The 144179-nt window shown below is 38.1% G+C and overlaps 4 protein-coding genes across 7 annotated transcripts; 1 reads left to right on the plus strand and 3 right to left on the minus strand.

Annotated features, from left to right (window-relative positions):
- The first annotated feature begins 50103 nt into the window (after positions 1–50103).
- Positions 50104–92801, plus strand: LOC135469657 (protein kinase C delta type-like). Of its 3 annotated transcripts, XM_064748200.1 has the most exons (19): positions 50104–50268; positions 63212–63345; positions 75260–75492; positions 75976–76172; positions 78974–79034; positions 79911–79946; positions 81310–81478; positions 81777–81808; positions 82181–82266; positions 82556–82685; positions 83170–83330; positions 83770–83937; positions 84601–84774; positions 85580–85671; positions 86576–86638; positions 86910–87048; positions 88120–88308; positions 88866–89006; positions 89536–92801. In XM_064748200.1, the coding sequence occupies exons 3-19, from the start codon at positions 75363–75365 to the stop codon at positions 89674–89676; spliced, it is 2109 nt and encodes a 702-aa protein (XP_064604270.1). In that variant the 5' UTR covers positions 50104–50268; positions 63212–63345; positions 75260–75362; the 3' UTR covers positions 89677–92801. The 3 variants fall into 3 exon arrangements, with proteins under 3 accessions (XP_064604270.1, XP_064604272.1, XP_064604271.1); XM_064748202.1 differs by lacking the exon at positions 79911–79946; XM_064748201.1 differs by lacking the exon at positions 63212–63345.
- A 6867-nt stretch (positions 92802–99668) lies between these two features.
- On the minus strand, positions 99669–102723 carry LOC135471522 (uncharacterized). The gene has a single exon (XM_064750787.1). The coding sequence runs from the start codon at positions 102401–102403 to the stop codon at positions 101072–101074; it is 1332 nt and encodes a 443-aa protein (XP_064606857.1). The 5' UTR covers positions 102404–102723; the 3' UTR covers positions 99669–101071.
- Positions 102724–104832: 2109 nt separating this feature from the next.
- On the minus strand, positions 104833–118581 carry LOC135471213 (tubulin alpha-8 chain-like). Of its 2 annotated transcripts, none has more exons than XM_064750336.1 (8): positions 118414–118581; positions 109350–109575; positions 108994–109142; positions 108584–108736; positions 108088–108391; positions 107312–107572; positions 106627–106764; positions 104833–106356 (listed from the first exon to the last, which is right to left on the minus strand). In XM_064750336.1, the coding sequence occupies exons 1-8, from the start codon at positions 118414–118416 to the stop codon at positions 106232–106234; spliced, it is 1359 nt and encodes a 452-aa protein (XP_064606406.1). In that variant the 5' UTR covers positions 118417–118581; the 3' UTR covers positions 104833–106231. The 2 variants fall into 2 exon arrangements, with proteins under 2 accessions (XP_064606406.1, XP_064606405.1); XM_064750335.1 differs by having other exon boundaries at positions 106627–106767; positions 118414–118580.
- A 9332-nt stretch (positions 118582–127913) lies between these two features.
- On the minus strand, positions 127914–136299 carry LOC135471346 (adenosine deaminase AGSA-like). The gene is made up of 9 exons (XM_064750549.1): positions 135916–136299; positions 133818–133970; positions 132917–132986; positions 131843–132053; positions 130861–130988; positions 130376–130578; positions 129805–129962; positions 129222–129424; positions 127914–128927 (listed from the first exon to the last, which is right to left on the minus strand). The coding sequence occupies exons 1-9, from the start codon at positions 136238–136240 to the stop codon at positions 128678–128680; spliced, it is 1701 nt and encodes a 566-aa protein (XP_064606619.1). The 5' UTR covers positions 136241–136299; the 3' UTR covers positions 127914–128677.
- Positions 136300–144179: the final 7880 nt, after the last annotated feature.

The following is a 144179-nucleotide window of genomic DNA, read 5'->3' on the forward strand; positions in this document are numbered from 1 at the left end:
GTTTTGTTAGCATTATTTGCGCAGCACGTTGTTTGATCTGAAGGATGTGCTATGCAGCCACACGACACAATTGACCATATCAGACTCCGTTTTCAGCAACTATAAACCCAGACACGATGAGCAAGGGTGAATGGTATAATAACGAAACCCAAGGAGGCCTTCTCGGGGGAGAATTTGGCTGCTAGAACTGTTGGCGGGCGTCTTCTAAAGACTCTAGAGGCTCTGCTTTTCGGATGTCAATGAGACAATAAAACTACCGAAAACAGAGAGAATTGGATGAGTAGGCACCCTAGGGAACACCTCCTGGCATTGTCTATCCAGTCTGGAAATATTGCGATCAGGGAAAAAACAAATAAGATGGAATTTTGATAGTACGCGTAGCCGTCACGCAAGGGGGCTGGGCAAGAGTCTGCGATCAGTCCTTGTGCCATTCGAGTCCGTTAAGCGGCAATCTGTCCTAATTTACTCGCCGAGTAACACCATATGGTCGGCAAGGCATCTAAGCCAGAGCAAGCTCTTGTACGTGCATACACGGCGATTAATATCTCCATTACCCAGTGCATCATTCAATAAAAGATCCCCCTGCATATAGTTAGCTTTTTATAAGCTACCGAAACGACGTCCTGACTGGCTTACCTATCAAACTCCACTAGCAGAGTAAACATCGGTGTGGACTCAAATAATACCTGGTATATACATACATCCCACTTCCAGACTGGGCAACGGAATGGATATTTACTCAGGTTGAATTGGGGAAGATCAACGGAAATCTCTAATCCGTTCCACGGAGCGATTATAACCTTTTGTGTTTCACCGTTATTAAACTGACGTGTTTGAATTTGCCCTTTTGAAGAAATGAACAATGAATGCCGGGAAAAGTCACAATAGCAAAATAACGCCGACAGACATCGAGCATGCGCATTGAATCGTTAAAGGGGAATGTAACCAGATATAAACCAGTAGAAATTTATGGCAAGTGCATGTGTATTTTGCATCGAGATAAGTAATGTGAATAAACACCTATATGGAATGAGACAATCACTGCATATGTGTATTAGAGTGATAGCATATTAATATAATTCAGAATACCTGTAAAGCTAAATGATACAAACGAATTATTAAATACAGATTAAACAACAATATTTGTCTTACAATAGCAAAGAGGATTATTCATACAAAAATTATCAAAAACTTTTTTTTTAATTTTTTTTAAATTTTCATGGGAAAGACTTTCAGTCGATGCCATTTCACTTTTTCTTAGCTATATAGTTTTAAATGTACACTAGGCTTGGTATCTCTTTTGCATGGAGCATGTGCAGCTTTCCACGTAAAAAAATAAAAGGTTCAGCCGCGGTAGCCTAAGGTATATACAAAAGACCACTATACTTGAATTCAACCGTACTTGACAGGCCTGGGAGTAGAAAGCAAATCGTTCTCAAACACGGCTAAACGAGGGGGCGGTGTAAGGTAAAGAAAAGAGCTGGCCTAACAATGTTGTAAAGAATTCATGTAGTTTAGGTACTGTGCTTTACGGGGTGATATGCTTGGCGGATTATCGAAGCCAAACAAAAAGCCCCTATAACTACCGAAGCAGTCTCCCTTTTGTTCGGCTTTCTACACGCCGTCGTTTTAAAGAGCCTCGACGAATAAGGCCCGAAACTTAAAACTGTGTTCGCAAGAAAAGGCCTAAATAAACAATTATGTTATCCTTTCGGACAAAACTTCCGAGGCCAAAACGAACGAGATGAAAACGTAATACCGTCATCCTTTTCGTAAAGGAAAGACCCATGTTGAAGTTTTTATTATCGAATGAGTGGCATTGTTAGAACTTATTTAGCGTAAGGGCAGAGTACTTGTGTTTTGTACAGGAAGGACCCCGACACGGTTAGAAGAAATATGAGTTGATATTCTATAGGATCTGGGCAATATTGTTTTGATATTTTTATCAGCAAATTGCCGGTGATCTAAACCTTGCACCTGGCCGAATGTAATTAAAAGTCGTTCCCCAGCGGACATTATATGGAGAACGGCTTAGACACGCTGCATTGGCTCTCTAGTCGATTATGCCCCAACTATCATGCCTTGAATTTCATTCAATTAAGCGCATGGTCATTTCACGGTTTCTTCTAGCGAGAGCAACTCAACGATAATTAGATGATCAGAGAGGACTGGACACCATTTCTATGCCGCGTCGCTCGCCATGTGTTGCTGCTTGCCAGGCAAAGGAAACAAGTCTCCTAGAAATCTCAACGGTTCATCTATAAATGTTTGGAGCCATCGGCTGCTGACAAAGTGTCCTCTTACTACATACCTTTTCATACTTAAACGCATCTTTACAAAGTAACACTCCTCATTTATTTCCAGGATGTCTGGCCCCGGATAATTCGCGTCTTGAAGGAGTGGATTTCAGCCCGGCAGACAAACGACCAACCACGCCGGCTAATTCAACACGCCGTCTCCTGATTTATCCGTTGAACTGAAAACCCAATCCTAGACAAGGTCTCGCTTTAACGCAGTGTTAGGTGACATGTGAAAATCGGTGAAAAGACAGCTCCTCAATTAGTGTAACAACACTGTATACCATAATGAGCAAATAACCACAAAACTGGAATAATGGCATAGTCAGAAAATACGTCATTTTGTTACCCTGTGTGGATATAAGGACAAATTGGGCCACAAACGCCATAATTATCTAAGAGAAAATTTGCAACTACACATTCTTCTTTTTTTTCCACAACGAGGTCACATGAAAAGTACACTTCAAGACAAATGTAAAATAGAGCTTAAAAACTTACACATGCTGTATTCATTGGAAAACAACACTGGAGCAGTGAAGTTCCATTTGTAATAATGGAAAGAGTGTAACGTGAAATTTTTGAAATACATTTATGAACTATTGTATTATCACATTTATAACATTTTATACATGGTCAACTTTCTGTGCATATATATGGGAGTTGCCGAATTTAATGAAAATGTTTGTATAACAATATTTCAATTCGTGTATCTTCGTTAAGCTTGTGCTTTGTCTTGATATGATATATAGTACCGTTGGTAGAGTATATAGATCAGTTAGCAAACTGTTATCAGACGTAGTAAATGGTGGATTTTGCTTTCAAAACCTGATTAACAAATTGAATCGAAAAATTGTCAGGACTTAAAGCAAAAACTACACGAAACTATTCCATTTGTATGAAAATTCCATTTGTGACGCCCTGGACAGACAACCTTGTATTTGATGCTATATGTGCTTTCGAACTTTTCACAACTGTCAAACGTTTTATCACAAATCAAAGGTTGCTATGAATCCATTGTAAGTCCTCAGAGGTAGGGTGTACTAAATTATGTAACACTGGTACAAAAATCAGCGGAACAATTTGCCATTATAACTCCTATACATTTTGAATATCTTAAAGGCCTTTCTGTGTGATGTCAAGGATAAAAGCAGACCTCGAGTACTCAGGCGATGAATGTAGGCGGAACCACAGTGTGTCAGCTTCATTAGTGAGGCCTTACACATATATACAGACAGTGCCGGTTACCTGGTCGCCCTTGCTATACCAGGTCATTGTAAGAGGCGTTAACCTTTACTTGTTATCGGCAGCTTGTGTGTGTGTGTGTTTGATCACTAATTCAATTTAAAGAACTTGTGAAAGTAGGTAAAAATGAAACATTGAAGTCCATGGGTGCTGTTTTCTTATAACTTCTTTGAACTCACCGCTTTCGTACAAACAAAAACAGCCAGGGCGGGTAAAGTCAGGAAGTAGGAAGTACACCATATGCGACATACCTCTACATTATAAGCTGTTTTCCAAATCCTATTGGACACGCATTTATATTGTATCTCTCTAAGCTATTTGTAATAGAAGCTAAGTGCATATAGATATAACTTCCTGATACTTTTATTTAACACTCATAAAACAGCATTGAGCTTTGTAATAGACAGCTATGTAGCAATAATAAAATGTATGCTGGGCATTCAACAAGAAATCTTTCGGGCACATCGGTGTTATAGGGCAAAGCATAGGTTCTGTAACCATACCAGAAGCAAGTATGCTTATCTGTTTTATTATTACAAATGTATTATTATTAAATTCAGACGTCAAAACAGACATTCGTTTACCAATTCAACATTGTACCCCAATCCGCCCCCTAACCCGGGTTAAAGCTGAAGTAGACACATTTTCTGACGTCTTATTAGGTGCCTCCCTGGCCGCGCGTGCTTGACTACCCCTAGGCCTATCACCCGCTCTTGACTATATTAAATGTTCTGTGTTCGAATCCAGTATTCGTTGTATTTAACTGCGACTTTCAGACACAAGGACTGTCTGATTTCTACAGTTTAATAAATATTTATACATTTTTAAATTGTGAAATGCTTACATTTAATGAATCATAAAAGCCTATATTATTACATATGATTATATTTATATATTTGATCATTGTAGGCCTCTATAAATACAAGATCCTACACCAGGTATGTGGGAAAATTATTTAATGTATTTAAATGTTCGGTTCATTGTAAGAACCAGAAGCTTGTATACTCGTCTGTGAGCAAATGGTCGAGTTGTGAGAACATTTCTGCAGCATTGCCTGAATAAGTTTTCCAGGGTTGTGTTGTCTTTCTGTGATTCGCCATCGGACTGTTTCTGTTGTCTCACATTTCAATGTGTACTTTTCTGCATGTCACTGCCATTGTATGGTGGACGCTTGTGATAAACCCCTTCAGGTAGCGTGATAAGCTCAGTGGCTTGTTGGTCAATAGGCAAAAGATATCTTTATTAGTTATGCTTGGTGACAGACCATTTAAACTCCAGCGTTCTAAATATTTATAAATTCTTCTGTTCCTTACCAAAAACTACGATCTTGTCGAAGCGCATTTTTGTTGCCGCTAAAAAGACTACTTCAATAATTAATGGACTCGCGGGAGGCTACTACCGTTCGCGTTTTCCGACTTGTTGTCCTTGCGCTCCAGAAGACAATAACGAAATCGTTCATGACGTGATTGATGTCAAATACACACACATTTCAGCCGCATACATAATTCAGTGTGTCTTCATGTCGTGTCTACAGCAGTTAATAAGAAACAAATAAACACCTTCAATTCACTGCTGAAAAAAGAACAGCTCGGAGGAACGTATAAGCAGAATAGCGCCATGTATAAAATTTTTCACAACCTCTCCCAAACCCCCTCACCCCACCCTCCATCTCCACCCTCAACTCACAAACATGTTTAGTCTTCCAATATAAGATGCCGGAATTCCACACACAAAACATGTGTTTTATTACCGTGTGGGGAATAATTTGTTGAGAATATATTAAGGACAAAAATTAAGCATGCATGTAGCTATAGCGGGGATGAGTTATCTCCGCGGTTAGACTGGTTTCAAGCTTCTAGTAGCGTGATCGTCTGATAAAATAAGCGGTACTGCTTGCCCCAGGTCGCTCCATGTCTCAACGCTAAAAGTTAGGAACGACTGGAGCAAATTCTAATAAATTGTCAATTGTCTATTGTTAGTGACCGTGTTCACTGCAGCATGAAATAAAAAGAGCAAACATGTCATTTTGCGTAACAGGCTGATGGCTTTTTTAATTTTTATTATTATTTTTTTTCTTCGTGTCGGAAACAATTATAGGAATATGGGCTAATACGTGTATGGCACGTCATGATGAGTGGAATAACTGGTGAATGGACGCAACATCAGAGGGAGTACGGGGTCGTAATGAGAAGTTCGCAATTCCCATGGGATTACCAGTGATAGTATCCGGGACAATTTAAACAGTTGACAGAATAGCCACTGTGTGTCTACTTCATGGCACAGTCATTACTATCTATTGATCTCCCTTATCATTTCAGACACTCGCACGCATTTCAACTGTTGTTCTGAGGGGCTTTGTCAGGGGTATATCTAATAGTGGTATATGACGATGCGTCAGAGGTGCCAGCAACAGTTAAACTCGACTATATCTCAGAACAGTCTAGCCAAGCACATATCGTTTTCCAGGCTGGCATAAGTACACAATTCTAATTGCATAGATCAAATAAACAGATTCAGCAAAAACAAAAATGTTGACTTGATATCATACAGAAAATTTCAACTGAACCCACATATTTTAAATGTCTGATTCAGCTTGTCCCATCTTCATAAGTTATTTATACATGTCATACACTACACAAGTTTTTGTGCTTATTCAGCTAACCTTAAAACACTTACTATGTGACTTGAAGTAAACAGTCATAGTGTGAAGAAATCCATTAGTATTGTCAAATGTAAATATACCTTTAAATGAGGAAATCCTGCAGCTGGAAGTTAATATTTAACTTGCTAAGAATTTATCGAATATTACAACGTGCCACTTAACTGAAGTAAGAACTTAATGAGCACGATTACATTGTGTTAGTTGACTGAAGTCAGAACTTAATGAGCGCGATTACATTGTGTTAGTTCACTGAAATCAGAACTTAATGAACACGATTACATTGTGTTAGTTGACTGAAGTAAGAACTTCATGAGCACGATTACACTATGCGACTTGACTGAAGTAAGAACTTAATGAGCACGATTACATTGTGTTACTTGACTGAAGTCTGAACTTAATGAGCACGATTACATTGTGTTACTTGACTGAAATCAGAACTTAATGAGCTCGATTACATTGTGTTAGTTCACTGAAATCAGAACTTAATGAGCACGATTACATTGTGTTAGTTGACTGAAGTAAGAACTTAATGAGCACAATTACATTGTGTTAGTTCACTGAAATCAGAACTTAATGAGCACGATTACATTGTGTTACTTGACTGAAATCAGAACTTAATGAGCTCGATTACATTGTGTTAGTTCACTGAAATCAGAACTTAATGAGCTCGATTACATTGTGTTAGTTGACTGAAGTCTGAACTTAATGAACACGATTACATTGTGTTAGTTCACTGAAGTAAGAACTTAATGAGCGCGATTACATTGTGTTACTTGACTGAAATCAGAACTTAATGAACTCGATAACATTGTGTTACTTGACTGAAATCAGAACTTAATGAGCTCGATTATATTGTGTTACTTGACTGAAGTCAGAACTTAATGAGCACGATTGCATTGTGTTAGTTCACTGAAATCAGAACTTAATGAGCTCGATTACATTGTGTTAGTTGACTGAAGTAAGAACTTAATGAACACGATTACATTGTGTTACTTGACTGAAATCAGAACTTAATGAGATCTATTACATTGTGTTACTTGACTGAAGTAAGAACTTAATGAGCACGATTACATTGTGTTAGTTCACTGAAATCAGAACTTAATGAGCGCGATTACAATGTGTTAACTGACTGAAGTCTGAACTTAATGAACACGATTACATTGTGTTAGTTCACTGAAATCAGAACTTAATGAGCGCGATTACACTGTTTTTACTTGACTGAAGTAATAACTTCATGAGCACGATTACACTATGCGACTTGACTGAAGTAAGAACTTAATGAGCACGATTACATTGCAATGCAAATCATCGAAGTATGCTTATTCATTTGTGCCTTGTAATAAACAATACATGCACATAATATTTTTGCTGAACATTCTATGAAGGATTAATGAACGTTGGCTATATTTACCTATACTGGCCATCCTATTATATCTTCTTTTTGGTTTGGCAATGTAAGAGCCTTTGAGTATGCAACGAAGCGCTTTGAAAGAAATTTTTTGATCTGTCAGAGTTGACGTAAAAAAAGTCGGTCTTAATGGCATCGCTGTTTCAGAAATATTCGTGCTGGAAAACCCACAAAATCCCCATGAAGCTGAAAAGCACTGCAAATGGCAGTTAAAACGCCTTGTGCCCCCACACAAATATTACTGCCTGCTCTAATCACGGCCTGAACAATAAAAAGGCCATGTCCATGTGTGCGTACATCTATCTTGCTCTGTTGCGCCGGATGATAATTTGCGAAGTTTTATGGATTTTCCGTCCCTTCGTAGTAACAGCTGTAAAGCGAGACTGGAATCGCTTCATGCACTGTTATAGGAATCATTTCATTTAACAGCGAAGACTCCCCTGATAGTTCTGTGAAAACCCATTTCCACCAAGCGCTCCCAATGATTGCAAAGTGGCGCATCGCAGAGCCGTTTCATCAAATATCACAGGGCGATTCCAAACTGCCTTTATTTCGTGCTGTTCGTGGAGATTATTGCCCGATATTGTATACGTTGAAAATGTAACCGGATAGCTCGGCAAAGTGAACTGTGCAATAATAGTTTGTATTATCCCCTAGTTAAAGATAAAACATAACATTAACCATGTGTTTATCGCCACTAAAATGAGAGCCATTCAACAGTTAACCCTCGCAGGGAGTAGCACTTATAACAGTATTGGCTATTTGACAAGAATACCGCTAGAAACACGAAACTAGTTAGGGGAATCGAATGTTGCATACACCCTGGATCGGTCAATAAATGGGAATATGCAACCAATCTTGGCTACACTGGTATTTTAAGGCGACTTGCATGTAAAATATAATTATCTGATTTTAACTTATAAAAAATTGTCTGATTTTAAGGCATATCGAGGAATAATTCCAGGGAAAACACATACGTGATTTATAGACTATACAGCTTCTACAGGGCATGCTTCAGTTATGGATACAAAGTATCACAATGCTATGTATATAACACACACACATATATAAATATATATATATATATATATATATATATATATATATATATATATATATATATATATATATATATATATATATATATATATACATAGCATTGTGATTTAACTGATAACACTCACATGTATGGAAAACTTGGCTTTCTGTACACTCTCAGTTTCCGTTTTGCCCGATTTGTTCATTTTTCCGCTCCAGCAGACTGACAAGACTGTTTTTAATGAGATGACTACTCGTGGTCGTTTGCACAAACTGCATCTCAGTATTGGGAAATTTAAAAATTGGCAGGAGTGGAAAGAAAACGAAAAGAAATAATTTGAAAGAGAAATTGTCACTAATTGGAGGCAGTGTTGTCCGCTGGACGGATACGTTACGGTGGGAGTTTTATTGATCTTTTATTGGACCTCTGCTAGGCTTTTTAAATGTCGGTGACGAAACAGAGTGACCGCCCGTAGTGCTCCGCTAGGGGGCTATCGGGCACACGGGTAAATTCCCAGATCAGGTTTTGTGTCTGCCCGTCAGTGCCACAAAGAGGACATTTATTGGATCGTTGCTGGATGATTACTCTTAATTCAACTGAAAATGCTCTGTAAAAGACTTTCTATTTTTTCGTGATCACATTTTGCGGTCTTCACCAGTGCACCTCGTGCCGCAGTCTTTGAACCAAGATTTAGAATCATTAGTCTTTGTATGCAATTATTTGGGCATAACGGAAAGTATCAAATGAAAGAACTTGACAAATTAACCTAAAATTTTTGATAGGCCTTCTAGCCTATGACAAGGCGCTGAATAACGTAACTCACAGAAAGTGTTTGTATTTTAAAATTACTTTTTCCAACATGACAATCTTATTTCGCTAACTACAGTAGGCCTACGGGTAACATGTACTTATATCTGCTGTATGGGGCTGTGTGTAAACATGTTCTTAAATAATATCTATAGATTGGGATAATTGCAATTTTACATGAGGCGATGATATACCTGTTTGGTTCCCTCCAAATGATATCTGACAATACATTTGTCTTACAGATGAATCATAAATATCACAGACCATCTTCGACGCCCTCGGTTAAATCCCTTCCGCGCACTCGCTTCATTACTTCGCCAAACTGGCAATGCTGGTCAGTGCAAACTACTACAGAGCGGTAATATATAGTTTTGTGAAATCGGGGAAGAGCAATATCTCATTTTAAACGTGGTAAATTCCGTGTTGGTAGGATTTGAGTTTGTACTTAACTTTTAGATAGGTTTTTGAGGTGGTCGTTCTGAAAACTGACAGGTTGCAAGTGATGATGGTTTACGATTGTAGCACGAAGGCATCTGTAAACTGTCGAATGGTTCGCTGAAAGGCCCGCCATGCAAGGCCATCATAACTGAACAGATCTCACCGCTCGTATGCCATTGATATGCCACACTCATATACATAGGCATGTATACAGAAGGACACGCGTTACCCATCGTTTTATGGACCATTATTTCAGAGATGAAATGGCTAGATAATCGTCCATGAAATGCCAGAGTCAATCTGTGACTAATGGAAACAATATCAAACCAGAACGAAATTGCTAAGGCGAGAATTCGATGGTGCGATATATGCGTACTGTGTAATGTTATTTTGTGGTATGGGTGTGTTACCAGAATGTGGTCCCGCTAGCATTTAGTAATAGACCAATTTGCTCTGACTGAAGTCACAGCCATCCAACTTTGCTACATTAAATCACAAATCACTTCCCGGCCAGTTGACAGCTGTGGATCCTCTCGCAGACAATAGGCAATTGGCAGCCCACAATTAATTCACTGAAACAATTAGTTAAACACGGGCCACCAACAGGCTGTCATCAGGGAAGGATAATCGATATCTCGCCGACAGAGGGCATTGTTGTGATACGAGAGCGCAAGCGTATACTACTCAACGACACCAGCCAGGACGTCTACGTTTTGATCGTAAAAATTAAATGGCACTCTAAAACTACAGAATGTGCAGAATGCCTTTATAACGAACAGGATAAACATATGTCCAGTATCAATCATACAAAACGATTATGTGCTTATGCTGAAATCATACTTACTTCGACCAATGGTTAAAAGAGCAAAGAAAAAAACACCTTTATGTCACCGACCTAAATTTTGACCACGACACAAAAATTTTAATGAATCTTTTCAAATATCATATGAAATTTCATTTGTCCTTGTGCAGGTTGTAGATGTCAGATTCCTTAAACGTGTTTAACCTGTTTATCAGTTTCAAGACAAAGATTTTCTCTCTATGCGTCTGACTTTGTGCGTTTGTAAAAACAAAACATCTACTTCGTACTTGCTCCCGTTATATGATGATTACAACTTTGAAAAATCCTCGATACAGACTCGCGTTTGCCCTCAAGCAGTCACTTGGGATTCACAGATCGTATCTTTATAGGCGCTTCACAAATTCCCAGCTCTCCCGTTCCCGCGTTTTTCTGCCTTTTTATCAGTTATCATTTCACTTTTGACCAAATCCATTTATTTCACTGTGGAGCATCGTCCGAAGGGAAATCACGCTAGAAACCTGTAAGCCGCATGAAGGACAACTGAGGTCGTGAATCCACCACGGGGCTGTGCGTATCCAGTCTACCATGTCGAGAACAAACCAGGCCTAACAACAAAAGGCTATCTTTTAGAGGTAAATATTTTATGAGGACCCTTTATACAAATTCACCAATGCGTTGCATGAACAAGCAGTTAGGGTTGGAGGATATTTTATCGGCATAATGATAACTGGCATTGGTCACACATCTCTGTGACACATCCACTGATCTGATATCAATCGGCTTTACGATTTGGCCTTTGTCTATTAATTGATGAAACTTAAAACAGGCTGATTACTTTGATTTTGGTGCTCTCTTCATAGGTATAGGCATGACTTTGATAACATCAGAAAGACTGCATAACGAATTTTGTTCTGAGCTGTATGTTAAAATCTTTTGGAATTAGATGTCATCTGTCTTCCTCTGCAACTGTATAGCTCAGCCTACCTCGGAGGTTTGTGTATAGACTAGGTTACACATGCAAATTTCAAAAATTTACCTCAGAAAAATAGAGTGGCGAAGCACTGAATGCATAACATTGCCACACCATATAATTTAAGATGCACAGCATGGAGAGTAAAACCAGACCAGCGACGACAGTGTGATAGCTGGCAAGTGGTCATTAGTAACCGATGAAATATGGCTTCTTATTAGTTTACCTCAGTCATGGTTTCATTCTAACTGTTCACGTAAATGCAAAAATAATAGAAATTTTACATGCAGGCATTATAGATGGCTATATACACTATTAATTTTGTGCAGTTTTTGTACCTAGTGAAAATATACTAGAACTTTGTTTCTTCTGAAGGAGATGTTGTACCCCAGGTGACAAAATACTATCGCTAAATATGGTGTTCATGCTAGAATTATTTTTTTTATATATGCTAAATATGCTCATGGTAGAGAAAAACTGAACCTGCATGCATAGGGTGATACGGTTCCACACGACTGGTTTGAGAATAAATGTATATAATGTCTTAACATTAACTTAAATGCGCTACTTAAGGAATCATCTCTTTCTTTATGCGAACTTCGTCATTGTTTGGACACCTTTGCAGTTTCAAAATTGTTTTACTTTCAGTGTCCCTAAAATATACATATATGCAGTTGCTTCATTCCGGCTTCAAATACTGTACATCTAAGCCACTTTTATGCCCCAAGAAGGAACCTGAGAAGCCGTTTTTGTTTTTTTGTTTTTTTTGTTTTTTTGTTTTTTTGTTTTGTATGTTACGCCATATTGTGCATATACTCCAAATATAAAGAAACATAAACCAAGCTTTTCGTGTATCCTTTAAACACGCCCCCTTTGGGGTATTCTGTTGGGCTTCTATCTAATTTTTATGCAGTTAATTTGTATTACGTCTGGAATTTCTCTATATTATAACTGCCTGCAACCAGATGGTTGAGGATGGAGCCTGCCTGGAATCTAGGGCTGGCTCCGGTTCAAATATGACATGAAGGCAACGTGCATATCCATGTCAAAACATGGTTGGCATGTAAATCAGCATTTATATCAGGATAGTAAGAACAAAAAAATCTACGCAATGCGTATGAGACTGTTAAGTGTTACAGAAAGGCAGCCTCTTTCCTTTGACGTGGTTTCTCCGATCCGTTAACTTTTTTTTACAAAGATAATAAAATTGACCCAAACGCCAGTTAATGGGGGGCAGATATTTCCTGTAAGTTTGGATCTCGTGTCTCTGGCTGATTACGCCGTGTATAACGAGCTATGTGCCAGAGCCTGGGTACATTCCCTTAATAACGCCGTATTTATAGAGGGCAGACCACGTTATTAACAGCAATTGATTACCGAAGGAAGAGTTTCAAAGATCGCATCACGAGCAGAGTCGCCGTCATTGATAGCTACAGACGGCCTGTCAATAGAGGAACTACAGATGATAGCGCATCTTGTCATTACGCTGGGATGTGGCTCTTTAGCGAGGCATCAGCTCCAAGAGGAAACAACCTTTTCCGGGTCCATTTTCTTCTCTTTCCGCCAGACTTTCCCCCTTGGTGCTCCATTCCGGGCAGCAATAAAACCTCCGCCATCATCAGCACTGCGATTTGTGGTGTTAAGCACGTTTTAACATGGGCCAATACAAGAGAAATTGCTGGCGATTTCATCGCCTCGTCTATTGGAGCTTTTGTATACGGTGATACCTTTGGGGAATTCTAAAATTAAATGGTGTACGGGGCATACAGGATAGGGTGCAGTTTGAGGTGCCAATATGGGAGAGTTACCCTCTTTTGGCGTCCAAGACGTAATTGACCATCAATTCGGTTCGATGAATATTACCATGTAGTCAGCCATTTGAGAAAAAACAGCTAATCCATATGAAGACCCTATATATGTTCTTTGGAGAAGGCTTGAAATTCTTCCTCAATACTGCGGTATTCATGTTAAGATAATATTTTACAACTGTTAGTTTGTTGGTATGCGATAAGGGAAACGTGCATATACAAGTACGTCTCATTAATGAGGAGTGGGATTTACAAGCATAGCATGAGACCGCTCGAAGAAAGAAAGTAAAGAAATGTATAGATCTCTTTCCACATCACGCCCGCTAGTTTAGCAGAATGGAGATTCTTGCTGCTTACATATTGAACCCTCAACATAAGAAAAGAACATTAAAGCAACATTAACATCATTCATTTTCCGGTTTCTTCTTTGTTATATCGGTTATATTCCTCTAATCTTAATGTATACTGACTGATGCTTATATACTTAGAGATGTTCAGCTCATTTCTGATTTTCATTGGTCACGACGGTTATGTCAACAGAGTAATGACGCCCGCGTATTTACATAGCACTGCACCTGTAGAGATACCTGGAAACACATCAGTTGTATAGTAATTATTAAACCTCTTGGTGAACTTTACCAATTGTATTTCACAACCTACTGAGATCTGCTCCACGTCACCCTTCTACTCCTTGTGGCGAGACGAGCCGTCGACACATGCATGACTTGTAACTCACTGTATGTATATGTACTTGCAAAGCGGATCGAATGGGTATGTTACTGTGTTGACCACATATATCTTCCATACAGACGTACTTTTTTCATTCTGTGTGCAGCAAAAAGACCAACCAAATATGTGTGGTGGTGATTATTTCTTCTAAGGTTGTACAAAAGCACAAAGCAATTGGGAAGAATATATGCCTGCTGCGCCTACATGGACACCGCCGGTTGGTAACTATTTTTTCACAAGACATGGTCGACAAGATTCAATCGTATAAGCCATCTACGCTTTCTTAACTGGACACGTTCTCCACGTTCATTCTTTGAGACTATAGTTGAGTTTAACAAAGACATGAGCGACAACAGCCCTCAATTTGTAACCCAGCTGTGATAATTATAATCCTTCAATTTCCTTCAAATATATAGTAGACGATGACAGTTGAATACCTGAACAGATGAAGAAAATGTCTCTTTGACAGCAGACATGTTTTCTAAAAGTGAAATTTCGATTGAGCGCTTTCATATAATATAAGCTCAATATTGTACCAGTGATATTATAAGACTGGCAATATTATTCAAAATATCATTTCTGGGCAAGAAACAACGAAAGGTATAACGTATAGTTAGGAGAATATTTCGGTAAGCATACACTTTGTCAAATTTCTGCAACTACACGATATTTCTTTGAGTGAGCATCAGTGTTCGAATTTGCATGTATGACTTTAACAGCATTGATTGGTTCTATGTCTATAACACACGCGCTAGAAAGTTGTCATAAAGAACAAAAAAGTGTATACGTGTTCAAGAATACCTTTAATTTAACCTCCCGTAATAATTATAATAAATTGCCATTCTATTCAAAATTGTGTTGCTATTGCAAATTGTTTTATCACTACAAATTGTGTCCTGCACAGCGATTGATGTAATTGCAGCGAAATAGTTCATGCTGATATGTGCGAAATAAAAAAAAGACGCAGGCTTTTACTCGTCACGAATGTAACTTAAGTGGTTAAGTGATATAAAGGGTGGAACATAATCTGTAAAACGATCTTAAAACAATTGGATACCGACCAGTAAACGGAGATCCCTAAAAGTTAACCCTAGCCCTGTCATCGGGGTGCCTTCCGGCAGCTTTAGGTTCCGGTAGGACACACTTTGGTTTGTTTGCTCTGTGTTGTGATTGCTAAATGCTGTTTGCCATTCTGCAACTTTACGTCCCCCTATTTACTCGCCAAAGGCTAGGCATTATCTTCACTGTTTGTCAACTGTTACATCAATTGTCTTCTGGACGAGAGACAAGGATGGCCATTCTAATCCATTGTCTGTGCTCAACACAAATGAGAGACGGCAAAGAAACGCATTTTGAAATGGCCTTTCTGGCAACTGTTAAATGATGTTCGCCGTCAACCAGACATTCAGCCCAGCATAAAAGAGATCTGGGCCATAAGCTATGCATCGCTGATCCACGCTCAAACTGTGTGTCCTTTCAAATATTTATTTTCTGCCTTTCTAATATGGATCCTTTGGCATAAACGTTTATGGCAACTAACTTCGGTTTATAAATTATAAACTGGATTTCGGGAAATGGTTCTCGGTTGTCCGTTTTTCTTCAGTGCCTCTCACTTAATCGCTGGTGATTGTCACGCGACGTGATGAAAAGACAAGGAGCCAAGGGGTCCCTGAAAGGGGAAGCAGACTGTCGATAAAAGATGCACATACATGCATACACTACACGTATAGTGGGGGTATATGTGTTGAGAATGGGGGTATATGTGTTGAGGGTGGGAGAGAGGGAGCTTTTTAGTATGTTATCCAGGCGTGTATATATATCAAAGGACTCGAATTTTTAAACATGCAGTGTTATTCATTTATATTTTCAGCCAATACATTGGAAGACACGCAAGGTTCTGCAAACATTGTTAAACATGTACACAAACGTTTCTTGCCGGGATAAAGTGCAGTGGAACACATATACGATTGCGTGACCGGTTGAATATGTAGAATTCTTTAATAGATTTCCCTTCGGCTATATTTCTTGTCTGATGTTCATACGGGTTTAGAAGATTAAGTAACTGTCAGCCTGGAGGTTATCGGATATTTGCTTTTTATTAAACACGCATTAATATTTCACACACGGTCTTCTGCTATCAACAGATTCCAACTGCAAGACAAAAAGATTGTGTGACTTCCTGGTCGATACGAGAAATTTTCGCGCTGGAGTCTAGTTACTTGAGGAAATGCCAACCAAATGAGTACATAGTACCTAATCCTCAATCAACGGAGCTAATGACATTACCAAGATTTGCAATGGATGCGGATGACGCTAACGATGCATTCTCAACAACCGATCACCGATCTCCATATGTGCAATATATATATATATATATATATATATATATATATATATATATATATATATATATATATATATATATATATATATATATATATATATATATATATATATATATATATATATATATATATATATATACTATGTAATACTTTAAGGCTATATTGTTCACTAACAGAACTGATGTAAAAAGAAATTTTAAATTCTAATTTTAGAGATATGCGTTTGCTGGTCTGTATTCAATTGTTTTAACATCGTTTTACAGATTATGTTCCGCCGTTTATATCACTTAACCACTTAAGTTACATTCGTAACGTGTAAAAGCTTTGTTTTCATTTCGCACATATCAGCTATTTCGCTGTAATTACAACAGTCGTTGTGCAGGACACTATTTGTAGTGATGAAACAATTTGTAACAGGAACGCAATTTGGAATAGAATTTATGTATTTATTTATTTGATTGGTGTTTTACGCCGTACTCAAGAATATTTCACTTATACGACGGCTGCCAGCATTATGGTGGAGGGAAAGAGGGAAGAGCCCAGGGGAAACCCACGACCATCTGCAGGTTGCTGGCAAGCCTTCCCTTGCACAGCCGGAGAGGAAGCCAGCATGGCTGAACTTGAACTCACAGCGACCGCATTGGTGAGAGGCTTCTGGGTCATTACGCTGTGCTAGCGCGCTAACCAGCTGAACAATATGGAAGAGAAAGGCAATTTATTATCATTATTACAAACTGCACTGTTATGACTGAATATTATGTTGCAAATGTTTGGGACAAAGTGGTCTAGTGTGCCTGATTCATTAACTTTTTACTCAGCTATTGCGTATATTTAATATCAACAAAATTGAGATGTTCTTGCTGATATAGGTAACTATATATTACCAGTTACTTAGTTAAGATATTATATCACCAGCATAATTAATTTAAATATAAATTTGTTAATTTAGAGCCAAAATGGAAATTTCGAGTTTCGACGCTACAACATTTGTGCCCTGATGTCGTCACTTTGTGGCACGCGATAGCTAATCGATGCATTTTAACTAGAGCGGGCATATACCGTATTAGAACTTAGTGACTTGCCTAAGAAGATCCGCTAAACATATATTTCAGCAAATAAAAGTTATCGATTATGTATAATGTAAATTATTGTACATTCCCGCCCATTTTAAAACGCACTGATTAGCCCTCCTTTGCCGTAAAGCGACGACGTCACTGCACAAAGCGACGTCACCATGATGTAATGAATTTCGAAACGCTGATATTATCAACTGGCGCAATTCATTGCTACATGTACATGCAGGCGGAGACAATAGGCATAAAACAGATAAATTTTTTTCTTAATATATACTCCTTTTTAACATATTTAATGGCTGATGTTAAAGTTAAGCCAGTTTTTCACCATACAAGTGTACATACAGTTAAACAATGCCACTCCCTTATTTTTATTTGACCATATTCTATCCACTATTGTGTTCTTTAGAAACATCTGTTTAATGAAAGGTTTAACTATTAAGTATCTACACCAGTATGGTAGTTGAAAATTGGTGACAACAATTACCAGTGACGTATGACACCTAAAATTTTACCATTACCGTGTACGACATTTTTGTGTGACTCCTCCTATTACATCACACATAACATTGAACAGAAACCACAGAACCGTGGCTTTTTTAAACCTACTGAATTAATGTCATGAAAGCATTAAATTAATGCAAGGTTGTGTTTGTGGAGGTCAATTGTTTTATTCTGAAAAAAAAATTCATTTAAGTTTTACTGAAAACGAAGTGTTCTTAGCTTTGAATTTAGAAATGGCACAGATGTGCTAGCTATGAAACCCTGCCTACCGTTTAGAACCGTGGACTTAGGAGGAAATGTACTTCTAATTAACTGCTGACAATTAAATCAATATCAGATGAATCCGATTCACAAATTACAGTCACAATATCAACATCATTTTCGAGTGGGCATGGTCGTTAAGTATACAGTTTTCGGAATGGAAATCCCGTCTAACCCGTCCCTGGCAAATCAGCACAATCGAGTGGCGGATCAACCTGGATAAGGTTTTAGACAGCTACTGCCTCCTGAGTTAAAGGATTCGGAAACTTGGTCCCTGGGTAGCCTTTGTCTGATGCTCGGAACAGTGTTCAGCGGCGAAACGACGGCGACAATTCTATGAGCGACTTTGGTCTGGCCCCAAGTGACCTCTTGCCCAAACATACAGCCTCGCAGCATAATCACGCGAGCAAACACGAGAAGTGGACAGCGTTGTATTCAGTCGGGCTGTTAAGCCTAGACTAATGCATGGAAATGGCATCTACGGACCCACGGGGGGCAGAAAAACCGGAGTTTGGCAAACTTTGCGCAAAAGCACATCATTCCAGACAATATGCTGTGCCTATATTCACATTCAGTGCCATTACATGGCGACGCGAGGTAAGGTTTTATTAAAGCACGACAACTGATAACGTCTATTAATCGCCATCAATGCTGATGACAAATTGAGAACCGGGTATTTGACTTCCATTAACGATGTTCTCAAAAACAACAGCCAAATGCTGAGTGAGAAAGGGAAATAATTGGGAGCGATCTCTGTCTGGTTAGTAAACGTGAACAAGCCACCCTGCTCATTTGTCAAAATTTATTATTACTGATTTAATCTATATTTGCTCGGATAATACAGGGCATAACATGTTTTCAACGTCGACCTTGAAACCACATTCCAAATTAATACCAATACTCTGCAGTTCTTTCATTAAAATGGTTATGTTGATGTAACCCATGATGGGGTTTCTTCAGGTAAGCGCTCTGTTGTATAGTTACAAGATAGGCCATAGAAAACGAAGCCAAACCTAACCATTATGTGGATGACCAAAAGAGTCGTCAAAGGCATGCAATTGCTCTAAATCACAATGTTTAGGAACGACAGAAATGGGTCATGGTGAGATTTTTGTAAGCTTACTATAAAAGAAATGTGAAGTATGCATGCATATGCAATGATCGACAGTATCGGCCATATAACACAATTATTATCCCAAGAATGTAAATCACCGGATACCACGAAAAACATAATTAACCTGCTTGTGTTTCAGTATTTTAAGTACTGAAAATAATTCCCGAATAAAGTAATAATTGAACAATCGTTATCTTGTATAAATTTTACTTCATCAAGACTTTCCTTAAACACTTAAGTACATAGTTTAAATGAATTAAATAAGACTAGAAAAATACTTCATATTTCGCATGTCACCGTTCCACCATGCACAAAGTTTTTCTGAGAGCAATCGACTATCGAGAAATTATTGCAGTTGACTTGGTTTTTGCCACGTGTAGGAATATTAACACAGCGAACTAGTGACTATTGTTTGCTACAAGTCTAGGCCATCGTGTGAAACAGGCGGTGGCGTTTCTGAAGCATCTGGTGGCGTGATGCCCAAACGGCTTCCTGTACATTGGTCAGTCACGTGTGGACAGTGACCACGATCACTCCCAGTACCGTCTGGCATATTGAGGGTGACTTTTCAAAGGACAATGGTCAAGCAAAATCATCTACGCTTGTCGCTGCGTGTATGGTCATTATAGAATTTTACATTCGGGATATCCAACCTAGGTGTGACTACACAGAATCGTCGAAGATAAAAAAACCTTTCACAGTTCACCGGTCTGTGTTAGTCATCTCAAAATTGGCAATATCAGTTTAATACTGGAATTTTGAGTTTCGACGTTACGGCATCATGGTAACGCCCTTTTGTTCCGTGACGTCGTTGCTTTACGGCACGCGAGGGTTAATCAGTGCGTATGAACGGGTATGCACATAAAATTATCCACAAAAGATTTAATTTATTAAATAAAGATAATTTGTTGAATTATATACCTAAAAATCCATTAAACTAAATATTTCTGGGAATAACAGTCATAGGTAGATTATGGAAATGGGCAGATATATTTTGTCTATGTCCGTCTATGAAAACTATTCAGCGTATTTAGTACACTCGTGCCATAAAACGACGACGTGACGTCCAATCTTAAAATTTCTACACACTGTTTAAAAAAAAGAAAAAAAAAGGAAAAGAAAAAAGTGTATTGTGACGAAATAGCAAGAAGTGGTTGAAATTGCAATTATTGTCTGTATTTTATACCCAATGGCTTTTAATGCAGTTTGAGATACACTGCTGTAGTCATAAAAGCAAAAATCATTATTCACATACATTGTACATTCGACAAGGGAAATTGCATCACTTTGCGCATGTGAGGTGAATATCAAACAAGGACGTCGTTTTATCTTCAAGTTTAAACTGGCAATGCCTCGTGCTTTAGGCCTTCTGTCCTTGATATAAATTAATTGGTTTAACACTGTTCCGGAAATGTATTTTGTGATGTTACCAGAAGGAAGAACCACATACGATTTACACAAGCATATTATTCTTTGTATAATAAGACTAACTCCACTGGTACGCGGGCATACTGCTGGGAGTCATTTCTGTATGCAAAATATACTTTCTGTTTCATTAAATTAAGCTGCGAGTTTACAGCGCGGTAAATGTATTGTCCACAAGGTCGTCCGTGGCAAACAAATGCATAGCAAGTGGCTTTATGATAAAAATGCCCATTATTAAATTGAACAGGTTGATGTATCAATCACATAATGTGACACTGGCCTGGAGGTCAATAATACGCGTGATTCCTGCACTTGCGCAGAGTTGTTCCACATTCTGCCTGTATACCTCGCAGGTATAGTAGCAAAATACTCGTTTTCATCCCAGAAAGTTTTTGTGTAAACGAAATATATGTAGATTCATTTATTTATATGTGTGTGTTACAATGATACAGACTTCGAATTCGGGTAGCCATATATATAAGGTTTTTTTGGAAAAATTTTATCCGAAAAAAAAAGAATTAAGGCTATTTTTGTAGTTTATAAATTCTATTCTACCCTTGTCAGGATTGTGTTGAGTAAAAATTGACATTGCACTTGCACTCGTGAAGATGTGGTGCTACACGAGGACATAGTCCTCGAGTTAAGCTCAAATCCAGCTCAAAGTGTTATTGTGTTCACGCCACGATCCTGCTACACTATGAAACCGTATTTGACTTGCCCTTCAAATCAAAAGCACCAAAGGGAATCGAGTGTGTATTAGAAAAAAAAATTGGGAGATAACAGCCACGTTTACTATTAAGTGTATATAACACCATAATGGGTCTCTTTTGCAACAACAGGAAAAAATCTGATGTCAGTGTATTAGTGTACCGCGTAGTATGCTTAATTGAAATATATTTAGAGTTTATGTAAACTAAATGGCTTTTAAAACAGAAAGTGGGATGTCAATTGCAAATAATTGACCAAACATTTCGCTTGCTTTCATCTTAAAGCGGTATCGATTTGTGATGCGGAAATGTCCCGCTCACCTGTACCACGTGACCATCCGGCAATCAGACATACCTGAATATTTCCATTGCCCGAAGCTCGTAACTCGCTACCTGACGGTTTAAATGGTGCGATGCTTTGTTTTCTAATCAACACGCTTTTAGTGTCGGATTTACAGTAATGACCTCATAATACGAAGAACGGCAGTAAAATAACCATACGGACTGAGCCACTCTGTCGTTTAAGTCTGGGTCTGTTGTATCTGTAGCGTAGTGGACAGTTCACTTTGTTTAGGCTTAACTTCAATTCGTTAACGGATGGCGGGCCCTGAATACAATGTGCCGAGTTCCATTTGTAGATTTTCGAGTGGTATGGACAAATATCGACACGTCTATTTAACGAGTCGGCTCCTGTAGCGGTTGATTTAACTACGGAGATCCTGGTTTTCCTAACCGTTGCTTCCCATCGTGCGTACTCGTCCATCCAGAAAGCCATTTAACCCGTCGTTTGGCAGTTTTAATAGCAGGAAGCCCTCTAGTATTTCTCAAAAACTCTTCCTCGGTGGCTTAAAATCGACACTTATTCCTACGGGAATAGGATGCAACACTGTTATCTGCGTAATTATTTTGAGTTTATTGAAGACGGCCCCGATTGGTTCAGTATTGAAGCTGTCAAAAAGCTTGCCTGCCAATAGCTGTGGGTCACAAAGGGAGCTATGGCCCATAAAATTCAGGCCCGATAAAATTAACAACTATTTCAGAATCCATCCACGGGAACACCATTCAAAAAAGATTTCTTCTTTTAACCAAATGGTAGTGGGGAGACAACATTATAAAATGAAAGAGTATAAATTAGCTGAACAACAAAAATAATAATAAAAGTTATATTATACCTTTAACCCATTCACAAAGACAGATGTGTGTATTAGAATGTCTACAACCAGACAACACACGCAATAAACGAACAAAAACACAATCCTAAAACAGTACAATCATAAATCAGATCAACAAGTGAAAAATATATTAATGTAAATATATTAATATATCTATGTAGCCTACATGTACATAGCTATTCTCCACAGCCCAGAGACAAGTTCGCGTAAAGTTCGTTTCCAGCCACTTGGTTATTGAACGAGACACAGAAAGCAATCATACTTCTGTCGACTTTCTATCAAACGTATCGGTCCTTTCGTCCCCGCGACAAGTAATTTTCTGTAAGTCAATTGGTTTAAGATTTATAGAGCAACGTCTGCGGTGAAATAAAAAAGCATGGTGGTCAGATGTGTTTGAGTGATGTCTGAGGTGATCAGGTCACCTTTCACCCCTCGGGATTTCATCACAATATGGCGATCCACCAGATACCTTATGTTCGCCAACTCCACCGTACATTTTTATGGCCTCTTTCTTCATTTGGATTAATTTATTTCTCCATCTATTCATTGCTTCAATTGAAAAATAGGATCGCTTCACCGAAGCAGTTGGTATTGGCGATAAGATCAGAAGTACTCCACACGAAGTAACAATTATCCGTGGCGCGCTCGCGCTATAATTCCATCGATGCGAAGAAAAGGAGCACGTGACTGAGGTCTCACGTGTCGTGGCCTCGCTTTCAGACGAGCGCATGATAGATGCATTTTTGCGGCAAATCATAACTCGCTCTCTGTGGACCTATTGTTGATATTTTCCCCATCAAAGACCACGCAGCCCATAACAGAGGACATTAGGGATTAGAGCCTTCAAAAAACAGCCGTCAGTTGAGGTGATGCTTGCTTTTCGCGTGTAATACATGCGCAGCCATATGGTGAAACCACTGATGATATCGCTGACGAGTTAAGCGCCACATGTGTCCCTGTTTTCATTTATTTTAACACCCTGTTTACAAGCTAATTGAAATATCTTCTATTTCTTTAATTGTTTTATTTCTTCATTCTTGGACACCGTATATGGTATGTCTTTGTTGTAAGATCAGGGTTTCCACTGTGCAATGATACAACACTGGTTAACATTTATTTATCATCTCTTGGGAGCTAGTCTTATATTCTTTCATTATGACGCAATCATATGTGCAATATAACAGAAAAAAAACTTTAGTATAAATCTGATCGATTATATGCAGAACGGTATATACAGTTGAACGTTTGATTGAATATATAAAGAACAAACAAAATAATACCTAAAGACTCTTACAGTACACTCCTGAATATATGCAAAATATTTAGATTTTTGTGATTTAAAATCTATATGCAGGTTATATAATTTTTAAGACCTAATGGTTATGTCGCAACGATGCTAGCAAGACAGACAAACTGGAAGCATTTCTTCCACAATCCCATCGACTTTTTACACAAATAGAAAATAAGATAAAACAATTCACAAAGAGTCTTACGGTTCACTTTTGAATATATGAAAAGTACTTCAATTTTTGAGCTTTAAAATATATGTGTAGAGTATATAATTTTTAAAACCGGTTGGTTATGTCGTAACGATGTTAGCAAGACAGACAAACCGGGAGTTTGTTCTAACGCAAAGTATAAAAAGAAGTACAAAAAATACTAAATTGGAAATAGCAGAAGTATTGCCGAAGGCAATGACTATAGTTTGGCTTTTCGCTGACACCTTGAAGTGCCGGGTACACAAACAATTTGTGAGTTGTCAAATTTGACATCCGATACAGGGATGCTACTTGAGACTGACAAGGTAGCGCTGGCCTGTTGTCCGGTCAGACCGACTTAGTTAGGGTGGACATATATACAGGTTAATTACTACGCACCTATCTTGTAGCCGGAAGCAAATTAATAGGGCTGGATCTCCAAAGAAACGAAGTCAATAAGGAGAAGACTGTCATTATTACCGGTGGGGATTGTACGGGACTCCGCAGCCATTTTGTCACCTGTACAAAAGGTACCTGGAACATTTGTGGAGCGGTTGCCACTTCTTAGTATTGCAGGTGACAATGATATCCAGCGGTGAGCTGTCCGCGTTACTGAATCAGGTACGGTCCAGTGAGGGCCCACCTGACGTCCCACAAAAACTCCGGCTTTGTCCAGGGCTCTGTTTTCAGTTGTCGTTGGCTTCTCAATGGAATCAGTCTCAAGTGGGGCTTGTCTCCTGCTAATATTCAACTCCGGCCACTTCATGGCGCCGTGTGCTAACTGAGTACCTGTTGTACACAACAAAAACCAAATCATCTTCACTTTGCTGTTTTTTCTGGCGGTACTTGTCATTTGAACCCTCTCTAGCAGCTGAAGATACCTGTTCTGCCCGGCCGTTTGCTATTATCCCTGGGCAGAAATACAGGGTTGTACGCCATTTCATTACCCTACAGTAGAAAGTGAAATACTAGTAGTTAATGAGGGTATTGTGAAATCCGGGTCATTAAAACTATCAGTCTTAATTTTACAAAGTACGTATTCCTTGTTTTGAGTGTTTTGTTCGGCGCTGTGACATGAACACGTGCATCTCTTAAGATGATCTATGTTAATAGTTAGTTTTGGAAGTTATAGTGGTGATATTAATGTTTCAAGTTTCGTAAACGAATGTCCCATTTTGAAAGCGTAAACTTACGCTCATATTATACTAGTTTTATTTACCTATATATATATAAATATAAAGATGAACTTTACACATATGACTGATGGGGACAAACTGATAAAAAATTTGCATGGGTCATTTAAAAATTTGCAAATTAGAATATGGCGTCTTGGCACATCAACACCTCGTGGGTTTAAAAGACGATGGATAGAGGGGCAGTTTGGTCGTAATGGAAGGGTACATCACTCTAGCACGTTTGATTATAAACAAACGGGCATTACCGTAGTGTGAGTTTGCTTTCCTCACGACGTTCCCAGGCTATCAGGGTCGTGCTTACAGCTTTTGTTCACATAGGGAAATTATGACCTAAGTCTGTGCTTTTCCATAATGATTGCACAAAGCGATCATTCGTAGCGCACCAGAGGTCGAAGACAGGTAGTTAGTGGTTCATTATCGCACCTGTCCGGTTCAAGTACTCTGTATTATTGACACTGAGAACAGGTCACACCCGCCCCCTCTCGCCACCAGAGCTTATAGTCCCGTACCCGTAGGTGTGGATGTCCGTATTATGCTTGCCAGGGCGGCCTTTCTTAGGCAGCTAAACTTTCTCAAACTGTCGTTTTAATACAGTTATTCTCAGGGTTTATTTGTAACCTGTTAATTACATAATGGGCGGGTCACGTTGCTTCTTTCCTCTCCCCATGGCCCTTGGTTTTGTGTCGTGAATAATGACATCATGGTTATCCGGAATCGTTAGAGGACCTCTGACACCGAAGTCGACCAAAACGGGCGCCAGCAACAACAATATGACTAAATGGGTTATTGTACCTGGCTGGAAAAAGGTGAGAACATCTCACGCATTGTTCGTGTTATCCATATAGTTTCCGCCTACATTTTACATGCAGCGAAGTATTATACCTCGAGAGACCCTTCACAGCGATTATATCTTGTCTTAATCGGCTATAACCCTGACTCCGGAACAAATTCGTGGGATTAATCCAGCGATTTACTTTTTTTTTCCGTCAAATGTAGGTCTAACCAAATCCTTTGAAAGTTACGGGTGACCACATTGGCACATTTTGCGAGCAAAAGATCATTCACGATATTTGAGAAGGGTAGTGGTCTGTGTTCGCAAGCCATCAGCGCAGATAATTCGCCCCGGGATTTCGTCTCGTCTACCTATAGGTATTTACACTCCATAGCAAGCTATATGCCCTTATCCACCACTGACACCCTGACACAAATTATAGGGGTAGGCTTTAACACCTTGATACAATTGTGTCTCTTAAGTACTCCTGTCACTCTATCTACTTAGCCACCCGCGGTTCATCGTCAATTTTTTGAATATGTTTTTTCTTTCGCTGAGACAGATTTTCCCTTTTGCTGAAGACGTCGAAAATCGGTTAGCTGGGACAAGTACAGCGTAGTTAGAATAAGAAGTTTAGCTTCACACTGGCACCTTGCAACATTTACAGGACATTCCGTGCCAGACCACGCTGATTCAATCATGTTTATAATGTTCCGTATTAAACTGTATAAGCAATGTTTACCACAATTTTCTTTTGGTTTCATGAAATTCCAGTTTTTAATAATTACCTAGCAGAATAAAATGTCTATTAAACACATCTAAATCGTCTTTGATTGGTGTTAATGTCCTCGAATTTATTTTTCCCGTTTAGACTATATTGCCTTAAAGATCGAAAAATTAATTCGCACAATTGAAAATAAACAAGGCTGTTTAATTTCGCATATTCGCTTTACACTACTTTATGAAGGTTTTAGAAGTACAGCCTGATGCACTATTTTAATAATACTAGATATATTTGGCACAAGTTCAAGACGCATACATGTAGCAAGACGTATATTGCATAGCAAACATGCAGCAAGACGTATAGTGTATACCATACATGCAGCATGACGTATATTATATAACATACATGCAGCAAGAGGTATATTGTATAGCATACATGCAGCAAGACGTATATTGTATAACATACATGCAGCAAGACGTATATTGTATAGCATACAAGTAGCAAGCCGTATCCTATAGCATACATTGTCAAGACGTATTGTAGTAAAAGCGCTTTTGCATAAGCCTGCTTAACCAGGAAGTTAGTGCTGTATAAGCTTCAATATTCGTGTTTGTTACATCAACATGGTGGTTTCTGAACAGCTGCAATCAAAGAGCGTCTGAGATACCTATATTTCTATTCGATCTAGACTACGCGCTTGAAATCTGAATTTGTTATCATACCTTGAATATCGACTGTCTTCCTCGAATCATTGAAAAGTTATGACTTTATTTGCTAATTATATATCATTCCTTATATTTTCCTGTGGAATTTATATACGTTGTTTTGGAAGTGGGTTTTCCGATTGCAGATGTGGAGCTCTTCAGCGTGATCCACGTGTCGTATACGAATGTCGGACTTCAAGGTTAGATGAACTCATTTGCAGAGCATGAATGATCATAGTACGGTCATTTATTTGAAACTGTTCTGTGTTATATACTAACACCAATGTGCGAAATACTCCATTCCATAATACACTGACATCTGAGCATAGCCTGACAAGTTTGCATGTCCTGCACGAGCACCTCACCGCAAAGTAACACAACACAAAAGTCTCCCAGCCTGGCTATAAATGCAGGGCATTTCAGAGCCAAATTTGCTGAAGTCTAGGTGTAGAACAGTTCCTATACCCTGTGGTGTTTATAAGAGTTGTTAGTTCGAGACACACGGATGACGAATTATTATTTTAACAAAGCCGTGGTTCACGAAGAGGCGAGATTTCCCCCGGGGGAACCCGAGACAATGGCCGATCCTTTTCATATGCTAGTGGTGTGTCTGGAGTGGCCGCTCCCGCAGGGAGCACATTAGCTCAGCCTGGATTGCTTTACAGAGCCGATTTAAAACAGAGAAAATCCACAAACGATCAAGATCTCCGGCGATATCGAGCCATAGAGGAAATAAATAAATGGACTCCAATGTACTGATTACAAGCAATTAATGTTATAGCCCCCGACCGTGTTAGACCTGATGGCCATCAAGATACGGCCTCTTAAAATAGATGAGGACAGCACGGAACGAGTCGTTTGCACTCGCCTTTTCCCTTGTGCCGGTTAATTCTGCAACTGACTATCACGACTTAAAAGAAAGTTCCAATGTATTATTGAATAATCGCCACCACAGAGTCTATATCGCGATTGGTTTTCCTTAATGCTTCTCAGGGAATTAATGGTGTCTCCCCGAGACCTATCGCCAGGAAATCAACACGCTCAGGGAACAATTTGAAATATAGATATTGGGCGATCTTGATTTCCAGTGATCTGTATCACGACACTCCCGTTTAGCTTAACTCCCTAGACAGCAAAACATCGACTGTGAACGACACCGACTTTCTGGTTAGGGTCAAACGCCAAATTAATAAAGTGTCTTTGATACAACATGGCTGTCTATATTCTTGACTGGGTGATATATCAAACTCATTTAGTGTTAAAGTTTAATTCAGCTCAATTTGCAGAAGTACTTGCGAAAGCAAAACAAGCGATGCACTCTATTGAATGCTAATCCGAAAAGAATTAAATGCATTTCCATATTTTGCTGAATTTTTGGGTTGGTCAGTGCAAGAACTCAATGTGAACTTTTCTTACTTTTACATAATATTTATTTCATCCTTCATAAGGTGAGTAATATTTGTCATGTTATGCTATGGTGATAGGTGTTTGATTTTGCTTGAAAAACTGCATGGTTAAATCTTTATCAGGCTCTGTATTTTGTAACTTACAGTTTACCAGGTGCAAGTAATTGAAAACCGATGTGAGTTCCACTCACGAGAAAATGTTTGGTCCCCAGTGAGTTACCTCCCGTTAATGTGGAACAGATAATGACACCAACAGGTTTTGCGAAGATAATCAAGACAAATGGATACACCTTGAGGTAAAAGGCTGTCTCATTTGGCGTCTGATTTATTAAAACCACTTTTACATTGGTTGATTGGCTGTTACGGGCAACTCCGCTTTGGAAACAACGGGGTCACTTGACTGTGTTACAGGATACGATCCGGGAGCGTTCGAACTGCGTTTCCTGATCGGACGTGTGTGTAGGTCCGTCGATAAGATCTGGGAATGCTCCGACGGTCTCTATCAATATAGGGCGAGGTGGACATTTATCCGTTAGAATCTGCGCGGACGCGTGACTAAAGCCAGGGTAAAATTAATGTACACTACACGCCAGAGCGGCCAGGATAAACACTGAGCGGCCACCGCTGATCTTATATTCCATTAACATCACCTTTTCCCATCAGGGTAATTTTTCTCTTCGGTCTTAGATAAACGCTAAAACATAAAGTTGATGATCTTGGATTGAGCAGTAATAGATACGTCAAACGATAATTACTGTGAATAAATGTAGCGAACGAAAAACAGCGCCTCATCGAACCGAAACGAAAATACAGACACGAGACACGACACGACAGTGACACAGCAGGAGCTCGGGTCAGTAAATTAAACACAAATACCTGTCCTAGGACAAAGGAGCCGACTAGGTTAATATGTCACCGTCACAGGTATAACGCCTAGCGGATGACAAAGACAAAGCCTGGTTCTTGTTATGAAAGCCCTTGTATGGAAACCCATACTCTTTGGCAAATCAGTGAGCTTTACAGTTGATTAAATCGAAACAAAATTAACTTTTGTTTTAATTTTTTGTATCCTTCACAGGTAATGTGTTAAAGACTTTGTTTTACCAACACCGTCGAATTTATTACTGTAAAGAAGAATATATTTTAAATGTTGTTTTCTAACGTTTAATATATGAAAACTCTTGATGTTCTGTTTATTTATTTATCAATAAATATTTGATAGGTATTTTTTACGCGGCACTTAAAACCACTTTTCCGACTGTGGTCAGGTATATTTATGACAGTGGAAGTGCCCGGGGTATATAATAGCCCTGTGACAAGTATCTCACAAACCTCCTGACATAAAGCCGCAGTCTAAAAAGCGAGTGTCGGGTTCGAACCTGCTACCTGAACGGTCAAGGGCCAACTGACTGATACTAGGACAATATTCTAGAGGAATGAGCTACGCAGAGATGGTCCTATAAATTGTCTTTATGAGTCACAAACAATGCATTTTGACTAAAATATCATAATATATGTACCTAGACTGTTTTAAATGCGAATTAGATGTTTATTAATTTAGATGTGCTTGGCCACCTGAGATTGTTTTGCGTTTGGCAAAAACACTTATCTGTTCTTATAAAGCACGTAAGTAAAACGTCACGGATAAAATCGTTGTGTGTGTACAACCATTGACTCATGATGTGGTTTGATTAAGTTGCACTTTTTCATGTTTATTTACGCATTAAAGAACAGCGTAACAAAATTCATTAAGAACTGCATAACAAAAAATTTTTATTGGAATCCTGATATACAGATTCAAGACTCATTGCAAGTGCTGCTGGTGGGTAATTACATGGAAGACTTTTCGAAGCGGGTAATACTTTTATTTCAAGTGTCACCTCTCTATTATACTGAGCATTATAGTTGCCGAATGAGTGCGTTTAGGCGTCTTGGTGAATGCAAGGCTCCCCAGCAGGATCCCGATGCTTACTAGGGTTAATCGGTGCGAATCCGCGCGTGGAGATTCTGACATAATGCCTCTTGTATCCTTATGAGTGACAGGTGCGAGGGATAATTTGTATGCCAGGTCACAAAAGGAAATTATGAAGAAGAACGCATGGTTTAGCAGAATTCCGCGCCACACTCCTGAAGCCTTGTTGGATAAACCCCTTAAGTGTCCCGTATTATAGAGTATGCGTGTCTTAATGGATTCCGCAGAGGCCACATCGGCGTCAAACTGGTAGGTGAAAATGACTTCCAAAAGAGCAGGGTCACGGGTTATATCCACCATGTTCTTTCGAAATTTTAGCTTTGTTGAAATGGTCTTTCAGCCAGTCTCAACAACTTAAGGATGACAGTTAAGGCGTTAAGTGTTTGCAGACCCCCCGACGGTTTTTAGAAACCTTGTCCTCAGATGCCCCTTAATTACGGTTTTGAAAAACCTAATAAGTTCGTGGTCCGCAGAAGCAATGACAAGTAAACCACACAAGCTGTAAACTGAATACTCGGGAGTTTTCGAGAGCGTTCTTATATAGTTCTTCTTATATAGTCTACACCAGTTTCCAACGTATTCATCAACTGAAGACGCCTGATGGGACGGACATCATAGAAACTGCTTCATAAAAACTCAGTAGCTTTTGATGTCTGTTGCAATATGTTTTACAGATTGGTGCATGCTTTGAGAATATGAAGTCATATTCCAATTATATGAGTAATTGTAACAAAAGTAGACTTAGCTAAAATGGAACTGGAAAGGGGGATTTTGTTAGATTGTTTATATATGGTTCAATCAAGAATTGTACGCAAATGTTTGAGCACATTCATGAAAACACAAATATTTCATGCCTGCATGACTACGGTTATATTGTGAAAATTATTGACGGATATGTTTAAAATGACACACATCGCTAACGTAGCGCCTCCGTCGTAGGGATTTGAATTTCTCCATGGTAAAGGGAGTGTCGCGTGTATTGAGGACATGTGAAGAGTGGTATTCTGTTGACAGGTACGACAGCTATATTTGAACGGCATAAGCGTGGGATAAGGCGGAATTGAGCATTTGTGTCAGTCATCAATCCATGTAGTACACTCGATCACTTTACTTAACACCCTCACAATCAGCGGGATCAGCGGTCAATACGACGTTTGATTGGCGGGGTTTGTCAAGCCTGTCGTCTGCTCGGCTCTCGATCTCTTGGAGTCGGTCGTTTGCTTGACCCTCAAACTGCCGGTCTGCATCTTGAGACGATCAAAGCGCTTCGCAGTCTTTACAGTCCCCTTGTTCACAGATTTTGCCGTGGTCCGAATCTTCAGCATCTCCATCTCCACTTTAAACAAATGGCCAGGCTTTCCGCACAGCTCACAGCTTCTACAAAAATATATGCTAATATTTTTTCCGGATAGGATGGAAATCGTCGCATTGCCACCTTTTTTATCTGCTGTTTATGAATGTCAAATTCAGATAAAGCGAGTGCTGTTGTGAGGCATCAAACATACTATTGATAGCCAAAGCACTTCTACATATGCAATTTCAAAGAAGGAAATCTTTAAGCTGGATACGTATTTAGGGAAAGCATAATTTACCATGTGCCTAATGTTGGATTACAATTTACTTATCAATTGAAAATAATGCTACAATTTCAGACAAAGGTCAATACGATAAACTAACACAGTATATACATATACATGGGCACATAAAATATAGGGCACTTTCAGTGCAACTAATATTTAGCTCACAAATATATGCATAAACCTGAACGAAACAGTGCACACTAACAAACAATAGTTATAGCCTGCGAACAAGCAGTTTTCTTTACCTTAACACAGTTCAGCTGTGTAAAGGTGTTGCACATTTATCTGTACAGACTGGAATCAGTTGGCCGTTTACTTCATTACAAAGCTTAAAAATTTATTTTTGTATTTGATTGGTCAGGAGTTAAGAATACTCATTAATATCTCACTTACCGGGTGCAGAACCCGTACGAAACCCACGACCATCCACAGGTTGCTGTTAAGCTGATCTTGAACTCAAAGTGATCACATTGATGAGAGGCTCCTGGGTAATTGTTCTGCGCTAGCTCGCTAACCACCAGGCCATGGAGGCCCCCCACAAAGGTTAAATATGTATACTGATTACCTGTATATGATAGCGTCGTATAAACATTAACATGTTTTCACTCGCATATGGCAACTATATGCTGGCAAACGGCATGAATGATGCAGTTAAAGTATATTTGGTTTTACAATGGGCAGCTTCCACAAGTCATTTTGGCTGCATTTAAATTTCTCATATTGTATCACTTCTTATATATGTTCAAAATGTAAAATTCTTCAGAATCCAAAGATAATCATTAACATAACGTTTCTTTCTTTTATTTAAGCAAAATAATTAGAAATATTTAGAATAACTTCTAAAATAATATAAGTTCACTAATCTAACAGAGCAATTGAAATCAAAAGCTCAGCAAAAGCTAAATGTATTATTGTTTTGAAATTTACGCAAATGATGCATATTTAATGGCCGGGAATTATTCATTAACGGACAGATACACAGTGACCAATCAAACAAGTCTAATACTTACGAACCAGTCAGTATAAGGGAATACAGGTATGGCCCTCTTCTTATATATCAGGAAGATATACATAACTGTATATGTAGATGTATTCACAGACATGTAGGCCCTACACAGATTTCCTGATTACAGCATAAAACACCAATAAATCAATCAAGACACAGATGCGATTAAAGGCAATGATACAAACAATTTTATGGTGTTCAGATATGCGCTTGTGAAGCATGCGGACAAATTCTCAAGTGTTTCAGAAAAAAAAATGATTATATACTTTAGAAATAGTGCATCCAGAACACTGAGTCGATGTACGGAACATTTAGGCCTACAGAAAACAGTTTAGAGTCCAATATTACCAGAGAAAATCAGTTTTTAGAATACAACATTGAAGACGATTGGAAAAGTTACAAGATTACTCTTCTAAGTCTTCCTCATGGGTCTTTATTACGTTTTTGAAATTGCAACTTCACGCTGAAAGGGCTTAATATGTTTTCACTGGTGAAAAGCCATGGACAATGTTTGTTAATAAAATCCGCCGGCGGTAGGAAAGGATAGCGCCAGACGTGGTAATGATTCGAACACTCCCCTCAGTCGTTCAATAGTGTCTCGTAGAAATCTCTCAAGGAAGTGCGAAGACATCTTTGATCTCGTATGATCTCAACTGTAAGGGCTTCAAAATAATTGGCAAGTTTTGGCAGAATCTGTGGAAAACAGCTCTTCAGTACGTGGAGGAGAGAATGAGGAAGCCGCACGTGAACTTCCGCACCCCCGGCAACAACATTTCCCTTGGATTTCATTGGATAAGAATGTATATAGTCCTTATAGAAATATTGTTTCCTGTTATCGCCCTTTTGGATTGAGATGTTATTAGAACTTGAGATGACGGCTGCTATAGTAAAGGCTATCATATCAAAGACGGTTTCTTTTAAACCATGTCAAACTACAAACGAAGTCCTATTTTCAACTTCACAGAGTAGCCTACAAATTTAATCGAAAGGCAAGGATAAAATGTCTGGTAAAATCTTTATTGCTCCACACCATGCAGTTCATTTTGTACAGTATCAAGGACATTTTTTTAAAACTACGTACCAGACTAAGTATGTGCTATATGTGCACGCACTCCCATTGTGATAAACAGTTAAGCTGGCATATGTATATATCTCCGACATATCGTTGGTTGCTTAAAGCAAAACGTCATTCCTGGATCGACCATGCATTGTTCTGCTTTCAACACGTCTGTCTCTTCCTGTCCCGTGGCAAAAGTCGTTTTTTTATGCATAAGCCAATTTATTTGACCAACTTAGAATATTCTTATACGTCTCTGACGACCTGAGCGAGGCTCCCCATGGGGGTAAAATGTTATGGAAGTCTGCTGATAATTAAACAAACGACCTTTATGATTGGGAGGTATTTATGGTTACATGCCGTGCTCTCTTGGGACAATACGTTTCCTTTTTGGCAAATGGATATTTTATGCCTTGAGACAGAAACAGCGATTGTGTGAAAATTATTTGTTCAGTAGAAAATGCTGAAGTTGCCTGTGGCCAGATATAACCGTATGGTTTCGCGCAAATTAGACTCTGACTAATTAATCAGATCCCCAATCTCCAATTATTTCCTTACGGTTCACTAGTCGAACGACCAGCTCCCTTCAGGTAAAAAACCTTGACGCTATGTCGACGTGAATGCCTCCCAGGCCTGGACCTATTAACCCACATACAATAATCACCGTTTGTAAATTTCTACGAGCATTACAAAATTAGAAAGATATAATTAATTCAGCCAGAAAATCCAATAAAGATTTAATGGATTTGGTTAGCCCTTTGTGAAATTTAAGACGCTCTTTTTTAAAATCCGCACCCAACGCATACGCATCTATACATATTTAACAAAAGATGATCGCTTTGCGACATTTTTTCCACAGCGTACTCTTTGGCTCGTGAGAGATGGTGTGAGCTTTCTCACATGCAGCAGCACAAACATATAGACGGACAACTGTATCAGAATGATCTTGGCGATAATGATTATGAACCGTGTGTCATTCAAAAACTGGTGAGAGTAATTGCAAAACGGAGCAACCTCAGCAAAAATGGCCTCTTGTGTAATGTGGAAAATGTATCAACAAAAGTGAAAAAATAATTAAAGAGGAAAAATGTAACAATAAGCCAAAACAAGAGATAACAATTTACATTGAATAAACGAAAATGACCATCTGCATGTTAAATATATCCAACATGCAACTTTTTTGGCTGCGAGCGGCTGTGCAACACGTCATTAATTTTGACATCATTATTATTTGCTGATGGCTAAAGAAGCTTTCAAAAGTAAATTATTTATTTATTCTATTAATGTTGTTTTTATTAAAATAAATTCTGAAGCTTTAATCACCAACAATCATTAATCTGTTTTTTTGTGTGTGTGTGCATATTTGCGGCATATTAGTCAAGAGTATGTATTGATTTATTTATATGGGATTAATGTTTTAAGAATATACTTTGACACAATAGCATTGATATTCACGACAGACCACTACCGAATTTAAACTCGCTATACCCCCTCTGTAGCTTAGCTGTTATATAAGGTTATGCATTAGTTAGAGAAATGCCTATAGAAAACATAATGTCTTAGATTTAGCGATTAAAGGTGATAGTGTAATGTGCAAACAAACCGGTCTAGTAGTACAAAAATCTACTGAAAAACATGAACATATTTCCAAGCAGGTTTTACTTTTTATGTTTCTCGTGTTTACATTTGTGTTTATATATGGTCTATGCTGAGAAAACTTATGCATTTGGGAAAATATTTAGCAAGTGAATAAAAAAAAATACAACTGCATACAAAAACGGATTAAAAATATTCATTCACGTAATATATATGTAAAAAAAAAATATGAAAAGTATAATCAATTTAACTGGAATCTTTATACCGATCACAACAATGTAGAACGTTGTTTTGTTGTTTTTTTTCATTTAATTTTTCGTTTGACCAGTAATTGGGTGATCCATGTCTTAATCTCAGGTTAAGAATATACTGACAAAATGGTACATCTACCCAAATTCTTGCATTGCATCCGTTCGCAAAATGATCCCTACATGTATAATGATAGCTCTCCAAACCTGGATCTTCTTAAATACAAAATGACACGTATATGGTTGGTATACTAGACTTGGTCGTAAAGCTGCTCTGCATAGGTAACTAAAATATGCATCAAGCTGACCAAAGTAAAGGTCAAACATGAAAAGAAGGCTAAAGAAGTGTTGCTGCGTTTGCGGCATCCATAGTCGACTGATAGGAGCTGATTTTTACCGGTTAAATTATGTTGTCAGAGTTTAATGTGAACTAGGCCTGATCGACCATAAGAAAACAATTACTCGATCTTCCTGCGGGAGTATCAATTTGGCGAGTGTCGCCGAGGAGACGTTTATACCGGTCGGGAATGATTTACTGGGACAGCGACGATTGTGCCGGCTTAAACCCGTGGAAGAGAAACCGCGGGTATAAAAATTAACACCGTTTCCCTAGAGTATGTCGAGTGAGAGTTTTCCCGGCATACCGAGGAGGGAGTAGAATAGCCGGTGGAGAAAAGAAAAGAATTTCGTTAACTCAACTCAATCTGCCCAATTTTCCATCCCAGTTGTATTTTCAGATTGTTCCCGAAAATTAATGATATTTTATTAAACCGCGAATGGCTAATAAAGCTGTAGGACTCCCTCTTCCCACCCCATAGAGACCTTTTATCTCTGCGGATCGAAGGTAAAAATGCCGTGCGATTTTCACGGTCGCAACGCACGGCAGAGGGGCATCAATCTGACACTACAAGCCCATGAATAGCCCGAACAAGTCAGCTTGGCATGATCTGTGAGCACAAAGATGAATAAATTGAATCTTAAAAGATATTGGCTCCTTGGATGTATATTCATTTGCCTGAATACATCAAAGATTATAAGCGGTCGTTTGATACGTTGCGAGTCAGGTGTATGACAGACCTCGTCACCAGGTATATGTAATTCAAATATATCAACTTTTTGTGTAACTTTATGTTCTGTTCAGAAGAAATGGTATACTGTTGTCATTGATCATTGAAGGAATTGCAATCTGACTATCTTAAGGTATTACGCGTAAGTTTTTGTAAAATATTTTGGGCCTGTGTGACCTGGTGGTTAGCCCGCTAGCGCAGCACAAATGACCCAGGACCCTCTCGATCGCAGTGAGTTCAAATCCAGCTCATCCTCGCTTCCTCTCCAGTCGTTCGTGGTAAGGTCTTTCAACAACTTCCGGATGGTCGTGGGTTTCCTGAGGGTTCTGTCCTTTTACCTCCCACCGTTATGCTGTCTGTCATCATGTAAGTCAGATATTCTTGAGTAGGGCGTAAAAGTGCAAACAAATAAATAAAAAAAAACAAACACAAAATATTTTATACTCGTAATCTTATTTCACAACTCTGGCTTCCTCTCCGGCCGTATGTTGGGAGATCTGCCATCAACCTGCGGATGGATGTGGATTTCCCCTGGGCTCTGCCCGTTTTCAGCCCATCATAATGTTGGTCACCGTCGTTTAAGTGCAATATTCTTGAGCATGGCGTAAAACACCAATCAAATAAATGAATAAATATTTCAGTCACGTTCGCACAATGCAAAATGCTCTACTGGTATTTTTACAACAATCTCCGGCCATATGTGTGAAGGTCTGCCACCAACCTGTGAATGGTTGTCGCTTCAACAGGGCTCTGCCGATTTCGTCCCACCATAATGCTGGTCGCTGTTGTATAAATACAATATTCTTGAATACGGCGTAAAACGCCAATCAAATAAATAAATAACTAAATAATTTTGTACAACATGAGGAGACCAGTACTCTGTTTTCTGTGTGATCATCAAACGTAATTCTGTAGATATACATATGAGATTAAGTTCCTGTTTTTATGTTCTGTATATACAAGTACCTGTGAAACAGCTTACATGGTCGCTTTTTGTCGTTTATCGTTTTAAATTTTCAGGAGCTGGTTTAAAAGGTAGATAGATAAAGATATATTTGTTTGTTTTGTTCACGTGCATAACTGGATAGATAACTGGTTGAGTCACATTAGGCATGACTTTTCGAATAGTTTTTAGTTTGAGCGATGCTTTGGATGACAATCCTATAAATTTGATTGGTGTTTAGCTATAGTTATGCGGTGTATAGCTCCGTTAGTGTTTTCTTATTGGTTACTTTAGTAACTATTATTATAGATGTAATATAGTTTTCAGAGGGTTTGGATTCCTTTGAGTGTGATGGGTTCTTGAATAAATGGTTACCGTTAGATTAGTTCACTTTATATTCTTGCAGTGTACTGAGAAAAGCGAACTACTATGTTCATATATGGTTTCGTGTATGGTTGGAATAGTGTTTATTGTTCCGCTAAACGCACATGCATAGATGACATGTCCTATTATCTGGAATGCTAGGGCGCTAGTCAGTATTGTGTATCATGTTTGGTTCATATTTAACTTCCAGTTTAAATCACCTTTAAGAGTATACTGAAAATGGACTGACTTGTCTTTATAGGAAATAAATTGCGTATTCCGATGAAAACGGAAAAAAACTAATACTGCCAATTTAAATGTCTTACACACGCATACAGGAACTACTTTAGGTTTGAATTAGAACTCCTAATCCGTATTTGCTGAGCCGTGTTAAAAGATGTGTATTTATTTACTTACATTTGATTGGTGTTTTACAGCGTACTCAAAAATCTTTCACTTATAAGACGGCGACCAGAGACGGCGACGGGGTGGAACCTATGACCATCCGCAGGTGTCTTTCAAAAGACATGCAAGGTAGCGCTGAAAAACTTCACCACACATTTGGCAATATGAAGTCTTGTCTCAGTGATACATGTATGCTCTTTCCTGATCTCACCTATAGCCTGATTTTCCTGATAACTACGCTAAGTTGAAAAGAAAAGATCGGCCATAAATACAACACACATCTTTGAGTTTCGTCTTGTTTCCAGATACGGTCTCATTGATGTTTTCAAATTTTATTTTGTAGCGAATAAAACGTAAATAATAACTGAGGTTTTACAGTGAACTTTTTGAACCTTACTGAACAAGGTGATCAAAGGAGACTGACATCATCGATTATTTTTAACCGCTATACATCCCCTGCTGTGACTGCTATTATATGTTTGTCATGGCTATGCATGTTATGCTACATCTGTGTCTGTATTTAATGTGGAAATATAACAATTAGTGTAAGTTTAGCATCAAAGAAATTATCTGCCACGCCACTGTGCTTCAGTCGGTTCAATTCTTATACATCGCGGTGTCTTCCTTTAAGAATTTGCCTCTATTGCGCTTAGTATCGTGATTCGTTTGCAAAGTATGTAGGTGCATATTCATTATAAGTATCGTAATGGAAAATTACAGAGTCTCAAGAATGCCAACATAGGCCTGCACAAAAATTATTCATTTCAACTGTGCTTTGTAATTTAACTGAATATACATTGGGGTGATGTGATCGTCAGTGCATATATAAACTATATAACTTCTGCAAAGATTAACCAGCAACCTTGGAACACTTTTAAGTTATAACCTGTTCTGACCATCTGGCATTGTTGTATTGTATGTGCCCAACAATCAGATAGACATATATATTTGTAACAGTATATTACAGTACTTCTACAGTGACTGCTGAATATATGCATCGAAACTGACATTCGTATTTATTTATTTATTTGATTGGTGTTTTACGCCGTTCTGAAGAATATTTCACTTATACGACGGCGGCCAGAATTATGGTGGGAGGAAACCGGGGGAAACCCAACACCATCCGCAGGTTGCTGGGGGATCTTCCCACTTACGGCCGGAGAGGAACTAGCAGGAGCTGGACTTGAACTCAAAGCGACCGCATTGGTGAGAGGATCCTGGGTCATTACGCCGCGCTAGAGCTAACCAGCTTGACATTCGTACACCAACCGCCAACCAATATGGACGTTCCAGGGCAATAATCACAAGGCCAGTTCCAAAAGCGACGTTTAACACAAAACACCAAAGAACTAAGAAAGTAGTGTTCCATGCTAGTATATAACTTGTCGATAATAAAATATGTATCAGTTGCGTTTTGATTGCAACTGTTCATACATCTAATGTGGCGATCTGATCCAACACGACGAATTTACTGCCCCTAACCCCGGGTTAAGCGGAATTATAGACACAATCATGAAGTAGAGTGCCAGCGATTCTGGACACTTTGTCCATATTTACTTACAACAGCATTCAAGGGGAGGTAACTAACGTGGATAACTTGTTATATGCATCGTCCATACAAAGCAATGCTCTTAAATCCCTCTTTTAATTTGCGCTGAAAATTTGTCTCACCAGTGAAAAATGTTTAGATAATGAGATAAAGGCAATTTTGCGTACTCTATCCATGTCAGTCTATACATATATATCAAAGTAGCATCAACTCGCACACAAATTCTTCTCTCTATATATATATGTAGGCCTATGCTAGATCAGGTGTACAATAGATGTTTATAAGAAAGGATAAGATAGCAGTTACAACTTCAGATATACGCATATCCATATGGTGGTGTTTGTCAATTTTTTTTGAAACATTCAAAATTTTCTTTCATCAACGTCTATGATATTTAGACAAACAAAGACACAATCTAATTAAAAATGTGTCACGCGCCAGAGTGCCGTGATTCGAAACACTGTATACTGCATGTTGGCTTTGGTTACTTAAAGCATGTTTTAATATATATGGTGGAACAGAAGTAAATTTTCTTTAAAACTTTTGTCAAATTATCGATTTATTAACAAGCATATGTTATTTCCCAGATGAAAAGTCGAGTGCGTAATGTATAGGCCTACTACGTTATGAATACATCTCACTGCAAGGGAGATAACTGTTTGCGGACATCGACAACAACCCACCACCCAAATCTCTTTCCCCTCGACATTTCCCTTAAAAACTAACTTCAAAGTTACGTATGGTCGTAAACGAAACGGGAAAGAGCTCTGGCTGTTATTTCAGTGACGTTTTGCTTGTTGTAAAATCTGGTTAATTTCCTGGTGGAGTCAGACTAACACTGGCATGCAATCTTAATATCTCTACACCAGCCGTTCGTGGGCAGGTCTGCAACCAACCTGCGGATGGTCGTGGTTTTTTCCTGGGCTGTGCCAGTGAAATATTCTTGAGTGCGGCTTAAAACACCAACCAAATAAATAAAAAAGTATAATACTTCTACTCTTGTTGCTCAACTTATAATGTGGAAAAAAAACAGACGTCATATATGATGTCTCTGGTAAAGCGTTTAAGTGTTATCATGTGAAGAGTCTTGTACATGTATGATTTTTCGAGTATATCGTTCATAAATGTGATTGTTTGAAGTATCATATATATAGTGTCTCCGACATAGCGTAACCTGGTAAATGTGTTATTGTTATGCGTTATATATGCATAAATGGTGTTTAAAAATCGGATTATATGGGGTCTTGTATATGACTTTCATATGATGCATCCGCCATAGCGTTTATAAATGTGATCATTTGAAGTGTAATGTATGATGTCAATATTGTATTATGTATGCCGTCATAGCCTATATGGTGTATCCAGCTTAGCGTTTGTGATCATTTGAAGGTGTCTTGTGCATCCTGTACATTGAATACAGAATTCATATATGATATATGATATTTACAGCATAATGATTAACTATTAGATTATGGGGGATCACATATATGATGTCTCTGGCATAGCACTTATGAATGAGTAATATATTTGCTTGTATCTAGCTTGTAGTTTATAAATGTGATTATATGAGACGTCATGTAGGCGACATGTATTTTCAGCCAAGCGTTTATATAATGTAATCATTTAAAGTGTCATATAAATTAGTAAACTTGTTTATGCGAATGAGGCGTCTTGTATGGTGTTACCAGCTCAGGGCTGAAAAAAAAAACCGTTATTATGTGAAATCTCATACACGATGTCTTTCAGCGAGGCATCATGTACATGTATGATAGTTTACATGAGGATGTTTCCATGTAGTTCATAAATGTCATTATTTGAAGTGTCATTTATATATTTTGTCTCTATCATAGTGTAAACTATGTTTATGTGATGCGCCATATAAGGTTTCCATCATAATGGTTAAATATGTAAGATCTCACTCACGATGTTTCATGCACAGCGTTTATAAATGTAATTATGTGAGGCGTCATTTATATGGCATTTCTAGCGTAGAGCGTTTATAATATAAGTTACAAGGTTACTCAGTGATAGGATACTGAAAAGCGTCTAAGGGTTACCGAAATAGTGTATTTAATTTATCCTGCACAATTCAACGCTGAACAGACTTACAAAGCATAAAAAGTGAATCCAAAGCAGCGTGGAAAGTGTGATTATATGTAAATTGTCACACATAACCCTTGAAATTCGGCCCCAATTTACTGCATTTAGGGCCTTATTCTAACCCTTCATGTAACTGCTTAACAAGTAATAAATTACCCCCTCCCCCCACCCTTCCCGAACAAAAAAATAATTGCACTGATGGTAGTACCAAATAATTAGACATCACTAGTCCTGACCGCTGTGTACGGGCGAATCTTTTCAGCGAGGAGGCCGTTGTTTTCACATCTGGACAATGTTAGATAACCCAGTCAGCAGAAACATTTGACATTGGTGGCAGTATACAGGAATATACACATCGCCCACCTGACCATTATACCTCTGAAAATCCGAGTATTATGTGTGATGCAGGATAAATGTGAATATCTCAGGCGTTTACTTATGGTGTTTCTAGTATTATTTATTTATTTGTTTGTTTGATTGATGTTTTACTCCGTGCTGAAAATATTTCACTTATACGCCGCCGGCCAGTATTATGGTGGGAGGAAACCGGGCAGAGCCTGGGGGACTGGGTTATTGCGCCGCGCTGGCGTATTAATTCCATGATTATAACCTCCATGGTTATGTATGTGGTCGTATCTGGTATAACCAGCTTATCGTGTGTAATAAGTGAGGTTTCATACATATGTTGCTTCCTGCGTTTATGGTTGTTAGTGTCCACGTGATAGAATTTATAGACATGACTATGAAGCGTCATATATGGCGATTCTGGCACTGGATTTATAAAAGTGATAATTTGAGGCGCAATATGTATAGTGACTATGGAATAGCGTTTATAAATGTGATTATGTAAGCCTGAGCCAACAGTATATAAATGATTCGCACCGAGGTCTACTAATTACGTGAGGGTGGGATTGGGGAGAGAGCATGGGAGCTTGAGGTTTTAGAATTAATTTCGGGGAGCATTCAGCCTTAAATTCCACACCGCCATTAACCTGTTGATCGTCGTGGGTTTTCTCCAGGCTCTTCCCGGTTTCCCCCCACCATCAATTCTAGCTGCCGTCGCATAAGTGAAATGTCCTTGATGACGGCGTAAAACGCCAATCATATAACATAAAAAATAAAAAATGTCACACAAACATTGAAGTGTTATTACAACTTCACAATTAGTACTCTTATATACATGTCCATTGGCCCATTCGAATTTTCTATTGAAGGGAGATAACTGTGTACACACAAATTTGTCCAACAATTCAGCATCACGAGCCTCAAAGGCCTGGTGACTAAGACGTACAGACGTCCATATACGCACTGTACACACTACGGTTTATGCCTAGTCATCGACATTGAGAAATGAGCGTTGTAAAAATATCAGACAGTCTTATACTTGTCATACATCGTGCTTAAAGAGATACTGGCAATGGAATTATTGTCTAAGCTTGTGCAATAAATCAGATTGTTACCTTGGACAGACATTTTATATATTGAGGTAGATTACTAGGAAGTCTACTCCCAAGCAAATTATCATTATTCATTTTGCCACAAGCTACTGATTTCTTTTTGAATTTACTCTGCATGGTCACATTCATGTCAATACGTATTTTGTTTTTGTGGACAAACATATTTCAATTACAAATATTATGCATGCACGTTTCTTGCTGTAATGTTCTACATGTGTATGTAGCATCTTTAAACAACTAAATTTAACGTTATGGCCATAATTAATGTCGTCATATGCTTAAACTTGTACATGCAACTGTAAGATTATTTCGAAACCTTAATATGGTCGATGTTTATTTATTATTGTGGACAATAAGGTAAAGAGTTGGGTTTGAATTAAAAGTTCCCAATCTGTGGTAATTCAGCTAGAGACAGTCCTTTACTGCACGCAGATTTAGCCATAGTATTGCATCGCAAGGTCTTGATTTTTTTTTTACATAAAATTGTCTGCTCTAACTCCTTTTTACGTGTGTTACAGTAATGGATGGTTTTTGCTAATACTTCAGAGTGGTCATAAAGCTGCACAGGACAAAGAAGACCGATCTAAATCAGGGATATTGGTTTTTTGAGCGACTTTGTGCTCAGGAAATTTGTTAGATCTGTCCCCTAAGGAATACGTAGGAAATAATGTATAAATAGTAGTATAAAAAAGAGAAAAGGTGATGTGACGTCAGAATTCCTAGAAATGGTCAGCATGGCTCATAAAGCCCACCACAGAATTCAAACGTACGAATAGGCCTACCTTTTAACACTCTTTACAAAAATCTAAAAAAAATAAATGAAACTATTTTTACGTTTAACTGTCTGTATGATAAACCTTACATCATGTTTTAGCTTACTTTTACTTTGCCATGGGTGACGTTATAATCATTTAAAACTCAGTGGAATGCTGGATATTTGGCGGAGTTCAATGTGCTTTGACTAAAGGCGACGCCAGTTACCTAAACTGCTATCGATTTTAATCTAAACCCTGTATCTGACACTGCCATATTTGACAATGTTCACAAGTTTTAGTATGATATATCCTTTATAAATTAATTTTATTTTATCTTTTGTAATGTATGATATAACGGTAGCTTTGTTTTAGAGTTGAATATTATATTTTCAGGAACTATGTTCACAGCAAAAATGTGAACTTATAACCTGGGAAATTAGCTCAGAAGTCACATGTACCGTGTCCATATATGATCAATTATACGCGGTGGACCTCCATCAGTGAATCCATGTTTTACGTTTCACAGCTTTTTGTCTCCAATATAGAGCGGGCTCAATCTCGAATTGAGCCCTACGTTCGACTTTAAACATGACTGCCTCACTTGGCACTACCTCGCTTGGCACTCAGAATAAGACGAGTAGGCTAAAGTACTGCTCCACTCAGTGTCAGTATAATTTGACTGCCAGGGTGGGGTGTCATCTCTGGTGTCCACGAATGGCGTACCAGTGCATGGGGGCACCACTATATTTATTTATTTATTTATTTATTTGATTGGTGTTTTACGCCGTACTCAAGAATATTTCACATTCGACGGCGGCCAGCATTATGGTGGGTGGAAACCGGGCACAGCCCGGGGGAAACCCACGACCATCCGCAGGTTGCTGACAGACCTTCCCACATAGGGGCACCACTATACGTATCTCGGCTTTGAGTATGGCCTGCTATAATCGCAGCCACCGTCGTGATGTAATCGAACTGGTGCTGAAAATCAAGTTAAACCCCAACTGAAACAAAGCAAAACAAAACAAAACAAAAAAAGTGCATGACGCTTAATTGAATTATTTATTATAGCAGCTTTTTGAGTTACAAGTGAATTATGAACTTCCTCTGGAGAAAATAGGTCAATCGAACTGACCGCAGTGCAATATAGTTTAGGGAACCTACAAGTGGTTGCATATATACAATTTCACTGACTATGGCCTAGTTGCATTATATACCAGTGAAATAAAAACTACCACGTGGAAAATAACCGATTCCACACGCTGCAGCCCCACTCCTTCTTTCAACGAAATGGTCAGGTACTACGTAGCACACCTGGGTTTCAAAGCAATTCCTTCATCTGATAGCCATACATCGCCTTCGCAGGACGGATCAATCATAGACAGATGCATATCCTCTCAGGGCATGAGCTCTTGATACCTTCGCTTTACATCTTCGCTTGTCCATACCCATTAATGAGGCAAGAAGTTATGTCAGACAACACAAAACTCTGTCTCAACCTTTGTTTCTCACACAACTTTATACAAATGTATATTCTTAATGTAATGTTTTCATAGCATGATTCACCTGAAAAATTTTTATTAATGACTGCTGATGAAATAATTCCGCACAAGGACACCATACAGTGATGGTGAGGCTAAGCCTGAACAAGTTTGTTTGTCCAGTGATGGCAAATAAATACTCCTCACGGCGCATGCCCTGCTCTCTACGCTTGCTTTACATTATTGTCACCACTAGACACACATGACCGTTGGAGCCAGTGGGACCCACGTGAATGGGCTTGATCAGGCTTAGTCTAAACACTGGTGTCCTCGCGCGGAACGCGGATCCGTGTTCATCAATACACCTGGTTTGGTGTTAGAATCATGTTGCAAATATTTTAGATGAATAGAATGCATGTGAAAAAAGTATTATTAGAAATAAAGGTTGAGAAAGGCTTTTAGCGTTTTCTCACATCACCTTCTGCCTCATCACCTTGATCCCAGTGTCCTCAGCGTTGTTCAAGATTTTTGTACACAATTTGTTAGTGTTGCCAGTGCATGATAAAGCGAACGTAGACAGCGACGCACATGCGCTGCAAGGAGTATGGCGATAGTATAAAGATATTTATGGAAGACGGATACGGCCACTCGCATTCTGGAGCCGCGTCTTTTAATACAAGCGGGCCGAGAATTCCAGAGTCGAGATTAACAAAAACCGAGCACAAAAAAATCGTGAGGTTTTGCCTAATCTCAACCTGCGGATTTTATAACGGGACACTCGAGTCTAGAAATCGAGAAAGCGAGATTATAGATAAACCGCGCAATAAATATTATTACCAATCTCATGCAGTATGTCAAAAATCGAGTGAGAATAGCTTTAAAAAACCGCGTGGTGTTCGCTAATCTCACATTCTCGAGTTTTCGACTCGTGCGCCCCGTCATAATACCTGCGGGACGACAACACAAGAGTTGAGAGCACCAAAAAACCGCGCGATTTTTGCAGGTATTCTTGCGCGGTATTTAATATCGCGCGGTTTCACTGGGGTTAAGCAATCAAACAATAGTTAGATCAAGAAATAAAGTAATAAAGAAATAAATAAACTATGTTTATAAAAAAATTGGTAAATTATATTTTTCTTTCATATATCTGTCAGTTTGTTGGTGTACATTTAACATTAATGCATTTTTTGTTCTTTCCTTTTTCCACTAAGATCTGTGGTGCTGGGGGTACGTACATTGATTATATATGTATAGATGGAATAAGTGAGGTACGTAAATTGGCAATAAACCGGATTCACCGTCACTACATTTCCCAACTGTCACACTGTCGTCACTACTTTTACTCTCTATATATAATGTAGTATTTTGTACTGTATTCCTACAAAAACCATGAATATATGTATACATCGTAACATTCATAAAATATCTTATTGTAATTGATAAACTGTATATCTGTTCAAAGATGTTGTATAGATGTGAATAGCCCTACATTTCTAATTGTATTTGTAACTTTCATTTCAAACATTCTTAGACAAACCAAAAACGAAAACAATTCATGTCGAGATTTATAAAAAAAAAAAAAAAAATCCGATTTTGCTCACTGTTATTTCCATAGGTCAACACGACAGTCAATAAAACCTTCCCAACAATGAATTTCAGCTACATACTGTACACATATAAAATAATTTCATATAATATGATACAAGTAAAACAGTTTTACTTGACATATATGATGATAGTGATTTTCAATATATCTAAAAATGCTTAATTAACACGTGAAATGAGTTATCTTGAATAAATCGTTTATATTTATATATTAATAATCGCTTTCCCCAGGCTCTGTCCGGGTTCCTCTCGTCATGTGATGCTGGCTGCCATAGTATAAGCGGAATATTCTGAGTACGCCGTAACACACAATCAAATAAATAAAGTCAAATACTTCTTCGCTGTACAGTACGTGTCATATGCATCTATGTATACCACATGTAGGTCTATACGGCTTATAGGAGAGAAAACACTCTAGCAACTCTAAACATGACGTGTTATAGTTAGGCCTACCTAGAAGTGCGTGTGACTACGCTGCTATCGAAGAATTCCTTCTTATATAGAGAAGTCTATTTATAGCCCGTCCCGCGAGGGTTATGTTGTGAGAAAATACACGTCACCGTGAGACGCATGGCCAAAAATAGATTTTTATATATAAATTTTCTACCGTGCCCATGAGGAGTTGTGACATCACACTCAGTCAGATGACAGTTCCTTTCCTTACTGACCTAAACACCAGCGGCTCTATATTTAGTGCATATACTTTTCTTGTCAAAACATTTATTCACATGTTATATGTAATTATGTATACATTTTTTTTTGCACATAAATTCGCTATCGCTATTACAGCTCATGTCAGAATTTTTTTTGTTTGTTTGTTTGGTTTTTGGTTTTTTTTTTTGAAACTCTATGCATAGGGAATAAAGAGCATATAAATGGAGCCAAAAATAGTGCTCTGTAGGCTATGTTGAAGTTGACATTATGTATCCCCCCCCCCCCATCTCCAAAAGGGGGCGGTGAGGGAAAAAAAAAACATCGCCCTGCACAGACATTTTTGCAAAATAAATGTCGACACATCACAAAACGCGTGTATATAACAGTGATAGACAAGTCTTTTGTTATTATTATTATTATTATTAATATTGTATTATTATATAATATGCATAAAAGGACAGAATGATTATATGTATTGATTACAGTTCATTAATCGAAGAAATATTTTGAGATCCAGGGAACTGTATACTCAAAATAATGATCGAACACCTTACACCTACATGACACATGAATGGAGGTGTGGCCCGCATGAACATGAATGGGGGTGTGGCCCACATGCACATGAATGGAGGTGTGGCCCGCATGCGCATGAATGAAGGTGTGGCCCACATGCACATGAATGGAGGTGTGGCCCACATGCACATGAATTGAGGTGTGGCCCACGTGCACAGGATATACATGTATGAGTCTGACGAAGGTATTGCATTTATATAAAGATAGCTTACTAAACTCACCATACTCTAAAAACTACTCAGCTTATATACAATATATGTGCCTGTAATTGTTTAATGCCCTACAGAATATAAATTTAGGTATGTTTAGGTTATAAGGAGGTTTTCACTGTCCCTGAATTCACTTCCAGTTGACGGTAGGCACAGGCAGTTGCTTGCTACTGTCCATGACAGCTTTACGGTGAATGCGGTGTGCTGAGGAGACATGAAGTGTGCATATATTTCACTCCACATTTTCGACCCATATTGATAGGTTTCATTGTGCACGACTGAAGCAAGTGACCTCACACCCAGCACGTTACACGCAGCTTGCTATCTGGGTTGAATGTGACTTCCTTGAGGTGACGTCACGACATCGGGCTTTACACTTGTAGGACTAGGGCCGGCATTCTTCGGTGTGGGTGTGATCCCACGGAAAGTAAGGACAAGATCGTGCTGTAAAATGTGCCGTTCGAACTTTGGATACGTCTTAGCACTAAGATTCTAATTACTAGCGTTGCACAGCTTTATACTTAGAGAAGAGCGAAAGAGACTCCATTTTATTCTTTTTTCTCAGGTAAGTTTAGTAGAATGTTAGACGCTCCTTACGTTTTCGCTCTACTTGAGCCTATCGCAGTGAGCAACAATGGCCGCCAGGTTAGTTCGGGGACAGTTGACAGTTTTTTTTTTACTCTTATCGATTTTCTTTTGCGGCTATCCCCACTTTCTTTGGTCTAACAAAACTGACAGCAACACGTTTCGGGGAAACTAGGCTAGCTTGAAAGCTTTTGGATAGAGATGGATTTCACACGTGTTGCTTTCGTTTATTTTTCCACTTTGCCTACCCGGAACTCATATCATCAGTACATGGGTTTTTGATATCCCTAGTGCTGGTATAATGTGTACATATGTGTATTAAATGTCCGTTTCACTACCTTGGTGACTGATATATACTTCGACCACTCAAAGGCATTTTCATAAATTTGAAGGGAAATCAAGAACTGGGTTTAAAAACAGTCTTTAAAACTTGCAATTGTAAGACTTTGCTAGTACTAGATTAGTATGCCTACCTCAGTACAACAAACAGGTCTGATACTAGGGAAACACAGTCGCAACGGTACACAGGCGTTGTTGTTGGGTTTTACCTTTCAAAGTATTGCTCCCTCTTTGTATGTATTTACATACTGGACTTACAAATATATGGTTCTGTTTTCTAGACATTGTTCTATCACATGCACTTCTGGTATCTAACCACAAATATAAGGTTCTGTTTTCTAGACAGTGTTCTGTTACATGCACTGCTGGTATCTAACCACAAATATACGGTTCTGTTTTCTAGACAGTGTTCTGTTACATGCACTTCTGATATCTAACCACAAATTATGGTTCGTTTTCTAGACCTTGTTCTATTACTTCTGATATCTAATCTGTAATGTCATAATCCTGACAGCACAACTCTAGGGCTACATGTAGCCTTGACAACTCTTATTATATTTATTTATTTATTTGATTGATGTTTTACACTGTACTCAAGAATATTTCACATATATAACAACGACCAGCATTATAGTGGGAGGAAACAGTGCAGAGCCCAGGAGAAACCCACAACCATCCACAGGTTGCTGGAAGACCTTCGCATTAGGTTAAATTTTATGCAATCTTTTTGTGTTACTTTATAGATTCGTTGACTCTCTAGCCCAGACTAGTTAGATGTTCATCTTTGCGTTTCTTTTTAACAAGGTTTACAAGCCAACAGCCATATAATGTGTGGTTTCGCTAAGAATGCATGTGGGAACACTCAAAAGCTGTGAGCCATTTAGCGCATTCTCACCTTCGACAAGTTTAGAGGATAGCAAGTTGGTAGTTGGTGGGACTAAATTGTTAAGTCTAGACCTAGTATTGTACTAAATCCTTGAGTGCCAAAAGCTTCATGCAAGGTGCCACCTGAGGAATCATGTACACTACATGTATTAAGCTGAGCAGAAATGAATGAAAGCCATCATTGTGACAGATGGTTTGATAGTTATCATCTTGAGTATGTTCACTTTTGGTCAAATTATAATTATACATGTGTAGCTGATTGATTTGGCTGAAAAGTGAAATTTAAATCTGCACTGATGTACACATGTGAAAACTTCTAAGGCACTGCAATACTTTAACATATGTACATGTTAAGTCAGTTTGTAAATGTATTGAAAATGAAATCCTCTTCTAGCTTCCTTCAGTTATCTCCCTTGCATTCTCCCTGTGGTAATATAAACTTACAGAAACCTGGGACTATTATATAGTCCCAGCAGAAACTAAAGAGGGACATGTTTTCAGGATAGCTGAATTCCACATAAGACCTCTTGCAAATTTAAATACACATGTTTTAGAGATCAGTCATTGTATTAGGGTTTGTATACAGGTATAGATACATCATTTTCAACACTCAGGTGTGGAGAAAGCACATGCAGAAGTGCAGGCTGTTGGTGACTGCCTGCATATAGATGTGGGAAATATTTTCTCATAAATATTTGTGAGAGCAGGAGTAGTTATATATCATTTTTAATTACTGTCCAGATGTCACCACTGTTACCGAGCTTGTTGAGTTAGAAGAAAACAGTTTTGTTAAACATAACCAGGATTTCAATCTTTGGGGTTATACACATATCATTAGACGCTTAAATTTGCACTGTTTATACATACTTTGGCAACACCCGGTGCTTGAGTATACCATGTATGCCAATTACAAGGCTGCCTAGGATCAGTATAGTGTGACTGGGAGGGGTGTTGTGTCAAGTGTCCGATGTTTGCAGCATGATGATGAATTGAGGCAGCTTGTTGGATTCTTGAGACCGACCTGCAATCATAGATGTGGCTTGCTGAATTATGAAAATAAAATTAAATATCAATCAAACAAATGAACAAACCACCACTAATTAGAAGACAGTGATTGTCATAGTAACTGATAGTATACATTATAATTAAGACATATACATGTACATGTATGAAATGATGCAAAATTATTTTTGTCGTACTCGATGTTAGATTAGTCAAACACACCCTCAATGACATGAGAATATATACCCTTGAGTATATCGATAATAATGCTGATAAGTTTTAGACCATATCTATGCCTGGAAAACTGTATCAATGCTACTAAAGAGAGAGTCTTACCTGTACATGACATGTACATGTTACTACATGTTCACATTCTATAAAATTGGACCTACCCTAATTCTTCAACCTTTTCAAGAGCCTCTGCAACAAATATTGTGAAACGTTCTCAGAGAAATATGGGGTGTAAAGAAGTAATTTGCAGAAAAAAAAAAAAATGCTTTAGAGGTTGAAAGGTTAAATATTTACATAGGTAGGTATCGACTTATGACAGCTTCAGGTGCTAGAAAAGCCCTAAGTTTGTGATGTTTATGTTATTTCATTCTATTATCTAATACGGTTACAATGTGACAGGGAATGAGGTCAATTTGTATGGGTGAAGTTGTACCCTACAGCTTGCCTCCAAGGGAGCCCATTCAAAACAGACGGTTGGCCTACTTGTATGTGCTAACCCTAATGCCCCTTCTTGATCAGCATGTGTTGCTCTTGTTAACAGAGTTACATGTATATGGATGAAATCTAGATATCCAGTCATCTACAGTTTTGGTGCACATGCTCAAATGAGTGTCCATTGTGCATACACATATAAAAAATATGTATGGAGGGTCAGTCACTACACAGATTTGGCGATGATACATCCACATGTATTTTGTAACTTTATGCACATATATCTCAAATGTAAATATCATTCTGTCATTGATTACAAAGTTAGTTTAGAAGAATTGCTCAGTCCACTTGCTTTGAAAACAGAGGGCATGATCTTAGCACACAAAAAGCTGACATTTCATTCTATTTCATTTGCCTCTAAAAACAGTAGAGCTGTATTAAAACATTCTGTTTTTAAAGTACATGGTAATGTTTTTGTCAGAAAATGTATTACTGTCACTAAGCTATTTTGGAGATCTGAAGGAGATAGGTTTTGTATATGAAATTATCAACTTGAAGGTTGTGCTATTGTAACAGTCACAAGCCATTTTGGAGTCCTGAAGAATGTAAGATTTTCACACAAACCCAAAAGTCTGTTCAAATTGTCTGTTTAAAAAGTCAAGCTGAGTCATGTTTAGTGTCCTAGCTTCCCAATGAAACAAAATACTTCACTGCACAGCCAAATTTCACTTCAACTGTTGTAAAATAGGACCCGTCGACATCAACAAATCAATACTGACAAGTTCAAGTGACATTAAAGATAAATTCTTATCTCTTTTCTTGTGAATATTTTGTCTTAACTGATACTTGACCCTTTTTTTTTCACAGTAGCAAATACTGTTCAGCAAAGTCACAAGTCTAATTACTGCATTGCATTCCTTCAGTGTCTGACACGCCTGTTTTCCATGAAAGTGGACTGATAAGGATGTAGGTCATTGCGTCATGTAGCAGATTGGGTGCTATGAAGTGATTCGTTTCCGGGTCTTGATGAGAACTACTCATTTCTTCTCAAAATTTAATTATTTGACTTTAAAGCACTTTGGGATAATTACATGTAAAATTGCACGGAGTACATGCATTTACATGGTGATGGTGGCAAATGATCCCCTTGGGCAACCATGAAGTCATCCTTGAATCCACATCCTGGTTGCCTGAAGTGACGTAGACCTATGCTCTTGTGGGTATATGCTCTTGTGGGTATTTACATCCTTCAATATAAAATATATCCTGGATGTACAATGACTTTTAGAAGCGTGTACTGATTATAGTCATTTGTATACCAGCCATCAACCAAAATAGTATCCTCGGGTCAATAATGTTGTCTTTATAATTTCTTAGGGCTGAATGATATCATATGTAATTATTACATAAAATTTGTGGAATTTTTGGTTTGGTTCAAATGGTAAGTTGACCGCTGTATGCCAAGTTGGGGACCTGGGATCAAACCAGGGTCAAGAATGAAATGTTTTAAAAATGGTACTTTTTGCTGCCTCATGTGCTGCTCAGCACAAAGAGGTTAGAGCAAAGATAAATGACTGGTTGACCCAGTGTCAGTCAGTATGTGACTGGGCGGAGTGTCATCTGGTGTCTTCAGCATGAATCTTCAATGGCAGCAGCACTTCGGCGCATAGACTCGCCCTGCCACAAAAGGCAGAATTGTACACACACCTAATGACTCCTTCTTGCCATGGCCTGTGACCGAAAAATTGTTAAGTACATGTACACATAGTAACGAATACCACTCTTCTAAATGAGAAATACCTAGGATTTTTTTGTGAAGGGAGTGGGGAGGATGAAATTATCCATCATTGTGTCATTTTATTTTTTTACGCTTTTTTTTATTAGTCAAATGCATCAGCCGGAAGCCCTGGGAAATCCTGTACTCCATATTATTTGTGTAAATTTACCTGTGTACGTGTAAGTTGTAGGCCTATTTCTGTTTTAAATTAAATGATTTTTGGAGGTTTTGGCTCACAATTCAAACAGTACATACATAATATCATAGTGTAAACAGACTAAGTATGATATGTATTTGTATGGAACTTTGGATAGTTGTCATATCCAGTACTCGCAGTCAGTACTCTGCAATGTTGTTTTATCACAGATAAGGTTATCAGTCCATTCATGATCGGCTATGTACATTTACATATAGGAAAATTTATGTGAACTTAGGTGATGGGTCAAATCAATGCTAAGCGCATTAGACAACGATACAGGTGTGTGTGCTTATCCTGTATATGTTCTGGCCTGACATCTCTGATAGCTTCTTGGTAAGCCGGTAATTAAAGGTGAATCAATATAGGGCTTTATTACTCATGGACTTGGATTTATAGATTTTCGGGATCTTTCCAAGTGCAGCATTTCATGCCAAAAAAGGCATCATCCTTCGGAAAATTGTGGCTGTGTTGTGCTGGTTTTGAAATAATCAATTAGATAAAGGCGTTTGTTGAGTTTTGGGGCTTATGTATGTATACATGTATTTCATGTAAAGGTTTAAAGTATTCTAATGCCTGAATCGTGTTTAACAAGACAATTCTCTAGTATCTACCTGATTTATTATGCAGATGATTATTGTGGTATCAGGCCTGAATAACTCTCTGGTCTTTATGCCTATGTACACAGAATACATGTACATCTATACCTGCAAAGTTTACATGCTAGCATTATTAGTTTGTTAGGGTGCATGACACATTCTAATTTAGATCCTGTTGTGAAGTATCAAGTTTTAATGTTTACCTTATTTGTGACTGTTGTTGTACATGAAATGGAATGCGTAGTAACACATGTTAGATTGTGGAACATTTTATTAATTTAGATATTAGATATAATAGTTGACATGTATATTTTAAGTAATCTCCTAGATAGAAAAAAAGAGAGAAAACATCAGGGAAATTTTTTTATCATGTATGTATCCTATGTATACCACAGATACATGTATGGCAGACCTGACAGACATGCATGGAAGTGGAACTTCCTTTCATAAAAGGAAGCCTAGATCTAGATCTAATGGGGGTATTGCTATACAGTATATATATATATATATATATATATATATATGTTCTGCAGCTGCAAAATGACCAGATTATCAGTTTGGACATTCACTGGAGAATATCCATGGTTTTTAATGTGATATGTAGGCAGAGAGCAAACAGAGTGCCTGTCTCTAATACCGTGTGGATGCTCAGTTGTTGAAAATCTGTATGTGCTCAGTGGTTACCACTGTTAGGTTTATCTTAATATTCCCTAGCCACATGTTCACTTAGGGGATGCTGTAAGGTGTACCTGTACAAACCTACTGTGCTGGTCAGTACTGTAGGCCAATCTGAGCCTGACCCTGTGTGTCTCATAACTACAGCCCGATAGTTGTAAACAAAAGTTCAGCTAGTTTCAAACAAGGAAGTAGAGTTAAACATACTAGAGTACACAGACTGCTTGATAGAGTCCAGGGGTACTGCTGAATTGATGTAAATGTAAGCTATTCACCCAGACTTACAGCACTAACTTAGACAGGATTGGGGCCCCTAGTCTAGTGACCTGACTGAACTGTTTTCCGGTATAATGGTTTAGCAGCTTGCTGTAAATGTAACTTACATCAAAGCTTTATACCAGGTTCTCCAAGGGATCCCCTTTTCCAACAGCACAGGAAAATTATTGGCGCCTGTATGATTCTGCTCATTTGAGGTGATGACTGACTGTGAGCGAAGGAAAAACATTGAAGCCTTCAGGTTGATGTATTATCTTTTGAGTATAGTCAACTCATGAACAGTTTTAAATGCCTAAATAGTATATTTTTGTACACTCAGGTTGTGCTAATTTTTTCTTTCTATGAGTCCAGTTCTTACTCTAACATGTTAGGACACATACGTGAACATGTAGGCCTACATGTACGTGCCTTTTTGGGCCACCTGTACATGTACAAACTCCCTTATATATATTCTCATTTTCCACGAAATTCATAGCAAAACATTTGCTTTGCCAGATACATGCAGACATGCATGTAAGACACTCTTGTATGCTAATATAAAGTTGTGTTTACTTTCAAGAATGTGCTAAATTACAGCTGAAAAATGAATTTTCCTTGTTGCAAGTGATAATAACAGGACCATGTTGGGATTGATTCACTGTGGCTTTGACGTGGATCATATTCTAATAAAGCAATCTCATTTGACAAAATGGGATACTGCTCTCCTAATTATGACTATTTATCACCAGCCTGTTGATGTGCATAAGATACTGTTCCCACCTTGAAATAAATGAGAATGGAAAGAATGGTACCAAGATAGCGTAATTTACACCTGTTTTCACCCTTGTTAACAGGGCCTAATTTACAGTGTAGCCTTTGAAAGGCTAAGTTGTTCTTGTTAATCATGATAATTCTTCTCTATGATGCTTTGGAAGAAAGACATTTAAAATTTTGACAGTGCATCAGTGTAAGAATAGACCAGAAAGAAGGGCTTAATACTGTTTTTATTCAAAATACTGTTATGTTATCCGAGCAGCAAAGCTACAGTACATGTACATGCACTATAGTCATTACTGCCTCCTGTAAGCCCCAAGTTGCATGAGTGTGGTAAATTACATGTACCTGAAATTTTGCCCAACTGCATTTTAAGGGCATATCTACAGTATGTCAAAAATATTACTTTTGTTGCTGAAACTTACATTTTCCCATCAGGCAATCATCCTATCTTGTAAACAAATCTCAAAACACTTTTCTAAGACCAGTAGAAGTCTCGGAATAAGGCAAAATGTTGAGCTTAAACATGCGCGAAAATGTAGAACATTTACCGTAAGTAACATTGTGGTTTTGAAGTCTACAATGAATATTTTCTGAAAAATTTCATTACTTTATTTGATAATTTCATAGGTCATGGTTAGGTATATGAAAATAAACTTCGGTTTTGTGTGTTCACTTCATTAAGGTACATGTACTTTTACATCTTTTTTAAAAAGGTTATATAGTTAATCAAAGTCATGTGCAGTATGTCATCTGTTTATAATGTACTTCCTTAAATTATTTATGATAGAAATATTAAAGAATAAGAACCAGGATGTGAATAAACTTTACATTTTCATCAATACATGTACTGTACATAGGATAACATTGCTGTTTGCAACCTGTTCATACCACTACTCCTCCTCCTCAGAGTATTACACTGTTTTGTATAACTGTATTCTGTTGTCTGCAAGGGCATCCATTGTCCTACATTTACATGGACATGTAATGACTGTATAACAATCTAGAAAACAAGACTGCATTGTTCCCTGTGGCTGACCTTCAGTGGAATCTCTAACTGCTTTAAATATTTACTCAGAGCGTGATTGATGAACTAGGACAAATTGCATCAATACTTCCAAACTCTTAATTACAGGGGTATGTAAAGCGATTGATAGGTATATCTGTATGCCTGAATTTAAAATGACAAATGTCTTACAGGTGCACACAAAGCTACTAAGTTTGCAGACATCTAGCCTGTACATGTACATAAAGTCTAAATCAAGTGAATGTTCATTGTAGTACATCTATGTGAAATGAATTGAGTAATTTTTTTAACTAATTTACGGTAATTTTGTGTACAGTAAGTATTAATTGTGCTGAAGTGAAAGTATTCACTCCCAGAATCATTGTGGCTTTCATAAATTTCATTGTGACAAAATAAATGTTGTAAATTTGACTCCTGAAATGATGGATTGTTGGGTAAATGCATGTATAAAAAAATATATGCAATTTTACCTGAATGTACAAATGGGCTTAGATGCAGCTGTCATGAGGTTTACCCTGCCCATTGTTAACAACAATAGTTAATAGATAATAGTGCCAATTTAACTGGTTTTTATTACATGTAATAATATGTTGTATTGGGACAAGAAATTGTACAGACAGGAAAGATGCGGTGTTATTGAATGCCGCCACAGCGAGGTCCTGTTGCTAATGTCAAGGTGCAATTTCTAATAGCTGCCACAAAATTAAGACAGGTAAATGTGAAATGTGCATAGTGTATAATGCACATGTACACAGAATACTGTTATTGGTGCAGAAAGCATTTAGAGCATGTATCCAGACCTCTGGATTCACAGAGCTTGGAGCCTATAATTGGCTGGAATAATGTTACCCATGTATGTGTGTTATCCCTACCATGCACTCCCACTGTCTACACTCTGAACTGCCCTGCATTGTACCCTACAGGTTACACGTGCAAATCAGGCAGTTTGGTTCAAGATTTGCCTACGAACTGAAGAGTGAAGGATCATTGTAGGGTAACACTGCACACATACATTTTAGGTTGTTGATACATCATAAATTTCTGCACTGTTGTTTTGCACCTAAATAAAATATATCAGAATTTTGTCTACTTTGGATGGAATTGAAAACTCACCACCCACCCTCCCTCCCCCCCCCCCTCCGTGTTGCTACCCACCCAAGCAACCACAGCTCAAAAAAATGGTGGTCATGCTACATGTACATGTAGGTTGATTTTTTGATGTGTTGTAAAGAAAAGTGCAAGCTGCAAGTAGTGATATGGCATGTTACCAGGTGGAAGTAAAGTTAGGGGATATACATGTACATGTATAGTTTTAAGGGTAAAGTTGACAAAGTGGCATGTGTGTAACATATAGACTAGTCATGCATGTGCATCGCTGATATACTGCATTATGGCAGCTTTGCAGTTCCAGCTATCTCTAATTGAAAAAACATGTATGTAAATGCATATTAAAATGTTCGTGCACTGCGTGTACCCTATCTCTGTTAAGATCATGATAGCATGATTGACATGATTTATGGCATTGCACAACGATGCAGGTGAATTACATGTAACTTCGTTCTGCAGTACTGAACCTATATGTATTAAGGTCATTGGTACAGTTCCCAGAAAATGAATATCGCACAGCTGAGGCACCAGTAGGTACATGTAGCACACAATACTGATTTGCTTGACCTATGCTGTGTTCGCACAAGCACATTGTATTCGCATAGGTGCCCATATGAAAAAGTTCAAATAAACGCATACGTGTATATGTATATTCACATGATAATTCTGCTCTCCTACGCTGCCCTTTCCCACCAAGTCATAAAATGTGAAAGTCAGAATGTCAGTATCATAACAGTGGTCTGCTGGAGTTGTCTGTCGCGAAAAATGGAGGATAACATCGATGTGTCTACAGGAGGCCAGAAACAATTTGCATCTCATATCAGTGAAGAGTTTCAAGAGAGAAAAAAAAGTTATTCCAGAGTCAACAAAAAAGTGTAATTCAACCACGGCAAGAATATTTCGTGAACACCTCCTCGAAAAACAACAAGATGTTTCGAGGCATACAACCACGTATGTCTTAATGAAGCTTTATCACACTTTTACATGGATTGCCGCAAAGACACTCGCTACAAAACAAATTCCCTAGAAAGTTTCGGGTAGGTATTAAATGGCTATCTGAAAGCTCTGCCCCAGTGTAAGAAATTTGACATCATCAGAGACCTGGCATTGACAGATGCAAATGAAATGTTCAAGACAGACATTAATGAACTGAAACAACTTGGCCATGGTACAACAACCCATTACCCTTTCATTGTGAAGCTTACAGGAAGAAGATTTATTCCTCCATTCACCTCAGTCCCAAAACCCCTTATTGGCTATTAAATAAAGGTATGTTTGACGTGAGACTTTACTTTTGTAGACGAGGACTTGAAAATATGGAAAAGATGACTAAGGCCACATTTGCAATGAAAGTGGACAGTACCACTGGACTGAAATATGTACATAAGGCTGTGGATGAACTGACAAAAAACATAGAGCTTGTGACAAAGATAATGTTTTTTTTTCATGCCAGAAGAACCACACTCACCAGTGTGCCCAGTGGGTTCATTTCAAACATACATCGCTAAACTGCATTCCAATCTGGACAGATTCTGGTAATACCCAGAGGATTCATTCCTGGATGAAGAGAGTGTCTGGTTTGCCAGGAAACAGTTGGGAAAGAAACTATATCACGCTTCATGTCCAAACTGAGTGAACACTGTAATCTGTCCTAAATATATACCAATCACAGCTTTTGTGTGTCAAGCATTGCTGTGTATCAGCGTGTATCAGAGGATGAAAAGTTGGTAATTAGGGAAGCCATGACTGCTGGTATGGCATCAACAAAACTTAGTGTGCCTATCTCTGGAATAAAACCTCCTGCAAAACTGTAACTGCCTCCAGTCATTCCAGTCATACTTCCCGCTACTGTAACTTCCAGTTCAACGCCATCCAATCTACAGTCAGCATTAACTTGGCCAAGTAACATATTCTTTGGTGATGAACTAGTTCACCCCTCACCAGTAACCTCGATTGATGGAGAAGATATATACTTTGATTTTGACCTGGAGAGCATGCTGTGCGATCATGAAGACATGGGTGAAATGCAACAGCAGAATAATAGAGTTTTAAACTCATTCGCAGAGATAACAGTCCAATTTTTTAATAATTATGCTTTTTGTGGTCCAGTTAATTTTATCATTAAGAAATAGTCTGCTGTCTGCTATGTCAACATAATTATAAAATTCATCTTTCTGGTAGTTTGTTTTCTAGACAAAGGCCTAATATAGGCCCCCCTATATATATATATATATATATATATATATGTTGTCTGCCGTGTGGAAAGTTACTAACTACACGTACACTTCCGAGTACCTGCATGCAAAGGGAACATAAATGTTTACAAAGATGAATAGATCTCGGATTTGCTTGTTAAATTCATTTACATGGTTCATCATCTAGTTGAGTTTTGCTTTAGCATTTTTCACTCATTAAATTTCTATCTGTGATTACTTGGCCAATGAGAGTCGTTAAAACAGCAATTCTCCTCCTAACACAGAAGACTTCAGGACTAGTTCTTAGGCAAAATGGCCCACAGCGGATTTTGGCACTGACTTTATTTATGATTTATCAACAGAGGTACATATTTTTTTTTATGGCATGCACCTGCGAGGAAAAGCACACTCTTTTCAATTTGATTATTGAATTGATATTTAAATTTTCTTCTCCTTTAACCTACCTTGTGCTAACTTCCTTGTTGATTCATGTCTAGGTTGTGTCTTTAACTAACATGAAAATCAGAAATTTGTATTTGTGGCAAGCACAGCTTTTCTCTCTTTTATTAACATTTCCTTGTGACTTGCCTGGGATAGATTGTTATAGCACAGGTTCTTGTATAATCCTGTGTCACCTTTGTGTCTTCCATGTACTCCACTACTTTTATCTGATGTGTATGAATGGCATATTGTTCTGACAAGCTCCTAACAGTGGTCTAGGACCTCTCTGTGGATATGTGCAGGAACTTGCCTGTTGTCATGGATACAAAAGACAGTGTGCTAAAGAGCTACAGATGTGATTGCCTTTGGCTATTGTTGTAGTGTTGTACATGTAGTTCAACTCTAAAGTCCTTTCTCTTTGTTTTTACTGCTACATGTACATGAAGATGACCTTAATCTCACAAGGGTCATGCTTAAACATCTCTGGCAAAATAAATACAGTTTAGTTTGTGTGTTTTCTATGTTGGCCTCTATGTCTGTTTTATCCCCCCCCCCCTCCCCTTTTGTTTTCACAAATTGTGTGTATTTGTTTAGTTACCTTGGAAAATGTAATAAAATACAAATTGTTTTTCTTTTTTTTTATTCCATGGTACTGTGCAATGTTTACCTCAGTGGAATCGAGAGCACATTGCATGAAACTGTACAGGCTTCCAGGGCAATTCACATAGACAAATGAGGCAATTCACATGTTCTGTACATATACAGTACATGTGTGTGTCAGTCTTTGAGACAGAGCCAGTGTTAGTGCATACTGTAAGTGTTAATGGCTATGCTGGTGTGGTGTTATCCTAAAGATAACATACATGTACTCTGTATAAATAGCGTATTATTAATATGGACATTGATAATGACAGTCAGTGAGTCCTCCACTTCTACACAGGTTTACATGCACATATACTCTGAGTTTTGATTTTTCTTGGTGTCGCAGGACCTAAGCCATTCTTTCGGGGAAACAGGTTCTAGCAGCATACATTGTAAATTGATGCTTGTATGGTCGACCAATGAGGCCTGCTGATGAGCGCTCTGCATACGGAGGATTGAGCTACATGTAACCTTGTTCAGGTAAGCCGTTTAATCACAGCAGTATTTCTTTGTTAATGAAGCTAAAATTTGGAATTTCAGTACGTAAAGTGCATGTACACGCATGTTTGTAGATGAGGTTGGAGTTGGGTGAATGGACCAACATGTACATGTATAGACTTACAGTGAGTGTCATACTGTGCTATGTACATGTGTGGGCCTACCCTAGTGAGAGTGCATATATGTACAGTGTGTGTGCACCAGCAATTTTAATGACTATAGTTCTACATATACATGTACTACCACTACTGCTACAACTTCTAATACCATGCAGACTGTTTCTTGAGAGGGAAATGTTGTGAAATAAGTCAAATAAAAGAAATAATTATATTGAGATTTCCTTATTTATTTATTGATTTGATGGTGTGTTTTTATGCCATACTCAAGAGGTTTTTATGAAGTGTAGGTGTATTAAGACTTTTCTGTGATCAGGTTGGTGCCGTGTTATGAAGCCATGTTCACAAGCTTCATTTGGGCAGATTAAAATGAATTTTTATGAATGGAGAAAAGTTTTGATACATGAAAATATCCTAACAGGAAAGTCTAAATACATGTACATGTACACGTAGCTGTACATTTACAGTAACTTAACTTGTACTTCTCTGTATGTTAAATATTGCATAGATGTCTATATGAACATTTTATGTTTCAAGTGTAGGTATTTCTCTCCTGTTGGTGTACATATATAATAATTGATGGCAATTATTTTAGGTTACCTGGTTTATCAGGAACCCATAAAAGTCTTAAGTTCTGACATTAAAACTAAAACTTTGAGGGTGTTTTCACTGAGTTTTAGAAATGCCTTGTGTTTATCTCCAGTCTGCGAGATTCAAGAGTATTTTTTTTTAATACTCTTTAAAATCAGTGATTCCAGTTTTGACTTTGGCTCTGATTTCTGCATGTACAGTGAATCACATAAATGACATACAGGTGTACTCAATTTGCTTGATCGTGAGAGCTCTGTTAGTCTTAAAATAGTGTTTTCACATGTGATTGGAATGTAGGATAATATCTGCCTGAGAAAATGTAAATTTCATCCCCTAAAGTACAGTTGCATGACGTTTGGTTTTGCTTGTGAAAGTGGACTTTTTGGGGACAACCGTTTGGTGATTTACTATTGTTGCTCAAGAGACCTCCATGACTGAGGGGTTAGGATGGGGGCAAAATGACTTGGCAGCCTCTCACCAATGTGGGTAATGTGAGTTCAAGTCAAGCTTCCTCTCTGATCAGAAATGGGTGTCTTCCAGCAACCTACAAATGGTCATGGATTTCCCTTGCGGCTCTGCCGTTTCCTACCCCCCCCCCCCCCCCCCCCCTTCAAATAATGCTGGTCACTGTAATTTTGGTGAAACATTCTTGAGTATGGAGCAAAAATCAAAAAATTGTTGCTCAGTATGTTTTACATGTATACATGTACATGTATGCATCAACAATAAATGATTATTAAATCGCTCAATAGCTTCATCACCTGGCTGGTTTGTCCTGTATGGTACTAGAGCAACTGCAACCTTAAATTAAGACATACTTACATGTTAGTGTTTTGCCTGGCAAAAGTGATCAACAAAAACAAAACAAAATTTTTGCAGTGTAAATTTCACCTGCAAGTGCAAGGTCAGTATTTGAAATTACATGTATAAAGATGACTCTGCTGTAATTATGCCGAGCTAATACAGAAGTTGTCATTTCGGAACTGGTACTATTATCTTTTAAATGTTCCATGTACCATAATTCTTTAATATTTTCGACTGCCTCTGAAACCATTATTTTCAAACATTCTGAGAACTATGTGTCATAGACAAATAATTTGCACAGTGTTATGAAGCTTGTGTCATAGATAACACAAACAAATCATTGTAGCGTAATATCCACAATAACTGTATGCATAAATTCCACTTAAAAAGTGCTTTAGTGGATGAAAAGGTTGAAGATTTACTTTTGGATCATTTACATCAGATATCTGTAACCAGGAAGTAGCAACTGATAGCTGTTCTGCAATGTATCAGTTTTAGTCCTGAGATATGCAGGACTTGCTTCTGTAGGAGGGCACAGGGTTCTGCTGCGTGAAATTAGGTCATTCTATCAAGTGAGGCATTACAACCATTGCCTGTACCAGATGGGCACCTACTTGTACATGTAGTTGGTGTATCTGCCAGCAGCTTTACCAGAAAGTGTCACAGTCAACATTCTGTAAGGGCAAACTAGGCCTGTTCTACATATTTTATACTGTAAGTACTTTGTGAGTTAGTATAAAAGTGCAAATTAATGTGTATGCATTAGAATCTGATTCTAATGCATATCTGATGTGGTTATGCCTGTGAAAAGGGTTTTATAGATGTACTTGGTTGGCTATTGTAGTGTAGTGTATACATGGATTAGGCCTACATGTACACCTCACTATGTTTGCAAGGGGCATCTGTGGCAGAATGTGCTTGTGCAGCACTAAGACTGATGAACCTCTCACTAATGGAGTCGCTGTGAGTTCAAGTCCAGATCATGCTGGCTTCCTCTCTGTTTGTACATTTGAAGGTCTGTCAGCAATCTGCTATGGTTGTGGGTTTTCTCCAGGCTCTGCTCAGTTTGCTAGCCACTTTTGTGAAGGTGAAAATTCAGCATAAATCACTGAATAAATAAATAAATAAATAAAACTTCATTGCTTTCAGTTGCTAAGAATTTGTCGATAGGAGTACTTGCGTGTGAACACAAATATTTGCAGTCTCCATCCTGTCAGTGGTTATTTTACATGTACTACTGTATGTGTGAGGGATAATGAAGTATTAATATATACGTGTACATACCTTTTTGCCCTTCATAAAACAATGAGCAACAGTTGGTAACAAACTATGTGTGAAGGTTTAGGGTAAATGAGTAGTATTTAATGCCACATCAACACTATTTTAGTGATACCACTGTAATTCCACAATTTCCCCCTGGATAGTTTTGGATTTTATACTGTCCTTAGCCTTCTGTGATGGTGAGCCCTAACCTTGATATACATGTCCTCAAATTCTGATGTACATTGTAATAAATGATATTTTAAGTAGGTCTTTGTTAAACTGCCACTTGATTAAGTTACCTACAAAATTGTGGGTGGAGTGTTATGTTTTATGAAAAATGTTTGAAGAATTTGGTTTTAAAAGTAGAGAAATGTTCTGAAATGACTCGGGTTTATGGATATCAGTGTCATGTGCAGCATTATGTAAATGTGCTTTTAGCAGGATACATTTTCAGTCTAATTATGCAAACAATTTGTCCACCAATTCATGTACATATTCTAGTTCTATTTAATTCCCTTTTAGTCAAAGTATTTTAAGCAGAGCTCTTTCTCCTTCAATAAATTCTGGGGTTTATTTATGAATACAACTGCTTTTAGGCAATTTGTCTGAATATTCCATGGTAATTCGTAAGCTAAGCTTTCACTTCATGCACAACTATTTAAATGAAAAGTTAAAAGAAATTTTACAAGAACTGATAGTATCAAGAAGTGTATTTTTTATTTTTCACTGACTTACATGTATTCCAGAAATCTACAATCTGTGTCCTCATTTTGTGGCGTGAAATTCCTATGCAAAAAGATATTCCTGGTGTCATGCTTCTAAAAATTTATGTTAATGTAAATGTGCATGTACGTGTAATCTTTCTCTGCCAAGATGAATCTTCCTGTAATGGTTAACATACTGGTACATATATGGGCACATGGCATCCAGATACTGGAGATAAATATCACATGGTGTTGTTGAACCTAACTAGAGCTCAATGTTATCAAATTGTGTAATCACAGTGCAAAGTTTACTAAATACAGTCACTTGAGCTGCTTATATGTGGCTGATCTTTGGGACTGAATATTTTTGTTGCATTCAGGTCTTCATTATTAAAAATACTTATTGGGATTTATTTACAGGGAAATGTTGTGGTATAATTGGATAACATTTATAAATGGCACACCGTGTTGCATACATCTACATAAGACACACTGTTATCATTAAATGCAATGCAAGGGCTGCTGTGTGAAATTCAATTCCGGACGGTATGAGAATATTGAGGTAAAATCCTTCTTTTGAAGTGCTGGTAATGGTGATAACATTAGAAACAACTTTATATTGTGTTTTTTTTTTGTAATCCATAAATGAACATGACAGTATGCATATGGTGGTGTTTGTTGACAAACAATAGGAATTGATACTACTACAAAGCCAGTGGCTGCCAGCTGTCAACCACAGACACCTGTACTACTTGTTGCTGTAATCACATATACAACAGCTTGTCTGCATATAAGCATATTGTGCTTGTCAGTAGGTACAAAGCCTATACAGTTATTGGCTTGATAACAAGCTTATTTTTCTAGAGTGAGTTGTTATTTTTGACCAAACTTCAGCTGCTGTTGTATAATGAGCAGGTATGTATAGTTCATGTACACGTGATCAGCATCGATGGACACCATACACATTACTAGCTTGGCCCTCCCCTTGGGTTGCTGTTTATCATCTTTATTGATCTAGCCAAGCTACCTGTTATCATCTCACTCTCTGCTGGAATGAGTGACCTTCCACTTTGCTCATTATGTTTATGATTTCTAGGAAGACAACAGCTGCTACAATGCATAGCTTGTGCGACATGCCAATCAAATGGTCAATAACTAGGTTTCCGCTATTAAACCACTTGGAATAAATATCTGCTGGCTGAATCCTAAAAGCATTCCACTGTGTCCTTCAACAAGCCAGTGACACTGAAACCAGACGACATGTAGCTGCTGCAGGAAATCTGTTTTGCCACCATTTAATTGCTGTGTTACTGAAACTGAGATGTGATGAAACACACTGACCGCATTGTTTAAGCTTGATGTCTTAAGTTTGAGGAACTCACCATAATTCTTCAACCATTTTAGCTGTGGCAAGACCTTTATTCAAGCATATTCTGAAGGCATTTTTTAGCTCGCCTGTACAAAGTACAGGCATGGCTTATGTCGTACCCTGAGTGTCATTGTCAATGTCAAATAATTGAGAAAGCAATATTAAACAAAATGTAACAGGTGGTACCTTGAAAAGTATTGCAGGTATTGAGCTCAAGATTTGCACACATGTAGAGCACACTAGCATGAGAGGGATATTCTATCGTTGATTGGACATGGGCATATTAAGTGTGGTAAATTACTGAATTCCTTAGTGTGTTATGTATAAGAATCAATGTTGAACGGAGTCTTAGGGGTAGTATCTCAAGAAGCACTGCAGGTATTGAGCTCAGAATCTGCACACATGTAGAGCACAATATCACGTGGAGGATATTCCATTGTTGATTTGCTGTGTGCATATTAAGTGCGGTAAATTACTGAATTCCTGACTTAGTGTATCAGAATCACTGTTAAACAAAATATTAAGGTTGGTATCTTAAAAAAAGTTGAGCTCAAGCTTTACATGTATTTAAAGCAGAATGATGCAAGGGGGATGTTCCATTGCTGATGCTGCTGGAGCATATGAATTACTGTAAAATTCATTATTTACTAAATTCATGATTTCAGATTTCTTTGTGCATTGAGGTGGTTTTACTTTCACGTGTTTCATAGCAGTTTTAAGTTATGTATTGACTGATAAAGTTGTACTCTTTGTTATGCCCTGAAAGTGGCCAATCCAATTAAAGTAGTTTTGTCTCCAAAAATCAGTTTGCTCTTCATATGCAAAAAGCTGAGAAATTAGAGTATTGAAGAATCAGTGCAGCTTGACTGTTTTTTTGCAGTTGGTCACAGTCACCAAAGATGTTAAGACTTGAGATTGTACACATAATGACTGGAAACAACTGAGAGCAGGTTTTTCTTTGGGTTTCTTAACCGCCATCAAAGTTTCTGCAGCTGCCATTGTCATGAAGAGTCATGCGACCAAAAATTGAATAGTGATTTTCTTTTCAACGCTTTCCAAAGGAAGACTGAAGATCATACATGTACTCAGTGGCAACACCACTCAACTCAGCTGGAAACAATTGATGGTGGAAAAGCTGAGTACAACTGGCATCAATTCCAGTTGAGTCTCATTATTATTTATTAATTGTGAGCAAGTTCTGCCTGAAAAAATGCACTTTCATAAGCACTTAAAAATATTGAAATAAAATTTTTGATAGTTTTTCTGATGAGACATTAATCACACCTCACAGCAAATACTCTTAAGTAGCCTTATAATGTGGATGAATCGGTCAGAATAAAACAAAATGTGTGTTTTGAAAAACATGCTAAATTTAAGCTGAAATACATTACTTGTATTATACATGTAAGCAAAAAAGATAGCAAAATCACTCTTTGATATAGGGCTTATGTAGATTTTGTGGCATACATTTAACATCCTGTTAGCTTGTAATTGTTTGTGTTGTCTGCTGCTAGAAAGTAGTGACGAAGGTCTTCATTTCTGATGATGTGGATCAGACACCTGTACATGTACCTGTGCAGGAGTCACCTGTGTTTTCACCTGAATTAATCTAGTGACAAACATATTGACATATGTACTGTTGCTGTGTTTGTCCAGGCATAAATATAGTGATCTTGGCTTAAATTGAGCTGCCACAGGATGGTAAAATTCAAGAGTTGATGACTGGAAAATAGTTACATGTACCTATAAGATTTGATTACAGGTACCTCTGCTAATTACTGACAAGAAGAACTTGGCATTTCAAAACTGAGTTCTATGTTTTAAACAACAGTTGAACATCTTTTAAAGTATATCAGAAGTGGTTATCAATTTTTTAGATAATTGTTGTTCCCCTGACTACATGTTCCGCTCTTGTTCAAACTGTTTTTTGGAATTACCATCACATGCCAGCCCCACTTTACCATGAATCTCTTTTGCACGTCACATACAGTCCAGTTGAAAGAACCATTAATATGGATGTATTGGAAGTGAATTTTGCTGCAAATTACGTACAGGGTACATGTACAGAGTTACTACATGTACAAGTTGCTTATTTCACAAGTACATGTATGTTTACCTTGTGATTATTAAATACATTACATGTAGGAAAAAAAAGAAAGGTACATGTTTCTTGGACACATTAATCCAGTAGAGTGTTTGAAAGACAGGCACATGTCCTGAATTTCTGGCAGTAATTTTTACATAGTGATATGAAAGATATCCTATGGTTTATCATATTTTTTGTTTACTTTTGATTCATTTGAATGAATTCTTTTGAATTTAATGTTTGTTTGTCCCGTATGATCTGTGTTACTTCCTCAATGATGAGTGAGCATAATCAACATACACTGTCAGCTGCAAAGTGCCTGTGTAATGCAGTAGGTGTTCCAACTTTATACAGTTTATGCCAGCAGATACATGTGGTCAGTATCAGAATATACACGTGCAAAAGTAAGACGTGAATGCATTTACATACTGTATACGTATACTAATTACTTTTAGGCTGTTTATATGTTGCTGTCAGTGAGGACCATGTGGGATCTCCCTTAACCCTTTGTTGTGTCCTTTTTCTCTGAGCTTGGGCCTTGAATGGCCATTTTTCATGAGCGGGTAAAAGAGAATCTAAATTATTCAAATATATTATAATTGGCCATTGATGTGGAAACTGGTGTCCGTGTTCGCTTTTTTTGTCAAGTCTCTAGAGATATGTAAAACTTTACTAATTCACGACATACATAAACACAAATTGTTTCAATGATAGGTGAAGATTATTGTCTTGTTCGCAGGAAATTGTTTGTGACATAAATTACAGTGGTAATTACAGGGGCTGGGCCCTCTGACATGTTTTCGATATAAATTTGAATATTATCTGACATCACCGTGCTGTCCAAGAGGTTAGAGTGTACTCTTTGACACCTGGAAGCGCAGACACAATCGTTCGACAGGTAAGGTCTAAGACTTCTAAATTTATCAAGCAACTCAAGACTTTAGTCATAATTTGGAAGTGCTAAAAAAGCCAGACTCAGTACAGAAAATAACTTTTGTTTTTCAGTACAGAATCAGTGTACAAATTTTAAATTCCATAGAGGAAAGTATTTTAATGGTAGTGGTGTTTGAATTTTTCACTTAAGTCTCAAGATGATTGATAAATATGGCCCCAGGTGTCGATCAGCACATTGCCTATTTGTGACATGTCTGGCGACTTGTGTAGCATTCCCGGAAGGCAACAGCAGACAGTATAAATACAGCAGCATTTGGACTAGCCTAAAAAAAGGCTGATGTGGTATTTGTACACATGTGAGGCCAAAATTGAAAGCAGCATTTGACAAGAAGATTTATGAATGCACTGCAGTTGTCCTGAAGTTACATGAGTGTGGGTTGAAGGTCTGATGTGTGTGGTAAGAGGCTGTATAAAACAGTATGCCAGGGATCTGCTACCTGTACCACTTTATTGTTTCAAGCAAACAAACAATACTATCAACAAACCTATCGCAAAGTTATATTTTTGGTTAGGCTTGTAAACGTGGTAACTCTTTGAACTTTTGAAGGAATTTTCATAAAACTTATACCACATACACATGTAGTGATGTTGAATAACTCTGGTGTTTTCCATTGACCTTCACTTAATTGTTCAAGGTCGCTGAGCATGTGCCACAGTTACCTTACAAGCAAAGACTGTAAGGCCTACATGTATCTTGCAACTGTGTTTATGGTTGAGGTGTACTAGTATTCAGTGAATTATACAGTTTGTGTACTTTTGTCTACAAATATACATGTAGATCTGGTTTAAATATGCATGTAGATCTGGTTTAATCATATGTTTTCTATAAAAGCTGTCTTGAAACAGTAAATGAGACTATGACATACTTGAAAACATTCCTTTGACACAAGTCAAATTCATAAAGTCTACAGATTCATAATACCCTTGCCTGATCATGCTGTAGTACATGTATGTATCATATACATACATGCAGATGGTTGTGTGTTCAGATGTAAATTTTTGTGTTAAAGATGTGGTTTTGATAGTGGTGTGACTTCATGTACTTCATGTATTTGTGAAAACTAATACTGTTGGTCTGTTACCTGGTTCATGTATTTCATGTAAGTACCATGGGAAGTCAGCATGTATCAAATCCTGGGTAGGGTAAGCAGATTACGTATTCATTAAGACTGCTGGGTGTGAAAATGAGTGGTTTGACAACATTCTGATGTGAAAGCAGGAAGTGGTACAGCAGACAGGGGGTTATTCTGATGTGTGACATATAGTGGCCATGTTCTGTTGTAGAGATGCTAATTCCATAGATGTCATGAGGATTTTATACCCTGGTGCCCAGTGTCTCTGTGATTCTCACAAATTATTCATTGTGACATTTAACGGATACATGTGCATGTATATAAAAATGCACACTGAATGCTGATCTGACCAAGATAAGTTACGGGATATCCTAAGAGTCCTCCGGGAGCAGATGGTGTACTGTGTACTTGTGCTTTACCAAAACTAAGTTATCGGAGGGGGGGGGGGTCCTGTAATTGATCAGTGTGAAATCCCAGGTTGCGGAAAGGCCACTGGGTATCTAAACTATGGTAAATTTTTACTACATCATTGCATGTTGGAAAGTGAAAGGAAGGAAATGAAAGTCATAAAATATTACTTTGGTGCTGAATCATCCTGCTTTAAAACAAACATCAGAAGACTTTTTCTGAGGTCAATATATTTCTCAGAATCAGGGAAAATATGAAGCTTAAATTTTAGGTCATGTGTTCTGGTGCTTGTTATGCAAAAAAGTATAGGCAAGCTGGGAAAGAATTTCTTAGACACAAGGATTGGCCTCCTTAAGCTCTGTTTTGTTTGTTTGTTTGTCTGAGGGAATTCCTTTTTAATACTGACCAAAGTCTGGATGTTCCTTGCATTAGGACAGGTTCATGTAAACAGTAGCAATTGCTTGATTCTTATGGACTACCAGGGCATTAGCCAGGATCCGACAATAGGGCGTCCAAAAGGCAGGGGGTTTGGGGGCCGCCACTTGAGGCCCCCGTAAATAAGCAGGGGGTCTGCCGCTGGAGGCATTTTATCGCCACTGTATCATTGAAAATCAAGACCTTTTAATAGCTTTAATTGCCATTATATCACTGGAAATAATGTATTACTATTGGACCCAAGAAATTGACAGTTTTTAGGGGCACCCAATATATCACACTTTTCCCACCAATGACTGACACTGAGTGCGAATCACTAAAAAGAGTACATAAATTTTATATTAAACTATGTAAGGTTACAATCTGTTATGCTTTGGACAACCAAGTGTGAAACAGGAGGTAGAAAAACAAATTGAACTGTAAAATACACAATTCAATACAGATGCAAGGAAAACAATGGCAATTTTGGCACAGCAGTTCTGACAGTTCAAGTGTGAATGCTGTGAATCAGGAGGTAGAAATAAATAAACTGTGGACAATAAAATACACAAAAATACATATAAAAGGAAAACAATCAAAATGCATGGTAATTTGGCACAGCAGGTGCTCACAGTTACACTACTTCACATTAAAATGCAACGGAACCAAATCAGAATACAGTATACATAGCTCTTACAACTGAGACTGAGAACAGGCAAAATTATCACCACTGAATCTGTGACTGTCACTTACTAAAAAGAGTAGTGTCACCAATCACCATACGATTTGAGCAGCTAAGTCACAGTAGGTAGAAATAAACTTTGTAAAATACAGAAAACAAAACAAAACAAAACAAAAAACCATTCAAATACATGTACTATCAGTCACATATCTATGTCGAGAAATTAACTTTTGGCACAGTGACACAGTAGTGCATGTCAAACATGATTTCTGTCATCTGAATACATATATGAATACACTTTGAAAACTTACATGTTAGAAAAATATTCACAATCTAGTATACATACATATAATGTTAATACACTTTGAAACAGTGTACTGGTCTGTGGGCTGGGACTCGCCGTGCCTGTCGCGCGCTTAATGGGACTCCTGTCTCGTGGGTCGTCTACAATTTCTTCATCGCCGTCACTCTCGCTGCTGACATCGACATGGCTACTGCTGTTACTGGGATTTGCTATTTCTTTTGACCGAAAAAAGTGCGTAATTTTCCCTTTCGACATGCCTACAACTAGTAAAAACCGATCGCACAAACTGACAATTTAATGAGCACATGTGAAAGAAAAAGTTCTCGGACTACGCAGTTGCAATCCCAATCGTCAATCTTCAGGTTTTCCCGATCCTTTCCGGTCGGCACTGTGTACAGAGCGCGAGTCTGAAGCCCTTCTCAAAATTAACCCGCGAACTTTACTATTATTGTACCTTAAAATATCGTATTTTGACGAAAGTAGTTCGGATCCATATCCTTACTCGGTCATTTGCAGATGATTTTGTCACTGATTACGAGCGCCAATGCAGACAACAACAACAACACAACCTCACGTATGTTTCGATGGAACGATCTTGAATATATTTATTTTGTTTTTAACCCCCCCAAAAAAATGTTGATTCAAAATTTTGACCCTTTTGGCTGGATTGCCCGTCCAGTTGGACGGGTGGACGGGTGTCTGGCTAGCCTGGTGTGGACTACAGAAGAACATGGGCGTTGTATGCTGAATAGAGTGAATGTTGTCAAATGTGCATGGAAATATGGTTATTCCAGGGGGGGGACTCTGGCTTGGTTAAATAAGAAAACTGTGCAGATCTAAAATTGCATGTAAAATTGCTTGTAAAATTTAAAGCAATTTATTATTTTTCAGTTGATTCGATCAAGACTATAGCAGGATTATATGTTTGTTTACCTTGAGACAGAAATCAAGGTTTTGTTGGTATTATGTAACCTGTTTATTGTAATGGATTCCTTTTCCCATAGATATAGTCATCATAAATAACATGTAATTGTAGTGACTCTAAACATATAACCGAGATAAATACCAAGGATATGCCAGGATATCATAATTCTGATGTCACTCCTGCTCTGCTTTGTACCTGGACAGATGTACTTTTAGCTGCTGACAAGAGGGAAGTGTTTTTCTTTGGAGGAGAGATTCTGCAGACTCAGACTGTGTGAGTAAAGGTGGTCAGGACAACGGCATCACCATGCCAGGAGTTGGGTTCATCCGTGTGAAGCTCCTTCAGGTGGAGAAGGGTGAAGGGATGGTGACAGCGCCTGGAGAAGTCTTCGACCCATATGTCGCTGTCAATGTAAAGGAAGCAATCAATTCTCCAGGTAAAGATGCATATTCCAGCTGAGACACAGGTGCGCTTACTGGAGATCACTGTCTGTAGTACACTGTTCTAGTGGCCTGGCCTTCTCTCTGCATATAGCTGAAAGGTTAATTTCTGTGTTAGTTATAAGCACTGTTGCTTTCTGTCTGATAGCAAAACTGTCAAGACTTGTTGGTTTCAAAAATGCTGTTGCATTGTTTCTTGAACAAATTTGAATATCATATTTTACCAGATATTGAAGTAATATTATTCATTTGAAAAAAAAAAAGGGCTGCTTCAATATGCATGTCAGTGACTTCAAAAAATAGTCCACCTCCATAAATCTAAAACACAACTTTGTGCAATCACATTTACAAAATGGCTGTGCAGGTAAACTTTTTTGGGTGCATTGGCTATAAGGTGGTGCATGTGTACATCCACGATCCCTAATTTGCTAGCCCTGAATGTACATGAAGTAAATTGTTTTGTTGTGTTTGGATTTTAGGCCGTGGGTTGCAGTTAGTGCAGAAGAAACGAACCATCTACCCAGAATGGAACACCTGCTTTGACTCCCATCTGTATGACGGAAGAGTCATCCAGATGATTGTTATGGAAAGACCAAATAAGTTTATAGCAGATATCAGTATTGGTGCTCGTGTCTTGGCGGAGAAATGCCAAAATGGGGGAGTGGCAACAGTATGGGTGAGCATCTTCATTTGTGTATTACTCTTGTTCAGTTAGACTGTACCTTTTTATTTGAGTGAGTGAGTGAGTGAGTGCTTGGGGTTTAACGTCGTACTCAACAATTTTTCAGTCATATGACGACGAAGGAATCATTAGGGTGCCTCCTTGTTGCAGGACGGATTTCCACCGCTCTTTTATTTAGTGCTGCTTCACTGAGACGACTTACAGAAGGCAAGTAAGCCGCACCGCCCGAGCCATTATACTGATACGGGTCAACCAGTCGTTGCACTATCCCCTTCATGCTGAACGCCAAGCGAGGAAGTTACAACTTCCTCTTTTAAAGTCTTAGGTGTGACTCGATCAAGGATTGATCCTGGATCTACCGGTCCCGAAGCGGACGCTCTACCAACTGTGCTATCCGGGCCGGTTCTTTTTTATTTGAGCGTTACTATGAATACAGATGCAGAGAATATAAAGACTGTAATGCATGCCCCTCAGAGAGATCTGTTAGTGAGGTTGATTGATGTAGAAGGTTTCAACCTTTTGCCTAATGGCCCTCATTGTTGGGGCTCTTAGAAGGTTGTTTGGGTAAACCTTTCTTGTTGACACAGCTGATCTGTCCAATGACCAATGAATTTAAAGGCTGAAATACAGTTCTTGTTTGTAAAGCTTTGGGCCGATGTCTGATGTTTCCTCTAGCCAGTCGCATTTACTACATTCATAATCCTCAACAACATCGTATTTAAGTGAATTTCAGAAAACTTCCTGGTGTAATAAAATAGAAATCAACAAAGTTTATGTAAAAAATAGATAAAACATGTAAATCTTTCCATACATGTGCATTGTTGTTCAGAAATGTGTTGCTAACAACAGATGATCGCAATAAGGCATGTGAACATATGAATGATCCCACAAATAGCCTTTAGCCTGAATATGCAAGTGCAACAGACAGGTGACATAATTCATCTTTGTATCATTGATGTCATCCATGTCATGTTCATTCATGACTATGGGATGGATGTCACGATGTTTGGACTTAACAATGACAGTAGTGTTTGTTCATTTATGAAGACTGATCTTCATTAGGTCTGCTCGGTCTCATGAACTATCCAGTCTGTACACAAGATTTGTGGTCATACCCTTAAACATGTGTGTGTTATGGTGGGATGATTCACATGTATGACACATACGTGTACATTTTTGTTATGTTTACCTGAAAATCTTATACATAAGTCTTAGTACAGTATGTTACATTGTATTAATAGAGATATAAAGTTGACATGAATTAAAAATGTATTAGTAATTCCTCTACAAATTGCTAAAGTCAAGAGGTCTTAGGTGAACAAAATCACAGGTGGTTAAATATTCTGTTTCAGTCTTGCCTATATCCCCTTTTGTGCATGGTGAAATTTGTAAAGATTTAATCACAGTTCATTCAGCATCTGAGATATCATGATTGATATTTGACATTTGCATTTATGTATATGAACACATGCATGAGTACAGGAAACTGGAGTTGTGGGTTTATGTGCCCTGACTCAGGGCAGTCTTAATATCTCTTGATAAAAGGGGTAGAAAGCAGTGTAAATGCTTGCATTATAAACCATAATCACTGAACAAAATGTCCTGCAAATTAAAGCATGTCAGTTAGGTGTAAGGAATTCATGTAAGCTTTAACAGTATATGTGGGGTGAGTTACAATGTAGAATGTGTAGCTTTGAATTACCAATACAAATGTGTTACTGAAAAAAGAATTCAAAATATGAAAGTTTCCTTAATAACTTTAAGCAAGGTGGAAAGATATATAAAATATACACTAAAATACTGTCCAAGTCATTTTAAACATTTATGTTACCTAGCTACTGAAAGTATGAAGTAGAGTATTGTAATTCTTCTAATTTTAGGACATTTGCTGAAAGCAAAAAAGTACATTTCTCCTTTAGCTATTAACTAAACATGCAAGAAAAGAGAAACTATGTATTTCTGTTCAAGTTAGAATAACATGTATATTGGCTAAAGAGAGAACACCAGATGTCCCCAAAATTACAGGAATTAGGTAGGTATTCAGTCCATTTGTGCTGTAAGCTACTAGTACACATGTGGTTTACAAGACTTCAGTATTACTTGTATATAAATAGATACATGTAAGTGTTTATACACCTGGACATAAGAAATACCTGTGACAGAGTAGTAGGAGATCCATCATGACCAACAATGGATTATGTTAATCCCAGGGATTGCATCACGTCACACGCATCTACAAAACAGTTGCGTCAGAAAAACCAAGGAAGCAAGGGCAAAACGTGGAGTCACGTCCTAACATTTTTCCCCCTCACAGCTCAGCACTTTCTGTTCACAAAGCTAGGTATAATTCAAACGGCTATGCTAACTTGTTTAATGTGGAAAGCTTGTAAAGTAAATATCAAATGGCTTCATCTACAAGTGAAATGACAATGAATGCTGGTGTAAATGGGGAGAAGACATGAAACACAATTTTTATTATGTATCTAGTTTTTGTGCTAAAAGCATTACTCTCATAGACTTTATTTCACTCATCTTGGTAGCTGCTGACAGTTGTTTATACAGTCAGGGGACAGTGGTCACAGCTGCAGAAGAATTTTCTTGCCAAAATGTACATGCTGAAAAAACATAGGTTCCTTCATGTTAACAGGCCTGTAAGTTTTTCATTCATGTTCATGTATGGTTTGCAATTTGCTGCTATTTAGTTTCTAACTGTGAAGCATTTGTATGGAATCATATTTTGTTCAGTTATAGTGTATATGTATACATTTATTGTTAATATGTATTAAACATTTCAGTTGGATTTGAAACCAGCTGGTCGCATTGAGGTCCAAATACGATTTTTCTCAGAAGACATGGGTAAGTTTACAACTATTAAATTATACATGCAGTGGTTTTAAGGTAGTGTGCGTGCATAAGAGTAGTTTCATACATGTATTTATATTCAAAATAATTTGGCTTTCTAAATTGATGATGTGATAACATTCTTTAGAATCTTTCAAGTAACCCAACATATTTGCAAATAATATTGAAGATAAATATTAAAGATACATGGATGTGGATGAGTTTGCTTGTAGACCTGGCCTTCAAGAAATAAGTATCCTACATGTATGCTCTAGTTTGACTTCAGTTTTGTTTTTGAAAATGTGAATTTGGCTGCAAATGCTAAAAAACTGAATGCACAACACTGCACATGTAGTTGTATATGTATATAAGTATATGTATCTCATTTGCTAATGCGCAGGCCATTGAATCTGATAACAAATACAGGTGTGGTTTTTCTACATGCACAGTAGACATGCAGGCTTCTGAGCTCTGCATCAAACCTCTGATATAAGAATTTCAACACAGCATTTTTTCATTAAGCAGAATTTTGGATCTTTTACTCCAAAATGAATCACAATTCATTCATTTGGCTCTCTAGTTGCTGTCTTTAATGCTTTTTTTTTTTATTCATTAAACATAACTCGCCTTAAACTTGTGAAATTTATTGTTTCTTGTCTTACTGTCCATTGTCAGCGATTCTGAGAAAGTGAACACTTGACAACAGATTTGTTCTTATTTCATACTTGTAAATGACAGTAACATTTTGTTGAACTACATTTGTCATTGGTGCATTTTCCAAACTTTTGATTTTCCGAACTTTCCAAGCATCTTTCATGATATAAGTGACACACAGAAAATATGATTTACTCATGACAATGAAGGTAAACATCTACCTGGGTAATCTTTCAGAGGCTGACAGTTTTGAAGGCAAGAAAACTGCCAAGGGTAAATGAAGACATGCATGTAGTTCTATACTCTGCGATTACATTTGGTGTTTTCAGTTCAGACAATGTCATCGCTTATTTCTCTGCATTGTATATTATTTTGGCATTCTTTCTTGATTTACTTCTTTATGCAGTACATGTTCATGTGTGAGTTGTTCTAGGTATTAATGGTTTTTTTTTCCCCCGTCACAGATATTGATTCATTTTTATTAAAACATGCACTAGGGCTGATCAGTTTCATAAGGGCCAATTTATTTTAGCATAATTTCCTTGCTATCACCTATACTGTTAGCATGGGATCATCTTACTTCCACCAATAAAGCTGACTACTGTTGTACGGTTAAAAAAAACTCTGATATCGCATTAAACAAAAATGAAATAAATACGATATTATGTATTTCCTCGCTTCCAAAACCGTTTCATTGATTCTGTCCTATCAAAGCTTCACTGCATCACTTAATTAAGGGTTAGTGTATTATTTGCTACATAAGGTTCCAGTGGGAAGGGAATGTGTAAATAATCTGTCTGTCTTGGGTGGAGACATATTGTAAGAAACAAAAGACCTTTTCTTGCACTGTATGAAATTCATCACAATTATGGTTTGGGCCGAGACAGTGGCAGTCTGATAAGCTTCTCTGTATCTTTTATCATTCATATTTCCTTGCAGCTGGAAAATGTTAGGCAACATTTTTACAGAAATATACTATATACCTTATGGCCCACAGAAAAAAATAGTTTTTCAATTTATACAAATCTTCCTGTTTGATTTTATGTTTTTGCCTGCATATATGAAAAGATCAATGATTTTAAATTTTTGTTGTTTTTTGGTCTACCTACAACTGCTTAGCCATCCATTTCTATGTTGCTTTTGGCCTGTTACATCAAATGATAGTGTTGCATGTTTTTTAATTTATTTTTTTTTTAATTTGAAGAAAATCTGTACGATTTTATTATATCATTAATGTTGGTTTCTTGTCGATCAATTATTCAAACAATACCTACATGTAGCACAGTCTCTTAAACAAAGTCAGTCTGTCAAAATCACGCGAATAAAAGACAAATTTAGTTTTCTAGTAAAGTCACATAATTCCTTGTACAGGTTCTTTTTTCCATGGTGTCAGGGTATTTCACAATGTACAAAAATTTACCAAACAGACTGAGTTTAATGGGTGTCTGTAAAATACAAGTCCTGTGAATAAAGAACTCAATTAAATTTCTAATAAAGTCACAAAATTCCTTGGACATGTTCCTTGTAATCTTAGTTTAAGAGATTTGAAAATGTACACAAAATTACGATACACTTTGAGCTCAAAGGATATCTGTAAAAATCACTTTTTCAATATTGTTTTGCATGTTTCTGTTAGAGCAACTGCGGGAAAATGCAAGTGTTCGAGATCAGGAACCCAAGGGTGGTATAAGGAGGAGGAGAGGAGCCATGAAACAACAGAGAGTCCATGAAGTTAATGGACATGAATTCATAGCAAAGTTCTTCAGGCAGCCAACCTTCTGTTCAATCTGCACTGAATTTATCTGGTGAGATACCGAGTGTTTAACAATGGGTCACATGAAATGTTTCAGTTTTATTATATATGTGTGGCTTTAAATGTACATTTTCTTGTTTTACCTATGCTATTGAAGGAGACATTAAATTGGGTTTAGGATTTAACCATAGAGTAAATAGTGTAAGTTTTTGTAGTTAGGGATGGAGTTAATGATTAACTTTTGTCTCCTAAGAATGTGTCAGTTCTTCATAGTTTCAAAGCCTGGTAATATGTATGCATGTATGTTTTTTAATTTACCTCTTTAACATTGATGCTATGTTTTGTTCCAGGGGTTTAAACAAACAAGGCTACTGTTGCAAGTGTAAGTACGCTCCCACATATGCCTGTAACTTTTTCTGTAATTTGTGAATTGTACAGATATCAGTATTGTAAAAAGGGGCAATGGCACATGGTATGCTTTTCCTACTCACTGAAGGTTTTCATGTGATAAATACTTAAAAGAGAAATTTTATCACAGTGTGTGAATTGGAGTAAAAACACTTTGGGGAAATCATAGCCACTGTCCAAAAATAAATAGATTCCCGTGGAAAAGGAATCCAAATTTCTCTTCTCTTTTTCCTGTCAACAAATTTTTTTGTGGAAAAAGACCCACTACAATCTTCATTAAATTTTGGGATTTGTCATCTAAAATAGTTGATTGCCCCATTCTTACATCCCAGCACTTGTTTTTCAGTGTGTAGTTGTGCAGTACACAAACGGTGCCATGATAAGATTCTCGGAAAATGTCCAGGCAGTGCCAAAGACAGTAGAGAAACAAAGGTATGCTGCTTAAAGCTATTGAATTATTGGTATCATTTCATTACCATTGACATGTTTACGTGTAAAGGTCAAGTAAAGTTGCAATAGTAGCCTTTTTGGTTTTCCAACCTGTCATTCTCTATCAACAACATCAAAGGTTCACATGTCAAGGTTAGATTTTGTACATGTAATGTCAACTTTTAATTTTCCTAAAACAACATATTATAGTTCATAATGTCACTTTGACAATATTCTTTTTGGTAATTTAATGCTTTGGTTTTTCATGAAATATGTTTTTTACCCTTGTCAGATGCTGACTGAGCGGTTTAACATTAACATCCCCCACCGTTTCAAGGTCAACAACTATATGTCTCCCACATTTTGTGATCTTTGCGGATCATTGTTGGTGGGACTGTTCAGACAAGGTCTGAAGTGTGAAGGTAAACTGCTTTATCACAGTTGTAACATCTGCTATTCAGATTAGTCACACTGCTCGTAAAACATTTGGCATGCTAAACCTACAAGGATGTTTTCAAACACATTAGTTTAAACATATTAGTTAAACATGTATGTTTAGTGGTGTGAGGGGAGTGTAATTCTTTAACCTTTTCACGTGTTTACAAACTATTTATTCAAGCATATTTTGAAGGCATTCTGTATTGACTGATAAAATTATACTTTTTGTGAAACCCTGAAACTGGTTAATCCAATCAGTGTAGTTTCACGCCCAAAATCAAGCTAAAAATGTGCATAAATTGCACTGAAAGTTGCTCTTTCAAATACGAAAAAAGTTGAGGAATTAGGGTATGTCAGGAGATTCTACATTTACCTGGCAAAAGGTGGTAGCCAGGTTTACTCACTAGTGAAAAGTTGCTGCGATCACAGCATTAAAAACAAATGAAATAATTCACCACTTTTTCGTAGTGTGTGGTATCAACTGTCACAAGAGATGTGAGAAAAACATGGCAAACCTGTGTGGTGTAAATCAGAAGCTACTGGCAGATGCGCTGCAGCAGGTGCGGACAAGTTCAGGATCAGGAAGGCTGCCAAAACACCCTCCTTTGTCATCCACATCCTCATCTGCAGTAAGCAGTTCTTCACTTTATCAACTTTTGTCTTCTTGTGTACTTGGTATTGTACATGTTCAGCAACAGTAAACTGGATCCAACAGTACATGACTGAGCTAATGGAAGTACAGAATATATCACAAGCATTATGAGGCATTGCTCCATTAATACATATTTATAAGTGCTTGATTTTGCTTTTCACACTAAGTTTGTGTTTGTACTATCACTATGTTTTTTTTTTTTGTTTTTTTGTTTTTTTTTGTATTCACTGGTGAAATAAAAGACATGTCATCTGACTGCTAAGAACTCTGGATTTTGATGAAAATGTAAAGCAAGTGAGAATATGAATTGTTAAAATTGTTAAAAAATAAAAGCTAATAATGTCCTCTGATGACAAACCTCTGATGATATTTTCTGGGGAGGCTCTGCTTACTATTTGTGGGTTTTTCTGTTTCAGCCATTATTGGACGATGATGATGATTCAGAATGCTACGAGGAGATTTGGGCCAAACCAGATGCCCCTATCAACCCCCCAGAATACGACACACCAGCTTTTCCTCTTAGAAAATACAGTCCTAGTGACTTTGTGCTCTTAAAAGTTTTGGGCAAAGGAAGTTTTGGAAAGGTAAAGTTTTTATGATCCCAATTTGAAGTGTTTCACTTCTGTGTGTATCATTATGAGTATTTGTGCTTTTAAAGCTTGTATCTACAAAACTATGGTTTGTGTGTTTCTATGTTGCTATGAAAAATAAATGTCTAGTAAATAAATAAATAAATATGTAAATAATATATATAAAATAAAGAATAAGTAAGTTAAAATCAGTCACTATGGACCTTTTTTCCAGCTTCTGTCTTCTTGCTGTGTTTTGGTTAAAATGACTGTAAATGATCAAAAATTTCTCCTTCAACAGTGGGATTGAAAAGATAAATAAATGTCATAAAATATATCTGCTTAATCTGGTACTGAAACGTTTTTTCCAATAGGATATCATCCTATCTTTCAAACAAACCTAGAAAAAAAACACATTTCTAAGATCAATATAATTCTCAAAATCATGTGAAATGAGTAACTTTGTCAGGGACAAATTTTAGGTCATTTACAGTGTTGATATTGAATTGTGAAAAGTACGGACTGAGAGCATACAGAAGTAAATATTCAGAGACTGCCTGTAGGTCAAGATGTTTGTTTCCATCTTGGCTGTGCATGTAACTATTGTAATAATAGTTTTCGTATATATTATCTATAATTCTTGCATCTAAAAGTGATTGGTCTTATTTTGTTGCGCAGGTTATGTTAGCGGAACTCAAAGGACATGGGAAGTATTTTGCCATCAAAGCCCTGAAGAAGGATGTAGTTCTGGAGGATGATGACGTTGAGTGTACAATGATAGAGAAGCGAGTGTTAGCACTGGGCTGTAAGCATCCATACCTCACCCACCTCCACAGCACCTTCCAGTCACTGGTAAGTAGTTTACACTAATCCTAATACTTCAAAGAAGTCTTCAGTCGCTTCAAACTTCACACATATTTGCTGTTGGAATTGTTAAGATGCACCGCCTGGGAATGCATTTTGTCTCGGTCTGTTTGTCTGTGTGTTTTTGCCTTTAAATTTGTTTCTGCGTGATATCTATGTTAAAACTTCACAGATTCATCATAAATTTGTATTGGGACAACATACATTTTGTTTATATTTACTGTTTTTCATGGTGGATGCATAATAAACATTGTTGACAGTACACCTGTTTTATTCCTTGCTTTGATAGTTCATTCTGCCCTGACAGGTGTAGTTTGAGGTTCTTAAGTACTGTTAGCTTTGGCGACTCTTTTGCAAACTCTTATCAAACTCCCAGCAAACGTCTATTTCCTGCATGTAGGTCATCATAGTAACACCACATTAAAGAAACACCAGAAACAAGCATATTGTAACATTGTAACATTTTGTACAATCAAGCATTGATGTAAGACTGGCTCGAGATTCTGCTTCACACTAGCGCCACCTAAAAGGACTAAAAAATATCCTTTGCCGCTTGCCCATTAATATACCTGCATCAGTTTTTCACACCCATTGAAGTGAAAAGATAGATGATTGTTAAGAGTGATTATTGGTTTGTCAGCAGACATCTTCTAAAAAATAACCTTTTTTGGGTGTCTTCGTGAGACAGCTCAAGAGAAAAAATATTTTGACAGTGAATTTTATCCATATCAATCAGTGCTGAGTTGCAAATGTGAAATCATTATAGTGACTTAACTGACTTATGTCCCTTCAGAGTCATTTGTTCTTTGTGATGGAGTACCTGAATGGTGGAGATCTGATGTTTCACATACAGACAGCCGGAATGTTTGACCTGAAGCGTGCAACGTGAGTCTGCTAATAAACTGCTCCATAAATATCAAATATATATCCCTTATCATACAATTACTCGGTTCTTTGGGTAGTGACTTTTTGTGTTGTGGACCATACAGTGTGTACTGCTGTTAACTAGGTTATCTCCCTTGGTTGATATATCTTTTTATTGATAACTCAGCCTTCTGCATTTAATTAACGTGTTTTCAGCGAGATAACTTTGTTACACAGTAATAAGATTAAAAACTATATAGAGTCATATATGTCAGTATTCTGTCACTGAATAACTGTGTAGTTCATAAAATGATGTGAAATCTGGCACAAGCTTGGGGTGATTATTACGAAACGAGAAATATTAGTTGACGAAACTGTGGTTCAGCATGTAGAAGATATACTTACATGTACTTGTATCAAGGGGAAATTGTTGCGCATTGTTCAAGAGTCCATTGCAGAAAAAAGGACACTAGTAAATCTAATAGTGCTGGAAGAAAGATACTGCCTTGTTTTTCTACAAACACGACTGAAATGTAACATTTACATTTCTAGGTTTAGGTAAAGAGGGGAGACAACTCACAGAATTTTTTAAAAAAATTTTGTTAAAACCATTTTTTAATTTTTTTTTTTTTTTTTTTCCCTGTTAAGAGCTGGATTGAAATGTTTTGGACAGTGACCTTTGAGTTTGTCTGAATCTGTATATATATGTATGTAACCTTTCAGCCACTGACTGATATGGTTTTTATGTAGATGTGTCTGTTGGGCATGTGGTGGTCTTGCATTATTTAAATTATGTTGACTGATACTGAGTTGAAAAGCAAAATCGGTTGTAGGTTTCTAGCCAATTTATTGTGCCATCGTTCTGTAGCTGCAACATACCTCAATACTTTTTATACACATATATTTCCTCTCTCCTTATTTTCAGGTTTTATGCATCTGAGATTTTATTGGGCCTTCAATTCCTTCATTCTAAAGGAATAATTTACAGGTATTTGCCTCTTCTCTTAAAGAAATTGTTCTGACTGTTTACATGTTCACACATTTTGTAAGAATAAATGTCTGCAATTACCCATTGAAATACCTTTGAAGATAAAAATACTAAAGCTGGGAGCAGAGCACAGTAAACATAATGCCACTGTATCACAATTCTAGAACATTTCGTGGTCATATTTGCAGGACGAGTGTGTGGATCATATGAAGTCATTTAGTAGGGCCTTAAATTTAATGTTGGTGTAAATATAAACATTTTTTCCTTGCAGAGATTTGAAGTTAGACAATGTTTTATTGGACAAGGATGGACACATAAAGATAGCAGATTTTGGGATGTGCAAAGAAAACATATACGGAGAGAATAAAGCAACAACCTTTTGCGGTACTCCAGATTATATAGCTCCAGAGGTAAGACAACTGAAGTGTTTTGTACATTATGGTGCGGTATTGTACAAGTCCAAGTTGTGTTGAGAATGCGTATTGGACAGGATGTTTGTTTGGTACCATCCGACTGATGTCATCAGACCACATTTATAGCTATATAATAATACACTATCTTTATACATAGCACAGTAAGCTATTTGTCTAAATCTTGAGTTGCGTCACCCTGACATCTGTGCTCATGCCAGCAGACAAAAAAGATTCAGTGTTGATACTCTGTACAGATAAAGAGTGCATCAAAAGTAAGTTCCCCCTAAAACTCTGTTGAACATTTACCAAGATATTTGCACAGTTGTTGTAGAATTTTGCACACAGTATTTCAGTAATGAAGTCAACACACTGTAGCAAGGATTACCCTGTTGATACAGATGTGCAAATGCATCACCGGTCAAATTGGGAAAATTTTACAAACAGATTGAAGATAATTTTGACTGTTTTGCACAATAACACGAAGGGATGTTCCATCATTGATGTGCTGTGTGCATTTTAAATACCATACATTGCAGATTTCATGACTTAGTGTTTTGTGTATTAAAATCAGCGTAAAGTAAATGTTAAGGGTGGTATCTCAAAAAGTATTGCATATTTTGGGCTGAAGTTTGCATACTTATTACAGAAAATTACCAAATTCCTGACTTCAGTACTTTCATATGTATTGAGCTGAAGTTTTGCATTCATGCGTTTCCTGCAGATGAGGCCGTTTGGTAGCCTTGTTAGCCAATATAAGTTTATGCATTATCAATACACTATGTGTACAATGGTGGCATTTCTCCTAACAGTCCAAATAATGTGATAGAGGTGCCGTTTCCATCCAAACATGTTTAAATATCAATTTCCATATATTTGATTGATATGAATATGATTAAATATATGCCTCTAAACATACTGATTTAATTGTTTGTAATTTATATAATTTATGTAATATTATTATGTAGATCATCACTTGTGATACATTTACTTAGATAAAAATATTAATAATTCCAGTTATTGTGATGAGGTGTGGTAAATCTCTATGATGCTTGTTTTGTCTTCTTTCAGATTTTACGTAACGCAAAGTATAACCACTCTGTGGACTGGTGGTCATTTGGGGTATTGCTATACGAGATGCTGATTGGACAGTCACCGTTTCACGGAGATGATGAGGATGACCTGTTCCAGTCTATCCTTCACCAAACACCTCAGTACCCACGGTCATTATCTCGGGAAGCTGCTTCATGTCTTAGTCTGGTAAGGACACCATTCACACTTGGATTCTTCTCTTCAGTGTATAGAAGAACTTTTTTCATGCTTTCTACTGGTTTTAAGTTATAAACAAGTAACATGTAAAATAATATTGAAAGTTGAGCAATCTTGATTTAATAGTTTGTGCTTTCAAAAATCACTCTTGAAAAGCATGCCATTAGTAGTGTTTTCCCCAGTTTTGTCCACATACCTGCCTACAGGATGAGTGACAACACACACACACTGATAATGATTACTTGCATTGCCCCAATATCGTGGTGGGTATCCCCCGGTCTCTTCTCGGTTTTCTCCCACCATAATGCTGGCCGTTGTCGCATAAGCGAAATAGTCTTGAGTACGGCATAAAACACCAATCAGGTAAATAAGTAAATCATTGCCTCAATATACACCTGTAGGTGATTGATGATTCACGGATTTCTCTCCTTTTTTCTGCAGAAGATGAATTGTTCTGTGGCTTCACTGTTGTTTCGCTGTTATTCATCACTTTAATGTGATACTTCAGGAGAAATATGCTTGTTAATATTTGAAGTATCTGGTTGTAGTTGTTTGAGCGAAATCCCACTGAGAGGTTAGGTATGCCTAATTGCCCTGCTGGGCCAATCCGGTCACATGCTTTCTTTGCCAAAGTGGATTGGGACAAATTGGAGAACAGGGAAGTGGATCCTCCCTTCAAGCCACGGGTGGTAAGTCTTTTCTGCCGCTGTGGCCGATATATCCATTTTAATATGGCATCATACTTTCCTTGTTTGTCCATTAATGTTGCAGAAACTACACTCTGAATTCAAAGATTTTATGTTAATGCCGACTCCATAAACGTATCCTGTTGTACATCATAGAGGACATGCAGGTCCCACTTTTACAATACGTCATAAATTAATTTTTCATGACTTTCCTCTAGCAAATCATGTCGTCTTAATTTCACCATAAGCCCTCCTTTATTAAATTGCCTGAACCATTTCCTATATTTGCCTATTTTCAGGGTTAAAGGTAATATAATTTTGTAGGAATGAATACTTTGAGCCTGTAATTTTTATTTCCAATATAACAATTGGTTACTGTTGTAAACCCTGCATCACAGCAATGAGATAAATGGCTACTTCAAAGAATCTTACATTTATATGAATATTAAGGTAGTATCATACACATAATAGACCTTTGTTATGTTATGATCAATCTTTGGCCTGTGTTAATGATACTTCAATTCTGTTGTAGAAATCACCAAGTGATGTGTCTAACTTTGACAAGGACTTTACAATGGAGAAGCCTCAGCTTAGCCATTCTGACAAAGACTACCTGAAAACAATGAACCAATCAGTGTTTAAGGGTTTCAGCTTTACCAACCCAACCATGTGAGCGTGAGAAAGGCAGGGGCAGGGCTGGTCAACAGAAATGTCCTGCTTTTTGCTGAATCCCCATGGTCTAAGCTTTATGAACTTTATGATCACCATTGTACCATTTAATGTAGGATTTCTCTTCTCTAAGTGCAAGAATGTTATAAACAAAGTCTAATCACTCCTTATGATACACATGTATAGTATTTAAGCCCATATTTTCCACCTTCAGTTGTATATTTAATTATTATTCGCATAATTTTGTCATCACTGAATGGTTCTTAAGAGTTGCACCTTCATAATCAGAAGACATGTACATGTACTGTTGGTATAGTGTAAATTTTCAACCTTTTCAACCACTATAATATATATAGTGTTCATAAAACTGTGCAGATTATTTCTCTACAACTCATACTTTTCAAAATATTGGTCACATTGGTGGTTGAAAAGGCTGAAGAATTAGGGTACATTTACGGATATCTCCCATTGGCTGTCTTGTTATATTTATCATATTCAGTCAGTAGTAGTTTTAACTTTTCATAAATTTAGTTATTAAAGTCTTCAGGGCTTCAACTGTGCCCTATATATGTCCTACATTTTTAGCTCTCTCCTATATTTTCCTAAGGAAAGGACAAATATGCAGTAAAGTGGCCAACTGAATTATTGGTGCTTTTTTCAGGGCCTTTATGCAGCCTTTGGACTCTTTGGCTTTTGGGTTTAGATAAATATCAGTATGTGTAGTTCTGATGCTTGCACCTGAAAAAGTTAAGGCTTCAGTCACCAGAAAGGTCATAAAACTTGGCCTCGTCTTTTAGGCTGACATAGTACCATTGTGAAACATTAAACAGTCCTCTGTAGGGCTGGAATAGTAATTCGGGACATGCAATATGTAAAGGACAAAGATTCAGTTTATCCAGGCGTAGTATAATTTGAGATTTCTTTAAAGTTGTGTATGTAAACAGGGTTTCCAGGGTCTTGAACCCTTGTCTGTTGGGCAGAGATATGTGTGGTAGTTCCATGACTTCAGTCACTCAAATTTATGATATTCCTTCAGCCTGAGTACTTTAAATGTGTCCTTATTCGGTCTTTATGTCCTATACTTGTCCTGTATTTCTCTGATAAGCATTCTATATTTAGTTCTGTATTTTGTCTGGTAATCAGTGGAAGCCCTGAATTTCACAATGTTAACATTTGATTTATGTGTCTGATTCATTTTCCCAAGAGTTTCATTAAAAGTTTTGGGAGTACATAAAGATGTATATGTGTATATGCCTATACCCATTATTAGAACAGTGTTCTAATGATGTTAAGGAAGCATATTTCAGGAACTAATGTATTATTTAAGTTTATTAGATTTATAATTTGTTACTGGTATATAAAAGTACGTGTTTATCTATATGTACAAAAGTGAATGTTACATTTGCAAATACTGAATTGGCTATCGAGTTGTATAGTTTTGCTCCTCAGAGTTTCTGTTTCCACTATCCCCACAGGACCGTAAATGTTAGTTATCTAAATCTTTAAAAAACACTTTGGTGGGTAGAGAGGGTGGTTGCTTTGGATTTTAAAATTTTTTTGGCTAAAGCCTGAAGATAATGATTAAGCAAACAAAAATCAAAATGTATATGTACATGGATATTGAATGTTGTGAGTTGAAAGATGTGTAACCTGTGTTCTGTACGTGCCCTAGTATCATTCAGAAGATGTTTGTCACATAAAATTCTGTTAAGAATATATGAATGTAATTGAAATTTACCAAATATCGCTTATAGACATTGTATTTCGATTAAAATTATCGTGACGGGAAGTGTATAAAACTTACTTAGTCAAACTACAAAATAATTTATAAAATTAGTTTTTGATTGCTGTTTAAGCCCGTACTTAAGATTTTTTTTGCTTTCTGTTTTGGTCAGTTTTTGTAATTATGTGTATCTCATCTCAATTCTACAACTATCATAAATTCGGCTTGATCGGGACTGATGCAAATGATGAAGTATCCTATTTTGGATTGTGTATACATGTAAATGTTCTTTCAAAATTTGTCTTTTATTAATCTGTTATCGACATTTAACATTTTTTTTATTTGACTTAATAGATTTTAACAAGTAGATTTTGTCCGGGAGGTAAATTTTAGCATGAAAAGTAATATTTTGAAGACCTTTATTTGCCTTTTTGAAGACCTTTAAAAATGCACTTTTTATGGGAATTATGTGCATGATATTTGGCTCTCAAAAAAATAAAAAGAATAAAAACAGACATAATAAATCTCTTTAACTGTGTTCACAAGATCCAATCTAACAAAAAGCAATTTCTCTCCCCTGTCCACCAGGTAAAGACTTGATATTGATCAGCAAGTCCAATAAGACCCATAGAACAGATGTGTTCGTTGTAATTGTGTAATGGATTGTACTTTCTTTTGATAATGTATACATGTAGTTCACTTTGTATGATCTGATGTGTTGGAATGTTTTTAAGCCTGGTCTATTAGTCTATTACTACTGATGTTTTACTTCCGAATATGTTCCCTTTTGACTGTGGTGGAATGAATTTATAAATTCTGAAAATTAATGTATACATGTATTTTCTAAATTTTTTAGCTTTTCTACATTTCAGAACATTTTTGATAATATTCACTAGAAAGGGCTGTTTTTTAAGTCTGCTCGTTAGCGTGCAGATGTGATATGCCTGTCAGCATAATGCATGTTTTTAAATATGTTATATCTTTTCTCAATTCAACACAGAGGTCTTTTTACTATGTGATGAAATATGTGACATACTCCATAAATGTTTCATACCAAAAGGATAAAACCTTTCATCTTGCATGGACATATAATGGAATAATCTTTATTATATTATAGTACATGTAACAAATTAACCCATGTATGAGTTATATGCTCCTGTGCCTTTCAATCTTGTGATCTTACTCTGTTAACCAATAACACTCGCGTTATTGCCAAGTCTGTGCCTGCATATACATGTAAATTCGCCTCGTGCCTATAGCATTCACTGTTGTTAATGATATATGTTACTAATGTTTTCAATATAAAATGGCATTGCACAACGAGTGTTTTCTGTGGCAATGGAATGTTGTAAATAATAACACATACCAAGATGTGTATCATCATTACTATCGTCGTAAAGGTCAGAGACCCCCAGAACGACAGTCTGTAGGTAAAGCGAAGGGTTGGTGATTGACAAATAGACCTAGCGCTGCTCAGCAGGGTGCTAGTATTCAGAGACTGTTTAGTGTGTATGATTGGTGTCTTCGACATGGATTTCCAGTCAGGCAGCTCAAAGAAAAGGTCGACATGGTGACATCGCAGCCTGATACAAGCCCTAGAAACCCTTGGGATAATATCTAAATATCGTTGAGGAGAACATTAAGCTTAAAGCAAGCTAAATACAACACTCCTAGCCCCCCTTTACACCTTAAAAGGTAGGAAATCTAGTGACACTTTACACATTTAAAAATTAAAAGAAACACAATATGTGGGATTCCCAACTAGTCGCGGTAATACTAGCGTAGATTGGCCGGACTGAAATAGGCCAGCTTTTGAGCCGACCCAGTTCAGTTCACCAATTTATGAATGCTCATTAGAGCTAACGTTTAATATACCTATACAGGGGCCTTGAACTTGCAACTGTAGCATGGGAAATTAGTGTGCGCCTGAATGGGCAATTGCGAATTTACGTTTACACGGATTAAACCGCGCCGGCCTCAACCACCAGTTTTTCCTGGTGTAACCGTGACCAGTAACACGTGACTAAGGATGATCACACCTTGGAATTACGTGCTGCAGCTCTTGTTTTTTTTTTGTCCTTGTTTTGTTTTAATGTGGCAAGGTTAACAAACGAGTTTTTACCATAATTAAGTATTTCTAGTCGTTTTTAAGTGGCACTCCATATACTGGTATTGGACCTAGTTGGCAAACACCACCGACTTTAGCGAACTTGAGAATTGATATTAGTGAAACTGGACCGAGCTGTAGAGATGATCTGCAACTCTCTTAAGCATATATATTTGCAGTTTATGTTACCTGGAGCAGGTCGTGTTTAAGGTGCTTGCCAACGAATGGCTAGGTCATATGAGAAGCGGGTTCAATACCAACCGTTGAACGCGGAATTTTCAACATGCATTTGTTCTTCTCTGGAATTTGATGCTTCCTGTAGCCTTGCGTGAAGTTAGTTAGAGACCACTTTGATTTGAGACACACTTGGACATGTTCTGTAATTATAAATATAAATGCTGTAGATTTACTCTGGGAACTCAACCCATAATGACCGATATGCATGGTATCCACGTGTATTGTAAAACATCAGTCGAGCAATCAGTTTATGATGTCCAAATTAAACCAAATCATATTTGCCTGTCGGTTGAAACAGGGTTTTCACATTATGTGATTATTAATTGACAATATTCAATATTTAAAATGTCGCCATTGTTATCAAATTTGCCGTTCGCCCACGTCCCGAAGAAAGAACCAAGGGAGATAATCGAAGTGTTATGTGACTTCGCGCCGGATGAGCGTTCAATAGTAAAAGTTTAGAGACCGTAAGAACTGAGTATGGAATGATCATAATAACATAAATCTAAAAAGAAAGGAGATTAGTTTACACCATTCCACAAGAACTGTCATCCCGCCCAGACATCTGATAACTTGAGTTCCGGTATATAGCAATAATCCTAAGATACATGTGTGATTGTGTTGTGCCACATTCTGTCATCTGACTTTCAAACATGACTCACTGAAGTTTATCAACATATTATCAGATTGCATTTTATAGACTTGATTTTGCTCTGTCCACTTTATCGCGGTCAAGTATTATAGCTTTGCGCCTTATTCAATATGTTCATTAAGGCTACATGCTTTCAGCATCTTTGAGATATGGGGGCCTCCATGGCTAGCGTTGGTTAGCGCGCTGGCTAAGCGTAACGACCCAGAAGTCTCTTACCAATCCAGTCGCTGCGAGTTCAAGTCCCGCTCATGCTGGCTTCCTCTCCGGTCGTAAGTGGTCTTTCAGCAACCTGCGGATGGTTGTGGGTTTCCCCCGGGCTCTACCCGGTTTCCTCCCACCATAATGCTGGCTGCCTTCGTATAATCGAAATATGCTTGAGTACGGCGTAAAATACCAATCAAATGAATAAATAAATCTTTGAGATAAACTTCATAACTGTCTAATTTTTACTCTGCCCGGTTTTCTCCCACCATAATGCTGGCCAGCGACACATAGGTGAAATATTCTTGAGTATAGCGTAAAACACCACTCGTGTAAATAAATAAGTAAATTCTAATTTCTATAGAGTTCTTGACAAACAACTTGAAACTGAAGCTAACTAACATGTGTTTACTTGTTTTTTGATGGGTGTTTCGTGCTGCACTCAAGAAAACTTCTCATATGTGGCGGCCATCAGCATTATAAAGGGAGGATCTGGGCAGAGTCCGAGGGAAACCCACGACCATTCGCAGGTTTTCCCACGTACCACTGGAGAGGAAACCAACATAAGCTGGAGTTGAACTCACGGTGGTCGCATTGGTGAGAGGCCCCTGATTCGCTTGCTCCCCAACTCTGTACAATGTATCGCTCACTAAGTCTGTACCATGTTAGGGTACTAACATAAGATGTTCAGCCGCCATGACTTGCATGCCAAATGACGTTGGCCAAATTCGACGTCTTCGAATGAGTTGTGATGGGACGTCTTGATGTGGAGGGGAACATCATGACAGCTCTGGTTGGGCGTCATGGATGTGATAGAACGCCGTGAGGTGTAAATGCCGATTTCCACAAGACGCGACAAACCACAACCACAAACGACCACGTCATGTAGTTTTATCGATTCTCACTATACGCGACGTCCCCAGTGTGTGCGCACGGCTAATTACGAACAACGGCTATTATAATGGGTGTAAGGATATAATAACCAGTAAATGGTTTCCACCTTATACAATCACCGAAACAGGACTGAAACGAAAAGTAAGTGGCTACGCCATTGTTCTAATATGATTAACAAAACAAATTACGTGACATGACAGTTAACAGGTACATGTAGACACTTGATAAACCCATGTGTATACTTTGTAATGATTTATGATTGGTCCTCTGGGGTGTGATCGGCGTCTTGTGATATGATGTGGTGTCATGAATATGATGAGACGTCAAGGATGTAATAGGACATGAGAAGATGTGAAGGAAATCCAAGACTTGTGAGTGGGCGTCAGGAGATGCGATGAGACGTCAGGGATGATGGGACGTTAGAGAAGTGGTGGGACGTGAGGAGGTGTGATGGAAATCCAAGACTTGTGACTGAGCGTCAGGAGATGTAATGAGACGCCCGACATAATCGGAAATGGTGGGACGTTATCAATTGTAAAGGGAGATAAGATTGGGCGTTGGGGACGTAGTTGGACGTCAGGTATGTAATAAGACATTAGAGAATGTGGTGATGGGATGTCAGTTGTAATGAGACATCAAGGGATGTGATGAGACGTCAGGATAGTGATCGGATGTCACTAGATGTTATGAGACGTCAGGATAGTGATCGGACGTTACGAAATGGGATGAGACGTCGGGATAGTGATCGGACGTCGCGAGAAGTGATGAGATGTTAGAGATGTGATGAGACGTCGGGATAGTGATCGGATGTTATGAGACGTCAGGATAGTGATCGGACGTCATGAGATGGGATGAGACGTCGGGATAGTGATCGGACGTCACGAGATGGGATCGGACGTCACGAGATGGGATGAGACGTCGGGATAGTGATCGGACGTCACGAGATGGGATGAGACGTCGGGATAGTGATCGGACGTCACGAGAAGTGATGAGACGTCGGGATAGTGATCGGACGTTACGAGATGGGATGAGACGTCGGGATAGTGATCGGACGTCGCGAGAAGTGATGAGATATTAGAGATGTGATGAGGCGTCGGGATAGTGATCGGATGTCACGAGATAATATGAGACGTCAGGATAGTGATCGGACGTCACGAGATGGGATGAGACGTCGGGATAGTGATCGGACGTCACGAGATGGGATCGGACGTCACGAGATGGGATGAGACGTCGGGATAGTGATCGGACGTCACGAGAAGTGAGGAGATGTTAGGGATGTGATTAGACGCCAGGATAGTGATCGGACGTCACGAGATGGGATGAGACGTCAGGATAGTGATCGGACGTCACGAGATGGGATGAGACGTCGGGATAGTGATCGGACGTCACGAGAAGTGAGGAGATGTTAGGGATGTGATGAAACGTCAGGATAGTGATCGGACGTCACGAGATGGGGTGAGACGTCAGGATAGTGATCGGAGGTCACGAGATGTGATGAGACGTCAGGATAGTGATCGGACGTCACGAGATGGGATGAGACGTCAGGATAGTGATCGGACGTCACGAGATGTGATGAGATGTAAGGGATGTGATGAGACGTCAGGATAGTGATCGGACGTCACAGGATGTGATGAGACGTCAGGATAGTGATCGGACGTCACAAGATGTGATGAGACGTAAGGGAAGTGATCGGACATCAGGAGATGTGATCGGACGTCAGGGAAATGATGAGACATCGTGGAAGTGATGACTCGTCAGAAAGTGTGATGAGGCGTCAGATATAGTGGGAGGTCAGGAAATGTGATAAGACGTCATATATAAAGGGACTTTACGAGATGTGATGAGGCATCAGATATATGGGACATCAGGGAAGTGATGTGCTGTCAGGAGTCATGATAGGGCGCCAGGGATGTGATGAGACGTTAGCAATGATGATGGCTTGTTATGAGATATGATTGGGCGTCGGGGATGTAATCGGACGTCGGATGTAAAAAGACATTATGGATGTGGGATTCCAAGGATGCAACGAGGATCATGGATTTCGTTGGACGTTGTGAGATGTGTGGGATGTCAAAGATGTTATGGACGTCAAGAAATGTGGTATGATGTCAGGGGCCTGTCTTACAAAGCTGTCTCAATGCTACATTAAGCGTATTTACCATGGCATACATGTTCTCTATTTACTACCTGCGTTGGCCTTGTCTTCCATATATACAGCGTTTAAATGTTTTGTACATGTATTCCAAGTGGGAGCCTAAGCTTTGCCTTGGTGTGTTTCCAACGGTGCCCTAGGTTACCGAGTAAACAGACTTGAGGGCACACAATGCGCTCTGTATAAGTTGACTTGCACACCATTTTTCTCATAGTACTGGTAGGAATCGACCTGCTTTAGACTCGAGGGTCCGTTGTCATAGGCGCATTATCGACAGGCCATTTGATATCAAATATCTAGGTATATATAACCATGATGACCTTGACGGAGGGTATGGCTTCAACACGACTTGTTCATACATATATATATATATATATATATATATATATATATATATATATATATATATATATATATATATATATATATATATATATATATATATATATATACAAACACACACACACACACACACACACACACACACACACACACACACACACATATATATATATATATATGTGTGTGTGTGTGTGTGTGGGTGGGTGGGTGTACACATATATATGTATGGACAAGTCGTGTTGAAGCAAACGTTCAGTTCAATTAATAAATTGCTCAATGAGTTTAGGCCCTGTTATTCTATGCTATAAATAATATCAACTTAATACACAGCTAAATTAACCCGGATGTGGCTGAGTGTATGGGAAATTTTGATGTTACTAAAACTTACCATCAAATAGTATTATATTCCATTCTTCACCTATGTGACACACTTATATTGTCTGTAGTCATTGATACGAGACTCTTTTCATGAACCTTATTCTGATATTCCCGTTTGCAATGGAATTTTTATAATTCTATCCATTCATTTAACTTATGAATTCAATGAACTCATGCATGGATCAGTTTGAGATAAATGCCAAACATAATAGGCTCTTGTGCTCTGACACACATACCTTATCACACATAAAGGTGTGGTAGACGACAAGGACATACCCTGACCTACAATAATCGGACGATTTGTCCTACTCAATGAAGTAACCCTAACTATACAACCTACCATTATATCTACAGCACCAGACTACTAGGGTAACGAATGTATTCCACTATATATGTAACCCTAAGAGTGGTTGAATGTTGAGTTTAATCGGCCGCAATATAAATATTCTGTATATGATAACTTTTAGTGGGGACATCTTCTGACATTTGAAATACCGTCTTTCGTTTTTATCCATACACTGTTATTAGTGAATCAAAGAAAGTCGGGGTAAAATTTTAAAATTCGGGTAAATCTTCACTTAGGCTATAAGGGGTGTATCTTTTACTTAACTCTTTCTTAAGTTTATGACTCGAAAGAAGATTCTGCTACGTGAGTGGAAATTTATCTCATATACCACACCTAAGAAGCTGATATTTTGGGGTTTTTTCTTGTCAAACATTTGCTTTTCATCTTCAGGACCGTTTGAACATTGAGGATAACGGACGTCTTAGACAAAGTGCCGGCACATATAGGCTGAGTACTAATACTGTATTCCGGCCGAAATTGACCCAACACAAATGCTTTAAGATTCGTGGGGCCGAGAGAATATGCCATTTACGGTCATACATATAGATAGCCGCGACATGGTATCAGTATTTGATGTCACTTTGTTTGTTCATTAATACATAAGGTTAACACTTCGTACCCATCCCATTTTTATTGTTCGTAAATCTAAGACCTCTGAGTCTCAAATTAGTGCGGAAGAGTAATTCTTTTTAAAACAGTTGTATATACACTCAGAATTCGTATCTATTCTCTTATAATAATGATACATAGGGGAAAAGTTAATTAAACTAGACTGCTAAACAAAATATAACATGGAGCTTCTATTGCATTTTAGGCTTCTGGAAAACTTGAATGGTTCTTAGTAACCAATATGTATATAAAACTGTAAGACATTTAAACCGATAGGTTATATGTATACCGGTACCCATACAAGTTTCTTACACAATAAACAGTTACACGCAGTCAGTGTGAACAGATTGGTTTATTCTTGTCTGAGACACACATTTTTTGTATGTATGACACCCAACAATAGTTAATATAAAACATAAATAGTTCAAAATAAGGGTATATATAGAGGTGTATCACAGATTCCTTCATCACTGTATGCTGTGCGTGACACGTGAAACACCTGTCGTTCACTTTCACAATTGTACTGTATTATGCTTACTTATGTATGACTAAAACCCTGGGAATATTACACATGTATATGCAACATATGACATCTCTTGGCAGATTTAATTAATTGAATGAATGGAATATCACTCTTCCAGAGGTAGGCCTATTACATAGGTGATAAACAACCATGCATCGGTGTATGTGGTAACCACCAAATAGCATTTGCCATAGAGACACACATACATTTATCACAGATTAACATATATGGATACGTTTTCAACAAATTATATCTCGTTGGAGCATGTCTCCTCTATATAACCGAGATAGATTTATTTATTGATTTGATTTGTGTTTTACGCCGTACTCAAGAATATTTCACTTATACGACGGCGGCCAGCATTATGGTGGGCGGAAACCCGGGCAGAGCCCGGGGGAAACGTATGACCATCAACAGGTTGCTGCAGACCTGACTACACTGACATGAACGCTCATTGCACCAATCTGCCTAGCGTGAGGGTGTGGTGTTCTTCACCATCATTAAACGGTTACATAATTCCCGGAAGTTCTTATATACATGCAATATATGTGCTGATATATGCACAACCAATTATACAGCGACTAGCTCTTCTTACCCTGAAGTGAGAATCAGTACCGTGAATATTTATGTATATGCAAAAATACCTTAAACTGTATCTCATTCATTTTCGAAGGAAAATTCGGCCAGAGAAAACGAATAGATAACAGCACTCATCGCGTAATCGTAACTGTAAAATGCGTATATTGGTTGTGAATTTAACCAGAATGAATCCATCACCGTGCATCTCAAATGGCACAGATATATATTCATTATTGTGTCTACTGATATGCTACCGGAGATTTTTGGAATAAATCCATATTCGCTAATCAAAACAATTTTCAGTATTTATAAAGAATAGATCAAATGATTGCCTTTCAGTAAATATGAGACTCGTACCTGAAGCCTAGAATTTATAGTGTTATGGTGCACTATTTAGTAAATCATCCAACTGAGTGTACAATAATGGCACTTTAACAAAGTGAAATCTGACTCTACATGCTCTCTTTTCCAGCCACTGCAATACTGACCCCTAATAGCTATTTTCGTATTTTTCATTTTTCGGATATTCAAAGTATATCTCGGTATATTTGTAACCCTTATCCAGTTCAGCCATAGATAATCAGGATGAGTTATTTGGCACTATATGAGACTGAGAAACAGCATGTATACATTTGTATATGAACGTATGATCCAGATTACATACACAGCGTTGAGGAATGAGGAGGACGGACTATCCCGTCTTTCAGCAGTTTTGAGTAATTCTCTTCACAAAGTCTGACCTTGTTGATGAAGTAGTCTTCGTGCTCTATGCTGGCCATTAGATCTGACTGTACCATGAACACATCCTCGTATTTCCTGACTTCCGCTTTGGGAACGCTGCTCACGTGGTGTCCTCCAAATATCCTCAAATCGACTATGTTATCGTCCTCGTATGTCCTCATATTGTCGTCAAAGATAATATGGTGGACACTCTCGTCGGTGGGATCGACCCATAACGGTTTTCCTGATGTGTAGTGGTACCCATGGTTTTGCCAGTGCAAAAAGTCATCTTTAAATCCGCACACGCCCCCCATTTTACTTAACGTATCATATATATCTCTCTCATTTCTATATGTCGTAAAAGAGCTGGGGTCAGAGCTTTTGGTGCACACCCTTAATATTACATCGTTCTTAGCACTCCTATAAATTGTTCCAGGAACTGTGTTCACTGTCATGTCCAAAGATTCTGGGAACTGGGGATGGTTACCATTAATGGTGTATTCTGTACTGCGCAGCACATTCTTGGCATCCAGGCCATACGTTCGGAATATTATGGCAAAATCTCGACCAGATTTCTTTAGATGATACATCAGTTTAAAGAAGGACGGTAAAATATAGTGATAAAGCGCTTGGTCCTTACCCTTCATGGTCAGTCGATTAAGGGTCTCTTCGTCCCTTGTGTAACGCCATCGAAGAAGGCGCATGTGCTTTTCGAAGTAAGGTAGAAACATTTTTCCAAGTCCTTTCTGTGTGAAGTCGGCCGTGGTAAATCGGAGTTTTTGACGATCTTCTGGAGTTTGAACAAGTTGTCTCTCAAGATGCTTGTAGTAAGTGACTGTATGTGGTGCAGGAGGGGTCAAACAAGGGGTTGCGGAGTGCCAGGTCCATTTCCCTGATGACCTGTCCACCCTTCCCCAGGTGACACTGGTCAGAAAACTGTTCAGGGCTTGTTCTACGTTTACCTTCGTTACCGAATCAGCAACCAAAATCGTGTTTCGAATGTCAAAGTGCAGGACCAGTTTCCTCTGTGGGGATGAAATAGGCGGACCCTTAGATCTCACCAATGGTCTGTCTACATAATTAATGTCTTTGATATCACCATTTCGATAAAGCCTCGTCTTGCTTGAAGTGCCTTGAAGCTCTTGAAACTGTTTCCCATCACCTTGCCCGGTCAGTGAAGAAATGGTATTTTCTTCTGCGAGGGCTTTCTGGCTTACGTGTCCTGGGTTTATCCTGTCCTTCATTGCACTCCGCTCAGAGCGGTACATGCCAATGTGTGCTCCGTGTGTACTGAAACACCCCCCACCTGCTCCGCCCCGCCACGCTGTGCGTTCGCTTCACCAAGGTAAGCCTTAACGGATCTCCCCAGCAAATATCGACCCAAATTTACCTGAATAACAAATGACTGTAGCAGATAGTTTACGATTTCCTAGCAGTCCAGTTAGAATTCAGTATTAAATACTTATGACAGGCTGTATATCCATGGTACACGACATTCTGGAGTACGTACCTTCGATTGCCCTTGGACTATCGATACTGAGGAGATTAGGAATACCTCAGTGGTTTGTACAAAGCACGCATAAGAAAGAGGTATTAAACTCGCTCAGCCATTTACTATTTATAATAAACGTACATAGTCTCGACATATATATGGGCATTCATTCATGCCTACATGCACTAGTGGAAAAACACGTGCTACTCACGGATGAAGGTAGTTACGAAATACCGGACACATAATTGCATATGAACTTTACTTTCCATGACGGGATTTCCAAGGCTTAAAATACAGAATTATAGCACTGATGAAATATTTCTGATTTTATTCTGTAGTAAAAGATATAGTTCTCTGAATAAAATGTAATTAATTATGCATATTGGTGAAATTGAAATATCGAGCTGTACAAGGTATTGAAAACTATACATATGTCTGTTATTATGGTGATTACTTGTTGATTTCAAATTGAATGATAAAATTTTGCCCATCTAGAATCATTAAGGCTAAAAATAAAGAGTAAGATCCAAACCAAGATCAATTGACCTAGTGCGGAGTAGGGGGATGGTTGAAAGGGGTGAGTTAAGTTACAGCTTGTCTTTACATGTGCGCTAGCTTTAACCACTTTATTTGTATACGATTACGTCAATAGTGCATATCGTAGTCCACGCTGTCGCCATAGTAATTAGGGCGATGGGCTTCTGTCAATACAGACTAAAGCTTTTTGCTCACTTGATATGCTGGAGTCTAACCACTGTGCTCTGGACTGTTGCTTCCTGTCGGATAAGGTCTTGCGGCACTTTTATCGACTAAGTCGGCAATACCTGTAACAAGACACGTTTCTACGTGCAAACGTCGGGGCGAAAGGTCTTCACAGGCTATATGTGTAGGGAAAATTAACTTACTACTTATAGTTACCTGGTATTTGTGATCTAATACATTATTATACCATAAATCATCTTCATATTTAATTTATTTAAGAATTTATTTATTTATTTCACTCTTGCTTAACGCCATACATTGAAGGAGTTTTAACACATGTAACGTCCGTTAGGTTTGCGGGTGTAGGATAGCGGAGTGCTCTGACTAAACCATGCACAACCCTTCGCCAGGTATATAACAATCATCCTAATTTAATGTTACACGCATCAAAATCAGCTAGCGCTAGATTCGAGCCTTCTTGACTCAAATGTTAATCTGTTAATTTTAACAGAAAGTCTGTTGTCTGGGTGATGCTAGAATGTATTCTGATATTATAACACAATATTCTGTCATAGTCAACATAACATCTTGTTAGTCTAATATAATTTTTATGTTGAATTAATAGAATATGTGTGTTGTATTTAACAGAATAATAAGCTGCAATAGCAAAATAAATTCTAGCATCACTCATACAACAGGATTTCTGTTAAAATTAAAAGACTAGTTTTCGCGCGTACCTCACTTATTGGCTAGTGAAAGAATAACACTTTCATGGAACTATGAACCAGGGGGACCCTTGCGCCATTTTATAACTCTTGACATATTTTATTATTTGACCGCTTTTGGTGGCCTAATGGTTAGAGCGTCCGCCTCGAAGCCGGGAGATCAGAGATTAAACACGGGTCGGGTCATACCAAAGACTTTAAAAATGGTACTTGTGGCTGCCCCATTTAGGGCTCAGCGCTGAGAGGTTAGAGCAAAGAAACAAGAATGGTTGGCCAGGTGTCATTTTCATGTGACTGAGCCGGGTGTTATGTCAGGTGTCTTGGGCATGACACTTCGATGGCGGCAGCACTTTGACGGCATGGACTCGCCCTGCCACAGTAAACAGAGTATATGCACACACACCTAATAACTCCTCGTCGTCATATGACTGAACAATTGTTAAGTACGACGTTAAATTCCAAGGATACATTCATTCATTCATTTAATTATTTGATTAAGGTTTAAATTCGAGTGCTCAAGAATGAGTGATTTATCCGATGCTTGGATTATAAGATGGACAACTCTTCTTCATTTTTAGGTTTCTAACCTAGCTATTTCTGGTTGCAAATTGCATTCTACTATTTCGGCTAGAATAACCAGGTACTTTACGATACCTGACGATTTAAGTGTTGACATATCCTTAGTCAAACATATACAAAGACTAAGGACTAGAGATGGTGTAATGCTATATGTAAACAGACCTGTAAAAGTATATTTGCTTAATCGCTTATATTCAGACAAATCAGTTGTTCGTTCGCTTAGGGCAAGTATATTGTAACGCACTATCATGCTAATCCATTTAAAGTTTTTGTGTAACAGATGGTAACTATATAAAATTCAGCCACATTTAGATAAGTCATGTGTGTCCATTCAACGACAAACATATTGGTATAGCCACAAATATATGGTTGTGAAAAAAAGTTTTTGTTTTCTGCTTGTTTATTGCTTCAAAAGGCACAGTGTTTCACAATCGATTGTAAAATGCATAGAATATATAATTATCCAATAATAAATCCACAACACACGCTTACATCATGGAAACGAGATCATGAACTGATGATGCTATATAACATATCGTGAAATAAATCAAATAAATACTTTCAAATTTAAAGAAAAATACGAAAAGAAAGAACGCAAACAAGCACAATCGCTTTACACATCATTGCTGAGTATCACACAAGCCGCCTTTACGAACCCATATTTACCAAGTCCGCGCGAGAAGAGAACTCGTCCTAATACCGTCTTCTACTGTGTCATCTCCCACTATAAGTCTTATAAATAAGCCCTGAACAATAATTATAAATACGAAGCACATTTACAAGCAGTATATTGCACATACCGGACAAGACTATAAACCACGAACGCATAAGTACTCATGACAGATTGAGGTCAGTGACCTCTGTATATTAGAGGTCATCATCACAGCCTCAAAATGTACGAGATTTGGCACCATTCGGCATTTCACAGTCGAGAAAATTACACATACAGCAATATTATGCATCCCGAGGACACATTCGTTAAATTGGCACATTTTTGCTGTGAACATTGTTAACAACATTTATGTCATAATCAACCCTGAACACAAACACCGCAGGAGAAAACGCACAACATATTATTTGTACAATTACATTTGACTGCTTTGTTAAATCAATTAGTAATCTATTATACAACGTACATAACATGTACATGTTTATGAATCTTAAATAGTTTACGGCTTACTGAAAAAAATGCTCGATTGACTATCAAAATTGAAAGATGGACAAAAGACCGACAATGGCAGCAAGTGATGACATCGAGTGTGGTCAGGAAAAACATCAATAGCTGAATTGTTACAAGATCACTTCATGCTAATATGATATGGTTTTAGCCAACCACGTCGCAGAATTTAGTTTTGTTTAAAACAAACTGATATTAAACATTATGCAAAATAGCATTACGCTCATACAAAACTATGCACTTGTTGAAAAAAACTGCCCTGAGTTTTCCTGTTGCACTTAAATCTCGCGATAGTACAGTTCCAATATTACCCCAGCAAGCCCAAAAACTGCAGCAACGTTAATACACAGCTATCCGAAATATATGGGTCTTCAACAGTCCGCTCGAGAGTTGAGCATGCGCACTGGCGAGGTACCTAGTACTAGTATTCCTCTGTGTCGTCCAGCTCGGCGTCATTTTCAGCAGAGTCAACGCCAACCTCGTCGTAATCCTTCTCCAGAGCAGCCAAGTCCTCTCGGGCTTCGGCAAACTCCCCTTCTTCCATTCCTATATAGTGCGACAAGTTAATTTTAATTACAACTATAATATATATATATATATATATATATATATATATATATATATATATATATATATATATATATATATATATATATATATATATTTGACGAGGCAGTAAATGAGACTGATACTCTCTTATGAGAACACGGCAATCAAAATGAAATGTTTACTTTATAATGTAAAAAAAATAACCGTGGAAACCCATACAATGGCGTTATTGTGAACATTATCAGAAGTCAGCTGGAAGCTACGTACCTTCACCAACATACCAGTGTACGAACGCTCTCTTAGCGTACATAAGGTCAAATTTGTGGTCGAGACGTGCCCAGGCCTCGGCGATGGCTGTCGTGTTGCTAATCATACAGACGGCTCTTTGAACTTTGGCTAGATCACCTCCTGAAGCAAAACCCAAAGCACTCGAGACACACAGAGCACACGGAGAAGAACTAACAGTCTAGATGCATGTAGCTAAGACTGAAGTCGTGGTGGGCCACTGAATTAAGCTTGAACATCAACCATTTGACTGCTATGGCTTATAGTCTGTCACAAAGGAAACCTTTCATTTACCAGACCCATATGGACGAATGTTATTTACAAGAACACTACGGTTCAATGCCTGTAATGTGACAACTGTATGGTACATTATGTCCATAAAGTAACATATCACATATAATAACATCTGGTATTAACAGAACCATATGACTGAATGTCTGCCACTTCACAGAATCTTTGGGTTTAGGGTGTGTCATTCGACAGAAGAGTAAACACTAACACTGTAATTTACCAATGCCCTCGCATAAGTCTGTAAAAAATCAATTCTGATCAGAAAAATATGTAAGTCAATACAATTACATGATACGAAGCTAGAATTAAGTGTAAACCCTCGATCATACGCTGTGCAACAAAATTGGCGAAAAAATAAACATGGTTAAGACCATACCAGGCACAACGGTTGGAGGCTGGTAGTTGATTCCAACTTTAAATCCAGTGGGGCACCAGTCGACGAACTGGATGGTCCTCTTCGTCTTGATGGTTGCAATGGCGGCGTTGACGTCCTTGGGGACAACGTCACCCCTGTACAGCATACAACAGGCCATGTATTTGCCGTGACGTGGATCGCATTTGACCATCTGGTTGCATGGCTCGAAACAGGCGTTTGTTATTTCCTGGACGGATAACTGTTCATGGTACGCTTTTTCAGCTGTAAGATAAAATCATGTATCAGATTTAAGCCAAGGTTACGTTAAGCTTGCAACGTTAACCATGGCGCAATATATAATGCTAAATTTTATTTTTAAATAGTTAAATCTTAATTTTAATAGTATGAGTTTTAATTCTAACACTTGATAATATCTACTGCATATTTGAAAATTTCCCAGTTTGACATTAGCCAAGGTTTAATCAGTTTACCCTCTTATACACGTTATGTTCTTGATCACACTGGGGGGGTCATGAAATGTTGCCATGCTTAGGTTAGCCTCATTACTGGGCTATCAGTTTTAAATACAAAACAACAATTTCCACAAATTTAGATTTTTGGTTGGTGTTAGCGCTATACTCGTGAGTTCCTAAATTTTACGATGACGATCACACTGATTGATGATGGGTGGAGTAAACTGGAGTGATAGGTGTAAATCACAGACCTTTTTTAAGTTTCCGGTACATATTACCCTACCAGAATTAATTAAAGGTAATCTGCATGTATCTATATTTTACCTGATATAATTGGTGCGTACGTAACGAGTGGGAAGTGGATTCTTGGGTATGGAACAAGATTAGTTTGAAACTCCGTCAGGTCCACATTCAAAGCCCCATCAAACCGCAGGGAGGCTGTAATGGAAGACACAATCTGACCAATCAGGCGGTTCAGATTCATGTAAGATGGACGTTCGATGTCGAGGTTTCGTCGACAGATGTCGTAGATGGCTTCATTATCCACCATGAAGGCGCAGTCGGAGTGCTCCAGGGTGGTATGGGTGGTCAGGATGGAGTTGTAGGGTTCAACCACTGCTGTTGAAATCTGGAAAAGCGAAATTTACTTTTGTGATGGGTTTCTTTAGATTAAATGTGATACAAAAGACAATCATATCGGTGATTGAGGATCTAGCTTTAGATTTAGTATAATTATGGGATGTTTTTTTTTCAAAAGAATACCCCCATGCGTGTTATGTAATATGTAATCGATTGGTATGAATAAATTTTGAAAACTCACTTGAGGGGCAGGATAGACAGCAAATTCTAGTTTAGATTTCTTCCCGTAATCTACAGAGAGCCTTTCCATCAGTAGAGATGAAAAGCCACTTCCGGTCCCGCCTCCAAAACTATGAAACACCAGAAACCCTTGTAGTCCAGTGCACTGGTCCGCCTGAAAGAAATGTACTTGCCTTCAAATTCATATGTATATATGGCTAAAATATTGCGAAGTGGGGTTGATTCATATAATCATTCATATATTCATTTAAATTCACATACGCAAATAAAAGCTTTTCCACAATTTGATCAATGCTTGGTGCGCTAGATTCCAGGTTGGTTTACATTTACTTCTAACGATTTCTTCAATGTTACGTAGCATTTTCACTTTCTTATAGTTTCAAACTGATACGGTGATACCTGGACACTTACCATTTTCCTGATTTTATCCAAGACTAGGTCCACGATTTCTTTGCCGACCGTGTAATGACCTCGGGCATAGTTATTGGCCGCGTCTTCCTTCCCGCTGATCAGCTGCTCGGGGTGGAATAACTGACGGTATTCACCGGTCCTAACCTCATCTAAAATCACATAACACTCATAAGGTATTAGTAACATTCGATATGTTAAGTACATAAACTTGTACTCCAAGGTCTACAGTAGCCTTCCAGATATACGTCGATATGACAGATTAATGTTGTTCACGATATTTGGCTTATATGGTCAAAACTACACGTTTCTGTTCTTATTGAAAGGATGCATGCCAGACACAGATGTCATATGCTTACGAACGACGCTCGGTTCCAAATCCACATAAATAGCACGGGGCACGTGTTTGCCCATGCTGGTTTCGCTGAAGAAGGTGTTGTACGATTCATCGCCATTGTTCATCATGAACTTCTCGCCCTCCATATGGCCATTGGGCTGGATGCCATGTTCCAAACAGTACAGCTCCCAGCAAGCATTGCCCATCTGCACACCTGCTTGGCCAACGTGAACTGAGATACATTCCCTCTGTAAGGAGACAGATGAGGCTTTCTTACAAGAGTACACCATAAAGGAGGATCTATTATTTATTTATTTATTTATTTATTCATTTTAAAAAATGACTGGTATCTTTCCAAATGACTATACTCTGGGATATTTCACTTGTCACTGACAGCAGTCAGCTTTGTTGTGTGATGGAAGAGCCAAGGGAAACAGGCGTACCTGATTTTATACATGTAACCGTCGTAAAATAAACCATTTTACAGGTAAGGCTTGATCGGCTCAAAACACAAGACCTTAATGATCTAGGACTAGTCGTATTCTGGGACAACTCATTAGATGGTTTGGCCAGTAAGATCTTATGAATATTTTATGTCTCGACATTTCTATGTAAGTTAAACTTTGTGTTGCATTGTATCATGCATCGTTGTCATTGAGGCCAGTGACCAGTTATCAAATCTCTTTTTCCCCAGTCAACGAGGCATAAGCAACACTTCCAGCAAAACAAGTTTGTACAAATGAAGACAACACTTCCTAGAACTGAACACCTGCTATTTGTTGCCTTTCAACAGATGCAGAATTCATCACTGCAGGAGACTACTTTTGTCTTGCAAACTATGCAGTGTTAGCAGTCAAATATCTAAGGTGTTTTTGGTGTGTGTGTGTGTGTGTGTGTGTGTGTGTGTGTGTGTGTGTGTGTGTGTGTATGTATTTAAAGCATGACAGTCCTAGTATACGCGTCCGTAACGAGACAAGTTAAAGTGTACGGGCGAAAATGTGATCACATGGAGCGGGATAAGCGATAGACAACATGTGTACCGGCACTTCGACCTATGTTGACTGGCTGGTGAAGGAAACTTGAGAAGCGGGACGGGATAATATCCGAAGGGGTGTTTCAACGGGTCTCTTACACTTGGGCAAACGACACGGAGCGAAGGTAAACAGAGTATCCGGTCCTAACAAATACATACGGCACAACAGGAAGGATCTCTTCAATGAGCAAAAGGCCACGCTGAAGCTTCTACCTACATAGAAGGACCTAGGCTTGACTTTATATTTTTTCTTGAATATACAGTTCGAGTTTATTATTTCGCTGTAGATTCAACACTTTTTTACACTGACGCATTTTCCTGTGTTGTGGTAATGCAGTCTGTCTTGCCATCTGGGTTTTCTTAGTGATGCATTAGCGCACTTCTAACATTTAAGACAACGTCCATCCTGCAGATAGTATGCAAAACTGCATCCGCTCAAAGCTAAAGATAAAACTGAAAATGTTTAAGACATTTCCTCGCATTATTCTTGCGACTGATTTCTTATGCTGACACTTCGAGTGCATAGCATAAACCAAAAAAATAATAATAATAAGAAATAAAAAAAAGCGAAAAATCCGCATACACAAAACACAGACTCCCACACAAAACTGTAACTTCCAATCGTCTCTCCCTGCCTTCAAGACAATTCCATTTGGATTAAATGATTGTCATACTCAAGAAGTTGCCAATTACGATGGCGATTTTACTGGTCAATGAAACCTGAATTCCCATTGTAAATCACTGCCCGCCCAGAGACGTTTACTGTTGCGAACTTTCTCACGCCTAATCGCTTAATATACATCATATTGGTGGGAGGCAAGCGGTTTCAAGCGATATTCATTTTGAAAAAAGAAAAAGTCTTCAACCGTTTCTTCTTATCAAGGCCACGAAAGCAATGGAACAGGGGATTTTGAAAATTATCTGCCCGAGAGTTAGGTTGGAGACACATTTGTGAGGTTTGCAGAAATGATTCTCATATGAGTAGCTGTAGACCATAAAGACAATCTAAAATATGAAATCAGGAAATGGTTGTGATTTGGGCCCCAAAACCCACTGTATAATTAAAAATGTACGCTAAAACATAATTTTAAGGGAGTCTTCTTTCAAGATCAAAACAGGGAAATTGTAGCTGAAGCGGAATAATGTGAAGAAGTATTGTTGATCCATATACACACGAATTCCGAGAGGTTAAGAGGTTAATATGAGCCTACGTGTCTGTTTATTTATCCCCATGACCAAGGGGGGAAACAGCTATTTGTCTTATCTTTGATTATCATATCATGAAACGAACCTGATCTGTGTGGCAACATTTTAACCAGATGTTTGGAAGACGGCTAACGAGTCAAGGGGCTGTATAAGAATAACAAGTCGGCAATATTCACAAGCAAACATATAACATCCGTGCAGTCATATACTGTACATCGTTTCCATTCGTATTTCTAAGAATAGTAATGCCCATGATAAGCATTCATGGGCATTACTTATTTTTTTCTCTTTGTTAATTTCTTACATTTGACACCCTATAAAAGACACTAAAACGCATAGTAGTGTAGATACACTTTCATTGCTCCTAACAACCTTGTGTTAAACAATGCTATATTTTTATGTCTAAATCTGTCGAGAAGGCATACGCAATAAACATCATCTATTTCAGCTATGGAATGTCTCGCTCAATGCCATTCACGATTCAGTGTTACTCATGCGCAAATTAAATCAATCTACGAGTCGAAACAGATATATTCGTATTCCAGTCGCCAACCAATCACAAGGCCAATCCCCAAGACGACGTCTAACAAAATCCACCAAAAGAACTAAGAACGTATATAAAGTATACACTTTTCATCACTAGATATGTACAGTATGTGCCATGGCAAATCATGATAAACCTGTTTTGGTGAATGCTGAGAAATGTAAAATTCCACAAATATTCCACGGCACATCCACAAATTGTGTATGGGTAGAACACCATATTGGCACATGTTCCCAGTGCTGTGAAGCTGCATGTAACTGCTGCATTTTTAAAGTAACTGAATCAAATAAACCTCCGGGATGAATTTTGATTTCGAAAAATCACTCCGAAGATTTCTAGTAGCCACACAACACTTTACTTGAATCTCAAGACGAATTTTCAAAACAACGTTCAACACAAACCATAAAGTAATTACGAAAATATATAGCGCAAGAAATTAAGACTGAGTCATGTATTGAAACATAAATTTTGAGAATAAATGTTCTCGTTTTGATGGCATTTTCTGTTGCTAATTTTTTTTAGCAGCGTTTATTTCCCAGATGCCCCAACTGTCTGTAGCACGACTGATGTTACTAAATCTGGACGTTCGTCTTTATGCAGATTGTCGGATAAACGAGGGCAGCAGGCATCCGATGACGAAAGCAAAACCACATTTTACCGGATGTGCTGACAATGTGATTGATGGAGACCTAAGAGTAGAATTCTACGTCTAAATGATAACGTAACTTTGGGAATCGGTTCAACAACAAAGTGGGCATATTCATAAGATCTTTTACTTATTATGTAACTTGCCATATCAACTGCCAAACTTTTCTTGATGCGTACGTAAGCACAGCGAGTGTCTTGTAGTTTCTGTTAATAAAGATAGCAGGGGGTGGTATTTTCCTTCCTCTGGATGGTCTCGTGCTGGATTTTCCTTCACTCAGGCATTGGGTAACTTTGGTTTTACTGCACAGCTGTACCGGTCAGGGTGCCAGAAATAATAAATATTATAATAATGATAAATAAGCAGAGTCTTTTGGATACTGTATTACCTGTACTTTCAGCAACCCGTGTGAAGTCGGAACTGGAATTAAGACAATGGCAGGTTAAAAAGGGGCTTCATTCAAGATTCGTATTTAGTGAGATATATAGGTCTGCTGCCATGCTCAGCACGTGTAAAGGAGAAAATAGAAATACGTTCCTGATACAGAGCCAAGTCTGAGTTTTGACAGACCATCTTACATCAAACCAATTGTTATAGAAAGTGTTTTTGAGGTGTGTAATTTTATATTATAGGTGCTGATGTGATAGTGATTCACGCGTAATATGAATCATTCTTCGCCATAGCACAAGCATTTGTCTGGTCAAGTATCTTACAGATTGCTCCTTCCCTTCTTTAATATTCAGCATGATTTTGTGCCAAGCCATTCACACAAGGAGTGTTTCCTAGACAAGTTACTACATACCATTCTAGACAGTCTTATGGGTGGGCCCATTGCCTCCCTTTGATCCAGGTGTTTTATACATACAAAAATAAAGCTTATTGCCGGCAACTCGCCAGTAGCTTATGTAGACTTAAGCCGCAAATTGGTGACGCATCAAGAAGCCTGGTATGAATTGTTTGAATTAACAGTCAATTCGCTTATGTGTCTCGCTAAACAACGTAAAACTTGATTGGAAGCTGTACGGCACATTGGCATAGATATATCACCTTTTGTATCCTGCTCTAGGAACGCAATGTAGCAACTGTCCAGACCTAAAGTATATCGGCTTTCCAGTGCGTGTTATGCTAATAGTATTTAAAATATATGCCAAAGAATACAAACGGAGACGTTTCAAGCTATCATGACGTAAAAGTTATTTTGGTCCATTCCGCAATCCTTGCCCAAATCAATTTTATCTTTGCGAGACTCAACAAAAACATGTTCTTATCTCCCCCTAATTTAACCAGCTTAGACCACAAATGTGCGAGAAATATGTTACAGATCTCCACATCAAATGATTTGGTATTTGATTTACATTTACTTCTTAAGCAAATGTAGACAATGTATCAAATTACGGTTTATATATCTGAGTAATACATATGTGCGTATCTGTGTATACAGTAGTACAAATGTTCAACGTACACGACACCAAGTACCAAAGGTACCAAAGCATCCTCGAATCAGTCAAAGTTCGACAAAACAAAATGGTCTTACATCCTAATTGTGTATTGATAAAACACCACAGAATAAAGTTCAGGCCAAAGTTATCCAAAAGTGACAAATCCATGGGTTATTCACATTTTAAACAAGTGTTTCTGACATAACATCAAGAACGGATCAATCCTAATCTAGGTCATATGAAAGGCAAAAAAATTATCAGTTAACCAATTACTCAGGTTAAATAAGTATTCTTTTATCATTGATATGGGAGGAAAAGTCTGTCCTTTTGGTGCTCATAAAGCAATGGTCATCATAATGGGTGAAATATTTAACGATAAAAGTTCTTGTAAATTGTTAGGAGGTTGTATTTCACCGGTTACGTGCGACCATTTGTTATCACTCTTTGGTCGCTGCTCTTGTTTTACTCTTTGTGCTGTAAGTATTTATTATATAGATAATAGTGATCATGATTGAATGACCTGGTACCGTTCCATAAAGGTCGCCAGTTTTCTGGATATATTGGTGGTTATCAGAATTAAGTTTTGTCCTCTGCAACTATAAGTATTAAATGTAGTTTGCACTATAGCCACAGAAACAAACTCGTCTACACACACGATACAGCATACCATACTATATTAGTTACCTTTATATCTGAGATAAAGCACTTGATTTCCTGACCTACATTTCAAAGCATGCAATCCACGAAACGTCACGAACCGTCATAGCAAGTGAATTATCTGTTTATGTTATAGCAAGAAAGACATAGAAAAGTGCACTTTATCTGCTTCACATGAGGCATTTTTCTCGACATTTCAGTCAAGCTGTTGTATACAAGAATACACTTCAAAATTTCAGAATCTGATCAGGATTTCTCCGCATATGTCACAAGGCTAGTTACGAAGATTATTTTTATAAAACGTATCAAGACGCACGGCGTAGAGAGAAAACCTAGAGATCCACGACGGTGTGATAGCTGGCAAGTGGTCACATGTAACCCGTGAAATTATCGGACAATAGACGACGGTTTGAAATTTGATTTGTGTTATTTTGTCATGCCTACTAGAATTTCTACTGTCTTACAGCAAAGCAAATTATCAGCTTTGTTTATGATTTATGTAATTATTTCTGATATATTCCTTTGCATGGGAATTGATACTTCAGGTTGCTTTGCATATAGTTCTTGTGTTTATGGGCTTGGAGCGTCCGTTCATGGTTTACTATTGGCAAGGGAATGTCGGACGTCCACAGGTTGTGGTATGGTGTGTTGCGTAAAATTATTTTGCTTATGGATGACTCAGTCATCACTTAAAGTCAAGCATTTAAAGTATGCTTTTTAAGAAAGGTCAATTATATACAAGGGATCGTGCCTTTTTTTAGGACATATGACTATTAAAGAAACATCAGTTGGTTGCTGTTGCCCTGATCCAGTTAACACATGATTAGACTTTGATATCTCTTTTATTCCAGATTCGTTTGGACCGTCACATTCAGGTAAATAGGCCGGCAAAAGAACTTGAAGTCGTTCCTGGAAAATGTCAGTATTTTGTGAACAGCATTTAATAAACATTATAATGTGATCAAAGCGGCCAAAAGCTCCTGTTCACAGAGACTAGCTGTAGAAGGTAATGCGGAGATTGGTCCTCTTGGGAGCACCAATAGTTCATTTATGCGGCAGATGGGGAAATTTGATGCATCGCGAAGCCACTACCGAGATGCTCAAAGTTAAAGGCAAAGGCCAAGTTACTGACAACTGCTGAGTTTCTAAACAGATAGTTAACCTTCCTGCATAAATTCTTCCTGACAACTTATTCCCGGGGGATTTATTACACTGTACGTTCAAAGCCGTTCACAGGTCAACGATGCCTTTGTGGATGTATTCCAGACTCATTTTTTGAATGGTGACTTACACATGGTTTGTGTAGGAAAATACCAGGAGCCTAACAGTTATACACAGATTAAATTATTCTATACGAATTGAGGGATTATGATGAAGGATTTTCATCGTTATCATGTCAAAGGTTTTCTTATGAACCCATCAACTGAAATGTTAAATTTGACGGTAACTATGTCCTTTTACACCAGTAACGCACTTTGTAAAAAAAACAAATTCGGACTGCCTTTGTCATGTTGCATGTGATAGTTTCATAATAGCTTATATCGAGAATGTGCGAGTCACGATGATTGCGTCTGAGGAACGTACAAGCATGGTCTGTATATGTCAGGAGTGGTCTCAGGACGCAGAAGCCCGGTAATTAGCCGGTCCAGTTTATGTGTGCTGCCAGTAGGAAAGTAAGTATCCTGGCCTAACGGTAAAGGCATGGCCGCTTTGTCTATCGCAAGCACCTGGCCGCTGTCAATCCCGGCTAAGGTGTGAGTGTAGTGTCAAACTACCAATCAACATTGAGTGTCGGCGAAAGTTATGGTAGCACTTAAAGATTACACGATAGACCAGGCTCTGCATTTACACATAGTACCACGAAGTGGCAGACAGACTCTCCACGCTATAGGCAGTACTTAGGCAAGTCCCGGAAGAGTCGAGTTACGTATACAATTACCAGTCTGGCTTCGTTGCATTGCCTCACACAAACGGCAGGGGTCTGCTCTGGAACGTCTTTGGAACGAATATTCCCACGGGTCGGGACGACCCACCTGGGTGCAAGCGCATGAATTAACTTCACTTACGTTGAGCTTATCCGTTGTTTCTTGCAGTTACTATGAATAGCACGTACCGTACTCACAAAAAGTTTTGAAAACAAGCTTTACATACCCCAAAAGTATGAGGTTTTGGAACTGCTATTAGTACACTATGTAACTTACATTTTGCCTATTATAATACTAAACTTGCACGAATACTTCAAGTCATTAACCAAAAAAAGGTGAATTTTCTGAAAGTATCGAGCCGCTGGCTTTTGACAGGCTTTGACTTTAGCAAATACGGATGCACTTCACTTTTTTTAATTGACGTTTATGTTAAGCTTACGAAGCATAATTGAAATGTGCTGGCCTACGCGACCAAATAGGCACGTTTCTTCGCAGGTGCTGAGATATGCCTGTTTCATTGACCTTATGCATGGACGTGAAGGCATCTCAGTGTTCCACGCGACAAGACATCGGAATTTTGGTGTTGTCTGCTTTGCTGTCGTTGATCCCTTGCCGCGGAGTCTTTGGCATGCGTGATCTTAGAAGACTGAAAACCGTGATATCTTCACTCTCGCTGGGGTTCGGTTACAGCGAGAACAATTCCAGATACTGTGCACACTTATTGGATGTCAAGGACCTTAACGGTTTCCAGATGTTTGGAATAATGCGCCCAAGGGTAACCTGACCAGGGTAACAATTACCGGGTAGCGGGGGAAGAGTTGTCAAGAAACATCCTCGGAAAAGAAACATTGTCTTATTTTGAAACATATGTCAAACAGACTCTGTAAATAAGGGTAAGAAAGCTGCCGGGTGGCTTGAGGGCAGGAGACAGACAACGGAAAACTGTTATTATTCCCCCGGTGAAACAGTTGTGGTGGGACTGTCCATGAATTACTGTTCGGAATTACACTTGGCTGATAGCTCATTCCATATTAAATATGGTGTTTGACGTTTGTGTGATGAAAAGCTTAAACATTGATCGTTTGTTGTCCCATGCTCTGGACCCTATCACATAAAGTTAATGTAATACTGCACTGTTCAGCAGAGTATACTCATTACCTCATCGAGCAGCTAAGTCTAAATATCTTTCATGTGTAAAATTCATACATGATGTTACTACGTATTGTTCTCTTTTTTCAGTACACAGCTACTCAGATTGTCATCAGAAAGAAAAGTTTGCTTGCACTGTTACTACGCTTGTATTTCTCAGTTTAAAGACAGTATACATAGTCACTGAATTTTGTCATACCATTTATCATAACTTCTGAAATACAAATGGCGGCTGTTTGGCCCATGAACAAATATACTTACTAAAATCTATTTGTTACGAAAAAATTATATTGAGAGCTGTCTAAGCTAAAGACTTCTAAAACGTTTTCTGAGGATAAATGTTTACCTGCGTATTGTCTCACGCAACACACCTTAATACTGTCAGGCTATTGCCTCAAAGCTGTTCGCTATATTTCAGGTCAAGGGGGCCTACTATGTTAACAGAATCATGGTATAAAAACTCATCTAAGCCAACAACCCAACTTACCATGATTGTTGATAGGTAACCAGATTCTGACACGAGAAAATCTTCAACCTAGCAGGCTTGGAATCGTTCTGCACAGGGTGTTGGATTCGATAAGGTTTCTGGCTGCTCCTCGGACTCGCTGCACCCTAGGCGTGTTACGGACCTCTGTACAACCGGCGTCTGCTCGCCTGTCTCCTTCCACACTCTCTTTTCACCAAATTTATGACGTCATTGCACCCCCACCCCCACCCCCTTCAAGATTCCTGCTTCTGAACCATGGTATCACTCTGGGCTATCTCCTGTCACTTTATCTCTTGGCAGGAGGCGCTGGAGGATGGCACAGCACAAACTTGTTTGAAGTTTTCACACGATTAAACCACGGAAGAGTCTATGTGTTCATTAAGATATAAGTTCTCCACCTCTGAAATAAAGTTGGAAGGCGCTCTACAGTAGAACCATCAACAAAACAAATTAACAAACGTAAACAAAACTTTGACAGCAAATTTGTGTTCTGGATATTTTTCGGTGCTGTAAATAAATGAGGCAAGTCAATGCTCTTCTTTATTTCAGTGGAATCGGAAGATTATTGCCTAAATAATATCAGAAGATTTGTTAAATATTCTAAAAGTCTAACTAAGTTTGACCGCGGGATGGGTGTGTGAAGGATGCATCTTCTCTGGAGCCTCGGAAGTGTCCAGGTGGCAACTCCAGTCAGCTGATGCGGCCGGTTGTAACACGATAACAGCAGCTATTGCTCAGTCTCACTTCAAGGCTTCCGCATTACTCCGACTCGCATATTTCTTGTCGTTACTACGTCTGCTTGCTTATCGTCTGGCGAGGTTTATTTCATTAGAGTCAGGGGGCGAATGGCACATATTATAACAGGGTTGCGTGTTTACCGTGTGCCAGCTAAGAGCTTATGACGGAATTGGTACCTTACCTATTAGACTGACACGTCCAAATGGCCATTTGTGTGCACACACAAACAATTTATGAATGAAAGATGTCTAGGCCTGTACACATGTCATCGATTGTTTCAAATAGAAACAAGCAGTTTTTAGCAGTTTATCAAATAGAAGTTGGAAAATTAAAACCCAAGTGATACAATTTATACTTCATAGAACACGTTACTGTGATTGATATCTAACAGATTTTCACGCGGTTTTCGTGCGGTTTGTAATTACATTCTGGAAAACAAAGTTAAATGTTCTTAATAACTTAACCTGTATGCTACTGTTATAACTGTGTATATATTAAGCTCCCATTACTACAAATATTATTAGATACTTCATCTTAATCGGTGCGCCTCGATTAATATAACTTAACCCTGTTATAAACAGGATAAGTCTCTTGGCTAAAATCCGTATATGTAAACCTACATGCAGATAGTGTGAGAGAGGTTAAATTATAGATGGCGAGCACCAAGATATAGGTCTACCTGGATCGTCCATTTTGGTTGACGGCTGGTATATGAATATCTGTTTTGACGCCTGTAGATTCTGTCTACGATCGTCCATTTTTGTTGACGGCTGGTATACGAATGTCTGTTTTGACGCCTATAGATTCTGGTTTTGAACGTCCATTTGGTTGACCGCTGGTACACGAATGTCTGTTTTGACGCCTATAGATTTTGTCCATGAACGTCTACTTTGGCTGACCGCTGGTATACAAATGTCTGTTTTGACGCCTATAAATTCTGTTTTTAAACGTCCATTTTTGGTGACGGCTGGTATTCGAATATCTGTTGCACGCCTATATATTTTGTCTGTAAACGTCCATTTTGGTTGACGGCAGGTACACGAATGTCTGTTTTGATGTGTATAGATTCTGTCTACGACCGTCCATTTTGGTTGATGGCTGGAAAACGAATGTCTGTTTTGACGCCTATAGATTCTGTCAGTGAACGTCCATTTTGGTTGACGGCTAGTATTCGAATATCTCTTGTACGCCTATAGACTTTGTCTGTAAACGTCCATTTTGACTGGTACACGAATGTCTGTTTTGACGCCTATAGATTCTGTCTACGATCGTCCATTTTTGTTGATAGCTGGTATACAAATATCTGTTTTGACGCTTATAGATTCTGGTTGTGAACGTCCATTTTGGTTGACAGCTTGTATACGAATGTCTGTTTTGACGCCTATAGATTCTGTCTGTGAACGTCCATAAGTATTTGACGGCTGGTATACGAATGTCTGTTTTGACACCTATAGATTCTATTAACGTCCACTTTTGTTGACGGCAAGTATACGAATGTCTGTTTTGACGCCTATAGATTCTGTCTATGAGCGTCCATTTTGGTTGACTGCTGATACACGAATGTCTGTTTTGACACCTAGGTTAAGTCAATATGTGTTATGTAAGAAAACTTAGTGAAATAACTCTCTTTTAAACTGCACATCGTATAACAGCCTGTACGCTTAATAAAAAAGACTATAGCATGGAGCCTAACACCAGTGCAGCTTTCACAGTCATAGTTACCAAATGGTTACATGTAACGGGTGAAATACGGCCTCTTGTTTACCTCAGTTTGAGTTCTATTTCTAACTGCTCCGGTAATTGCTTATACAGTTTCAAACTATACGCCTTGTAGCACAATGGCCTTAAAGACTGTTTACCCACCAACAGAATGGTGCATTTGTACAAAAGTATACCGCATAGAGAGTATAACTACAGCAGCTGCGATGGTGTGATAAATGGTAAATGGTCACACATAAGGAGCGAAATACGGCCTCTTGTCAGTTTACCTCAGTTCGGCCTTTATTCCAACTTTTCATGTAAATGTTTACATAGTAGTAATTTATAAACCTCCATGGCTTAGGCCACGTTCATACGGTCTGATTGTCGATTCCGCTATAGTCTGATCGCCTGGTGTGAACGCGCCGCTTTCAGCAAAAATAGTGGAAAGTGCAGTGATATTAATAGCAATGTATTAGACTTCACTGCATGGTCTGGAATTACTCAAAATTACTGCCTTCTTCCCCCTCAACGTCAGTTAATGAGTCCTGACGACACGACGCTTTGGATTTTCCAGCAGGTTTGAGGTACCTCCGGTCTACTTACTATTTTGTTTTAGTTATTTCTTTATAATACGTGTATATGACAATCAGTGAAAACTGATGCAGTCGTACACCATTTATACGAGTAGATTCACATTCTTTCTTGGAAGAAAATTGTTGAGTAATATGGCGTTGAACAACAATGAAATAAAATCAGTTTCCTTCTTGGGAGCGTTTGAATATATTTTGAAATCGAAAATCCAGTCGGCAGCATTTGTTGATTTCAATCTCTATTAAATTGCACTGGCACGTGTTAATGCTTATTTCATAATGGATCTTCCGAAAAAAGACAATTTACACGCCTTTAGCCTGATAAACACGAATGTAGAGAATTTTACACTAAGCACTATCTTACTATTATCTCGGCTGACGGGTGTGGTGTGTGCGTAACTTTACTATGTTCTTTATATTCTGTAGTAAAATGATCCGATGTACAGTCCCTGTAGTCAAGTTCGCCACCGTATATCCATATTGACAATATGTTTGCGTACCTGCCCACTGATGCACTGAAGACAGCCAATGATTAAATTACGAGTAGCGGTGTAGATTCTATTTCACAGACGGCAGTATAGAGATACGACTTTTATCCACTGATAAACCTTCTTATTGATTCAACATCAACATGTACTTACCCAATGGTAACAATTTGTACTTCCTTATGCTCGACCAAAAAGCAACCCATATATGCATCACTGGGGAACATGCCGTACGTGGGAAGGTCTTGTAGCAACCTATTGATGATCGTTTGTTTCCCCCTTTGCTCTGCCCGGTTTCCTCCCACCATAATGCTGGCCGTTGTCGTATAAGTGAATTCTTCTTGAGTATGGCGTTATACACTAATCAAGTAAATAAATATCAATGGGAAACATAACGCACCCAAAACATGGCGGTCGAAATCGTCTTTACTGTAATACCTCACTGTTTGAGTAGATATGCTGTAGGAGAGCTCATATAGCAAAGAGGTACATGTAGTTCAATATTATGAATGTGAAGAGGAATGTTCATTTGTGAATATGGCCCGTATTTATCAAACGTTTTAAGACTTAAGTCATTAATTGCAAGTCCTTAAAAAGCCAAACTCAGAACAGGAAAGAACTCAAATTGTGGTTAGCACATTGTTCTGCAGTAAAGATATCGGTGTACCAGTTTTAAACTTTTTAAAGCAAAACATTTTAATTCTAGCTGTATTTGAATATTTGAGTTAGGTCTTAAGACATTTGATAAATACGGCCCTGGTGTCATCTTGTAACGAGCTTGTTTTGTTTAGCTCATGACTTGAAACTCTGATTTTTTCCTTGTGTTACTGTATAGATGTAACAGCCAACAGACTATGTGAAAACCTTCCTTTTTGACAACGTAAATGTACCTTAAAATTCGTTTTATTTGTGACAGACGTATAGGGTAGAAAAGGAGACGCAATATTGGACCTAACACACGCACAATCCTAACCCACATCCTAACTGACTGAATAAATTTATCAATCTGATGTGTCATATTTGTGCACTATATCTTACTTAAAATTCATAGGTCACTTATATGCATGATGTTATAAGTAACAGCAGAAGTCCATTACCTAGAAGTATGCAACTTCTCTGTAACTAATCTCAATGGCACTTCACACTTCTCTAACACACTTTGTGACCCATTTGCACAGACATGTATTTTTCTTTCTCTATTGCGCATCAAACGTTTGAGAAACGGTCGATGCATGATGGGTTCCAAAGGCGGTTGTGTTGAAAGAGATTTTAAAAGATTACGACAACGGACAGTTTTGTAAAAGGACAAGAATGTCTTCGATACTAATTGTTTTACAGTTGCTAGGAAATATAAAAGTAGTCAATGGGTTCTTAAAGGAGGTCCCCAACGACTTTATTTCCACACTAAATGTTCTCTAGACAATATTTATACTATGTTTGTCTGTGAACTGCGTTAAAAAAAAACATTATCTTAGCTAGTTCTGTTTAAAAAAAGTTTGTTCAAAACTGGACCTCCTCCCTGTCTTGTCGACCGCGGAGCCCTACCTGGATGAAGTCATACCAGTAACACCTGCCAAGACAATGTATTGAAACAGCAACCACTGTGTGCTTTTCCAGAATTAGCCATGGTATGATTATAATTACCCTTACGTGTATACCTCTTAATTAACACCCTGAAAATCATATAAGTAAGACAGTTTTGCAACAAATATTTTGAGAGATACCGGAGTTTTTTTAGATCCTTGAAAATCGTGTACGAAAATCGTGCATAGCGACTGGGGGATACGATAACCGGTTTTCGCTGACATACAGGCCACTGTAGATGAAGCAAACGGGCTCCCGTCTGGTTTGTCTGCCACGAATTGGGCATCCATGGAATTATGGTAATACCTGTGGAGTATTTGGTGCGGTTTCACAGTCCAAAGTCTATAAATTTTTATAGCCAAGTCGAGCGGTACCGGCTGCGACACGAAGATTTATGCTGTCGGGTCAGCGGATTGTGAGTTGTAGTGACGAGCTAGAATCTGTCGCTCAACACCGGTCAAAGTAACAATCGCGCTAGTATTGTAGCCTGATGGACACTGTAGGGCAAAGGCTAGTGGCTCCCTACACTTCGTGCCACAGCCTGCTGTTGCAAACAAGCCAGTAACTGTACCACTTCTGCATTTCGGTAGTAAAAATCCCGACTTCTTTTTTTTCATTTGGCATTTTAGGGGGGATATAAACCTCATCCTTCAGTCTTTTCTTTTATTATAGGTATGGTAGAATTAACAAGTCTCATACATGTACAACTACGATTGATTGAGTCCCCCGTAATCAAAGGGTGTTTACGATGAGATATCTGGTCCATATTTTCTGTCTGTGGCGTTTTTAGGCCAGGTATACAGGTATACGTAGCTTTACAGTATCCTGCGTTGTGTTACTGCAGTCGCAAGCCACACTAGGGTATGGAAAAATATTCTGTACGACGGGTTGGAAGGTGGATGTCACGTGACAATTCTTTCGTGTCTAAACAAAATGAACGCCCAATGTTAAAGCGTTGAGGAGAATGTCACTTTTGCCACCAGTAAGGCCTAGATGTACAAAATAACGTCACGAAAGCCCTGTAGAAATACTAAGAGTATCTGGAAAGCTGACAATTATACAAATCCAACGGATACAAGATCGCTGATGGCGATCCTTTTTACAGAATCAAAATTATTTGTAAAAGTTTCAATGTTTTAGATCGATGTGGACCTAGAGGGACATTCTATATATATGCAGTTTGCAAGGCCCAGCATTGGAATTCTACTTTAACTGCATAGCAACAATTGTCAGGGAAATCGTAGTTTTTAAATACGAAGTTTCGGTTTAGATTTGTGGCCAGTTCTTGTAGCAGCCGTTTACAATTAAATTTTTTAAGGTTCAAGTCACAATTCCCACCCAAGATGTTGATATATTCTCCACCAGGTGGCGCAAGCTTCTACAGAAGACGTAACATGTGTACTACTGTGCCGTGGAGACTAGCTATAGGGAAGTTGCATTCTTCTAGGCAATGAACATCTGGTAACAGTGAGCTTATATACAGAGCTGCATATATAAGCCTTATACATAACCCATTTTCCTGCCTACACATGCGAATTGGTAGGAGTGTATGCCATATGTATACTTGGGGGGTTTACGTCGCACTTGTGCCACTCATATGACGCAGAATACTTGTCTTCTTGTGGCAGGGCGCGTCCATACCGCCATAGTGCTACCATAGTCACTAAATATAATGCCGAAGACACCTGAAACCACAACCAACCAGGTCACATTATACTGACACGGGAGCGACCTGTCCAGTTTCCTTGCTCTAAACTCTCGGTACTGGACGCAACAGGTACCATTTTAAAAATCTTCGGTAAGGCCCCTACCCGGGTTTGGTTCGCCCAGGCCTCCCGGCTTTGATTTGGACGTCCTAACAACTAGGCCACGGAAAGGATTGGTAAGAAATGATTTGATGCCGTAAACTAATAATAATGAGGAAGTGTTGTTATATTGAGGACAAAAAGAAAATCAAATCTTGCAAAAGAAGTCCACTTCACACCTTTACCGGTATCTTCATCATGTATCCTTTACCCTCGGTAATTAGGCCTATAAAGGAAAAACGTTCATACCTTCATACAAGGACTAACGGGATATCGGCAGGAGTCCGAAGTGGGATGTATTACGTGATTTTAGCGATGATGGATATTAGACTGGAGCGTCTACAGAACGACGTCACAATGGGTAGACCAAATACGTCACAGATGAAACTACAGAACGCAACATGTTTTGCGTCGCGCAACAAAAGACTTCACATTAGCGCCACCTTCGTGAGAGGAAAATTTGCCGGTACTTCATTATGATGCTTGTAGACCTTTTGTTTTTGATCTGTCACTTCTCCACTTCCGGACGAAGCGCCATATAGCTGCCTGTGCTTTTTAAATCGCTACAGCAACTCTGAGGCGTTTGTCAATCGTAAGTTCTCATGGCCTCGCGTACCAAGGAAAAGTTATTTTGAGGTTTTGCAGGAAACGGAGACGGTAGAGAACTGTAGGCCTACATCTAAGATTATTACGGACGCGTTTTCGGCCATCTAGCGGTGTGTTAACAGACTCAATCACCTCCATAATTCTCAGTCAAAATGGGTAACAGTGTTGTCACCATACGAACAGGTGCCGGTCCATGTGATCCTTCGCTATGTACGATATGCTTGCCTTGGCAACACTTTGTCATGTTCTTAGAAATCTAATCCTCTATCTATATACATAGGCGTCGTCTAACTAACCTTTATGTATACCATAATATACAATCCCGCTGTTAAAACGGAACCTGAAAGATATATATACGGATATTTTTTGCGATTATATCAGTATATTATACATACATGTACCTTGTTTGACTCCATGTGGAACTGATGACAAGGCGATAGAAAAAATACATGTAAGAGAAAACAACACTTGGTCAACCAAAGCAGTAACAGTATAAGATCTACCAGAGAAAACCTTCTATGTGTTTTCGTTTCCCCATTCTTATCAATTAAGTGAAGTTACGCAACCTTCTGTCCCCAGGACCTACACTTGACACCATATTCTGCGTTCAAAGTCTGCGTTCGGTTGTCCACAATATAGGAGAATAAAAACTTGAACTGCTATACTTTGCTTTTGATACAATGACCGAAAGATCTTGTGAAATTATAATCAGGTCCTAAGATCTGAGCATAGAACTTATCTCTAGCGGAAATGACATACTTTAATCCACAACCGAGATACACAAGACCTAAAACTGCTTTGCATCTTTCTCGGTATCTAAACTGTGATCATCCTTTGCCTAGACGTAAAAACGGATAACTATATAAGTGAGATCACGTTAACGATTACTGATATGAAAACCTGATTTGATCTTACTTTTTACAACAGAGTGTAAAGTTAAGATTTTACTCCACTTTTGCCTGCTAGACCAAGTTTAAATAGGTCCAAAAACTGCAAACCTTCGTGATTTTTTAAAATAATATTGAACTGAGATAAACAAATCCTTTGGACTGGGATTACACTCAAATTACATGCAAGATAGTGTGGATCATAATTTAGTTTCAGAACAGCAGCTGAAAATAATAAGTAGTCAATAAAGGTTGGAAAGTAAATAGAATCAATTAATGTATGCGAAAAGCTGTCCTTGAAATCAAAATAATTTGCTGGTCAATAGTTTTGAAGTGTTCGGCATGTACGGTACGATTCAACCTACAGACCACTGAGGTCAAGAGTTTGAACCCAGTACTTTCTGAAATGTTTATGTCTTCATACCAACTTTTTTCTCCCTTGAACATAAGAATCTCGGGGGGAAATTTCGACATGTGTAAATTTACTATCAGAGAGCTGCTTCCGTAGAAAGTTGAAGCCTTCATTAATCTCAGTAACTAAATATAACAATATCTATACCTACTGAATGGTCTATTTTAAAGATATAGATATCAAAACTTTAACTACCCTGTCCATGTTAACTTTTAACACAGGATGTTAAAAATGTGACCAACTGGCTTATGTTAAAAGATAATATGTCAGAAATGTTACTGACGACAGACGGGCCGACCAACGATCTCTTGTTCAGAGCTGATTGTGACATTAATAAACTCTTCCGTCAATCTTTATTTCCCTTTCTTATCTGACTGTGAGGTCCTGTGCATACAAAAATATACACAGCAGGAGACAATCAAGTCGTTTTGATCCATGAACAAAGAGAAAATGAAGGCCATTATTAGTGATGGTAAACGCGAGCAAGACGTGTGTCGCACAAGGTGAAATATCATCTGTGTCTTGCGGTGTAAAGTGAGCGAAGGGAGCGAACTATTCACTGTTTGGGGAATGAAGAGGCGCTCCAAGAAAGACGTGTAGAAGTGGCGCATAGATTTGCGCATTAGATAAGTTGTGAAAAAAATCACGTAACACATGAATAGTCAATGAGACATACATAGTTTAATCTCCTTATTAATATTTTATTCATATTTGTCAACTTTACATCTCACTAGCATGATAAAATGAAAGCAGAGACCAATTTATTTGAGTATGTAGTTTACAAGCCTATACGGTACAACACACCAAAGACACCCAACACCATATATAAACAATACTCTGGTTACACTAACACATTTACGATAGAGCAGTAAATCCATATACATGTAACGATTCACTGACCCTGATGTGATAATGGTTTACATTACATACCTCTAATAGCTATACAAGTTGAGATTTGATCAATTATTAATAAACGACCCCACGTTTACAATAAGACTGAGTTTTCAAAACATCAGCACATAGCATGTTTCGTTGTCAACAGTATAATAAATGACAAACGTATACATTAAATCAGGTTTGATTTCTAAAAAATCGTTTACATGTATAACCACGTGTGTAAATCAAAATCGGTTGAGGCAAAGCCGAAAACAGATAATGAAATCATAGTATTTGTGAGATGAATGTAGTTTATCTTGCTTAAATATCTCAGTTGTGTCGAATTTATGTTGCTGATTTCAATTTGTCATTTCAGTTAAGGTTGAATGTTTTTTCAATAAAAACTTTTCAGGGGCTATTCCGTGTATGTTTTCATCAAGCTTCGTATATATACAGTACGTCCATTTCAATGTTGAAGACAGCCCTCTCGACAATACTATGTAATAATCTGATAAATGGGAAAGCATAGCAACAGTTCTAGTTGAGGCGTGCGTAAATACTGATATATGCATTATGGCGATTAGCATGGCTTCTGCACAAAACTGGACCACATATTTAGAGATAACAAACAGATGAGGAATATCAACGTCCGATGAAGGCCAAATGTCGCAGAGTCATTTGTGCCATTCCTGTTTGTCGGGTTTGATGTACTAGCAGGTTCTGTCACGTTTATCGTCACATTGCCTACTGTGTTGTCGATGAATGTGTTCCACTTGACTTCCCAAACATCCAGTGCCATTTTCTTCTCCTCAGTGGACAGTGAGCTGTACCTGTGATACGTGATCAAATCAAATGTCGTGTAGACAGGGAGTATCTCTCAGCCTATGTGCCTTGAGGAATTGCAATAGATTCAGTGAATCATCAAAAACACATACATTTTCATCCTAAGAAAGATCGAAGATTACAAAACTGAAAATATTGCAGGTCAAAATGTAATAGAAAATATATAATATAAGTTGTATGATATTAGAAAGTTTACTTTGTTTAGAATTTGAGAAATGTATTTCATAGCATTATTTCAAGATGTGTTCACGATGAAGCATGAAGCGTGCGAATATTCATACTCTAGTGAATTCCTCGCCATTTTCTTCAAGAAAGCAAGTCCAGTTTTTGCTCCTGTCAGCCCCATAAAGGCCTCGAAGAAGTCATATGACAGGCCTTTGGCTCCCCACATAGGCGGATCGTCAGGGCTGATAACAATGGGATAATTCTGCGCCAGGAGGAAGCTCACCGGGTGGTTGCGCAAGTCCTTCACCAAGCCCAGCACCTGTCGTTCAATGTCAAGTGCACATAAACTGCAGTTTGTTGTATACGGAGATTTACTGCAGTGCTATGCAATTAGTGGTAGATTTACTAACAACGCTACGCTACAATATTGTCATAATTCCATCAGTTCAATACAGAACATACGTTCAGAATTCATCTGTACTGACTTTTCATGATATTTATAATAATAGGCCTGCATTACGGTTGGAACTGATAACTTATTAGGACGTCAATATATACTGGGATCTCATTCATTCACCTCAATAACCATAATTCTTAGAGGTTTTGTAACCTGTGCCATAAAGATATGCGGCTGGCAAAAAATTTATACTTAAGACATTAATATCAGTCTTGACTTGTAAACTTGTCAACTTCACCTACCTGATTTGATATAGGGTTAACTTCGATTGCTATGTCTCTCTTTTTGACCTCTTCCAATCCCCAAGGGTGTTTAGAAATCGCAAATCCATGTCCAAGTCTTTTAGTACCTAGCAAAATGGCGTCGATGATGTTTTCGTCAACGACAGTGCCCTGCCACACTGTTAGGAAAATGAACATTCATGTTACATATACGCACCAATGTGAGGGTAAGAAATTAGCGCATTTACCTTTGCGAAGTATGATGTTTTGTCACGAAATACAATTGTGGTGGAAATAAAACAAAATGGGGTATTACGAGAGCTGATCGGTTTACGTGCTTGATTTACTTCAGTGTTGTTTAACTCCTAGTTCACGCGATGTTCATTTATATCTTAGCGTTCAATGTTATGGATGGTGGAAAGGGGAGTGCCCTTATATGTCTTTTATACATAAGACAAGAAAGTCTAAATCAACTGACAGTTTAATGCTTTTAACCATAATTACGAAAATGAACAGTATAGGTATAAAACGTGAATATTCAGTTTGATTCCTCCGTTTGTTTAGCACCAAATATAGCATGCCATTCACTTACCTGTTTCTCCTGCATGGAAGATGTATGGTAACGTAGAAGGATCATGTGCGTTCGGTGCTATCAGCTCATCCAGATAATATAACAGTGGTTTACCACGATCTTCCTGGCTGACAAGATCAAACCCGACGATGAAGTCTGGAAACCTTTGTCTGAACTGCGTAACCTGCTTAATTAATGTCCGAATCACGCTATTGTTGAAATTCCTGAAAATAACGAAATACACCATCGTATAACATTTCACAGATTGCGTGGATTAAAAACACCCCCGCTAATGCTAGCATTAGATTAACTGTTAGTAATTTTTATTTTTTTATGTTTTTTAATTAACTTGCAAGGTTTTATTTTGAGAAAAGAATCTACTAGACAGATTCGTAGATGTTGGGAAGTTGGTAGATTAAATATCTGGGATATCCTTTCATATGCATTTGAAAGGATTAATATGTGGATGATACTATTCGCCATCGAATACATTTTATAGAATATACCTGATGCCCGTTATGATGACCTTTGCTCCGGACGACGTAGGATTGTCTCTTTTGAACTCTTCTGAGACATTTCTATACATTTCCAAAAGGTACAGAAAGTCATTCTTGGTTCCATCAAGATTGTACGTCTGAAATGTTCAAGATCAATCAATAATATAATTTATCAACTGTGAGGACGTCGACATTACTGGTTTTAACCCTTATTAATCAGCTCAGGATTTCGTCCTCTGGATCAGTTGGTTCATTTTGTGCTCCTCGGTCAACGATGTAGGAATGACGACTAAACCTGAGAAACTGGATTAAACAAGACATTGACAATGATGGTTCGTAAATGGGCACACGTAACCGGTGCATATAGACATGCAAATACTTTGAAAGCTACAGCTTAGACACTCGTATTACACCATGCATGGTTTAAGCAGGATAAGGAAACAAAAAGTACAGTGATGTTAACGCTATATATATAGGTACTTATTTCCCTTTATTTCCTTTATCTATATTGACCATTTAACAAAAATGACTTCCTCTAATGGTTTACATTTACGACTGATGTGTGCTCTACATAACCTTCTATAGAGAACACTACATGTACATTGCATGTGTAATTTGGTCGTTGTCTCCTCTACCGGGACCGAGCAACGGTCTTGTGAATCTAATCAAACTGGTTCATTAAGATTAATGTCACACCCGCCTCCACTGCAGTATGAAGTTGCATGAAGATTAGGCTGGTTTTAAGGCTTATCTCTGACTTAATGTATAATACGCTTGAAACAACCGGCCGTTGTGTATTGAGGCTAGTGAGTGCCTGGTGTAGTACGCCTTTGTATCAGCATACATACGTTTTCAGATAAAACATTATTGAGATTTTGGCAATTCTGCTGTGGTTTGATACGAAATATTTCGAAGAGTATAAGGGTTAAACACATAACCCATTACTCAAAACTGTTTAAACTCAATACTGTGGCATAATAAAGAGACATACCTCCTTCAACAGGATTCTAACTTCAATATATTGAACGTTGTCATCGTGGAACTCCTGCAAGGCTCGGCGGAAGTAATCCCGAACCACTGGAGGATAGTAAACCATTCCATTCATGACGGAGAAACAAGACGTAAACTGCTTCCATATGTCGTCTTGGGTCGGGTTTGTACTGGCTAAATCATCTCGCAATAACGACATTTGGCGTTTTAGCCTGTAAGTGATTGTAACGACATTTTATCGTTATTTTTGACTACTATGGTTTCTGTAATAATTACAAAATTATTAGCTTATCTGTAACCTCTCAAACTGTAAATGGTTGTATCCATACTTAAAAGTATAGTTCAAAATTTTATCATTTTTCTCTTGTGAACAACTGTAGTTCTGTGTAATATGTGAAATTAGTGTATCTCTATAAGCACTTACAATCAGTTGAAGCAAAGAAAAAAGACCAAACAACAATCCATTTCTATAGTAGCTAATATTGGCAGAATTAAATAGGCTATACCGGAGAGGTTTGGAAAAAAACCCGTATGAAGTCAAGTACAACTCAAATTATTGCCTTTCATTAAATATCAGAATTGAATTGTTCTATTTATAGTGTTAAATGGTTCTAAAATTTGAAAAAAGGCTATGACGCAACCCCCTTTATAAAGTTATGAAGTGTAGGACGTTTACTGCCGATTTTGTATGGCAAAATGTTCTAAAACATTTTGCAAAAATCTCCGGAATAACCCTTCTTAAATAACCCAATACCTTCTAGCAAAAACGTGAGCTCTAGGTACTTATTGTATCGTTGTGTTTATACATCTTACGTTCCACCTTACACACGTTACAAATAGGAAAGGAACTTAATCGTCTTCATGCGTTCCAAAAATAGAAAGTACAATGTTATTTACCCTCATATTTCTGCACTTACAAATTAGTTTATTGATCACAATACGGCAGAAAACTCTCCGCTGATATATATGCTTGGGAATGGTTGTTTTAGAATATCCCTTTAATCCATTTAATAATTTAAAATTTCCTCAATAAATTATTTTGTACACAATGCAAGTTACAAAAAATACTCAATACCATTCATCAAACTCTTCGACGTCTGTTGAATTCTCTCGACGATTTCTGACTAGCTCCCACGAGCACTGATCTGCCGGGGAAAAATAATTTGAATGATTACCCATACAGAAAGCGTATCCATGCAGTCTGATACTGGTCATTCATTTGGATCGCTATTTACGCTGTACTCTAGAATAATTCATTTATATATTGTACCATGACGATCATGTTTATCGGTACAAATAACCGCATAAAGGCCGATAGGAACCACTGTCCGTTGATTAGTACCTGACAAACCTCTTCTCTTAAAGCGACAGTATAGAAGTCGCCAAATAAACTAAAAAGCTCAGGCAACTCTATTTATTGTCTACTCAAAAAATGTATACATTTAGACCAAACACATTGAAGTAGACATATATATCGCACAATAAAAAGGATGTAAACAATGGGAAGGCCGCATTTTTCCCCCGTTAAAGGTGGCGTTAGTGTGATGCAGGACCTCAATATATTGTCGTGTCACAAAATTATTCTTTAATGTGACGTCATAATGATGAGCTGAATAAAAAACGTTTTACGTCAAGAAAATGGCGTCAAGGTCCTGTGGCAGGTCAAATGGCGTCACAGGGGCCCAGTGTTATGCCTTCAATTAATGGCATGTCGGCAGAAGTCCGAAATGGGACGTTTTACGTCATTTCAGTTACGCTGGACATTCCACTGCAGCGTCAACAGCGCGACATCACAGCGGATAGACCAAATACTTCATATATTAAACCGCAGAACGCATCATGTTTTGCGCCGTGCAACACAAGACTTGTGACGTGCAAGTACTAATTCACAGTAGCAACACCTTATGTGAGAGGAAAATCTACTGGTCTCCTATTCAAAGAACAATTACATTTCAAAATGCCTTTGTGTATGTTACCTGTGGCATTGGGCAGCCGATCAGCAAATAAATACTCTACCCTCTCATTGTTATTGGCTGGAACACACATATATAAGTTGTCACGGTATGTGACATTCTTTACCACCCAGTCTAAGCTCACCATTGCTGTGTCATGAATGTGAAGAACGGCTCCTGTGGACAAACACTTCAAAAGGTCAAGGTCAACAAAAACTTGTTTGAGTTATACGGTTCTTTACGGACAGAAAGCATGTACCGTTTGGGAGTGAACATTTGTATAAACATTAATACATGTTAAGGAAAGGTTGTAAAATTACTCTTGACGTTGCAATTACAGCCTCTACAGAGAATTAAGTACTATGTCTTCAGTCTGATTCTGTTAAAGCCTCCACTGAGAAGTACTATGTCATCCTCTCATACTCTCATACTCTGTTACAGCCTCTACAGAGACGTACTGTCTTCATGTTTGATTCTATTACCTCTGTAGAGGTTGTTATAGAATCAGACATGAAGACATAGTGTTCCTCAGTAGAGGTTGTGATAGATTCTGTTAAAGCCTCTACTGAGAAGTACTATGTCATCCTCTCTTAATCTATTACAGCCTCTACAGAGAAGTATTGTCTTCATGTTTGATTCTCTGTTTCTAGTGCTCCTCTGTAGAGGTTGTGATAGAATCAGACATGAAGACATAGTGCTCCACTGTAGAGGTTGTGATAGAATCAGTCATGAAGACATAGTATTACTATGTAGAGATTGTGATAGAATCAAACATGAAGACATAGTACTCTTCTGTAGAGGTTGTGATAGAATCAGACATGAAGACATAGTGCTCCTATGTAGAGGTTTTGATAGAATCAGACATGAAGACATAGTGCTCCTCTGTAGAGGTTGTGATAGAATCAGGCATGAAGACACAGTGCTCCTCTGTAGAGGTTTTGATAGAATCAGACATGAAGACTTTGTGCTCCTATATATCTCTGATATATCACAACCTCTACAGAGGAGCACTATGTCTTCATGTCTGATTCTATCAAAACCTCTACAGAGGAGCGCTATGTCTTCGTGTCTGATTCTATCACAACCTCTATCTACAAATACTATGTCTCCCTCTCTGCTCTTACAGCCTTACAGAAGAGTACTATGTCCTGCTGTCTCTACAGAGGAATACTTTGCCTGAGTGTCTGTTTCTGTTGCAGCCTCTACACAGAAGTACTATGCCTTTCTTTTCTACTTCGTCTAATATAGTTTGTGCAAAGGATTTCTTCTCTTGCCTTATCACAGTTTTTCTGCTGCATTGTGTACATTGAAAGTAATGTTTCTGCTGTATATGAAGATTCAATCACAGTGTATACCGAGCCACTCTACCTTTCGTTTTATCCCTTCCGTTACAGTGTATGCACGTGAGCACTTTTCTGTCATATTTGGCCCTTTTATTACATCATGGACTAATGTGTACAACTTTTAACCTGTCTGCACTTTCTAGTACTTACAGTATATAGGAGATGAATGTCTACCCTGTCGTCTTCTATTGCAGTACTTACAGGTGTCTAACCTACTTCTTCTCCCATGTATGTTTCTTCTCCACCATACACAAGTAGTGCAAATCTGAAACTCACCGACTTCACTGCGGCTCAGTATTTCGGCATTTGATTTTGTCATGATCTGGAGAGTCATGATGACAAAATAAATTGCCAAAATACTAAGTCACAAGCAGGTTTTTGCTTTCGTTTTTAAGATTTTCGCTATGTATGTATTACCCAAAACTCATCAGGCCTGCTCTGGGCACTGTTTGTCTTACTTCCATCTGCTGCTTCCGGTACAAGGTATACAAAAGAGTATTTCTTTACGTCCGCTGCTTGACAATCCGTACATGTGAGTACTCCTTCTGCAGTATTGGTTGATTCTATTACAGAGTGTACCCATAAGTACTGTAGCTTCCTTGTCTTCATCCTCCTTCCATTACAACATTTACAAATAAGAATTATTTGTACCTTATCTACTGCTCATATTGCAGCGTCTAGACATAAGTACTGTACGTCAGCCTTGTTTATACCTTTATTACACTGTGTCGAATAAATGAATGATTATCACTTCTAATGATTATGCTTCTATCACTCACCTTTTGGTATGTCCTTTATTATGTGAAATATACTGCTATTATCAATGAGTGGTTTGGCCTCAAAGAAGTGAAGACTTGGAAGAAAGGGTTTCTTTCCTAATCTGGCATCTTCAAAATCTGCTGCCTTTAGGTCCAGAAGTAACTTATCCACATACTGCTCCTTTGGCGAAAGGTGAATGTCACCACCGGCACTTATCACTTGCTCATGCCAATGTGCCTCTTTTCTCTCTGCTAAGAATTCTTCTTTCGTTAATGATTTTGGCACGGCCTTGCAGTACGTGAGTTGTATGTAAATCAAAAACAAATACAATCTGATCAGCCACATGTTTAAAAAGGAATAAAAAAGAGAAATGCCTTAAACACGATGATGAATTTCGCTGTGTACGCTCATGGCCTGGATTGACAACTAATGTCTAAAGCCAATATCACCGAGAGATACACGATTGGAAGTGGAGTTTACTTGCCCTACATATATTTATATTCCCTGAATAAACTTTACTTTGTCACTCGGCAGCCTAGTTACTAAAACACACAGTGCGCATGTATGCCGTCGTATGCAGGTACGTATATGTACTCTGTAATAGTCACGTATTTGACCGTCATTTCCACGAACAATCCTGGAAGACATGACTGCAGGATTTTAAAGAACTCAGACATTCTCCCATCCAGTGTGGAAGGATCTGCGAGAAAACTGGTTATTCTATGTTATATGCACCCTGTTGCATTATTTCCACGAACTACCTAATTCTGAAAAAATGATTTATCTTTCATTGCATAGATCTAGCTTACTTGCAAATTTCAAACTTTTTCTCGTTGGGGCAAAACCTTAATATTGTAGCATTTGATACTGAATTTATCTATATAAGCTGTTTGAATTCCCAAACATTTTCAACCAACGCCATTTCAATGGTATCGTGCATGCAGTGGAGATACCTCAGATACCAGGAATCCTACTTATACTAACATTTTTTCGATTAAATTATATGTATTGTTCGTAACACTCTCTTACGAGAGTTGCTGAAAATTTCATAGCATTGGGCTGCTAACTGGTGATGGGATTGTGCATTAGAGCAAAACGTTGTTACCATGCACCTGCAATGGTTGAAGGATTTCACTACTAGGGTCACAAGTGAAATTCCCGTTAGCTCAGATGGTGGAGTGCTGGACTTCTGCTGCTGAGACCCGAGTTCGAATCCTTGTGTAACCCACGTAGTAAAATCCTTCAACCATTACACCGGTGCCATGACCTAACAGGTTCCAAGAAGGGTGGGGCTCTTGCCCAGTGAACGTGTGCGTGTCTTGGGAGAATGGAAGAACTTAAGTGGGGAGGAGAATATTATATATAGTTACATGGTCATTCAGTGGTAGGATACGCAAATATATGTTGTTAATAATCCTCTTACTGGGTGAGGGGTCAATCGAGATGTGACCATCGATCGACCTCAACAAAAGAAGACAACCTACTCAGCAGACACATTTGACGTCTGCAGGATTCGAGAATATATCTGAAAGGGAAATTCCCTCCAGCCCGGAGGTAGATAGCTCTTATATATTACCCTGCTTCATTCACCCCCAGTTTTCCTAATCACATCCTCGTGACTACCCACGAAAGGAGAATCGAAGACACACAGGGTCCACCCAAGCATTACGGCCTACTATATCAACCACTGCAGCAACCCTGGGTTACGAGTCCACGCTTCTACCACTAGATCAAACACGTTCCAAGAAGCTTGCGTGGCTTATGGTGTAATGGTTGAAGGTTGAAGGATTTCAGTACATGGGTAACACCAGGATTCGAACTCGGATCTCAATAGCTCTCAGCGCTCTACGAACTGAGCCAAGGAGAAATTCACACTAAGTACTGCTATTATAAGCACTGGAAAGCTGCCCCCGTTACACATCCAAAGTTTGTATATAAGTTATTTATTTTCATTTAATAATCCCAAGAAAATCGTATACCTGGCTACGAAATTGCTGCAGTAATGTTGAATTATCATCTCTAAAATCTAATTCCGCTTAAGTTATATGCTATTCTCTAGTGAGCTAGTGTAAAACCCTAACTGAGATGAATGGACAGATTAATTTCACTGGTCACATGTGATCATTTACCAGCTATTACATTGTAGTCGCTGCACTGATCTTACTTCTTATATTGTAGTTTTCTACATAGCATTGTTTTATAACCTGATAAGCATGCAAAATTTGTGACAACACAATCAGATGTTGTTTTAACTTGCTTTCTTATCAATAGATCATAAATATCTACGTAAGACAAGTGAAGTCTTTCTCTTTCCAAACTGAATCGATGTGACATAAATTTACTTCATGTTCAGGTTGACATATTTATACGTTCCCTTGTAGGAACAGTTTCATTATCGGCAAGCACGAATCACCATTCACACTGAGTTCAGTGATACAATAGTATCCCTATGGATCTACACATGTGTTATAGCGCAGTGTGGAACGAAGCATATATAAAAGACAAAATGAACTTCGACCCTATACCGCTATATTAAATATTTATCCGGACATGCGTTACATACACAATTGCAGTAGGTGATAACATTAGGATAAAATATTGTTGTACTCCGGAAAAAAGATGCAAACATTAACCTTAATTTTTGGGCAGTTCATGGAAGCAAAATGTAAGCATACATAACTCTAATGCACGATTATTCGCTCGTGTGTACAGTGATTATACACGTGTGTGTACAGTTATATATGATTGATATATGTAGTAATGTAATATATATATATATATATATATATATATATATATATATATATATATATATATAGTTAAGATGTTTATCTGCATGAAAACAACATTTATGCTGCATTCATACAACCTGTGTGGGCCTACCAAAGTATGTTCTCACTTCAAAAATCCCAAATCCAAACCACTGTGGCTGGCTTTCATATGCTGGTTTGTGCATTTAATTCCACCTCACCTTCGCTCGTAAGTAGGCACTCAGAAGTTGTTCAAGTTAAACAGAAGCATTTCAATAATGTGTTGGTGTTTGTATTTGACCCCTTCTTTGTAAAATGGGGATGGGATTTTCATTTGTTATCAGGGCCTTATAAATGAATAACATACATTTTGGATAACTGATTTAGGACATTTTTCGTAATAGCAGCCTATCGTAATTTACGCAGGCTCGAGACAATTTGGTAATGTTGGTTTATTCTTTAAACTGAGGAGGTCAGAAGTAGTTGCTAGAAAGCAGGTTAAACTGTCAACGCATTAAACCCTCACTGAGAATGGGGTTAGTTTCAGTTTCGGCTTATTTCGTACGTCTTTAACTAAATTATTTACCGGTTCATCTGTAAAAAGCAGATAAAAATAATTATCAACACTGGTGAAACAAAAATGTCAGTGGGCTTGTCAGAAGTTGTAAATATTGTGAATGTGGTTTGACGAAACGCACTTTTAGATATAAACTACTTATCACTAAAAGCAGACTTCGGTAAAGTTGACTTCTTCATGAGGTCAGTGAGATTATATTAATTTCTTTTTACTTAGGCCTGTTTACCTATCCAATAATCCACATTCAAGAATTTTGGGGCCTACATACGACGGCGGTCCGATTTACATGGAAAATAATTCCTTCCACCATAATGCTGGCTGCTGTCGTATAAGTGAAATATTCCTGCGTACAGCGTAAAATACGAATCAAGTAAATAAATACTTATACGACGGCGGCCAGCATTTTAGTCGGAGGAAACCGATCAGAGCCAGGAGAAAACCCACGACCATCGGCAGGTTGCTGGTAAATCTTCCCACGTACATCTACAACCGGAGAGGACGCCAACATGAGCTGAACACACTGTGACCGCATTGGCGAGAGGCTACTGAAAAACATTTCTTTTTTGTCCTGACCATATTAGGCTGTTCATATTCTATCTGGTCATTTTGACCGGTAAAGACTTTATCAAAATGCCTAACTTACTCTAGTCAAATCCAGATTCTGACCATTGTCAAACTGACAAAGACAAGTGTTATTTTGACTAACTGATATGGAAAGAACCGTTCAGATTGACCAACTTACTATGCGTCAAATTGACTAAGAAGTTTTAATCACAATTACTAATTGACGATCGTAAAAAATTCTGTCTGGTAATCGAAGAAGACATTGTCAAAGTTGCTGATAAAGTGCTGGTCGAACATCTTTGTCAAAATATCGTGTGAGGTACAATGGCGCTAACAACTGGCTGTTCTTTTATTACTAATCAGGGCTATTAAACAACTATAACTAAGACAATATTGACCGTATATATGCTCAACGACAGATGTCCTTAGCTATACTGTACATGACATGAATTGGCCTAGTTCTTTTAAGAACTCTTGAAGCTAACTTTGCTTTGTCCATTTGTAATTACTTTTAAATCAAATAACAGCTAAAAAAATCTTTCACTGCGAGACTTTATTAGATCTCTAGGCTGTTACAACATTCTAACATTTTTGTTTCTCACCCTTCACCTTGGAAAACGCACAAAAATGTGGCAAACATAAAGACGGGTGACAATTTCACCCAGAAGTGGGATCAGACTTTGTGTGTCAATTGTTATTAAAATGATTTTAGTAAATCGGGTGACTCTGATCTAACACTTTATTATGAAAATCGAACAAAAATGTTTCATAAGCTGAAACAGCTAAAAATGTGGGGAAGGCATTTTATGGTTTCTTTATACATAAAGCGATTCAATTCTCATTTACATACCATTTTCAAAGATTCCCGTTGCATTCATATGAAGCCATTAAAGTGAAATATATCTGGAATCATTTGGAATATCTGGAACTATTTGAAATACGTTGATAAAATGAACTGTAAAATTCATGAAGGAGAAAGACTACACATGTATCTTTTATGACCTATTTTGTCCTTCATTTTTGTTTCACTTTACCATAAAGAAATCACGTGATGTGAGAGCTGTATATCGGGTACCAATGTAAAAATTCACTGGCGCGCCAAAAACACATTTGCGTTAGTTTACAAAGCGCTTTTGGAGGCGTCTTTGTTGAATCCTGGAGGTTCATTAGAACTTTTTGAATAAAAGTACGTGTTTTGTCCAGTTCATTAGGGTAAGATGCGTTCAATATATAGTAAGATGCCATTATCACAGTCATAGCATTTATCAGACACAACTCCTCGCACATGGAAACGTCATCTACATATACTTTTATAGAACAATCTTCATCGGGATTCTGCAGAGTAAATGAAGATCAAAGGTTGGAAATCATCTGTCATCTACAACATAAATGAACTCTTATATACACACAATTATTTCATCACTATATCGCTGTAAATTAACATCTCATATAAATCCCACCATGTATTATATATACCATGGGGCAGATGCAAACAAAAACGGTTTAAAATGACGTGTTTTTTTCCAAACAGTTGTTTTTTCGATAGTAAAACTGTGTACAATGCCATTTAAAGACATATCGGTACATAAAGTAGAAAACATTACTCCAACCAAATGCTTGAAAAAATAAACAAACATGCATTATCACTTGTGCATGTGCCATGATTACCACCTGTGCAACTTATGCTTCTAAGATCATTCGCCAATCATCGCCACATCAGCCCAACAACAGTCTATAGTATGACTATTTATTGTTTAAAGTGCCTTTTGGATGCTGAACACTACATAACCGCAGAAGGCATACATCTATGATAGTACTTACATCGCTTTTCTCTACTCCTAAACGTGAAAACTTCTCGCGCAACATACGCGGAATCCGCATCAGTACACCTTCTGCTTTCAAACCTGAAAAAATATGTATGGAGACCCACGGTGATCTGGAGTTAATGATCTCCAGCTATTTTCTTTACAGGTTATATTTTAAAACATAAGTGGGTAAAGGTAACGATATGAACCATATAGTTAAATTACAATGTGTACTATGTCATTTCCTCACAACTGGACGACGTTAAATGTGATAACAGACCGCCATAGATAGGCTTCTTCTCTTGTAATGCTCCCTTCAATAATCTAGAAAAACGGGCAACAGGATCTGAATTTGGAACTCCACTGGCCACTGTCGAAGTATGGCTAAAAAGAAATCTTTTTATTTATTTATTTATTACATTGGTATTTTAGGTTGTTCTCAACAATATTTCCGGCCGCCACTATTTATTTCTCTATATATTTGTATATTTGACTGGTGTTTTATGCCCTAGTAAACAATATATCTCTTATACGATGGTGACCGGCATTATGATCGCTGGAGGAAATAAATAAATCTTAGGATATATTTGTATATTAAACAGTACAGTGTTCTACTGAGTATAAGGTTTGAACTCTGGGACACCTTCTACTGAGTATAAAGCTTGAACCCTGCTGCGAGTGACAAATAATGCCAAAGATATATAAATGGTATACTATAATAGCAAACCATTACCCATACTTTTAATAAATCACTTAGAATAAAACTACTGATTACATTGGAGTTTACAAAACCTTACCTGGAATGTGTCTGTTGTTCACCTTGGTTCTTAGTCGATACTTTAGAGGGCTCAGTTAATACAAGTTCTGGTGGCTGAGATCCATTCTCAGCTGACTTCCTTGGTTCTTAGTCGATACTTTAGAGGGCTCAGTTAATACAAGTTCTGGTGGCTGAGATCCATTCTCAGCTGACTTCATCACAAAACTTAGCTTTACCTTTTCAGGTAATTACTGTACTGAGTTATTACACCAGTTCTCAAAATCGGTATCTCAAATTTGAATCACGTACATTGCATTTTCATTTACACCAAAAATGTTGAAGACGCATGCAGACAGATTAATGCGATCATCAACTTCGAAGACATCCTTTTCAGTGTACGTGGTACCGGAATGGCATTTTCGAGCTGTTATTTCCAGTTGAATTCAATACTTGTATTTTCAGCATAGGTCACCTATCCGGGAATTGTATTGCAACTGTTTAAGCACAATAGTAAAAAAAATGAATATGATTTACGATAACCTCTGTAATCACCGGAATTCTGCTATAACCATTATAAATTTATTTTTCAAAATGTTAACTTTACAGCGATCTATTAAAAAAAGTTCTCAAAAATTGAAAACACATGGTGTTCCCAGTTATTACTCAAAAAAAAAATCTACAGCGTCCGCGTCGCGAGGGGTAGAACCAAGGTCGAGTCATACCTAAGACATTAAAAGAATGAAGCGGATAGAGCAACTACTGGTTGACCCGTATCGGTATAATGTCTCGGGCGGGGCGCCTTACTTGCCCTCGGTAAGACGTCTCGGTGAAGCAGCACTAGATAAAAGAGGGGTGGAAATCCGTCCTGCAACAAGGAGGCACATTACATGCACTCTAAGGATTTCTTCGTCGTCATATGACTGAAAAATTGTTAAGAACGACGTTAAACCCTAATCACTCACTCTCTCATAAAGAATCAAACTGTAGGACCCATTTTAACTGAATATTTTAATATGGTCTGTGTCAAAAGACTGGGGTTTTTTTTTGCAATTAGCAGTAGCCAAGAAATAACGACTTAATCAACTACCGATAGATCATGGTCAAGAATAAAAGCAAAGTTCAATCAATCTTCGTTACATTGTGATAATATGTCTGAATAACGGCCATATTCAGGAGCAACCTAAAATGTGATTTTTGATTATTACCCTTTGTTTAAAGTAGTTGTTTCCCTTTGCCACTCATCTCCTCGTGAGTACAAATGATATAACTTTGACTGTGATTGAGTACTTAACTATTTTAGCCTAGAGTGGGTTCCTATCAATTCACTCTACCTCTTCTCCCTTTCATATTGCTGAGAGCGCGCAGGAAATTTTTTCTTCATTCTACTTAGCGAATATTTCACCGATATTCAATCCATCCGTATTTACCGTTGTTGTCGATGTTGAGTTTAAAGTGCTTATGTTTTCGCAGTCAAGTTCGCATCTCTTCCCGCTGAATATTTTCTTTATAGTGTCTTGGTCGAATTGCCATCGAGAAATGTCAGGCATGTTGAGGGCAAGCAAGGCGAAGAAAGGAAACACTTCGACAAACGAGATGAGAACTGGGGTTAAGCGGAAAGCAGCTGCACCAGAGGTAACGGAACCCGCGGACCAACAGACGCTTGGGGTCTCTTTCTACACCTGACGAGATTCTGCCGCCTAATGGCGGAGGTTTATTTGGTGAGTCGCGTTTTGTTGGTAGGTCTGTAGGTGATAATACACACTTGGCTTCCTCCCAATCTCCCTCGACGTTGTTAAATAGTAGGATAATTATAGCACCCTATAATATGCCT

Source organism: Liolophura sinensis, chromosome 7, assembly GCF_032854445.1.
Source record: "Liolophura sinensis isolate JHLJ2023 chromosome 7, CUHK_Ljap_v2, whole genome shotgun sequence".
NCBI classification, from domain to species: domain Eukaryota; kingdom Metazoa; phylum Mollusca; class Polyplacophora; order Chitonida; family Chitonidae; genus Liolophura; species Liolophura sinensis.

What these genes read in the sequence shown, in the direction of transcription:
- LOC135469657 (XM_064748200.1), top strand. Translation starts at nt 75,363, where the DNA reads ATGCCAGGAGTTGGGTTCATCCGTGTGAAGCTCCTTCAGGTGGAGAAG. An exon ending in GCAAAGGAAGTTTTGGAAAG is followed by an intron (nt 83,938 to 84,600) that starts GTAAAGTTTTTA and finishes TTTGTTGCGCAG; the next exon opens with GTTATGTTAGCGGAACTCAA. An exon ending in ACAGCACCTTCCAGTCACTG is followed by an intron (nt 84,775 to 85,579) that starts GTAAGTAGTTTA and finishes ATGTCCCTTCAG; the next exon opens with AGTCATTTGTTCTTTGTGAT.
- LOC135471346 (XM_064750549.1), bottom strand. Translation starts at nt 136,240, where the DNA reads ATGTGGCTGATCAGATTGTATTTGTTTTTGATTTACATACAACTCACG. An exon ending in TTAGAATCCTGTTGAAGGAG is followed by an intron (nt 130,989 to 131,842) that starts GTATGTCTCTTT and finishes TGAACATTTCAG; the next exon opens with ACGTACAATCTTGATGGAAC. An exon ending in CTTCCATGCAGGAGAAACAG is followed by an intron (nt 129,963 to 130,375) that starts GTAAGTGAATGG and finishes TTTTCCTAACAG; the next exon opens with TGTGGCAGGGCACTGTCGTT.
- LOC135471522 (XM_064750787.1), bottom strand. Translation starts at nt 102,403, where the DNA reads ATGTACCGCTCTGAGCGGAGTGCAATGAAGGACAGGATAAACCCAGGA.
- LOC135471213 (XM_064750335.1), bottom strand. An exon ending in TGGATAAAATCAGGAAAATG is followed by an intron (nt 108,737 to 108,993) that starts GTAAGTGTCCAG and finishes CATTTCTTTCAG; the next exon opens with GCGGACCAGTGCACTGGACT. An exon ending in CTGTCTATCCTGCCCCTCAA is followed by an intron (nt 108,392 to 108,583) that starts GTGAGTTTTCAA and finishes TCGCTTTTCCAG; the next exon opens with ATTTCAACAGCAGTGGTTGA.